The sequence below is a fragment of the Papio anubis genome, chromosome 2 (genome assembly GCF_008728515.1).
Source record: "Papio anubis isolate 15944 chromosome 2, Panubis1.0, whole genome shotgun sequence".
Lineage (NCBI taxonomy): Eukaryota > Metazoa > Chordata > Mammalia > Primates > Cercopithecidae > Papio > Papio anubis.
Window position 1 is genome coordinate 147,325,185 of NC_044977.1, and position 144,179 is coordinate 147,469,363.

Genomic DNA, 144,179 nt, shown 5'->3' on the forward strand with positions numbered 1-144,179 from the left:
TATAATTCATAATCCACAAGTGAGTAATTACAGTTTTATTATAGAAACTTAATGAGTGGGAGCTATGACAGAAGTATTTTCATGAAAAAACTTCTCTTAATTGTGATCAATACCTACACAGTTATTTTGATAAGAAGTCCCTACCTGACAACTAGTAGAAAAATGTTCAGGATTATCCATCTTTTTCATCTTTTCAGGCCTAATAATATGTAAGAGCTAACATGCACACTACTGGCACTATATATGACTAACAGATGAAGACTGAAACTTGGAAAATGATGTTGAATTAAGATATTTAGAAAAATAATATATTTATTCAATTCTACTGCAAAGTACTTAGAATTATTCAGAAAATAAATCAATACTTTTAAAACTATCATGTTATTGATACTTCTTCTCAGTATAACCAAGTTTGAGGTACTATATGAATGAAAGTAGTTTATTTAAAGGACCAAACCATAAAAGGTAATTTTTGCTTGGAAGTAAATAAAATATTAAACATTCCTGGGGTGTATATTTCATTTTATATCAGGAATCTAAACTAAATCAGCCATTGGTTATGATGAGATAATCAACCAGGGCATGTGGTTTTATTTAAACTTCTCAAAAACAGGCAATACTTGCTCTTTCTTTTTTCTCTACTACTTATGTACAGCCTACTTGAGTACCTTGCAAATTCAGCAACAAAAAATTAGTTTCAACATAATGTCTTATTCATTTCTACATTTCCCCCATTGTAAAACACAGAATTGTGCACATATTTAGTACACAAGAGAGTTTTTAATTGAGTTAAACTGTGTAGAATATGTTTCTGCATTATTCCAATCAATAGTCATTCAAGGGGAAAAATACTCAAATCGTGTTTTCTAATAATGGTCCCCTGAGTTATGCGTGGTATTCCCTTCTAGAGGGAAGCTGTGGAACATCTGGGGACCGCCAGCTGCTTCCGTTATAAGTAGTGCTAAAGGTTTTCTGCGTCTGAGCTTTATGTGATTATCTCTTTGGGGAGCCTAATTTTATTGTAATCACTGTGCATTTCATTTTAGTAAGCATTCATATTCACTATCAAGACTTCTTTTTTATCACCAAACAAACATTTAGCTGTTTAAGTGTAAAGGCAATGAAGGAATCCAGAAATATGCCAAGCTTCAAACCCCACGTTTCTTCTCTCTTCTATATAAATCAGAAATATCCATTTGAACATTTTATACATTTAAAGTCTTCTATTAAAAACAAATCATATTACAACTTTCTTCTAATGTTACAGTTTTTAGAATAAGCAGAAGGAATATTTTGGTAAATTACTATTTGAGAAAAGCATTTTATTTCATTTCCATAAATGTCTGTCACCATAATATATCTTATTATTTATCCATTTTATTCTTGTTTTGTTTGTTGTTTTTCAGTCTTTCATTGTGCAGTATCTAATTTTATTTGGCAAAATAATGATTTATTATTTATGTAATTCTGATTACCTTAATGGAAATAATGAAAAATACACATATTCAACAGAAATAACTATTCAACTAATACCTTCATAAAATGATCATGTTTTATGTAATGCCATGAAATATTTAAGAAGATGAAGGCCTGGGAGTATTTTTTTTAAAAACCCATAAAATTTTTAAACCTGAGGGTATGGTAGCTAAGTCATAATTCAACTAATTTTTGTAAGTCTTCTCAATTTTTGCTAAATATCTTAGTAATTTATAATTTACTGAATATTTATCATGCTATTTTCTTTTGTGTTTTCTTTTGGTGTATGTATATATGAACACAGATAAATTATTGTCCTTGGAGCAAATCACCTTGGATTTTGTGTACTTTGATATGTTCTAGTTCAAGAAACCTAAGACATTGATGTGATACAATTTGTATCACCTTCTGATTTAAGAAAAATGCTGGATCAACTTTAAAAGATTCTTCTCCAGAGGAGAAAGAGAATAAAACAACATGACCAAATTATAGGTAAATGCTTCTTGAAATCATATGATCATATTTTATCACTAAAATTTCAGTCTCTGTGCTTAACATATTTAACATTATTCACAGTTTCCAGTATATCACTATACCAAGAATAAATGTCATTGACAAACATTCCTATAGTATCAAGGTCCTTTGCATCTCTACATTTTGTAACACAGTGTCTACAACCATGAGAAGGGACAGCAGACATTCTAAATGACTGAAGTAACTCTCAACTGGGAGTATATATTGAAATTTCATGTATAAACTTCCATTTGCTCCTCCCACATAATTCTTATATGTCTCTTGGCTTGCTTTGGGTAAAGGCTGGGGAGGGGAAGTTCTGAGACTTAGTCCTGCTTAAAAATGGTCTACGTCCTGAAAAGAACTTTCTTTCTGTGTCACACATCTGCCAAAGCCCTGTGACCCTCATTTGCAAAATGGTGATAGTATGTGCCCTGCTTTGCATTTACAAGGTTATTGTAAAGTCCTCGTAATAACTTGAACACTCATTACTAAATTTTAAGAGTTTTACGTGCAGTATCTCAAACCTTCCCAAATGTGTGTCTCCAGTGGGTTTCAGGGGTTTCTAAAGTCAGTAATTCCAGTACCACCTCATGGTAGCCAGGAGGGCCCTGGGACAATTAGAGACTCCAGGCTGAACCCCTAGACTAGAACTGTCATGAGTTACCTCATCATTTACCTTCGTAGGGTATAGGAATTGTGAAGAGTGTTCTTCATACAATAAAAGGAAGTAAAATAAGGATGAAAAGCACTGCTTCATTCATTTAATTCTCATAATATCCTTACCAGGTACATATTATTAGTATTACATTTTATAAACATATAGCTTGAAACCAAAGAATGTATAATACAGGGTTAAGTGATGTACTTTGGAAAGATAACTTACATGATAATATTTTGAAAGAAGGTAAAATAAAATTATCACATGCATTACCTTCAATAATAGATACATTATGTCAATAACAAAACATTTTTAAAGCACAGAGACAGTTAAGCTTTCACCAATATTTGTTAAGCTGAGTAATATAAATATTATATGACCACCATTTTCAAGGGGTTAGAGTTGTTGACTTATTTAATGTCTCTTTAAGCCCTTTGTATTATTGAAATCGGATTGACCATAACCTACACCATTTTGTTGATTCCTCCATAGAGATGTCATTATATATCCCAATATTATAGCTGATTGTCAACAAAAGTGGATACCATAAATGAAAGAAAAATAAAATAAATAATTTTGAGAGATGGAAAGGGAATGATGCTGGCCTATAATTTTTCTGAACAAGTTCATTTGATTTAGTTACTCTTTTTTCAAGTTGATTCATTACATATCTAGAGCTAGCTGAAGAATACCCTGCTGCTTCAAACTAACCCTCATTAACTTGGTTTCCATGCCTTAAATAAGCCTTGATTTCAAACCCCTCCATTCTTGAACTTTCTTCGAATTTTTCTTGTTGGGATAGGTGGAGAGTATGGTTTTCTCTCCCCATTTCAACTGTAATATCCTAGAGAGCTGCTAAATGCACTTAGCTTTAAAGATTTCTATATTATAACTTAAAATATAACATTCAGTAATTTTTACATATTCAATTACGTACTTATGTGACAAAAATTTTATTACATAGTCTGATGCTATTATTAGACAAATAATGGTGATCAAGTTTGACAAAAATCACTGCCCTAGTGGAGTTGTATTTTTTTAATGTTTATTTTAGGTTCAGGGATACATGTTATATAAGTACCCCTCATTTGGATACTGGCAGGTTTGTTATACAAGCAAATTCTGTGTTGTAGAGGTTTGAGGATCACGTTATTTTGTCACCCAGGTAATAAGCATACTACCCAATAGATAGTTTTTGATCCTCATCCTCCTCTAACCCTTCACCCTCAAGTAGGCCCTAGTGGCTCTTTCCTTCTTTGTGTCCATAGGTTCTCAAAGTTTAGCATGCACTAGTAAGTGAGAACATGCAGTATTTGGTTTTCTGTTCCTCTGTTAGTTTGTTTAGGATAATGGCCTCCAGCTCCATCTGTGCTGCTTCAAAGGACATGATCTCATTCTTTTTTATGGCTACATAGTATTCCATTATGCATATGTAATACTTTTTTTTTTTTAATCCAGTCTACCATTAATGGGCATTTAGATTGACTCCATGTCTTTGGTATTGTAAATAGTGCTGTGATGAACATACACATGCATGTGTTTTTATGGTAGAATCACTTATATTCCTTTGGTTATATACTCAATAATGGTATTGCTGGGTTGAATGGTAATTATGTTTTAAGCTCTTTGTGAAATCATCACACTACTTTCTACAATGGCTAAACCAGTTTACATTCCCACCAGCAGTGTATAAGCATTCCCTTTTCTCTGCAACCTTACCGCTCTGTTATATTTTGACTTTTTAATAATAGCCATTCTGACTGGTGGGAGATGGTATGTCATTGTGGTTTTGTGCAATTCTCTGATTAGTGATGTTGAGCATTTTGTCATATGTTTGTTGGCCATGTGTATGTCTTCTTTTGAAAAGTGTCTATTCACGTCCTTTGTCCACTTTTAAATGGGGTTTTATTTTGCTTGTAAAATTGTATGAGTTCCTTACAGATTCTGAATATTAGACCTTTGTCGGATGCATAGTTTGCAACTCTTTTCTTCCAGTCTGCAGGTTGTCTCTTTATTCTGTTGATAGTTTATTTTGCTCTGCAGAAACACTTTATTTTTATTTTATTTTTATTTCTTTTGGAGATAGAGTCTCACTCTGTTGCCCAGGCTGGAGTGCAGTGGTATGATCTTGGCTCACTGCAATCTCCGCCTCCCAGGTTCAAGCAATTCTCCAACCTCAGCCTTCCAGGAAGCTGGAATTACAGGCATGTGCTACCACACTGGGCTAATTTTTGTATTTTTAGTAGAGATGGGGTTTCACCATGTTGGCCAGGCTGGTCTTAAACTCCTGACCTCAGGTGAGCCGCCCATCTCGGCCTCCCAAAGTGCTGGGATTACAGGCATGAACCACCACCGTGCCCAGCCACTTTAGTTTAATTAGATCCTATTTGTCAATTTTTACTTTTGTTGCAATTCCTTTTGGCATCTCTCTCATAAAATCTTTGCCAGGTCCTATGTCCAGAATGGCATTTCCTAGATTATCTTCCAGGGTTTTTATAATGTTAGGTTTTACACTAAATCTTTAATCTATCTGGAGTTGGGTTTTATATATGATGTAAAAAAGGAGTCTAATTTCAATCTTCTGTGTATAGCTAGCCAGTTATCCCAGCACCATTTATTAAATAAGGAGTCCTTTCCCCATTGCTTATTTTGTCAATTTTGTTAAAGATAAGATGGGTGTAGGTGTGTGGCATTACTTCTGAGCTCTTAATTCTGTTCCATTGGTCTAGTTGTCTGTTTTTGTACCAGTACCAGTACAAACATCAGTACCATGCTGTTTTGATTACTGTAGCCTTATAGTATAGTTTGAAATCAAGTAGTGTTATAATCTAGACTTATTCCTTTTACTTAGGATTGCCTTGGTTATTAGGGTTCTTTTTTGGTTTTATATGCATTTTAAGATAGCTTTTAAAAATTCTGTCAAAAATGTCATTGGTTGTTTGCTTTGAATAGCATTGAAACTTTAAATTGCTTTGAGAAGTATGGCCATTTAAGTAATATTTATTCTTCCTGTCCATCAGCATGGAATGTTTTTCCATTTGTTTGTGGCATCTCTGATTTCTTTGAGCAGTGTTTTGTAATTCTCATGGTAAAAGTATTTCACCTCCATGGTTAGCTGTATTCCTGGGTATTTTATTCTTTTTGTGGATACTGTGAATGAGATTGCATTCTTGAATTAACTCTCAGATTGAATGTTATTGTTGTACAGAAATGCTACTAATTTTTTTACATTGATTTTTGTATGCTGAAACTTGGCTGAAGTTGTGTATCAGGTCAAGGAGCTTTGGGGCAGAGGCTATGGGATTTTTTAGGTATAGAATTATATTATCTTCAAACAGGGATGCTTTGACATCCTCTCTTCCTATTTTGATGTCTTTTATTTCCTTCTTTTGACCTGTTGCTCTGGCTAGGACTTCCACTACTGTATTGATTATGATTGGTTAGTGAAGTCATCCTTGTCTTGTTTTGATTTTCAAGGAGAATCCTTCTAGCTTGTGCCCATTTAGTATGATGTTGGTTGTAGGTTTTACATAGATGGTTCTTATTATTTTGAGGTATCTTCCTTCAATGCCTAGTTTGTTGAAGGTTTTTAACATGAAGTGATGTTGAATGTTATCAAAAGTCTTTTCTGCATTTATTGAGATGAGCATGTGGCTTTTGCTTTTAGTTCTGTGTGTATAGTGAATCACTGTATTGGTTTGGGTATTTTGAACCAATCTTATATCCCAGGGATAAAGTCTACTTGATTGTGATGGATTTGCTTTTTGTTGTGCTGCTGGATTCAGTTTGCTCATATTTTGTTGAGAATATTTGCATCTATGTTCATCAAAGATATTGGCCTGAGGTTTTCCTTTTTTATTGTATTTCTGCCAGGTTTTGGTATCAGGATGATGTTGGCCTCATAGAATGAGTTATGGAGGAGTCTCTCCTCCCTAATTTTTCAGAAGAGTTTCAGTAAAAATGGTATTAGCTCTTTCTTATACATATGGTAGAATCTGACTGTGAATCTTTCTGGTTTTGGGCCTTTTCTGATTGGTAGACTACTTATTACTGACTCAATTTGGGGACTCATTATTGATTCATTCAGGAATTCAGTCTCTTTATGGTTCAATCTTGGGATGGTGTATATTTCCAGGAATTTATCAATTTCTTCTGAGTTTTCTGATATGTGTGCATAGAGGTGTTCATAATAGTCTCTGGGGCATTTTTGTATTTCTGTGGATTATTGGTAACATCCCCTTTGTCATTTCTGATTGTGTTTATTTGGATCTTATCTCTTTTTTCTTTATTAGCCTAGCTAGCAGTATATCTGTCTTATTAATTCTTTCGGAGAAACAGCTCCTAGATTCATTGATCTTTTGTATGATTTTTCACTTCTCAGTTTCCTTCAGTTCAGCTCTTATTTTTGGTTACTTATTGTCTTCTGCTACCCTTGGGGTTGATTTGCTCTTGTTTTTCTAGGTCCACTAATTGTGATGTTAGGTGGTTATTTTGAGATCTTTTTAATTTTTTAACGTGGACATTGAGTGCTATCAACTTTCTTTTTAACATTGCTTTTGGTGTGTCCTAGAGATTCTAGTATATGGTCTACTTGTTCTCATTGGTTTCAAAACATTTCTTGACTTCTGTTCCAATTTCATTGTTTACCCAGAAATCATTCAGGTTATTTAATTTCCATGTAATTGTATGGTTTTGAGTGATTTTCAATATAAAGAAGTTGAAGATAAGGTGAAATTATAATGTAGTGTGATGTATGTGGGAAAGCACAGCTTTCAACTATCACAAAAATAATGGGAAAGAGAATCAAACAGGAGGTAACGTGGGGGGAAGAGGTTAACAGTGACCAGGAAAGCCTTCCTAGAGAAAATTACATTTGAATCATCAAATAGAAGTTAGCTAGGTGAAGAAGTTGGAGAAGAAGTAAAGAAAGAGAAAGTGAGAGCAGCAGGCAAAGAACTGCATCTTAGACTATACAACTTTAGATAAAGGAAACAGTTCAATATGGTTGAAGTATGGAGGATAGGGCTGGGGAGATAGGTGTGATGTGAGTAGAACAAGGCATAGGACACCATGAACAAGAGTTTGAACACTCTCAGTGTTTTAAGCAACATAGTGACACGATCACACATTTAGATTTTGAAAAGATATATTTATAGTGTGGGAAATTGACTGAAGGCACAGCAAATCACAGTTAAGTTCTCAGGAGACAGCAATTTCATATTGAATTAGGGCTAGTGAACAGGCTTGATAGATATTTGGGAGGTAGAATCAGCACATCTTCCTAACTGATTTGTTCTGAGAAGGATGGTAAAGGAGTGCTTAGAGTCTTGGACAATTCTCAAATTTCTGGCTTGGGCATCGAGGTGGATGACAATCCTCTGTCATAAATATATACACCAGAAGATCAGGTTTTGCACAGTACATAGTGAGTTCAGTTTTAGATGAGTTAATTTGAAAGTACCAATATTATATACAATTAGAAATGCCCCAAAAGTAGATGGCTACACAGGTCTGGAGCTAAGGAGGTAAATCTCCACTACATGTATAGATTTGGGAGATATCACAACTCATTTTGCTTTTGAAGCCATGAGAGTCACAAAGCTCACTTTTTAAGGAAAAATGAGATGACAAGAGGGCCTAGCACATTTACGATACAAGTAACATTGTTGGCACCTGTGCAGAGACTGAGACGGAAGAGCCAGAACAACAGACCAAAAAGGCAAGTATACTGCCCTAGATGCCGCGGAAAAGGAATGTTATAAAAGGAAGTGATGAGGTGTGTTAAATGTCATTAGTGGGTCCAAGCTATGAAAACAGCACATTATATTTACTAAAGGGATGTGTCAGTGACTAGGATGGGAAAAGTTTCAGAGAAAAGGTGCAGGATAATAAAATAAGCCGGTAAGTGTAACATCTCTTTTATTAAATTCTCCTGTGAAGATGGGATATAAAAATCAAGTGTAGATTAAAGAGAATATGAGCTAGAAAGACTGTCTTTTTCAGATAGAAGACACCTGAAGTTGTTTAAATCTGATAGAAAACGAGCAACAGAGAAGGAAAATTTGTCCCAAGACAGGGAACATAAACAATAGATCAGTCTTCCTCAGAAAGCAGAATGGAATGGAAGCCATAGATCAGATGAAGGGACTGGCTTGGGACTCTTCAACTGTAACAAGATAGAGGTGAAATGAATGAGTACAAGGGTAGGTAAACATGAGGCTTTAGTGGCAAGAGATTGAGGGAATCCCATCAGCTGTTAGTTGATTATACTGGCACATAGTGAAGTACAAGGAGTGATGTGAATATTGGAAGGGTTTAAGGGAGAGAGAGAAATTATATAAGGGAAAGGAACAAGGGGGTCCAAAAATAATGAAGAATAAGAGAGTTGAGAAAACTGAGTGAGGAAGGTCGAAGGCAGGATGTTATGTGCAGGTGATGGCCAAGTGCAAGATCTAACTATGAAAGCGGATTGGAGATATGGCATAAAGGTGCAGATCAATGTAGTTGTGGGAGAACTAAGAATACAGAGTTTTATATGGTTCGTTTTATAGGTTACAAAGCATCTAGGATTATTATGAGTATTGAAATGCAAAGACTAAGCCCAAAAATATAAGGATAGTGTAGAAGAGAAGGTAATTGAGTCCTGCAACCTGTCAGTGATCAAAGAACTAAAGATGCTGAAGTGGACTCAGCTGACCTGTAGGTGCAGTCACTTTTTGGTGGATAGAGGAGTGTCTCTCAGAGCAATGAGCTGTGGCCCTTTGACTGTGTTTGTAAGTCCTTTCCAATTGAGCAAGGGATTTTCCTGTCTTCATATGAAATAGTATAGCAGCTTATTGTAGCTAGGAGAACACTGGAAAGAGACAGTCATGGTCTACTTTTACTACATGATCTGGATTTAACACTGTGGTTCCCATGAGGAGGTGACGCAGCCTATTTGCTATGGGTGGAATGGACTGAGGCACCAGAGGTAATTGCCTAGTTTTTTGATGAGACAGGTTTCTGGGTCAAATGGAATCAAAACGGAATTTTAGCCACAGTTTTAAGAATGTTCAGCCTCGATTAATTTAAACCATTGTAAACTAGTCTACCTATAAAATGGATTTAAATTGCTGATATTTGGACTACCAATAAACCCAGAAAGTTAACACTAGTCCAAACAATGAGCAAAGGAACTGTCAACATAAAGAATGTCCCTTATACACTATTCAGTATCACATAAAAACAATAATCCAATGCCCCTTTTGTAAACACTGGGAGTAAGCTCATTATTTTATCCTCTGTCAGAAAAAAATTAAATAAATTAGAAGAATATATAAGGAATTTGTATATATATGTGTGTCTGTGTGTATATATGTGTGTGTGTGTGTGTGTGTGTGTGTGTGTGTATCTCCTTTTTCAAAGGACAAGAAATACCATATATAAAATGGAATCATCTTAGCATTTTTGAAGTATTTGTCATTTTTTCCTTCCTACTGTATGTGCTAAAATGTAGGGCAGAATACCTTCTTTGGTGCTGCCGAGGAAAAATCTGGTGCTAATTTGGAGAGGACAGTTAAATTTGCTAAGTGTGAAATAAAGACATTTAGTGTTCTCTCCACATTCATTTTTTCTTTTTTTGCCTTTACTGGGTTTATCACATAAGAATTTGTTAAGTAGTATTATGTGAGCATGAGTTAGCACTTACAGCTTCTTTGTAAATTCTGAAGGTATAAACATTCTGCTTCTGACTCCAACTGAACTTACCAAATGATGAGAAAGTTATCACCATATCATTATTTTGAGGTTTTATCTTTACAGGCAGGAACATTGGTTTTACAAATTTGCAATTCCTTTTTCAGCCTGAAAAAAATGGTCTTGTGAATGTTGTTTTCAATTGAGAGAATTAATGTCATGGTTTACATAAGCAAATAACATGTCTTTATTCAAGATTATAAAGGCATTTCTTGATGTTCTGAATTTAAATACTCTCCAATTTTTATAATCTACAAATATATAATGAACATGAAATGTCAATATTACTTTGAGAGACTTTGTAATGAAGATTTTTCTAGAACTATGAGAATTAATAAAAATAGAGTTGTTAAATACTGCCAGTCTCCAGAAGGTTTTGCCAGTCACAAATATGGAGAAGTGTGATAACATCACACTTATCTTTGGGTTATATACTTCTCATGTCAAACTCTAATTTTAAGAAATAAGAGACTTTAAAAGTCTTCACAAAGAGTACTTTCTCAAAAAACTTCTTTTCACCCTTTGGAAGGGTAGAACCCTGGAGGAAATCCACTTGGCCTTAATGTATACCCCAATCCATGCATCCAAGTTACAAGTCAGAAGCCTGGACAACTTGCAGGGTGTCCTGTAACTCATCAGAAACAGCTATATGTTTATATGGCATTCCATATTTGGTGTTCTCAATACTACAAGGCCAATCTTCAGGAAGTTTAGAACCACCTGGAATTTTCCTAGACCAGGGGAAAATGCTTTCATCTAACATAAAAAAAGACCATTCTCATGGTGAATAACAAAATAACCCATTTTAGGTTTCTTTCTTTCTTTCTTTTCTGCTTTCCTTCTTTCACTCACACATTAGCCAATGTTTCCTCCTTCTAATGACAGAGTTATTTTGCTCTTTCTTCTCCCAATAAATTTGTTAATTGTGTCTGACACCACTTGTTTATATTTGAACACCAATTTGAGTTCACAGGTAAACTTTCCCAAAACTTTGGCAACTTAGGCACAACCTCCAATAGTGAATGTGTCTGACAGGCTCAGTGCTGTCTTGATTCCTCTTTCAGAGGTGAAAACTTACATGCTGATATGGCTTGCTCTGTGTCCCTACACAAAACTTATCTCAAATTGTAATCCCCATAATCCCCACGTGTTGAGGGAGGAATCCAGTGGGAGGTGATTGGAACATGGGGTGGTTTCCCCTATGCTGTTCTTGTGATAGTGAGTGAGTTCTCAGGAGATCTGATGATTTTGTAAGTATTAACATGTAGTATTAACAATTTCCCAATGAAAACAGATGCTCCAGAAAGATACATCACAGTGAGCATCATCTAATAAAAACTCTTCCCCCTTCACTGTTCCCACTTCTCTCTCCTGCTGTCTAGTGAAGTAAAACGTGTTTGCTTCCCCTTGCGCTATGATTGTAAGTTCCCTGAGGTCTCCCAGCCATGCGGAACTGTGAATCAATTAAACCTCTTTCCTTTATAAATTACCCAGTCTCAGGTATTTCTTTGTATCACGAAAACGGACTAATTCACATGCCCTGCTGCTTCAGCTTTCAGCCCTCTTCAGAAATTGTGTTATCTGAGAAGCATCACGTTGTCCGATATCTCAGTCCCTTCCCAAGGTGGCTTGTTTCTAATTACTAGTCAACACAAGGTTATAAATGCACAGCCCCTTTGCCACAACTAGGAACAACTTTCAACGTTCATTCCAGTTTGAGAGCTTTGTGTAGGGTTCTGAGAGGTCTTTGTTAATGTTAAATTATATCCACATTTTCCATCTGTTCAGGGTTCTTCCCTTCCTTAGGTGTTTATTTCCAGAATACTTCCTAATACATTTTTTGTACACCAATCTTCTCAGAGTCTACTTCCTGGGAAGCATCAAAGAGATTCTGTTTTATCATAATTTCCCACATGAGTACAAAGATTAAATGAAAATAAAAATGTGCCTATCACTTCGTAGATGTTCAACAACTATGCATTGGATGAAAGAAAGATTTCATGCTTTACTAAGAGCTTCAGGTGTCAATGAGCAAGCAAGTTCTTTTGCAGAGGGGTTGGGAAGGTAGGTCTGGCAATTTTCCCAGTGCCTCTGAAATAACTTCATTTGGACGGCCATAACCAACAGATAATTTTTTTTTTTTTATTTTCTTAATTTTTAACCTCACCTTGCTGATATGTCCTGAGACTTCATGTTCCCAGATTTTTGTCTATGCTTCTGGGCAATTATGTTCAGAATTATTTTCACTCAAACACTCTTCTGAGCCAGAAAGGTAGTTAAGGCTCCCTCCCTCATGCTCAGTATCCAGCACTGAATTAAAATGTCAATGATATAATGTAGTTACATTTTGAAATTTCCTATTTTTGCCTATCTATTTTTTTTTTCTTTTACCTCTACAAAATGGGGACAAGAAACTTTTAGGGATGTTGTAAGGATTGAACCAAGCACTCCCATAGGATTGGTGGGAATCCTCTTTGCTTAGTAGGTAATTTACATTGTCTAATTATCAACTCCATGCTCAGATTCCTATTGTGATCAGAAATTTACAGAGTCAGTACTATTTTCACCTCTTTTTGTGAATATTTCAAATATAATTTGTATAGAGCAAAAGCACAAACAATAATTATTAATACTAACTTTCCTTAAATTGTTTCCTTAATATTAACTAATATCTTAGAATGTGAAATAACACCTATTTGAGTAAGTAGCAGATAAATTAGTGGATGGTTTTGTCCACAGCTCTCATCTTTGAGGCAAAGTAGAGAAGAAAACAATGGCAGTATTTCATACAGTTTTGCCCTGGGTATTTCATACAGTTTTGCCATTTATTATGCTCAATAAATGGTATTATCGAAATCATCATTGTTAGTATTAACATTTTCCCAGTGAAAACAGATGCTCCAGAAAGATATACCACAGTGGGCATCATCTAATTCCTAATATAACGATTCGCTTTGTAAATATTTTGTTTTTATTTTTAATTTATTCCATCAGGCAAGTGATGGTAATTTTTTTTTAATGTGATAACTCACATTCACATGTGATTTACATAAACTCATTAAAGCCCAATTCTGTTTTCTATTATTCTAGTAAATTTCAATTCAAGTCTAAAATTGTGAACTGCAGAGGTAATCTGAAGGTTAAAATTACTCTTCTGGTTTTTAATGCTGATTTTTTAAGAGACTTACGATAGAAAATATATTAGAAAATATTTAAGCAAAATTTGGTAGTCTCTCAGTGATTTAAGAGTAACACAATCTAAAATAAATGAGTAAAATGTGAATTAATGCAACTCAATTTTGATAGGGAATGTGCTTCCTCCAAGGCTCAAGCAATATGAAATAGAGAAAAGCCATTATTTCACCTGATCATTCTCAAGTTGCACATCATTCAAGCAATGGGGCTTCTATCATTTCCACCAAGATTATTGCTCTTTGCTAACGATAAAAGCCTGTTGGAACATTTGCCAGAGCTATTTTCCCAGGCTCATTTGTTCACTCTACTTACAATTTTTTGAACAATTCAGTTTTTTTCATTATGTTTTCTGCCTTTAAAAAACCTATGAAAAGTTACACCATCTCAGCTTAGAATTAGGTACTTCTGTTCTGGCACAATTCTTCTTGCATGTAAGAAGTTATACAATAGAACTGTCTTGTTTATATCTTAGACCTGTGACAACACCACTCACACACACTGACATGGAATTGAAGCAGTCCTTGATTTTCCTCTCACCCTCTTGAATTAGTGAATACAAATGAGCATCTGCATCTACTAAGTCACCTGCATAACCCTGGGCAAATTATGCAATCTCTCTGTGCCTCAGATTCCTCAACCATTAAAAAAAGTAATAACAAATACCTATACTACTACATGGTCATTATGATGTTTAGACCAGTTAACACACATAAAGGGCTTAGAAAAATATCTGCTAAATAGTACTAAATAAATGTGAATTATTATAATTATAAGAGTATTAATATCCTTCTTTGTTTTTTCTCTACCTTTTTTTCTTACAAATCTGGGAAGACTGGAAAGGTGTTAGTACTGGGGTCTTATGGCAGAGGACATGGCTGATGAAAGAAGAGAAAATGACTTTCTCCCACACTTGTTCAAGCAGTGGGAGCTGGGTCTCTTCCTTGTTTCTCCTCTTCACCAGCATCCCAAGCCCTTGCTTTTCACTCTCTTCCCTCTTCTCACTTTCCAGCGTTGGGTTAAGCTCTTTATAAATGTTAAGCTGGCAGCTGAAACTAGCAGAATTACATGAGAAAAAGGGAAAAGGAAACCTGTTCAGTTATTTCCTCCCACACACTTCCTATTCTCAGTCCCCTTATTCCTATCATCCTTGCTTTTCCCTAACTTCCTGGTATCAATCTCATCATAGTAAAAAGGGTGGGAGGAAAGGGCAAGAGAAACCTGTTTTCCTTCTCAGAGGGCTGCTAGGACTGCTGCTTCTCCCTCTTTACTTACTTCTAGAGGAGCTCCCAGCCACACACAAGGCTCACTGAGCAATAGTGAGTATCCAGGAAATGAAGGTTCAAGAAAGGTTAGCTCCACTCCGCCATTGTTCCATGCTGAGTCACTGGCCTACCTTTCTGGTCTCCTTCCTCTTAAAATCTCAGGGCTGAGTCCTACCTCTTATTCTCTCATACTATTCCGGATTCTCCGCCCTGATTCTTGAGCTCTCTGCTCTGGTCGGAAAGCATCAACTCAGGGAAGCTGGAGGTCTTGGAAGCCTTCCTATTGCAGTCAGTGAGAGCCACAGAAAAGAGATGACCTCCCTAGCCCATCTTAATTATGGCAATATAGAGAGGGAAGTGTTGTCCTAGCATTCCATACTGGAACCTAGAAATACGTTTCTTCCACTGAAACATGGCTAATATGTGCTCAGACCTTCAGATTTATTAGCCTTTTTCTTCATAGACATGTAAATGTTTTTTCTTGAGTTACATAGAGAATTGTAATCGAATTAGACCACCTGTGCAAAATTGATGCTACAGGGGAAAAATACATTTCATGTTCCAAGCCACTGAAGTGTAAATTACTTTTGGGACAAAGGCCATTTTTAGGATGAGAATTGTCTATATCTACAAGGCACAGGATATATCATGACCCGCCTCTTAGGGATCATAACCCAAGATTGCATAATACAAAAGCTTCTGGTCTAGTGGGGGTTTTTTGTTTGCTTTTTTTTTTTTTTTTTAACCATTCTAATAATGTTTTCATGGATTTCAAGTTGCACATACAGATACTGAATTCACTGTAAAATAGGTTGATGACTTTTTAAAAAGTAATCCAATTTCTTACCAAAAATTCCAACAGTACAATATGTGTATAAAATAAAAAGTCTTTCTCTGACTGCAAACTTCCCTATTTCCAAAAATAACCACTGCTAATAGTTTCTTTTCCAGGGGACTCCTTTAATAACTTTCAAAACAAATATTAATATATCTAATGGTTTCAGGAGGGTCTTTTAGAGAGGCCCAAGTACATTTGTCACTAGTAGCTCCCAAAAGTTTCTCTAGAAAATAAAAATTTTCAATTTAATTTTCTTATCTCTAATCAGTACAACCCTGAGCAAAATACTGCCTACTATAGAAGTTTCTGTGAGAATGTGGGGCTCAATTATGTCAATTAAAGTCTTTGGCCTTTCTCTCTAAGTCCCTGGTGCAGGTCTGACCATGACCCAAATTATTGTCAGACTTATCAACAGTCAATAGCATTGTGCTGATACAGCAATGCTTCTGATAAATTCTTTCAGTTGTCTTATGGGTAGACTTTAAAAGGAAGGTCATCTGCACACAGCAGTAGCTGAATGACATTTGAGAGTTTTCAAGACAGTGGAATTAAAGGAGTTCCCATTAGGGAACAAGCATATTTCACTCTGGCTTGATCCTAAACATGCCTTGGTATGGTACTTTGATAGAGACAAAGCCTGCTACAGTGTATTTTCTTTCTAGTTGATAGAGAATTTGGTAAAATAAAGTTGGTAAATGATTAGATGATCATATCACAAGCTCAGGATCTAAATTAATTTCTAGCCAGATTGGCCTCAGAGTCTGCTGACAGGTCAGGTACAATACAGATCTTTTACACATTTTTTTTTTATCCTTTGCCCATCTTTGTAAGGCATCTGAGGCTTCTGTGCTTTGTTAATATTTTCCTGTCCTTTGGAGATGAAATTTTATATATCTCCTCATTCTGCAAATATGATTTGAATAGCTATTATGTAATCAGTGCTGTTCTAAGTACTTGGAGTACATTTGTACCCCAACTAACAAAGACCTCCACCCTCACAGTATCCACACCTTGATAGGGGGAGACCAACAGCAAATGATAAACATCAGAAATAAGTAAATTATACATTATGTTCAAAGTTGACATATGCTTTAGAAAATATTTTAAAAGTAGACCAAGGTAAGGGCCTTATATAGTGGCATATGGGGGTTTGAAAAGGGTAGCATGAGTAGGTCTCAGTGAAAATGAAGCATGTAAATAAAATCTTGAAAGAGGCAAGGAATTAGCCACGAAGGTACTTGGGTAAGAGCAGAGGGAGAACAGACGAAATTAGCATACTAAAAAGTGTCTCAAAAACATCCAGAGGCCCACAGCGAGCAGGGAGAAATGTAGCAGGAGATGAAGTCAGAGCAAACAGGTGCCAGATCACACAGGGCTGCATAGAGCATGGCACAGATTCAGGCTTTTAAAATAAGGGAAGTGAGGAGCTGTGGAAGATTTTTGAGCATAGGAGATCCACAATCTATTGTAATATTAAAAGCATTGTTCTGGTTTTGGGCTAAGATTATAGAGGGATAAAAGTAGAAGCAGGAAGACCATTTAGAAAATTATACTACTAATCCAGGGAGGCATGGAGTTTGTTACCCTTCCAAAATGTATTTTAATTTTACCAGACAATGCCTCACCTCCCCGAAAAAATGATTGTTTAATTAAAAACAAAGAGAAGAAGGAGGAGGAGAAAGGGACAGAAGAAAAGAAGAAGGGGGGAGATCATTAATAGTTTAAGCATTGCTGAAGAAGAAATTTCAGGTGGAGCTATTTATGGGCCTCTCAAATTATTCCACAAGCGTAATTTCATTGACACACAAGATAATGGTTGTATCAGATTATTCTAGAAATTGTGAGAACAAGAAATGTTGAACAGAGGTGTATATAATACTTTCTATTCACTCATTCATTCATGCCTCAAGTGTTCCTTAACACTTGTGATTCAGGAACTGTTCTAGACAGTGGGAACATAGCTGTGAACAAAACAAACAAATTTCCAAGCCATTGTATTACTTGTATTCTAGGAAAAAGTTGTAAAAGTAAAAATAAACAAGCTGTTTAGCATATTATACAATGATGAGAGTGCCATTGGAATTATGTAGAGCTGAAATAGAGGGCTCAGAGTACGTAGCAGGTGGAAGATATTTCAGGTTTATTTAGAGAGCTCAGGGTAGACCTCAATAATGAGGAAAAAGAACGACAGGATATGAGTACCACACTCAGATTTCAAAAACTGATAATAGAGCTCCTATGGCTTCCAAAAGAAGTTAAAAATTGATAACTTATTACACCTCTGATTCAAAAGGACTTTGACCAGGAATTTGGTAGTGATTGAGCTCTAAGAAAATACTGTATCAATTGTAATCTTTTTATTATGATGATTTTTAGTGCATATCTAATATTGTACTGTATTTGAAATCTCTTATATAATTCATTGTCAAATGAAAGAACACATATCATATGATTTCTGATACAGTTAATTATAATTGTTATGTTTTCTTTCTTTTTTCGACACTACATGTATTTAGGAAATTGCTAAAAAGAATATAAATGAGAATAAATGTTTTAATTCTGAAATACCTTTCTATCTGCCTTATGTCAGTCTTTTTCTTAAATAAATTAAAAGTTAAATGTTTTAAAATATAGGAATTGCTCTAATAATAATATAAGAAATGATGCTACTTTTCCAAATGTGGCTTGGCACTCCGGTATTGTAGTTAAGGCAAAATTTGACTGGAATCTTTGACAATTTTGTGATGAACTACACCTTTCCAGCTGACTTTATGTAGCCCCATGTTCACCATCCAGAATAGTAGTCATCTTTAATATGTCAAAACTCTGAACATCTATGACATTCATTCCAAAAGTTCAGCAAAATATATTAACGAGGCTTAGGCTTTATGAAGAAGGAGGTTGTCTTGGTGATGATGAGAGATTTCTTTTCCATTTTCTCAATCTGGGAACCAAACTCAAAGACCACAAAGCATTTAAATATTATCACTAACCTGTGACCGAGAATCTTCCTCCAGGTGAAATTGAATAGCAAGATTTTAAAAACTATTAATATATTCCTCAAAATAGGAGCTTATTAGCAAATGTGATATCCATGAATAAATAAAATTGAGGGACGCTGTTTTTAAACACCATTACCAGGATCCTTACTGAAAGATTTATTAGTGATTTTAATAAAACGTAGCCCCAAGAGATTGATATAATTAGCAATGCTCTTCAACAAGCTATTTCTCATGAAATCATTAGGTCTGTCAAAAAGCCTATTTACAAGGAACATTGCTGGGGAAGCCCTTATGTAGAGGGTGGAAGTAGGAATGATTATAAACACTTAAACACTATATCAGGTGTTGGCCACTTCACTCATTATGTTCTCTTCAACTCAATGTATTTTCCAGAAGTCTTTTATATGCAAATGCAGAAACCCAATTTACATTGGCTTAAGCCTCCCAGAATAGCTTCCTGTGAAATATAAGTGAAAATATAGGGCTAAAACTGGCTTTGAGTATGGCTAGGTCCAGGAATTCAGTCATGCTTCTATTCAGTCTCTGATTCTCCTCCACCTGTGGCTGATTCACATCCCTCTTATTCAGCTTCTTTTCAGAGGGTGACCACCCATCAAAGTCAGATTTAATTTCTCTGAACCTCTTACTTTAACAGAACAATGGCTGCTCCTTCCACATTGTGCAATGAAGGTCCCTAATTAAGTCTCATTGGCTTGGCTCTGGTGATGCGCATATTCCCATACCAGGCTCATTTATCAAGAGGATGCACTTTACTCATCCAAGTCTGTGGCACATGCCCAATTCAGAATTAGCACGGGGAGCAAGTCAAGCTCACTCCTCCTCATGTTCTGAAAGTGGGAGGACAGTTCCTCAAAATGTAATGAGGTCTCAGCTGTACTTATGAAAGTAGAGATGAAGGATTGTCAACAAGGGAAAAAAAAAGAAAAGAAAAGAAATGGCCACAGATTAAAATTGTAAAACTAGCTGAGGTAGAAGTAAAATTAAAGCTAACTCTACATTTTTTAAAAAGAAAAGTAATGTTTTGAAAATATTGGATACTTCTTCTTTAGCATATAACTTTATTAAGGTATTTAATAAGCTGTAGTTGTTTGCGTAATAGATTATTTCCTCCATTTGACTCTTGACTCCCTATACATATATATCCCATTGCTCCCAAGATTATCCTGTGAAATTCTATAGATTTGTTTGCAGCTGCCTTCACCATCACTGGAGAGCTCCTCAAAGATCAGGGTCTTGTGTACTCTGTGAACACAGTGTTTGGCACACTATAGGCATCTCATACTTGTTGAAGAAAATAGAATTCTTGTAGCAGGGAGTATGTCTTACTTACCTTCTTTCTCTAGCCTATATTGCCATACAAATACAGATATTCACTGAGTGAGCAAACAAATGCTTAAGAAAATGGAAGACAGTAATTTAGAAATAGACTCAGGACTCCAGTGGTAAATAAATGTTATTTCTTTTACGCATTCAAAATCATAACTTAGACATCACTACAATGAGAGACTACCACTGAAAGAATGGGAAATCCATGATTTTTAGGCTCACAGCCTGCACGTTGTGCACATATACCCTAGAAATTAAAGTATAATAAAAAAAGAGAAAAAGAAGAAATGTCAATATCTATATGAAATTATAATTTTAATTCTGTATTGCTCAGTAAGTGGGTTAAATGAACAAAACATAAATTTTGATATTAAGTTTTAAAAATCACAATGCAAATATATTGTTCGAAATTATAAAATTGTTTGGAAAACCAAATGCCAGTGGCTCAGATGATTGGAACAGAGACTGCTGGTTGTCCTTTCAAGGTTGTGCTCCCTTCTTTCTCAATAATAGGAACCCCAAATTTTAGCTGGGCATCTGGCAACATCAAGAAAAAATTACACTTTCTGTCTGACCATTCAGCTAAGTGTCAGTAGATAACGAAGTTCTGGAAATGGTATGTACACATAAATAGGTCACATCTTCTTGGAAATATCTTTAAAGGTCAGGGATATGGCCCGTCCCTTTCCTGCTCTCTTTCTTATTGTCAGAAATAGTTTTTATGGCTAGAGTTGAAACAGCCATGTGAGACCATGTAATCCCTGGGTATGGAGACCACGCATGGCAAGCAGCAAGACAGATGAAGCCTGCTCCCATAGCATCATGGACCATCATATTCATGTCACGCCTGGGCTCCCCCTCTGGACATTTATGTGAGTGAGAAACAAATTTCTATTGTGACTAATTTTGAGTTTAATTTTGAGTTTATTGTCATTTGTGACCAAACTTAGTCCTAACTAAAGCAATGACTATTTATTATCTATGTCGTATTTCCATTCCATTAACATGAATAACAGACACTTGCTATGTTCTGACCTACAAATCTCTTGGTTAGCCTTTCACTTTTTTTCTGGTCAGTTTTTGTTCTAAGTCTTTGAATGTTACAGGCAGTAAGGTCAACAATAGCACTTTGCCAAGAGCCAAAATATCTCTCCAGGGAGCCTATAGCAACACTGACAGGATATCAGCCTTTAACATCCAAACCACATGGCTCAGATTAATTGATTTCTTCTTCCCCCTACTGAAAGGATTTTAAATAGTTCTGTCATGCCACTATCAACCCGCTACCTTATCTGACATGTGTCCTTTCTGAAAGACCCATTCGAGCTCTGTTCCTCTTTTTTTTCAGCCCAGCCCTGGGTGACCTGAGTCATCCCTCTTATTCTCTTTGCTGCCCATTTGGCACATACCATTTTTATAGGGAGAAGGGAGACTGTCTCCTTCCCTCTTCTACCTTCAACCATGTAGAATCTACTGGTTTGGCTATTTATTTTTAGTTTTCAAAATACTATAGAACATGAATAAAGATCAAGAGAGGAAGGCTTTTCATTTTTGACTAATTACAAAACAGAATATTTTAAAGTTTATTTCCCTATTTGATGACCAAGCTGAAGTCAATTTAATCAACATAATATCATGGTCTCTCTGTAAGTGCTGCAGCACTTTGTTTTAAGAACTTGCATCATTTAACATTTGCCCAACCCTCTGTCATTGCAGTAAGAATATTCCATGTTTAGAATCTAAAATCTAGATTAGAATTAGAATCTAGAAATTAGAATCCAGAATCTAGAATTCATCTATTATATAAATATGTTCCAAAGTATTTCTTAGCAATACACTATTAGATAAATATATAACTGAGAGGAAGTAAACACAGAAGGTGCTCAAACTTCTTTGAATTAATAGAATTAATAGAACATTATTTCCAGCCATTTTTACTAACCTCATAAAATGTTGTCTTGAAACAAATGAAGGAATGGAGACACACAATTTACTCATGATCTCCCTAGATTATAACAGCAGGTTAAGACCAAGAGCCCATGACTCTGTGCCCTAGCTCCTGGACAGAACAGTCTCAGCAACAAGTCACAAAGTCCCCACAATTACAGAGCCTAGTCATCACCATCTTCTTATCTTCTCCCACTATTGCTTGTCTCTGCCTGTCCTGGGATAAGGGCCACACACTGTCAGAGTGTCCATCATGCCCTGAGAAGCGTTCACTCATCAGCTCTACTGCCCATGTGTGGCTCAGCCTGTCATACTGAGGCTATGGCTTCCCAGTGCCTGCTTGGAGGGGCCAGACAAGACAACTTAGACATGGGGAGGAGAGGGCACCCCACCGTGAGAAGTTTGGCCAATTAGAAACAGCAGGTAGCAAGAAGCTGGCAGAGAAATTGTTCCTGTCTTGCCTGTTATGGATGTTCCCCTGATTGTAGAACCAGCTGTGTTTTCTTCTTAAGCTGTGGATGAATCAGAAACAAATTTATATTTGCTTTTCCTCCTCACTTTCCCTTTTACTCTCACTCCCCTGAATAATAAATTAGCATGTAAGTTTATCTAAGCCTCTACTTTCTAAGAAACCTAGACCTCTTAGTTCATGGTCCAATTAGTATACTCAAATATCAGGCAATCAAGGATTACATCTGCAATCCAAGCAATAGTACAACAGTAAGCAGGCAAAGAGAAAGAAAACAGCTTCTCCTTAATCAGACAATTTCCCAGAAATTATAAACAACACTTCTTCCAAATTCTCATTGGCTATACTTGGAAAAAGAGACACACCTAGCTACAAAGAAGGCCTAGATGTTCCAGAAGATAATGTGTTAAACTAAAATTTGCAAACCCATAAAAGAGGCAGAAGGAGAGGATAATGTTGAGGGTGGACAATCAGTGATATTTCATACAGTATTCACAGATTGGAGCTGAAACAGTCCTACTCCTAAGTCACAGTTGCATTCATTTTTCTCTATCTGCAAACCTCCAGCACACCTTTTACCATTTTTGTTTTCAGTTAATGACCTTGGTTCTTTTCTCAATAAAAAATTGAAGCAATCAAAAGAATAATTCTACAAGCTCCTATTGTAATATCTGCCCACCTGCCTGCAACTATGTCCATATTCTTTGTGTGTGTCTTCACTCTTAGTCAAGGCCATTCCTTTCATGCGTAAATTACATCTCAATTCTTTCTCAGTCATTCAAATACAACACTCCACTTTTTCTTTTCATCTCCTGTGGTTCACTATTTTAAGCAGACAAAAGCACGTTGTAATTTCTCCTAGCTCCAAAAAGACTTTCTTTATCCTCTTCCTCCCCTAGTTACTGTCCCATTTCTCTCTTATTATTTACAGCAAAACTCCATAAAAGAATCATTTATATTTTCTCTAATTTTTCTCATCAAATTCTTGAATTCAATCCAGTAATCCATTTGTTCCTCTGTCACTTCACCAAACTCCTGTCATCAAAGTCACGATAGAGTCCATGCTGCTGAAGACAATCGTCAATTCTCATTCCCCCTCTTAACTGACTTATCAGCAGTATTTGCTGCAGTTAATCACTCTCTCCCCTTTGATGCAGTTACCTTACTTAGCTTACATCACAACGTATTTGTCTGTTTTTGTTTGTTTGTTTGTTTGTCTGTTTTTTCTATCTTTCTGGTCCCTGCACCTGACTCTTCTCCCTGAATTATCCTCTTCCTCCTCACTGCTCAATGTTAGACTGCTCCAAGGCTCAGTCTTTGATTCTCTTCTCTATGCTATCAGTGCTCACTTGCTAGGTGATCTTTTCCAGTTTCGTGGTTTTGAATACCATCTGTGTTCTGATAGCTCCCATATTTATAATATCTTTTGTGGTCCCTACCTTTCACACTCAACAACCACCAACTCACCATCTCCACTTGATTTCTAACAGGTATTCCTTAAATAGGATATCTAAAACTGAGCTCCTGACCCAAATTGGTTTCTCCCACAGTATTCACCACCTAAGTTAACGGCAACTCCGTCTTTTAGATGTTTAGACTCAAAGCATTGATGTCATTCTTGACTTCTCTGTTTCTTTTACACCACACACTAATCCAGTCAGTCAGTCTTTCCCACTCTACCTTCAAAACAGATCCAAAAATTACCACTTTCCACCACCCTCATCTTTTACCTGAGTCAGTGCTACTTATTCTTTTATCTATTCTCAACCCAGAACCAACAGAATGCAGTTAAACCCAGGTCATATCATTTCACTACTCTGCTGAAAACTCTCCTGTGGCTTTCCATCTTATTTGGACTGAAAGTAAAACTTATTACTAGGATCTAAAACTCACTGTATGACCTGTCTCACTCTCTCACCTCTCTTACTTACCCGCCTCTTGATGCTCTTGTCGTCCGTAGATGATGCATTCTACCTGAAACTTCAGCCCATTCCACTACTTCTTATCTCCTTCCCTTGCTTTCTTTATCTCCTTAGTCTTTAACACCTTATGACACAGTACATAATTTACTTAGATCTTCTATTATCGATCTCTTTTGCTAAAATATAGGCTAAATAAAGCCAAGATTTTCTTTCTAGTAGTTCTTTTTGTCTGTATTCCAATATCTGGATATACCCTGGGTACTTACAATATCTCAGTTTCTAGGGAAGTCCCTGGCACATAATAATAAGTATTCAGTAAATCTTTGAGAAGGAAATAAATGACAGGTTGCCCTGTAGTCTTACAATGGCTTAGCACATACCATGTTCGTATTGTTCAAAGAGGCTCACACCTGTTCTTGGCTGAGCCCCAAGAACATCTGAACTTAAATTTCCTGAGAGACTTTCTAAAAATTGCTTCCCTGGGGCATGCATTACCAAATGGCTGCATGTGGAAAATCCTACTGCAAGAACAACAGTAGCTAAACAGAACGTGGAAATAAATTCAATTACAACAAATGAAAAAAGTGAGGAGGCCATAAGAAAAAATATATATATGAAGCACATAAAACAAGACCTAAATGAATGGAAAGACAGCCTGTGTGCTAACACTAAGTAAAAATGTAAATATATCAAAAGTTAATATACAATCTAAGAAAACTCAATCAACATTTCAGTGAGAATTTTTGAACTTGCTCATGTTATTTCGAATTATATGTGGGAGAAGGAATCTGCCAAGATTCCCAAAGAAATATGGAAAGTAATAGAGAATAGGGACTGTCAAACATAAAAACAGTGTGGTGTAAAAGCAACAATGCAAGAGAATAAAGAAACTGTGGCTTACATAGAGACTCCAGTCCTTGGGGAGTCTCGACTCTTGCCCTTGATATGGCAGCCCTTAGGAACCCAGTGACTTGATTTTAATCACCTTTTGAGAGACTTAATGCTTCCCATCATACCTGTCTGATAGCATTGATGACAGCACTTCCAGCAGGTCCATTCACACATAGCCTATATCTGGTTCAAAGGAAACTCGTGTCTCCTACCCCAATGCATTGAAAGCCAGACCTGACTTACTGCCACAAGGACTTGACTTCCCTCTTCCACTGGATCTCTCACTCTCCCACCTGTCTCATGCTCTACTTTTCCCAAACAGAAGGCAGAGGCCTACCTCTGTCTAGTAAAGCAGAAGGAAGAGATAAAGCTGTAATGGTCTTGGTGAAGCCTTTTCACTGGGTGTAAGCTAAAAGCTAAATCCCTATCCCTTCTCTCTTGGGGATGGGTGTGGAAGTCACAGCACCCTAGCCAAATAAATTTTCTTCATAAATCCTCTTCTCATTTTCCTTGAAAAACCTCAGCATAGGCTTTCGTAAGTTCTGAAACAATATTTCATACAATTCCTTTAAACTTCTGTATTATTATACTAGCACCTTTCTTTGCAATTATATTACATATTTCATTTTTGTGTTTTAATCAAAACCTACAATTAAATATACTGATTAAAATATGTAACTTTCAACCTATTGGATAGACTATTTAAAAGATAGTATAGGACATCCAGTTTATTTAATAGAAGCCAAGAAACAGGGAAATACAGTTAGAAGGAATAAGTTGCAGTATTCAATAGTACGGTAAGAAAATGACAGTTAACAATGATTTATTTTTGTAAATAGTTAGAAGAATTGTAGTGTTCCCCATACAAAGAAAAGATACATATTTTAAATTGTAGATATCCTAATTATCATGGATTGATCATTACACATTGTAACACATTGTATACTTGCATCAAAATAATCACAGGTATGCCAAAAATATTTACAGCCATGATATATCAATTAAAAATACAAAACAAAAAAGGAAGAATAAAGCCAAAAAGAATGATAATTTTTAAAATTTTCACAAACTATAGAAGAAATAAATTCTGTTATAAATATTTAATATTAATTCTGATAATTGCCTACATTTAACCATTTCAGTTAAAAGAAAAAGATCTTCAAAATTTAAAAAAATCCAGCTAAATGCTTTACATAAACATTGCTTAAATATGATATTTCCAAAATATAGAAAAAAATAAAGAATTCTGCCCAAGCCAGTCTATGTGGCTAGTATGAAAGATTCAAACTGTATGAAAACAGCTTTCGATGTGAATGGAAAATTATAAGCCAATTCGACTTATGAATACAAATGTAAAAACTTCTTATACTTATTTACCCAAAAAAGTACTTATTTGTATTTAATTCTGACAAATAGAATTATGAGAATTTGAATTTCTTAACATTAGAAAACTCTATCAATGAATTTGTCTATGTCAACACAAAAACTCAGAAAAATCATAACATTATTTCATTCTATGCAGAAATATTAGATGCAAAAATCCAACATCCATTTAGTACAAAAATTAAGAACAAGTGAGAATTTTCTTGACTTTAATAAAAGGCATATTTTAAAAAATTAGCAAACATATGTAATAATGAAATGTTAAAGTAATTTCACTTAAATATGAAATAAAACATAGTTTCCCATTCTCATTATTTTTAACCAACATTTTAGTGAAGGTTGTAAGTCAGTGAGTGCAATGAAGCGGAAACATTAAAAATTATATGTAAATTTGTATCATTTCAGCAACAAAAAATGCTTTTTGTCAATTGATATTTACATACTCAGTTGGAAATTTTGAAATGTTCACTGAAAATTTGGAAAAACAACAATAATAATTTTAACCTTTGATTCCTCAAGTTACAACAACTAAACTTATGTTTTGTTAAGGAGGTAAGGAACAGGAGGCATTAGACAGAAAGATCATTAAAATTAGAGGTATTAATTCGTTTCACATTGACTCTAAATTATTATTCAGTAACAGCACCCTAACTTCAAAGCTCTCAGGTATCCTCCTCTCTCCTGAAAATGTCATGGTTCATTCTATGTTTATTATTCTCCCTCTTCCATCCCTTCTATCATCTGTGTAGCTTGCACCACACCAATCTTGTTGCTTTTCTCTCTGTAGAAAAACACTAGAAAAAGACTAGCTCTCTCAGATTGTGAAAGCTTCTACGTTAAATAACATAAATCTTGTTTTATTGATTAGAGAGATGATTTTAAAAAGACATAAATCCCATTCTTTCTTTCAGCAGAAGATATAATGGATCTTTGAATGGTGTCACGTAGATTACATTCAGAAATGTTCCTCTTCACCAAGCATTTTATTCTCTCTTCCCCAAGATGAGCTTCCTGATTTCTTGGGACAGACAGATCCTTGTCATACCTTTTTCTCCAGTCCTTTCCTTGTTTTGCTAATCCCAGAATGCTCCAGTGTCCTAGCTGTAAAATATCATTATTATTTCTTCTTTCAGAGATAAGATTTATTGACTTCCACCTAGATATGGTGGGATTACCGAAGTGAATTGACAAAATAGAGTGTTCCAATTTCTTCCAAAACTTACAAAATTTCCTACTTCTTAAAAACACACAAACCAACAGATATCCATAAATACACACACACACACACACACACAGAAACACACACATTACCTCACCTAAGATTTGTATAGCCATGTTCTGTCTCTTCAGATCATCTGACATTCATTTCAGACAATCTATTAGACATGGTTATAGTTATTTAAGTGAGGTTGTCTGCATTAGTGGTATAATAATTTAAGTAGTAGGTGCAATAGTGATTGATATCATGAGGTAATTAAACATCATAAAAATGCCACAACCAATGTTAGTGTTTAAAAGCAGTGAAAACATAAAACCAAAATTTTCCAATTATTTAACGTGGCTGTCTGATACTAACTTGCATGAGTATTTGTACACTTTAGTGACCTTATTACCAAAAAATCAGCAAAGAATACAAAAATATTACCATAGTAGTATATCCTTTAAAAATTTAAAAATCAATTGTAAGAAGCCAAAACAAACAAAAAGCACCCAAAGAACTTAACTCTTAACTCTTTAGGGAGCACTCAACTGCACCCTAAACTCTTAGAGTATAAACATCAAACACTTCCTTAAGCTAAAATCTTCATCTGGATGTCTTCAATTTACTTCTTTCCATTAATGCAACTGCAAATCATTTTTGGTTTCTGAAAATCCTTTTAAAAATATAATTATTTAAGCTCATGGCCAGAAAAATACATGAAACCAATTTAATAAATAGCTCTGAATCCATTAAACCGCAACTGCAGCCCAAGTCTATATTCATAAATAATGATAACTATGTATATAAGCATGGGTATCATTTACTCTTCTGATTGCAATCTCTAGTTAATAGACATACTGCATAGTGCATTGCCCCGTAGAAGCTTCAAATAATTATCTGCCTGTCTTCATCTCTTTTGCGCTGATGTTGAAAAAGTAAGGAATTCATTGATAGAGCCTCCACATGGAGAGCACTGATTCAAGAAAGAGAGCATCACAATTGAGCGCTAGTGGTAATAGCCAAAAAGCCAGAAGTCATAAGTGGCAGAGAGCAAATTAGTATTCAGCTGACCAGTTCTCATCTCGTTCTCCTCAGTACATTTCAGGTGTGTCTCATTCAAGGTCAACAGGGGATTCATGTGCAGAAAAATAATGGGAAAGCCAAAGGGTAATAGCCCAGGCTCTGAGTCCCCTGGGCTTCAAAACTTGGTTCATCCTCTCAGAACTCACCTTTGTCATATGCTGACACTATCAAAAGGCTGTAAACACAATCAGCAGCTAATTTTAAAATCTCATTATTGAAAGCATTTTGCACTTTAGGAATGACAATCAAATTGTCTAGTAACTAGATAAAAATAAGGGTAAGTACATATACCAAACCAGCTAGCTTCTTTAAGGTACTTTTCATTCATTTTTGACACTTCAAAATTCCCACATTGCTATCTTTCAAAGCAGCACGGTCCCTCTGAGGCTGAGTTATTTGGCAACTTAAGGATTTTAGCCAATTTTTATGACTGGAACATAAGCCTTTCACATCGTCAGTATGATACAGCAGTCCTACTGAGTAAATTAAATTAAAAAGCACTTGTCATAATTCTGGCTCAAATTAGTAGAAATACCCTAATTAAATCCACTAGCAGTTCTGGTTTCCAAATTTCTAAGAGACAAGTACATTTGCCTCTAATTCTAGCTTTCTAAGACAGGGCAAAAAACCTCACATGAGTTGCTATGTTTCAATGAGAATTTGAGTTTCTTTATTTTTTAAGTGACTGTAAGAGCAAGAAAATCACACCCACAAATATTTGCTTTATCTCCTAGAATTACAAGTGAACATTCTTGTTACTATCATTTTCTATTTAAGTTCAGTTTAAAGAGCAGTTTTTCTGTCTCTAGGTGATGTATAAACATTTCACTATGAAAATGTTCTGGCTTAATCAAAATGAGTCAGAAAGAAGTTTAGCCAGGAATTTTCCAACCTTCATCAAAAGTGGCACTGTCAAGGTTGAAAGAAAGCACTAATAATCTAATCTTCTGTTCTCGGTTCTCAGGTTTTTCTCCCTGAAGTCTGAATGTTTATGTCAGTTTGAGCAATCTTGCAATCAAATGCCTGTGAGGAGAGTATGAGGCATTTAAGACAAGTGATGAAATGCCAGCCATGACTCTGATTCAAATGGAAACTGTAGAAGAAGCAAAGTCTGTTTAGTTTTTAGTACTTAAGAAAAGTACTAAAAGAAGAAAAGAAGAAAAATTGTGTAACAAAATTTTAAGAGATATATTGATATATATATATAATATATATAATATATATATATATAAATCAGATGGAAAAATGGTACAGCTCTGCTCATATTAGAGTATAGGCATGTTTGAGATTGGTCGTCATTTTCATTACTTTTAATTTCATAAAGACTAAGATAGCAAAGCCTGTCATTTAAAACCAAAGTATACATATGACTTCTGATGGTGCTGTTTTGTTCAATGGTAGTAATCAGGTGGGCATGCCAGGTTCCCAAGAACAGCCTTTTCTTATTAAGTAATAAGAAACCTAGCAAATCTAGTTGGCAAAGCCTCTCAGAATAACCTGACTCTGTTAAATGGTTGCAGCCTGGGCATTTACTTGATGTTATAAGACATGTTGGCAACAGTCTAAATAATATTTCTGTCTATAATTTCCTTATCCTCAACAAAGATATTCATTACCATTTTCAGGAGTAAACCATGTGTTGGAAGTAATTAGAAGAGTTAGAGCTGGGGAAAACAGGATTGAGAGGGAACTGGAAAATTTTGAAGGCATTTTTAGAGAATGTATATATCAATATCGAAATATGGCCCAATTCAAAATCAAATGATATTTTCCTTTTTATGGTCCTGAAAAGTTCTACAGTGATTCTTAACTAAAACTTTTTATTCTTTCCTTTGAAAATATGAATTTTTTTCACAACTTATGCTGAGTAGCCTGGTAGGTGCTAAATTCCTTTCATAGATTTGCCAATATCCAATTCAGGTACAGGCAAGTAGACATGATTTCTAGATTTTACTCCCATGTAACAATTGTAGAATATGCTATTCTTACTGTGTCCAATCCAAAATACAGACTGTTAAAAAATATGTGATTTCCCATAAAAGATATTCTCTGTTGGAAGTAAACTAAAGGTGGCTTTTAAGAAATAGGTTAAATTGCCTCCCTTCATACCCAATTTAGAATGAAATCCAATATAAATTTATTACAATTTTCCCCCTGCCTTCCTCCCTTCATTTTTTCCTTTTTCCAGAAATGTTTATTGAGTACCACTATGTCCCAATTATTATTCTAGATACTGGAGATTTGACAATCAACAAAACATAAGAAAAATTCCTACCTTCATGAAGATTTAATCCTTCTAGAGGAAACAAACAAAAAACAAGATAAGTAACATAGGAAAAAAAATGAGAGACAAACAAAGAAGATAAATAGAAAACATGAGATGCGAGTTGAGTTTTGAACTGAGTGCCCACGGAAGGTCTTACTCAGTAGGTAACGTTTATGTAAGAACCTGAAGAATGAGAGTAAATGAGATGTATTTGAAAAAGACGTATATGGGGAGGTGCAACAGTAAGTGGCAAAGCCCCAAAGCTATGAACATACCAGGTTTTCTTAATGCAAAGTGTGGAGGTCAGATGATTAGAGCAAAATAAACAAGGCAGAGGTATAAGAGATAAAGTCAGAGAAATATGTGAGAACAACCAGATCATGTTGGCTTATAAGTTGTTGTAGTGATTTCATCTTTCCTTCTGAAAAGTGAAATAGTCACCATTGTAGGGTTGTGAGCCAAGAAGTGATATGATCTGACTTATAGTTTAGCAGGATCACCCTCACTGCTTGTTAAGGAGGGAATGAGATGGGCCAAAAACGGAGTAGGGAGACCACCGGGAAAACTATTAGAATAGTCTGGGGAGAAGAAAACCATGGTTTGGATAAGGGAGCTGGCAATGAATGTGGTAAGATGTTTGAACTCTGTGTGCAACCTAAAGGTAAAACTAAAGAGATTTGTTACTGGCTGGGGCATGAGATGTAAGGCAGAATAAGGCAAGAAGCATTCCAAGATTTGGGGGCAAAATAAAAGAAAGAATGGGATTACCATTTACTGCAATAGGGAAGTCCACAGGAAGAGTATTTACGGGATGAAATATCAGATGAAAAATTTTAGATGTGTTAAATATGTTGTCCAACATGAAATGGAAAAATCAAATTGTAGAGTTCAAGGGAGAGAATGGGACTTGGCCCGTTGTGATTTAAAATTTCCAGTATGTGCAATTTAGGCATAGTATTCTAAAGAATAGTCACTGTTAAGTTTCAAGTGGAGGTGAAATTTAATTATATGCCATTAGTTTATAATAGAGAGGGCAAATTTGAACTACTTTTGTTCATCCTTCTTCATAACTAGACTAAATAAGCTTTTCAATAATTTTTGTCAGGCTAGTAGTAATCTTTCCTTTGGTTAACTTCCACCAGGCCAAAATTTCAGGGTCTAGCTTTATTATAAATCACAAGACCATCAAGCTGCAAAAATCAAAGGAATAAAAACACTATTTCAAAACTACACATCCTTCTATTTAAAAAAAAAATTATAGAACACTGATCCACACTGATCTAGCAATTTAAAAAAAATGTATTGTCAGGGCATATTTTCTATACAATGTGGTATTGCTCTCTTCAGTCTGTGAAAAAGTTCAGAGAAGAGTTAAAAAAATAATAAAACTGCTCTGAGACTTTTGGACCAAAATGACAAACTGAGTATGAGTACATGACTTTTTCTCTTATTTTTCCCTGAACTAAGTGAAAGGAATTAAGGAAATAAAGATGTAACTAAACCTAAGACATAGATGCAAATTGAGGATATGCCATTAGTGACATACAATTTAGACAAATGTCTGAAGATGAAAAGTAAATGTGTTTAAACTGATGCATCTATCAAAATGGAGAAAGTTGCAGTACAAAACCTAGTCAAAGAAGAATTCCATGTGGGAAACTTTCTTGCTTACAGAACCCCAGACATACCTGAGGTTTGATATGGTTAGATATGAAAACAAGACCAATATGTGAAATAGTGCTTAGCGTACCATGCAAGATGAATGAATGAATACCCATATTGAAAGCATCCTTCTGAAATTTCACATGGGAAAATGTTAAAAGAGCTTTCAAAGTTCACTTTCAAAGGGAACTAGATACATATATTTATCCCTTGCCTTATGATGGGGATACATTCTGAGAAATGCTTCTTAGGCAATTTCGTTGTTGTGTGAACATCACTTAGGGTGTACTCACCCAAACCTAGATAATATATCCTATTACACACCTAAGTTATATGGCATAGCCTATTGCTTCTGTAAAGCATGTTATTGTACAAAATAATGTAGGCAACTGTAGCACAAATGGTAAGTATTTGTCTATGCAAACATATCTAAACATAAAAACAGGACAGTAAAAATACAATGTTATAATCTTAGGGGCTCCCATCATATATACAGCCCATTGTTGAACAAAATGTCATCATGTTGTACATAGCTGTACATATATATGTGTGTGTGTATATGGGTATATATGTGTATATATGTATACATATGTGTGTATATATGTGTACACACATATATGTAAGCATATACATATACCCACAGGCATACATACACACATATATGTATTTGTATGTGGGAGTATACATGTGCATATATGTATATATATTTACTTATACATATGCATACCTATGTATATACACATATGTATACACCCACATATATATACCCACGTATACACTCTTTTATAGCATCATCAGATAAAATAATTTAAAATTCTGAAGGAAGGTAATTTTGAGTTTAAATTCTATACTCAGTTGGACAGTCACTCATGTGAACAGGTAAACAATCATTGAAAAATTGGTAAGGTCTTGGAAAATTTTGTGCCCCCACATGCCTTCTTCACAAAGCAGAAGAGAAATACAGAGATAAGAAAGAAATAGTGGACCTAACCCAGTGCTTCGTTTCAAAGACAGCTCAGAAAATTACCTGAGCAGAAAGCAATTGATCCATATCAGTACAGAAACCAGAGGATTTCCTGAAGGAAATCTTTAGAAAGAAAGTCAAGTCCATTCAACAAGAAATTTAATTTAAAAATTAAAAGTTCTATGTGTAAAATTAAGATAACATACGTACCCATTATGTTGAACAAGCATGGCATGGTTTGTGACAACAAACAAATTAATTTTATTTCCACCAACTTTTTAAACCTTTTTCAGTAGAAGCAATCTGTCCCATTCCAATGTAAAAACTCTGGAAGGCCCATAACATCTTTGCTTCCCTGGGTAAGATATTCTTACTGTATGTAAAGTTGCATAGTTGTGATTTATTAATTACAGTCTAATTGTAATAATTAGTGGAATTCTTCTTAGCCGTAAATAATTTCCCTCCGTTAACTAGGTTCTAATACAAGGTGGTAGCCAGTGAGAAGGAGGGGAAATTGTGGCTTCTCTTCTTTTTCGACCTTCTTTGCTAGTTACTGTATTGATACTACTAGAGTCTAAGCAGGAGAGAGGAGAGAGAAGGGAATATAGAAGTTATGAACAATATTGTACTGATAGAAGCTAGCTTGCTACTCTACACCAGAAGAAGATAAAACTGATTCTTTTTCTCTTTAAGCCACTTCTGAAAACTTCCAAGAGATTCCTACTGAATTCCTCTCTCCTGCTACTCCGCTGTTCTAACTTAATGTATGTCTATTACTGATGGTCACTTGCCCCTGAGCATCTCGTGATACTGCTCCTGATTTTTTTGGCTAAGTTATACTCACTTCACCTGAAAATTCTACTGGAGAGAAATCAAGAAAATCTCATTCTTTTCCCTATTTTTTCGTTTTTCAAACCAATAATCTATAGGAAACACCACATCTCTTGTTCCAACAGTTTTTAAAGGCATGGGAGATGCATTTGAAACTTTAGACAGATCTCCTCAAAGTCTTCCCCTAAAAACAGTGACTTTGCACTGCTTACTTTCTCCCTCATGCCCTGCTTCTGCCTCCTATAGTCCACAGCAGAGGCCCAGAACAAAGGAGACACACAACAGATTTCATTCACTCAAAAAAAATTGATTATCAATCTAAAAAATCAAACATTATTGCATTTCTGCAAAAATATTTGGCAATTGACTTATTAGTATAATTTGTTTACCAATAGTCAATTTTTACACTAAGTAACACACATAGTTGTAAGGGTTGGCCATTTGTAGTTGTCACTAGTTTGTGACACAGTTCAGGAATCTGAAGTATAATTTGAGGCCACAGGTCAAGATGGATTTTTTTTTATCAATTTGGAGATAAATATCTATAAACTTGACTTAATCTGAACCAAATATTCCCATGAACTAGTTTTAAAAAGTGGATAAAGTATTTACATATTAATCTATTCGTTTTTCTCCCAAAATTAGCTGTATTTTATATCATAGTTGTCTACCACTGACCTACAACATAAAGTATCATAGAATGATAGTTCTTAAAAGTTACTTTAGAGAGTATGCATGCCAAAAGAAATACTGCATGTATAAGGTCAGATAGCAATTAGTAGAACTAGAAAAACTTAACTATCTTAACATTAGTCCCGGTTTCTTATTCTACTTCTCCTGATTAATATGTAAAACATACACCTATTCATGTTTACTTTGGAAATTACTCAGAATACAGAGTGGAATTTTGCAACATTAACTAGATGGAGGCTATGAGACTGCAGCAATAATTAAAGATGCCTAATTTCAGAAACCGAAAAGGAGAAATAATCCAAAAGTTGAAAGCAAACAAATTATGAATCAGGGTTGAGGTCGAGATGCAGAAAATGGTTGTGGACAAATAAAAAGTAATTGCTTTAAATGGGAATCTAAAGAGAAAAGCATGGAGGACCATAGTGCAGAGGACTAATCATTAAAGAAATGCAGATTAAAACCACAATGAGATACCATCTCACATCAGTCAGAATGGCTATTATTAAAAAGTCAAAAAATAACAGATACTGGTAAGATTGTAGGGAAAAGAGAATGCTTACACACTGCCAATAGGATGTAAATTAGTTCAGCCATTGTAGACAGCAGTTTGGTAATTTGTCATAGAACTCAAAATCGAATTACCATTCAACCCAGCAATCCCATTATTCAGTATATACCCAAAGGAATGTAAATCATTCTACCATAAAGATACACGCATGCATGTGTTCATCACAGTACTATTCACAATAGCAAATACATGAGGTCATCCTGAATGCCCATCAATGGTAGACTGGATAAAGAAAATGTGATACGTATATACCATGGAATACTTCACAGCCATAAAAAGAATGAGATCACGTCCTTTGCAGCAATATTGATGAAGCTGAAGGCCATTATCCTTAGCAAACTAATGCAGGACAGAGAGTGGAGGGCGGGAGTAGGAGAAAGATCAACAAACTACCTATTAGGTACTATGCTTATTTCCTAGGTGCGAAATAATCCTGACACCAAATCCTCGTGACATACAATTTATCTATATAACAAACTTGCACATGTACCCCTGAACCTAAAATAAAAGTTAAAAAATAAAAGAGGAGAGGAATTGTGCAAGCTCCATCTCCAGAAATTTAAAAAGAAAAAAATCTAAAAAAAAAAAAAAAAAAAGAGAGAGTTAAGAAAGAAGTTGGACAGGTGTGGCTTGATTTTTATGTACAACTAAAAATATATGAAAAACTACTATAAAAATTTTGAGCTTTTCTTAGCCTTTGTTATTTCTTCAATATTTTGTCATCTTTCTTACTGTTTTATTCCCCCATCATAAAACTCTTAGAGGTATAAACAGATCTTATATACATGTTTCAGCACCAGTGAAAGAAGTCTATGCTGGGGTTTTACTACACAGTTAACCTAAACAGAAGAAAATTTGGATACATTTAACTATTGTGGGCATCTGTGAAGAAGTTCAGAAACAGGATTGAGCTACAGAAAATTTACACTGAAAGCCAAAAGACCTGCATTCTCATCCCAGTCCCGCTGATAACCACTTGTGTGACTTAGACTAATTATATCCTCTCTGTTCCTCAGTTTATTCACTAATAGACAAGTGGGAAGTCATAGATGAAACAAGACTCTCTACAGTTTTCTCTTTCACTGTTTGAGTTCATTGTAAGTGGAATAATATATGCTATATTGGTGGATGTCAAAACTTGTTACCAAAATACTAATGTCAACCTTTTGCAATATGACAGTTTTAAGTGTATCTGTGTGTGTGTATTTGTGTGTGTGTGTGTGTGTGTGTATTTGAAGAATGTGATGGTAAATACTTAGTGTCAACTTGATTGAAATGAGAGATACAAAGTATTAATCCTGGGTGTGTCTGTGTGGGTGTTGCCCGAAAGAGATTAACATTTCAGTCAGCGGGCTGGGAAAGGCAGGTGCATCCTAAATCTGGTGGGCACAAGCTAATCAGCTTCCAGTAAAGACAAAGCAGGCAGAAACACATGAAAATGAGAGACAGGCCTAGCCTTCCAGCCTACATCTTTCTCCCATGCTGGATGCTTCCTGCTTTCAAACAACAGACTCCATGTTCCTCGGTTTTGGGAATAGGACTGGCTCTCCTTGCTCCTCAGTTTACTACCTATTGTGAGACCTTGTGATCATGTAAGTTAATACTTTAAAAAACTCCCCTTTATATATATGTGTGTATATATACATATATTTTATATATATATATAAATTCTGTCCCTCTAAGATAACCCTGACTAGTACAGATTTTGGTACCAGGAGTGGGGCATTGCTGAAAAAGATACCTGAAAATGTGGAAGCAACTTTGAAACTAGGTAACAGGCAGAAGATGAACAGTTTGGGCTCAGAAGAAGACAGGAAAATGTGGGAAAGTTTGAAACCTTCTAGAGACTTGTTGAATGACTTAGACAAAAATCCTCATAGTGATCTGAACAATAAGGACCAGGCTGAGGTGGTCTCAGATGGAGATGAGGAACTTGTTGGGAACTGGAGCAAAGGGGTTGATGGCATTTTGCTGTGAAACTTCGAATCTGAGAGAGATGATTTAGGATATCTGGTGGAAGAAATTTCTAAGCAGTAAAACATTCAAGAGGTGACTTGGGTGCTGATAAAAACATTCCATTTTAAAAGAGAAACAGAACATAAAGGCTCAGAAAATTGCAGCCTGATAATGCAGTAGAATAGAAAAACTCATTTTCTGGGTATAAGTCCAAGCCGGCTGCAGAAATTTGCATAAGTAGAAGGAAGCTGAAGTTAATCCCCAAGACCATGGGAAGAATGTCTCCTGGGTGTGTCTGAGACCTTCATGTCAGCCCCTCCCATCACAGGCCTGGAGGCCCAGGAAGAAAAAGTGGTTTCATGGGCCTGGCCCAGTGTTCCTGTGCGGTGTGCAGCCTAGGGACTTGGTGCCTTGTGTCCCAACCACTCCAGCCATGAAAGCGGCCAATGTACAGCTCAGGCTGTGGCTTCAGATGTTGGAAGCCCCAAGCCTTGGCAGTTTCCATATGGTGTTGAGCCTACCAGTTCACAGAAGGCAAGAATTGAGGTTTAGGAACCTCCACCTAGATTTCAGAAGATGTATGGAAATGCCTGCATGCCCAAGCAAAAGTTTGCTGCAGGGGAGGGGCCCTCATGGAGAACCTCTGCTAGGGAAGTGCAGGAAGAAAATGTGGGGCTGTGGGGTTGGAGCTCCTCTACACAGAGTGTCTACTGGGCCACTGCCTAGTGGGTCTGTGAGAGGAAGGCCACTCTCCTCCAGACCTCAGAATGGTAGATCTACTGACATCTTGCACCGTGTGCTTCAAAAGGCTGCAGACACTAAACACCAGCCCATGAAAGCAGCTGGGAGGGAAGCTACACCCTGCAAAGCCACAGGGGTGGAGCTGCTCAAGACCATAGGAACCCACCTCTGGCATCAGTGTGACCTGGATGTGAGACATGGAGTCAAAAGAGATCATTTTGGAACTTTAAAATTTGCCTTCCGTGCTGCATTTTGGACTTGCATGAGCCCTGTAACCCCTTTGGGCTAATTTGTCCCATTTGGAACAGCTGTATTTACCCAATATCTGTACCTGCATTGTATCTAGGAAGAAACTAGCTTGCTTTTGATGTTACAGGCCTATAGTCAGAAGGGACTTGCCTGATTTTAGATGAGACTTTGAACTGTGTACTTTTGGGTTAATGCTGAAACGGGTTAAGACTTGGGAAGATATGATTAGCTTTGGAATGTGAGAACATATTTGGAGGGACCAGGAACAGAATGATATGGTTTGGCTGTGTCCCCACCCAGACCTCAAATTGTATCTCCCAGGATTCTCATGTGTTGTGGGAGGGACCCAGGAGGAGATAATTGAATCATGGGGTCTGGTCTTTCCTGTGCTATTCTCATTATAGTGAATAGGTCTCATGAATCTGATATTTGTGTCCCATGTGAGTGCTTGCCAATAGGTGACCTCAGCAGAGGAGGATTTTAATAATCAAGTGGATAGGATGACCCATTCTATGGAAACCACTCAGCCTCCTTGCCCAGACAACCGTGTCATCACCCAATGGGCCCATGAACAAAGTGGCCAAGGTGGCAGGGATGGACGTTACGCATGGGCTCAGCAACATGGACTTCCACTCACCAAGACTGACCTGGCTATGGCCACTGCTGAGTGCCCAATTTGCCAGCAACAGAGACCAACACTAAGCCCTCCATATGGCACCATTCCTTGGGGTAATCAGCCAACTACTTGGTGGTAGATTGATTGTATTGGGCCTCTTCCATCATGGAAAGAGCAGAGGTTTGTCCTCACTGAAATAGACACTTACTCTGAATATAAGTCTGCCTATCCTGCACACAATTCTCCTGTCAAGAGTGCCATCTATGGACTCACAGAACGCCTTATCCACCATCATGGTATTCCACACAACATTGCCTCTGACTAAGGCACTCACTTTACGGCTAAAGATTTACAGCACTGGGTTTATGCTCATGAAATTCACTGGTCTTACTATGTTCCCCATCATCCTGAAGCAGCTGGATTGATAAAATTGTGCAATGGCTTTTTGAAGTCACAATTACAATGCCAACTAGGTGACAATACTTTGCAAGGCTGGGGCAAAGTTCTACAGAAGGCCATGTATGCTCTGAATCAGCATCCAATATATGGTACTATTACTCCCATAGCCAGGATGCACGGGTCCAGGAATCAAGGGGTGGAAGTGGAAGTGGCACTCACCATCACCCCTAGGGACCCACTAGCAAAATTTGTGCTTTCTGTTCCTGCGACATTATGTTCTGACGGTCTAACGTTCTTAGTTCCAGAGGGAGGGACGCTGCCACCGGGAGACAACAATTCAATTAAACTGATATTTAGGATTGCTACCTGGACACTTTGAGCTACTCCTACTTTTAAGACAACAGGCTAAGAAGGGACTTAAGAGTGTTAGCTGGGGTGATTGACCCGGACTATCAGGATGAAATCAGTATACTATTCTATAATGGAGGTAAGGAAGAGTATATGTGGAATACAGGGGATCCATTAGGGTGTCTCTTAGTATTACCATGCCCTGTGATTAAGGTCAATGGGAAACTACAACAGCCCAATCCAGGACTACAAATGGTCCAGACCCTTCAGGTATGAAGGTGTGGGTCACTCCACTAGGTAAAAAAAAACCATGACCTGCTGAGATGCTTGCTGAAGGCAAAGGGGATACAGAATTGGTAGTGGAAAAAGGCAGTCAACAAAACCAGATATGAGCATATGACCAGCTGCAGAAATGAGGACTGAAATCATCATGAATATTTCCTCACTCTTTTGTTAAAAACATATATGTCAGGTATACACTTGTACTAAGAAAATATCTTCATTTTATTTCCTTTTCCTTTATGATGCGACACAAGATTTATTGACTTCATATAGCATTTAAGTATTAACTTTATGTAATAGTATTTGAGTTGGGGATTGGTGCATTTCCAGTTGTATGAAGGATAGTTGTACTACGTTAGGCATAATTATGACTTCATTATTGTCTTTATTTGAAGATTATGTATGATCTCAGGAGTTGTGTATCGGTTCAAGTTGACAGGGGGTGGACTTGTGATGGGTAATACTGAATGTCACTTCACTGGATTGAGGGATACAAAGGATTTATCCTGGGTTTGTCTCCGTGGGTGTTGCCCAAAAGACATTAACATTTGAGTCAGTGGACTGGGAAAGGCAGACCCACCCTTAAGCTGGGTGGGCACAATGTAATCAGCTTCCATCGAAGATAAAGCCTGCAGAAAAATGTGAAAATGAGAGCTGGGGCTAGCCTCCCAGCCTACCTCTTTCTTCCATGCTGGATGCTTCCTGGCCTCAAACATCGGACTCCAAGTTCTTCAGTTTTGGGAATCGGACTGACTCCCCTTGCTCTTCAGCTTGCAGACAGCCTATTGTGGGACCTTGTGATTATGTAAGTTAACACTTACTAAACTTTCAGTTTATTTCTGTCCCTCTTTTAGTTCTGTCCCTCTAAGAGAACCCTGACTAATACAAAGTGTTTAACAACTTTCCTAGTATATTTTCTACTTTAGAAAACTTGCTACTTTAGGCACTTCCACGTTGAAAATAGCTTATTGTGCCTTCTAGTACTTATGTTTGATAAATCCATGGAATCTTTTCTCTTTTCATGTTTAATTCCCTTTTCATCCTCACCATTTTTTGGCTTATCTTCATCTGCCTTGACGTAAAATTTAAAGTCTGTCTCATATAATTGATCAATTTACTACCACTTCCAACATTTCTTTAACAGTTTTGTCAAAGTTTAGTCATTATTTCTGATAGATGCAGTAGGCAGAGAAATTCTAGGTGGACAGAGGTAGGTCTCCAGAAAACCCCACCTTTGAGCTGAAAACCCTGAAACCTGTGGCCCAAAGTGAGACCTACTATCCCTGTTTGCCTGATCTCTCCCAATTGGTTCTTGTTGAATAATGTATTTTTATCAATTGAATGCTGCCTTTTCGAAACGACCTGTGGCCCGCCCTGCCACCCATCCTGTGTCTATAAAGACTCCAGACTCAGTCAGTAGAGAGGGAGAAGTGGCTCGACTAGAGAGAGGTGACTTGACTTCAGAGGGATGGCTGGACTTCAGAGGAGCCAGCCAGAGATGGCCAGAATTCAGGGAAGATTATCTGCCCTTCCTCTCCAGCTCCCCACTCCGCTGAGAGACATCTCCATCACTAAATAAAATTCTCCACCTCTACCATCCATCAAGTGATCCATGTGACCTAATTTTTGTTGGATATCGGACAAGAGTTCAGGACTCACTGAGTGCAGGTACTCAAAAAAGACTGTCCCACTGGCCCTTTGTCCTGTCTGGTGGAGAGCAGCCGCCCCACACCACAAGGCAAGGGGCTCACTGAGCTGATAACACACTGCTGTCCATGAACAGCAGAAATAAGAGAGTATTGTAACGTGCCCTGTGGGGCTTTGGAGGTTGCAGGCACCCCCCTGTCTCTCTCATTGGGTGCCACTGCAAGGCCTGCATGGAGCATGCCCCTGCCACACAAAGCAGCTGGCTGGATCCCTCACTTCATCACTCACACCTGTTCTGGCCATGGGATCCGCACAAAGCCTGCTCCTGCCAGTGCTCACAGTGGCTGGCTGAATTTTGGACTCACTCACTCACGGGCTCCCTCCTGCAAGAAGTTGCAAGAGGTTGAGCACAGTGGGCCCAGTATTCAGGGCCCCCAGTCGCAAGTCCAATAAAGGGGTCAAGAAAACTCCTGCATCATTTTTACAGTTCTTTAAATGTGTACTTAAGTTTTTTAAAAGGCGAAAAGAAAAAACATTAAGTATAATTATGAGGAATTCCTTGCCCATTTCCCTGCCGGTAAAATGATACTGGATAGTACCTATTTCATTGGGCAATTTTTAAAGATTGTCTATGCATGAAAAGAATATAGCCCAGTGAGTAACACTCAATAGGCATTGGTTTTTCCCGTTCTTTAAACAGCCAGACAGGAACCCAGTTCTGAAATATAGGATTAGTACCATGTCGCTAAATTCCCAGAAATTCATGAAAGGGCAGTTTCTAGTATCACTGTTCTGAAAGATGTACCCCCCAGGCCTATTAAGATGCAAATCCTTTAATTTTTCATACTATTGTCTTTTCCATGACAAGTTTTCATTTGACCTTACTCTCATATAAAGAAGGACTTAAAGTGAAGAGAAATATCTTGCCTGTTGTGTGCTAATTACTGGAGCTTCCTTCACTATCATCCTGGTCTTTAGTGAAAAAGAAAGACAAGTCTTGAGCCTCTTTGGCTTGAGCTAATTACCAAACATTTTTTTCACTGGGCTCTTGCTCAGAGGAGGGCAATAATCAGGACTCTGAGCATTGGCGTTTCCTTGGCAGCCATGTCAGATACTAATTGGCAGTCCTGAGGCTGTGGGGGAAGAGATTTTACCTGACTAGTTGAGCTGAGAGCCTCAGGACTTCTTTCTTAAAAGCAATCTCCTGCTGTGATTTCTTACAGAAAGCCTGAGATTTAACCAAAATGCTAGCGATTGTCACTCATTGGGGCTGTAAAAAGGTTCGGGGCACTGGGAATTTTCCACTTTGTTGCCTGTGCAAGTGACAGTGTTCCGGATTGCCCAGGGTTTACTATGTTGATAATTAACATTTTGGCTACAGTCAATTTTAAGAATTGACCAGAAAATGAAAAACTGATTAGCATGACGCAAGTGGATCAACCTGCTTATGAGGAAACGATTTGGTTGAATCTTTTTGAATGAAGTGATGAAAATACTCCCAGCCTTCAGAATTGCACTAGAAACAACACATGCAAATGAAGGTATAAGAATCCACAATGATAATTTGCATTTTACACACTTTCACACAAATATCCCAAAGGCCTCCCAAAACACAAATTAAATTTCACAGATCTCCCTCTAAGGACACATTTATTGTTGTTTATGAAAACAGAATGGGAAATTGAGACATAAATCGAGAGAGAGCCACAAATTAGTCAGGTCGACAGAATGCATAAAAGTTAGAGCTCAGTTTCAAGTTCTAAGCAGTAAACTACATAAATTCTTATCCGACAGTAAAGATGAAAAGGAAAAATATATTAAATTTATTTTTCTGTTCTTTACAAGGTGGAAGCCTACATTTCAAAGCTTGTCATGCTGAAGATTTATAATTTATAAAACAAAGCAAGCAGAAAAATATTTCTTGTATCAGTATAATAATGTTTTTTTAATCCAATTCTCTTGCCTTTTCAGCAGATATCCATTGAGCCATCACCATACATAAGGCACTTTGCTCTGATGATGGAGAGTATAAAACACAATGCATTCTCTTGCAGACTTTGCCATCCATTTGTATAAAACAGCAGTCAAGCCTGGAAAGTAAAAGACAACTCCATATCAGACTGTGATTAAATGTGAAATGATTAGTGTCATGATTGTTCAAAAGAGGGACAGCTGCCTGTGGCTGAAGGCATTTCAGGAAAGCTTTTTGAAGAAAGGAATAATTGAACAAGCCTGCTACAACATGAGAAAAGACAAAAAGACAAAGAGTGACGAGAACATTCCAGTGAAGGAGTGAACCCTAGGGGAAGGTAGAAATGAATTATGTCACTTCATGAGAAACAGGCAGACCAGTATAAAAAGTTTGTGAAATCAGCTGAGCAGTTTGGAATCTGATTATTGGAAGCCTACAATGTCAGGAACTTGAGCTTTATATTATAAAATATGTTCTTCCAATTGCCGAATTCCCAGTGGTATAAAACACATTCCTGCTTCTGTCATTTTATTCAAATATAATAGCATCAATGGTCAAATTTATCTTTGATTATTTTCATACAAAACAGAATATTTCAAATGAATTGTTTTCATCACCTGTTTGTGTATTTTAGTAATGAGATAAGGTCATTTCATTTCTCACTTCCTACCTCATTCAAAAAAGTGAGGAAAACTCATTACAACTTGGGTGCCCTGGGAAATTAAATCCAGTAATGAACAAATAAATGTTCATAATGCATGTTTTTACAAATTGCAACCCTACCTAGGCCACAAACCCAGAGATAGCCCTTCAAGGAGGTTAAGAACTGGGATCCCAGAGTCACTCACACTTGATGTGACTCTATACTGCCAATCATTAGCTATATAATCTCATACAAATTACTTAACATTTTTAAGCCTCAGTGTCATTATCTGTAAAATGGGGATATGATGTTCTCTCATTGTTAACATTGTTATTCATTTATCTTTTCAACAAGTATTTATTGAGCACCTACTCTGTGCAAGAAACTCTTCCAGGCACTGGGGATATAGGAGTGAACAAGATAGACGAGCAACAAGCATGTTTGGAAGGTTTAAATAAGACAATACCTATAACGGATTAAGCAATACACCTAGTAAATGATCAATAAATATTAACTATTATAACTATTATTAACACCTTACCACACACTTTATGACTTTGAGCATGTCCCTTTACTGCTCTGAGCCTCAGGTTCCTTACTTTTAAAATAAGAAAATAAATATATAGGGCTCCTAAAATCCTTTCCATCTTCTACATGCTACAATTTTATGACTGACAAGCTTTTTTGAATGTTGAGGGAGACACCAGAAAAGAAAAGAAAAAAAGGAAACAATCCCATTGATTCACAGAAACAGAAAGGTAAGAAAAAGTCAACATTAGAGTTTTCTATACCTATTACTCTATATATCAGCTAAAAGAAGCATTCCACTATTAAATCAAAATGTAGTATCTACAAAGATTGAGAGTGATATATAGTGCAGATAATACAATCACGTTTGTAGGGTTTATTACTACTTATATTTTTGTTTTAAAAATTGGGTAAACATAGAATAATTTCTTGGAGGTAACTGTATGACAGAGATAACCAGACTGTAAGACAGTTGGTCTAATGACAAACTCTAGAAAATAGCAGCCAATTCATATGCAATCAACTTATAAATATGGCCGATGGTACTAAGTGAATTGTAATATAGACAGTTTGATGATCTTATATAAAGACTTTCTGTGAAGTTCCAAGCACAACTATTCTTAGTAAGAATGTTATTTTCTTCTGCAAGTGGAGATTAGTGAAACACTTAAAAAAATCTGTTCCAAGCCAACCAGTTAATTGATTTGTCATCTGACAACAATTTGTGGTTATCCTGCGAGCAATGGTCCTTGAATCAATGACATGAGCATTAATTTATGATTCTGAAAAATAAAGAATCAAGAGGACTTCATGCATGACTTGCCGTGCTTTTAAAATTGTGAAGTAAGTGTGATAATAAAAATGGTAGTAATAATAGTAGTAGCTACCATATTCCAAGGGAATGCGAAGCCAGGAAATACATTATTTCATTTAATTCTTATAGTAACCCAAGGAGCTGGGTATTATTCTTTCTATGTTTTCAGTAAGGAAATGACTCAGAGAGTTTCAGGAACTTTCCCAAGGTCACACAGCTAGCAAGCAGCAGCAGAAGCCTGAAAATTGTCACTCCTCTTTGTTAATGACAGTTGCCAGATGACTATGCTAGAAACTCTTTAGGTATAAAAGCAATTCAAGAGAATATAAATGAGTCATTCCTGGACTTCTTAGCAAAGAGACCTTCATTTTCTGCATTTACATTCCAAAAGACTATATGATAAAGAAATCATTTGCTATTGCTAGATAAGTGCTCCTTCAAGCAAGAAATTTAAAACCCGTTTTTAAAAAATAGGCAAAAAAGAAAGAAAGGAAAAGTACCAGCTCTAATTTCCTCTCTATATTAGACAACCACAAAAGACACTTGAAATTCTGGCATTAAAAGCAGGCTGCCCAGAATGACTGCAATCTCTAAGAGTTTGCATTTTAAATGAAACAGTTGCCTCTGTGACATAAATCAAGATATTCCATACATTTATGAAGTTGGAGGCCTGCTTTATTTGTGTTCATATTGTTAACAACCTTCTGGCATATTCTGGAATGTATCTCTTTCTTTTCATCTATTTTCCCAGCAGAGTTTAACTCTACTGGCATGGGGATTTTTGTCTTCTTTATTCAGTATCCTCAGCACCTATAAGAGGGTTTGAAATAGTAGGTATTCGCTATATATTTGTTAGTTAACAACTTAATAAATCAATTAATATGATATAAAATATATTGAAGAAAAATGCTATCAAATTTTGTGTGTGCGTGTCTTGAAATTGTCACACAACTCAGAAGCCGAGTTCCTCTGAAGCCATCATTTGCATATCTGAGAAGTTACTTTTCATGATACCCAGGACGAATTCAAAACTGTTCAAAGTATTTTTTCCTTATAAAATCAGATGGGCTGGAAGTCTAAAAGGATTATTAATACCTAGACTACATCAAGAAGAAAATTCTCCAATTCCAATGTTATCCCATTTCAAAGCCTACCCTTTGTAGGTTTGTATATAAAATACGCTCTGCCTTCTTTCAAAAACAATTGGCAACAGCTTAGACCAAAAAAACTTAATCAATCCCTGGAAAGATTTTTTATTTTTCAACTCATCCTGTTGCTTTACCCTGAGAAGCCTTAAAAATGGTCTTAGAGCTGCTGGAATTCCCTTAAACTAGTCTCTTAAGGAAATTATCAGGAAGATTTATGTGGCAGCCTGCTTACTTGTCTGCCTGTCTTCCAAGGGGCTGAACTTTAACTGCTAAATTAACTTAGTCCCTTTGGCATTTGGGGACTTACTATAAGGGAGGTTATATATTTTTTTCTCTCTCCTAATATCTACTTCAGCCTATTTGATAAAAACTTCTATCCCACTAGAAATCTTAGAAAGAAAACCTCACCCATTTTTTGGACCCCTTTCTCTCTCTCTTCTACCCTAGAGAACAGTAGCTGTGTAAATTAAGATAATGCTAGCTGTTGTAACAAATCTTCAAGTTTCAATGGCTTAGCTCAGCACAATGGAGATACCTTTTTCACTCATGTAACAGTACCAGTACCATGCCATTAGATCTAACTGTCTTTCATAAAGTGGCTTAAGAATGTAGACCCCTCCCTTGAATGGCTCCACCATTTGTTAGGGTCTTGAAAATGTCTACCTCTAAGTACCCAATGAGAAAAGGAAAGAGATGGAGAATAAGGTGCATCATGGTTCAGAACTGACATACATACTTTCTATTAATATTCCATTAGTGAAAAAATAGCCATATGATTACACCTGGAGGCAAGAGGTGGACTGGAACACATAGTCTTTGGCTGGGAACCTGCCTTCCAGGGAAAACTCCAAAATAAGGAAAGGGTACACATTATTTTATAAAATGTTTGGTGGATTGCATGCACCCTGCCAAAGTGAGACTGTGGGACCCTGCCCTGCACTGGGGAAGTCAGATGGTTGGGTTGGATAAGTCTGTTTGCAGATGCTTTATGTCACTTCCTATTTGGTGCTTTGTTGTTGAAATGGTCCACCTGGAGTTATCTCTGTCTTGTGGTTAGCCCTCCAGGGCAGACTAGAAGAACCTGCAGAGGAGGCTTGCAGTTGTCAGTTTTCCAATTTGTGACTAGGTGAGTAAGTTCAACTCACAGGGAAAGTGGAATAAAATGCCCCTGTTGGCCTCAAATTCAAGCTTATTGTAGTATCTAGGCTTATCAACAACACATCTTATTTATTTATTTATTTTTGATACAAGGTTTCACTCTATTGCCCAGGCTGGAGTGCAGTGATACAATCTTGGTTCACTACAACATCTATCACCTTGGCTCAAGCGATCCTACCACTTCAGCCTCCTGAGTAGTTGGGACTACAGAAACGCACCACCATGCCTAGCTAATTTTCCTTTCTATTCTTTTTTGTTTTGTTTTGTTTTGTTTGTAGAGATGCAGTTTTGCCAAGTTGCCCAGGTTGGTCTGGGACTCCTGAGCTTAAGTGATTTGCCCACCTTGGCCTTCCAAAGTGCTGGAATTACAGGCATGAGTCAACACATCTGGCTCACATCTGGCTCACTTCTGACATTTTTCTAAGTTTCTGTTAGATAGAGGAATATAGATAGATAGCTAGATACATAGCCAGATAGATAGCCAGATAGATGGATATATAGATAGAGAAAAAGGAGAAAAAAATCGAAGCTCTATAATTAAGTTGAAGGATAGCCAAATTTAATTTTCTTAAAGTAATTATTACTCTTGCTTGAGCTTTTTAAAGTGACTTAAAGAAAATAAACCACCAAGACTCTTGTAAACACTTTAGAAAACAAAAAATATATATTAAATCCTTAACCTTCCAAATAATCTGAATTCTTGACATTTAAATAGCTTTCCCAAGATAAAACTAAAGGCTCAAAAACGAAGTAAATGTTTAATGGGAGCATACTTTGATTCCTTTGAACTTGCTGCCAGCCATTGTTCAGTCTCCTTGTTGGGTTTAGGTTTGCAGGTTTTTGCCTAAGCTCTTCAAATTTCAAACCTGTTTCTTCAGAGTGGCATTAGCCCCTACCTATATGTGAACCAGACACAACTTCTTTTTGTGCCATGCCACAATACTGTAGTGATCTTTTATAGTGTTCTGGGTGGAATTTCAAGGGGGAAACGGCAAAGCTCTCCAAGGAGGTACCTGGGTGGCCTAGCATTGAAGACAGAGAAAGATTGCAGAGAGAACCAAGCAACCAGTAAATCCTGGTTATCCATTTAAATATAGCCACAACTTTAGTACAATAAGCCTTAGCCACAGTGGCACAGGGAGTTGGACTCAGCTCTCTGGCGACTGGCACACAAGCTACATTGAATTGGCAGAGGAGAAGCTGGCTTGCTCACAGTCCAAATACGAATGACGCATTAAGTGTGAATTAGAAAAAAAAAAAAAAAAAAAAGATTTTAAGACATGTGTGGCCTCTTCTCTCTCCTGGCTGTTATGGAATCAGTGTTTCATTCATGGAAACAGAATCACAAGTAAAACCTAACTGGATTTGAACTTCTCAATCAATATAGAGTCATTTTTGACATAATCCTGTAGCACCTATTTTCTTTTCTTTATTTTTCTTCAACAACAATGTTTAAAACAAATTAAATGTAGATTTGAATACAGTCCCACACTGGTTACCTTCTTTGGCAGGAGAATCCTCAAACATAATTTGGAAGTGAGGTCTATACACATCAAGTTAACTAGAATGTAGCAAGTAACACCAAATCACGGGCTTATCAAGAACATTAATTAGAAAAAGGTCCTGATAGTGGTCGTTTAAACAGTAAGACATCAGTGAAGAAAGACATAAAGAAGATATATAATGGATTGCCTGTTAACTTTCATTTTATTGTAATTTGCACATTTCAAATAACCTGAACAACAAAACAGCCAACTAGGTTAATGATTTACGTCGTCTTCATTTCCAACAAAGTTAGTAGATTACTGCATGAAAACAGACTGTTGATGGAAACTGTTGGAAATGAAGTCCCTCAAATTTTTTGTTTGTTCGTTTGTTTTTTGAGACGGAGCAAGGCTGGAGTGCAGTGGGTTTGATTTCAGCTCACTCCAAGCTCCACCTCCCGAGTTCACGCCATTCTCCTGCCTCAGCCTCCAGAGTAGCCGGGATTACAGGCACCCACCATCGCGCTCGGCTAATTTTTTGTATTTTTAGTAGAGACAGGATTTCTCCGTGTTAGCCAGGATGGTCTGGATCTGCTGACCTCATGATCTGCCCGCCTCCGCCTCCCAAAGTGCTGGGATTACAGGCGTGAGCTACTGTGCCCGGCCAAAGTCCCTCAATTTTTAAACAGCAGTAAGCTTTTATATTGTTATTTTAGGGGAACCCTTTTCACGGTTATAAATTCATGTGAGAATAGATTCATGTGAGGAGAGATCATGTAGGTTCTTCTTTATTTTCTAGAGTTGGCTATTTAAAAGCCTACTGCTGAGAAAAATGAAAGGGATATCTTATGCCTATCCCATCTTTCTATTTTGGAGTCAGATAACTTGTTTTCCACCAGAGTCTCAGTCATACCTGACTTAGATGATTTAGAAGATGAAATTTTGGAATTTTTTTTTTTTTTTTTTTTGAGATGGAATCTCGCCTGTTGGCCAGGCTGGAGCGCAGTGGCAGGATCTCTGCTCACTGCAAGCTCCGCCTCCCGGGTTCACGCCATTCTCCTGCCTCAGCCACCTGAGTAGCTGGGACTACAGGCGCCCCCCACTGCTCCCGGCTAATTTTTTGTGTTTTTAGTAGAGACAGGGTTTTACCGTGGTCTGGATCTCCTGACCTCGTGACCCGCCCGCCTCGGCCTGCTAAACTGCTGAAATTACAGGCGTGAGCCACCGCTCCCAGCCTGGACTTTTTTAATTTAGTTGTACGTGGATGAGATTTTGGATTAGAAGCTGAGGCTAGAATGGGTTAAGTTTTTGGATGGAGGTGAATGCATTTTGTACATTGCAAGAATATAATTTCATTGGACCAGAGAGTAAAAGGGTGTAGACTGAATAGTGTCACCGAAATAGTCACGTCCAGCTGGATTCTCAGAATGTGGTCTTATTTGGGAATCAGGTCTCTGCAAATATAGTTAGTTAAGAGGTGTCATAATGGATTAGGTTGGGTCCTAAATCCAATGTGAATGGTTTCCTTGTAAGAAGACAGAGATGCAGAGAAACACAGAAAGAAGACTCTCTGAAGACAGACGAAAGGACTGGAGTGATGCAACTACAAAGCAAGAAATGCCAGCGATTGCTGGCAACAGAAGCTAAAAAAGGTAAGGAAGTATTCCTCTCTAGATCCTTCAGAGGAAGCAAGGTCCTGCTGACACCTTGATTTCCAGCTTCTAGCTCTCAGAACTATGACAAAATACATTGTTGTTGTTTAAAGCAGGAGTTCCCAATCCCCAGGCCAGGGACCTTGGAGTATTCTCATAGGAGCGTGAACCCTATTGTGAACTGTGCATGCGAGGGATCTAGGTTGCGCAGGCCCCATCCCATCCTACCCCATCCCGCTCCATGGAAAAACTGTCTTCCAAGAAACCAGTCCCTGAGGCCAAAAAGACTGGGAACTGTTGGTTCAAAAGGAATAAGAAAAATCTCTGTGAAAAGATATAAAAGTAGTTCTACTTTAGTGGCAAAAATGGAGATATTATATATATGTGTGTGTGTGTGTGTGTTTGTATTTATATCTATACACACATAAACACTGGAAAAGTAAATGATAAACTAAAGACCGGATGATGTTTTAGAGAGTTCATAAAAATGGGCTGGAGGAATAGGAATGCGAGTGATGTTTTTCTGAGTATTTTGATATTTGAACTCTATATTAAAAATTAAAAAATAATTAAACCTAAAGAATGAAAAAGAAAATTCTCAACTGGAGTTTAAATAAAAATAAGTGAATCCAATCATATATTGAAATGATTGGTGAACTATGTAGAAAAATATCATACAGTTTTGGACATAATATCTGACTATATATCCAAAATAAATTACATGGCCAATTGAGAGAAGTTAAATATGATTTATATATAAGACAGTATTATGAAATGATTTGTAATTTTCTACATTTCCAAAAATTTCCCAAATTTCTATAAACACTTCCAAAAAATATTGTTTATTTTCTGAGAGTGGTAATGGTATGTAGTATTCTTTTTTTTTTTTTAGAGACAGTGTCTTGCTCTGTTACCCAGGTTGGAGTGCAGTGGCATGTTCATAATTCACTGCAAATTCACACTCTAGGGTTCAAGAGGTCTTCCTGCTTCAGCTTTCCAAGTAGCTGGGACTACAGATATATGACAGTGTGCCCAGTTAATTTTATAAAGTTTTATAATTTATATTTTAAAATTTAAATTCTAAATTTTTGTTTTTAATTTAATTTTATTTTTTCCTTGGTAGAAATGGAGTTGCACTGTGTTGCCTGGGCTCATCTTGAACTAATTTTAATTCTTTTTTTCTTGGTAGAGGTGGGGTTTCACTGTGTTGCCTAGGCTTATCTTGAACTCCTGGCCTCAAGGGATCCTTCCGACATGGCCTTCCAAAGCGCTGGGACTACAGGCGTGAGGCTGGCATTGTTATTCTTAAGAGAGGCATTTCATATTTATTAGAGAAACATTGCCATAATGCCTAGAACTTACTTTTAAATAGATTATATACATAGTTAATAATGTATACATGTACACGTAATTGTATACTTGAAATTTACTAAGATAATAGATCTTAAATATTCTCACCACACAGAAAAAGGTAACTATATGGCGTGATTAATATGTTAATTAATTTGATTGTGGTAATCATTTCAAAATGTACATGTATGTCATATCATCATCACATTGTATACCTTAAGTACATACAATCTTTTTCAATCATACCTCGATAAAACTGGAAAATATGCAATATAGGGAAAACACATAAAAATATATAATTTTTAACTTTTGAGCTTGACTTTGTTGCCAAATCGTATCAGTCATTCCATGAAATACCCATATAATATAATGGTTAAGAACACAATTTCTGGAGCTAGAAAATCTAGGTTTAATCCCAGCTTTAGCTTTATAATCTCAGGTAAGTTATTTAACCTCTGTGTGCCTCAGTTTCCTCAGCTGCAAAATTGTGATAGCAATAGTACCTAGCTCATATGAAGTTAAACACACACAAATAGAAAGAAGAAACTGTGTACATGTATATATAAATAATATTAATATACATATATAATTAGCAAATATAAATAAAAGGCATATGGCAATCACTGTATTCTTCTTTATGCATTCTGTAGGCTTGAACATTTTCAAGATAGCTGGAGAAAAATTAATCAGCTAAATTTTACACCTTGGAATGTGACTGTTTAATCGTGGAAAGTAACTGAATAATTTTGGAATCGGGTAGAGATAAAAAATTAAAGCCAGATATTTAGAGGAAAAAAACAGTTTCTACTGGACATGGTTTGCAGCAGTTATTAAAAAAACAATCAAACCAATCCTTCTTTGTACCCCAAAGATCGGGCTGTTTGGTGTATTTATTATGCAGGAACCACCACCCCATAAAGTGGCTGCTTTTAAAATTTTTATTGACATTTCCTGTATTATATTCATCCCTGAAACCTTCACAGCAGCCAAGTCGAACTTTTCTTGTCAGCAGAGGAAAAAACAATTCAGTGTCATTAAACACTTTGAAACTGCCATTATAACTCATTCTCTGATGAAGGCAATATACTGGAAATGAATTATCAAGGAGAAGATAAACAAAGAAAATTGAAGGGAAATCTTCCGACGCTGGAGGACTATCTTTTTACTTTTAGCCTGCTCTGCACTGTAACTCAGAAGTGGAGGTATGTGTGGGTGTGGGAGTGGGACTGATGCTTGCACGCTGCCTTTCCCAGGTTCCAGTGACAGCTGGCCTGCAGCTGGTTTTGGTCAAAGGGAGACTAAAAAGGAAATGAAGAGTAGAAGGGATGCAGAGAGAGGCCAGGGTCTTTATCTCCCTCCTCTGGCCGGGTGGGTTCTTGTACAGCATCAGAGTCTCTGGCTCCAGCCTCCCCCAGATAGGCCTTAGATGATTCCAGCTTCTACTGTGTGAGCATAGTTGGGTTCTGGTAACAACTTACCTTATACCCTGGAGCCTCGGGGCTTCTGTTGCCTCTTACTGCTGCCAGTTTCAGGGCTTCCTCCCCATCAACTGCTGGCATCTCATCTTTTCTATTTCCTGTTTAAATAATCCCTTTATAAATTCCTCATGTTTCAAATATGCAGAATTATTTTTTCCTGATTCAGGATGTGACTGGAAAATGTGAAGTAAAAAGAAAATGAACTTCAGAACAGTCATATGTGAAGACAGAGAAAATTAAGAGAGAATGGCAAGTATTCTGATAGAATATTAACCAATATATATTATTCTCTTCTACAGAACCTTTAACCTACTATTTTTAACTTTTGAACTTGGTTTTGTTGCCACATCTCATCAGTCATCCTATCACAACAGCAATATAGCATAACGATTAAGAACATAATTTCTGAAACTGTACAATCTAGGTTTAATCCTAGTTTTAGCTTCGTAACCATAGGTAAATTATTTAATGTCGGTGCCTTAGTTTCCTCATCTGCAAAATGAAGGTAGTGATAATACCTATGTTATAGGGAGTTGAATTATGTAAAAAGGCAGCATTCAGTAAATGTTATTTAATGCATGTGTTTACTTACTTTATTTTATATAGTAAACTTATAAACAAACTGATATTGGCAATGCTGCCTTTCCCATATTATAATTTTTATGTCAGATCACAGCTTTCAAAGAACTTTTAGATACATGACTTCATTCCACTTAACAATTTAGTTGAAGTAAGTAAAATAGGCTTTATTATCCCAATACAGATAATAAAACTTAATCTGTAAGAGATCACTAGCAAGAGAGAGATAAGCAAAATTAAAACAAGTCTGTTGATTCCTAGTTGAGAACTTTTCTGTGACATCATTAGTCACATTTTTGGGATACTACCATACTTACTTTTAACACATTCTCTTAACTTCACCTTGCCAAAATAATGTATAAAGAGTAAAAATAGTTGAGCGCCAATGATTAAATATAATCTCATAGGTAGCTTTATTACATTTAATATTTTCATTTTTAAGAAACAATCATCACATATTTATAATATCAAGAAAACAAAAACAAATTGGAAGGAGCAACCAATGATAAAACTAACAAAGTAGTTAATATAGAATCAAGAGATGAGTACTCTACAATTTGAAAGCATGGAATTAACCCTGAGTTATAAGAATCTGTGGGGAAGGTAGACAACTTCAGAGATAACATACTGAAAAGACCTAAGAGAAAGAGAGACATGTAGGTGGGATATCATTCATGAGCTCTGTTACCTCAGGTTCATTCAGTGTAATGAGTTATTTTATTCATCATTGATTCCAAGGAAACAATAGTTAACTCATTTCATGGTTTAATATCTTGCAATCACATATACCATTTTATACATGACATGAACATAATGTTTCTTACTCTACAATTCATCTATGTGCTTAAAACTCCCACGTACAGTACACATTGAAAGCAGTTAAACAGTGAATTTAACCTGAATAATTACATAGTACTTTAGGTATTTTCTCACTATATTCAATGATCTAATGTTAAAAATAGACCACTACACCCACATTTATTCAATCGGGTAGCCAGAATATATTTATTTGCTTTCATTATTATATTAACATAAAATATGTCATTAATTCTTTAAAATGAATTTTGAATTATGAGTTATCAGTGCATGCCAGTCTTTTCAAATATTTTTCTTATACAACTCTTATGATAGAAACATAAACATAACATGCATATATGCAAGAAAAAGTAAAAACTTTGAAGATTTCCAAACTGTGCCTCATGAAAACAACATTTTTCTTCATATTTGTTACAAATGCAGCCAAATTTTTAAGTAAAAGTTTTCTAAACTTTTAAGACACAGAATATTTGAAACCTTGTAAAAGCTTACATTTATAATGTTCAGTAATTCATTCATATATTTGATATCTTGGACAGACACTATTCAATGAATAGGAAAGCATATTATCTAGAAATAATTACATCATAAAATTGATTAGCATCAGGTAACAGAAAGATAGCATTAATGAGTTCAGTCTTGATAATGAGGACATATAGATTGCTAAGTAAAACTTAGAGGCACTCCAAACACAACATCGGCAGAAAAGAAGGGCTATCAGAGAAAATATAGCATAGTACGACATTACTGCAAAAATAGAAAAAGAGATCATTTGCAAGATTTCAAGTAGCTGTTCAAATACTTTTAGATCATTGTAGAAAAAGAAACACTTAAGGACAGAAAACTGCACTTTGTGAGCATGCATAGACAAATCATGGAAATTTCCATAAATTATTAATAAGTATTCTGATGCAAAGAGTTGACAATTCTAGTGGATCTCAATTTAGGATGAGAATCCTGAGTCATAGTCATATAGAAAAGATTAGTAAAACTGAATTATTCAGTAAGCAAATATTTCCCTAGATCAGAACAGATGAAATTTTCAAACTCTACAAGGTAAGGATTTTTACAGTTTCTGAGAGGAGGTAACGGAAATATTTTTAGAGCTCTGGCTTTGTTGATATCTACATCTGTTTATATCTAGCTAGCTGGTTAGTTTTTTTGTGTGTGTGCTTTAAGTATATTTTAAATATCCTAAACAAAATATTAGCAAAGTGAATCTAACAAACATATGTAACATTTTGTTGAGAATATTCTTAGAGAAAGAATAATACACCACAAACAAGTGGGATTTATTTCAGGGATGCAAGACTGGTTCGACATTTAAAAATCAATTAATGTTGCCGGGCGCGGTGGCTCAAGCCTGTAATCCCAGCACTTTGGGAGGCCGAGACGGGTGGATCACGAGGTCAGGAGATCGAGACCATCCTGGCTAACACGGTGAAACCCCGTCTCTACTAAAAATACAAAAAACTAGCCAGGCGCGGTGGCGGGCGCCTGTAGTCCCAACTACTCGGGAGGCTGAGACAGGAGAATGGCGTGAACCCGGGAGGCAGAGCTTGCAGTGAGCTGAGATCCGGCCACTGCACTCCAGCCTGGGCAGCAGAGCGAGACTCCGTCTCAAAAAAAAAAAATAAATAAATAAAAAATAAAAAAGAAAAAATAAAATAAAATAAAATAAAAATCAATTAATGTTATCCATCACATTGACAAGCTAAAGAGGAAAAGTCATATATTAATAAATGAAGAAAAAGCAGTTGAAGAAATTCAACATTCAAGATTAAAAAAAACAACAAATTAGGAGAGGACTTCCTCAACTTGTTAAGGAACATCTACAAAATGCTATAGCTAACATCATACATAATGGTGAGAAACACAAATCTCTTACACTAAGATCAGGGAAAAAGCAAGACTGTTCTCTGTCCCCATAGCTTTTCAACATTATATAGGAAATTAAAGCTAATGCAATGAAAAAGAAAAGAAAAGGTAGATAAATTGGAAAAGAAGAAATTAAACTGTCTTTATTTTCAGGTGACATGTTTACCTATGGAGAATATCCAAAGAAACTGACAAGAAAAAAAATCTGAAACTAATAAGCAATTATAGCAAGGTTTCAGAATAAATGGTTAATGTACAAAAGACAATTACTTTTTTATGCACCACCAATTCAAAATGAGACTTGAATTGCGAAATACAATGTCACTTATATTAGCACCCAAAAATGAAATAGAAATAAATGAAGCAACATATGTACAAGATCTATATGAGAAAAACTATAAAACTCTGATAAAATATCTATGAAGAACTAAATAAATGAAGAGAGTCCATGTTCATGGAAAGAAAGACTAAATATTGTCAAGTTGTCAGTTCTTCCCTACTTGATCTATGGACTCAACACAATCTCATTCAAAACCTCAACAAATTATTTTGTGGACACCAACAAACTGAATCTAAAGTTTATATGGTGAGGCAAAAGATGCAGAACAGCTAGCACAATACTAAAAAAGAGCAAATCAGAGTACTTACACTATCTAATTTCAAGCCTCACAATGAAGTCACAGTAAGTAAGAAAGTGTGATATTGGCAAAAGAATAGACAAATAGATCGATGGAACAGAAATAGGTACACATAAATGTAATTAACTGCTTTTGACAAAGAAGCAAAGCAAAACAAAGATAGTTGCTTCAACAAATGGTTCTGGAACAAATGGATAGCCACATGCCAAATTTAAAAATAGAAGAAGAATTTAGGCACAGAAGTTATACCTTTTACAGAAATTAATTCAAAATGGAAGCTGGACCTAAATGTAAACTGCATATCTATAAAATTCCTAGAAGATAACAGAAGAACAAGTAATCAAATTTGGGTATGCTGTTGACCTTTTAGATAAAATACCAAAGGAGTAATCCATGAAAAAATAATTGATAAACTGGAATTTATTAAAATTAAAACTTTGACTGTGAAAGACAATGTCAACAGAATGAGAAGATAAGCCACCAACTAGGATCAAATATTTATAAAAGATGCATCTAAAAAAGGCCTGTTATTCAAAAGATACAAAGAACTCTTAAAGCTCACCAAAGAAGAGTTTTCATAAGCATATGAATAAAATGTTCAACATCACATGTTGTTAGGGAATTATAAATTGGAACAATGAGATACCACTCCATACCCATTAGAATGGCTAAAATCTAGAACACTGACAACATCAAGTTCTAGTGAGGATGTGAAACAACAGGATCTCTCATTCATTGCATTTGGGAATGCAAAATGGTGTAGCCACTTTGAAAGACATTTGGCAGTTTCCAAAACTAAACACACTCTTACCATATTATCCACAAGTCACCCTCCTTTGTATTTACCTAAAGGAGTTAAAAACTAATTAACATACAAAAACCTGCATGAGGATGTTTTAACAGCTTTATTTATAATTGCCAAAACTGAGAAGTAACCAAGATGATCTACTTTAGGAATGGATAAATAAACTGAGGTAATCCAGAAAATTGAATATTATCCAGTACTAAAAAGAAATGTGCCATCAAAACATGAGAAGACATAGATAAAATTTAAATGCTTATTACTAAGTAAAATACACTTGTCTGAAAAGGCAACATACTGTATTATTCCAATTATATAACATTCTGGAAAAAGCAAAATTGCTGTGGTCACACTGCTTCTCTAGATTCCTCCTCTCTGGGCAGGACCTCTCTGAAGGAAAGGCAGCAGCCCCAGTCAGGGGCTTATAGATAAAACCCCCATCTCCCTGGGACAGAGCACCTGGGGGAAGGGGTGGCTGTGGGCACAGCTTCAGCAGACCTAAACTTTCCTGCCTGCCAGCTGTGAAGAGAGCAGATCTCCCAGCACAGAAGTCAAGCTGTGCTTCCTCAGGTGAGTCCCTGACCCCCATGCCTTCTGACTGGGAGACACCTCCAAGCAGGGGTTGACAGACACCTCATACAGGAGAGCTCTGGCTGGCATCTGGTGGGTGCCCCTCTGGGGTGAAGCTTCCAGAAGAAGAAGCAGGCAGCAATCTTTGCTGTTCCACAACCTCTGCTTGTGATACCCAGGCAAACAGAGTCTGGAGTGGATCTCCAGCCAACTCCAGCAGACCTGCAGCAGAGGCCTTGTCTATTAGAAGGAAAACTAACAAACAGAAAGGAATAGCATCAACATCAACAGAAAGGAAGTTCACACAAAAACTCCATCTGAAGGTCACCAGAGCAAAGACTAAAGGTAGATAAATCCACGAAGATGAGGAAAAAACAGCACAAAAAGACTGAAAATTCCAAAAACCAGAATGCTTCTTCTTCTCCAAAGGATCATACCTCCTCACCAGCAAGGGAACAAAACCGGATGGAGAATGAGTTTGATGAATTGACAGAATTAGGCTTCAGAAGGTGGGTAATAACAAACTCATCTGAGCTAAAGGAGCATATTCTAACCCAATGCAAGGAAGCTAAGAACCTTGAAAAAAAGGTTAAAGGAATTGTTAACTAGAATAACCAGTTTAGAGAAGAATATAAATGACCTGATGGAGCTGAAAAACACAGCATGAGAACTTCATAAAGCATACACAAGTATCAATAGCCAAATCAATCAAGCGGAAGAAAGGATATCAGAGATTGAAGATTGTGGGGAAAAGAAAGAGAGATCAGCCTGTTACTGTGTCTATATAGAAAGAAGTAGACATAAGAGACTCAATTTTGTTCTGTATTTGAGATGCTGTTAATCTGTAACCCTACCCCCAACCTTGTCCTTACAAGAGACATGTGCTGTGGTGACTCAAGGTTTAACGGATTTGGGCTGTGCAGGGTGTGCTTTGTTAAACAAGTGCCTGAAGGCAGCTTGCTGGTTAAAAGTCATCACCATTCTCTTAATCTCAAGTACCCAGGGACACATACACTGCTGAAGGTCGCAGGGACCTCTGCCTAGGAAAGTTAGGTATTGCCCAAGTTTTCTCCCCACGTGATAATCTGAAATATGGCCTCGTGGGAAGGGAAAGACCTAATTGTCCCCAGCCTGATACCCTTGACGGGTCTGTGCTGAGGAGGATTAGTATAAGAGGAAAGAAGGCCTCTTGGCAGTTAAGATAGAGAAAAACCATCTGTCTCCTGCCCGTCCCTGGGCAATGGAATATATCGGTGTAAAATCCGATTGTATGTTCTATTTCCTGAGAAAGGAGAAAACAGCCTTAGGGCTGAAGGTGGGACATGCTAGTGTGCTATAAAGCATGAAGACAAGATTAGAGAAAAAAGAATGAAAAGGAACAAACAAAGCCTCCAAGAAATTCGGAACTATGTGAAAAGACCAAACCTACATTTGATTGGTGTACCTGAAAGTGATAGGGAGAATGGAACCAAGTTGGAAAACACTCTCCATGATGTTATCCAGGAGGACTCACTCAACCTAGCAAGACAGGCCAAAATTCAAATTTAGGAACTACAGAGAACACCACAAAGATACTCAAGAAGAGAAACCCCAAGACATATAATCTTCAGATTCACCAAGGTTCAAATGAAGGAAAAACTGTTAAGGGCAGCCAGAGAGAAAGGTCAAGTTACCCACAAAGGGAAGTCCATCAGACCAATAGCAGATCTCTCTGCAGAAACCCTACACACCAGAAGACAGTGGGGACCAATATTCAACATTCTTAAATGATATGAAATCCAGAATTTCATATCCGGCCAAACTAAGCTTCATAAGTGAAGGAGAAACAAAACTTTTACAGACAAAGAAATGCTGAAAGATTTTGTCACTACCAGGCCTGCCTTAAAAGAGCTCCCGAAGGAAGCACTAAATATGGAAAGGAAAAGCAAAACAGCAAAAACATACCAAATTGTAAAGACCATCAACACTATGAAGACACTGCATCAACTAATGGACAAAATAACCAGCTAGTATCATAATGACTGGATCAGATTCACACATAACAATATTAACCTTAAATGTAAACAAGCTAAATGCTCCAATTAAAAGACACAGACTGTCAAATTGGATAGAGTCAAGACCCATCTGTGTGCCATATTCAGAAGACCCATCTCACGTGCAAAGCACACATTGGCTCAAAATAAAGGGATGGAGGAATATTTACCAAGCAAATTGAAAGTTAAAAAAAGCATGGGTTGCTATCCTAGTCTCTGATAAAACAGACTTTAAACAAACAAAGGTCAAAAAAGACAAAGAAGGGCATTACATTATGGTAAAAGGATCAATGCAACAAAAAGAACTAACTATTCTAAACATATATGCACCCAATACAAAGGCACCCGGATTCATAAAGGAAATTATTAGAGACCTACAAAGAGACTTAGACTCCCACTCAATAATAGTGAGGGATTTAACACCCCACTGTGAATATTAGATCAATGAGACTGAACATTAAGAAGGATATTCAAGACTTGAACTCAGCTCTGGACGAAGCAAACCTAATAGACATCTACAGAACTCTCCACCTCAGATCAACAGAATATACATTCTTCTCAGAACCACATCACACTTATTGTAAAATCAACCACGTAATTGGAAGTAAAACACTCCTCAGCAAATGCAAAACAATGGAAATCATAACAAATAGTCTCTCAGACCACAGGGCAATCAAATTAAAACTCAGGAATAAGAAACTCACTCAAAACCACACAACTACATGGAAACTGAACAACCTGCTTCTGAATGACTACATGGTAAATAATGACATAAAGGCAGAAATAAATAAGTTCTTTGAAACCAATGAGAGCATAGAAATATTACCAGAATCTCCGGGACACAGCTAAAACAGTGTTTACAGGGAAATTTATAGCACTAAATTCCCACAGGAGAAAGCAGGAAAGATCTAAAATCGACACACTAACATTACAATTAAAAGAGCTAGAGAAGCAAGAGCAAACAAATTCAAAAGCCATCAGAAGACAGGAAATAACTAAGATCAGAGCAGAACTGAAGGAGATAGAGATATGTAACACCCTTCAAAAAAATCAGTGAATCAAGGAGCTGGTTTTTTGAAAAGATTAACAAAATGGACCATTAGCCAGACTAATAAAGAAGAAAAGAGAGAAGAATCAAATACACACAACAAAAATGATAAAGAGGATATCACCATTGATCCCACAGAAATGCAAATTACTATCAGAGAATACTATAAAAGCCTCTATGCAAATAAACTAGAAAATCTAGAAGAAATGGATACATTCCTGGACACGCACACCCCAACTAAGTCTAAACTAGGAGGAATTCAAATCCCTGAATAGACTAATAACAAATTTTGAAATTGAGGCAGAAATTAATAGCCTACCAACCAAAAAAAAAAAGGCCAGGACCAGATGAATTCACAGCCGGATTCTACCAGAGGTACAAAGAGGAGCTGGTACCATTCCTTCTGAAACTATTCCAAATAATAGAAAAAGAGGAACTCCTCCCTAACTCATTTTATGAGGCCAGCATCATTCTGATACCAAAACCTGGCAGAGACACACAAAAAAAGAAAATTTCAGACCAATATACCCGATGAACATCAATGCAAAAATCCTCAATAAAATACTGGCAAACTGAATCCAGCAGGACATCAAAAAGCTCATCCACCACGAAGAAGTCAGCTTCATAACTGAGATGCAAGGCTGGTTCAACACATGCAAATCAATAAACATAATCCAATGCATAAACAGAACCTATGACAAAATCACATGATTATCTCAATAGATGCAGAAAAAGCTTTTGAAAAAATTCAACACCATTCATGCTAAAAACTCTCAATAAACTAAGTATTGATGGAATGTATCTCAAAATAATAAGAGCTATTTATGACAAACCCACAGACAATATCATACTGAATGGGCAAAAATTGAAAGTATTCCCTTTGAAAACCAGCACATGACAAGGATGCCCCCTCTCACCACTCCTATTCAACATAGTATTGGAACTTCTGGCCAGGGCAATCAGGCAAAATAAACAAAAGGTATTTAAAAATACCCTTTGTTTGTTTGGAAGCAAGGAAGTCAAATTGTCTCTGTTTGCAGATGACATGATTGTATATTTAGAAAACCCCATTGTCTCAGCCAAAAATCTCCTTAAGCTGATAAGCAACTTCAGCAAAGTCTCAGGATACAAAATCAATGTGCAAAAATCACAAGCATTTCGATGCATCAATAACAGACAAACAGAGACCAAATCATGAGTTAACTTCCATTTGTAATTGCAACAAAGAGAATAAAATACCTAGGAATACAATTTACAAGGGATGTGAAGGACCTCTTCAAGGAGTACTACAAACCACTGCTCAAGGAAATAAGAGAGGACACAAACAAATGGAAAAACATTCCATCCTCATGGATAGAAAGAAGGAATATTGTGACAATGGCCATACTGTCCAAAGTAATTTATACATTCAATACTCTTCCAATCAAACTACCATTGACATTCTTCACAGAATTAGAAAAAAAAGCTACTTTAAATTTCATATGAAACCAAAAAAGAGCTTGTATAGCCAAGACAATCCTAAGCAAAAAGAACAAAGCTAGAGACATCACGCTACCTGACTTCAAACTATAATACAAGGCTATAGTAACCAAAACAGCATGGTACTGGTACCAAAACAGATATATAGACCAATGGAACAGAACAGAGGTCTCAGAAGTAACGCCACACATCTACAACCATGTGGTCTTTGACAAACGTAACAAAAACAGCAATGGGGGAAGGATTCCCTATTTAATAAATGGTGTTGGGAAAACTGACTAGCCATATGCTGAAAACTGAAACTGGACCCCTTCCTTATACCTTATACAAAAATTAACTCAAGATGTATTAAAGACTTAAATGTAAGATCTACAAACCATAAAAACCCTAGACAAAAACCTAGGCAATACCATTCAGGACATAGGCATGGACAAATACTTCATGACTAAAACACCAAAAGCAATGGCAACAAAAACCAAAATTGGCAAATGGGATTTAATTAAACTTAGGAGCTTTTGCACAGCAAAAGAAACTAGCATCAGAGTGAACAGGCAACCTACAGAATGGGAGAAAGGTTTTGCAATCTATCTATCTGACAAAGGACTAATATCCACAATCTACAAGGAACTCAAATACATTTAAAAGAAAAAAGCAAACAACCCCATCAAAAAGTGGATGAAGGATATGAACAGACACTTCTTAAAAGAAGACATTTATGTGATCAAGAAACATGAAAAATAGCTCATCATCATTGGTCATTAGAGAAATGCAAATCAAAACTACAATGAGATACCATCTCACACCAATTAGAATGGTGATGACTAAAATGTAAGGAAACAGATGCTGGAGAGCTGGAGAGGATTTGGAGAAATAGGAACGCTTTTATACTGTTGGTGGGAGTGTAAATAAGTTCAATCATTGTGCAAGACAGTGTGGTGATTCCTCAAAGATCTATAACCAGAAGAACTATTTGACCCAGCAATTCCATTACTGGGTATATACCCAAAGGATTACTAATCATTCTACTATAAAGACACATGCACATATATGTTTATTGCAGCACTATTAACAATAGCAAAGACTTGGAACCAACTCAAATGCCCGTCAATGATAGACTGAATAAAGAAATGTGGCAGATATACACCATGGAATATTATGCAGCCATAAAGAATAATGAGTTCATATCCTTTGCAGGGACATGGATGAAGCTGGAAACCATCATTCTCAGCAAACTAACACAGGGACAAAAAAACCAAACACTGCATGTTCTCACTCATACATGGGAGTTGAACAATGAAAACACGTGGACACATGGAGGTGAATATCACACACTGGGGCCTGCTGGGGGCTGAGTGGCTAGGAAAGGGATAGCATTAGGAGAAATACCTAATGTAGATGATGGGTTGATGGGTGTAGCAAACCACCATGGCACGTGTATACCTATGTAACAAACCTGAACGTTCTGCGCATGTATCCCAGAACTTAAAGAAAAAAAAAGTAAAAGGATAGAACAAAGTATACCATGTTAATCCTACTCAAAATAAAGGAGATTTGGTATATTAACAGCAGAGTAGGTTTAACTTTTTAAGATTATTTGTTTCAGAGATGGGATCTCACTCTGTTGCCCAGGTTGGAGTGCCATAGTGTGATGATCATAGCTCACTGGAGCCTCAAAATACTGGACTCAAACAGTTCTTCCACCTCAGCCTCCCAAATAGGTAGGAATACAGGTGCACAACACCATGCCTGGATAATATTTTATTTTTTTAATAAATGGGGTCTCACTATGTTGTCCGGGTTGGTCTCCAACTCCTAGCCTCAAGCAATCCTCCCACTTTGGCCTCCCAACATGTACTCATGTTTCCAGCCAAAAAAGTAAATTTTAAAGCATAAAATATTACCAAGCATTAAAAGGGTCATTTATTTATCCTGTGGTCAGGATAATAATAATATAGTTGCCAATTTCTTAGAGAATAACTCTAAATTTGTATGCTCTTAATACAAAGTTTCAAAATATATCAAGAAAAAATCTGTTAGAAGACTTGAAATTAACTATCAACTAACATGTCCTAATATATCCTAACATGTAACTAGCTAAATAACAACTGACATATCCTAATAACTTAACTCTAAGAATAGAGCAATACTTTCATTAAGGAAAAACAGAACATACACCAAGATAGAGCGTATGAAGGGCTATCAAATGAGCTTCAATAAATTTTTTTTTTTTTTTTGAGATGGAGTCTCACTCGGTCGCCCAGGGTGGAGTGCAGTGGCCAGATCTCAGCTCACTGCAAGCTCCGCCTCCCGGGTTCACGCCATTCTCCTGCCTCAGCCCCCCAAGTAGCTGGGACTACAGGCGCCCACCACCTCGCCCGGCATGTTTTCTGTATTTTTTAGTAGAGACGGGGTTTCACCGTGTTAGCCAGGATGGTCTCCATCTCCTGACCTCGTGATCCGCCCGTCTCGGCCTCCCAAAGTGCTGGGATTACAGGCTTGAGCCATCGCGCCCGGCCGAGCTTCAATAAATTTTTAAAGATTCTGTTTTCACACTCAATGAAAAATTAGAAATCAATAACAAAACTTTATCTTTAACTTCCTAAATATTTGAGATCTGCCTGATATGGTTCAAAATAACCCATGGGTCAAAGAGGAAATCAGAAAGCAAATTAGAAAGTATTTTGAAATGGAATGAAAATGAAAAGAAAACATCTAAATTATGGGATGAATCTTAAATAGTTCTTAGAGTAATATTTATGTCACTATATATTAAAAAAGAAGAAATTATTCAAATTGATGACCTCATCTTATATCTTAAACTAAAAAGTGATAAGAGAAAATTAAACCTAAAGTAAGCAGAGGAGAGCAAACAATAAGTCTGAGTGAAAATAAATGAAATAGAAAACAGAAAAAATGATGGAGAAAATAATAAAAGCATATATGCTTCTTTCAAAATATAAAATTGATAAACTCTAGCCCAACTGAAAATTTAAAAAGAGAGGATAAAAGGACACAAATTGCCAATATCAGGAATCAGAGATGTTATATCCTCAAAGATGCAACACATACAAAAAGATAAGGGAATATGATGTACTACCCTATGCCAGTAAGTTGACAACATATGGAATAACAGATGACCTGAAAGATAAAATAACAAAGCTTACTTATGAGGAAATGGTAGAATAGCCTATGTATATTAAGTAATTTATACTGGATTTGTAGTTTAAATCCTACCAAAAGTAAACTCTATTCACAAGTGGCATGGTTGTATATGTAGAAAATCTAATGTGATCTTCAAAAAAGTGACTAGAAGAATGAATTAAGCAAGGTTCTGGAATAAAAAAATCAATATGCAAAAATTAATTGTATTTCTATATACTATTAATAGTAATGGCAATCAGAAGTTAAAATTTGAAATAGTATTTACAATAACTTCAGGGAAAATGAATTATTTATGGATATATTTAACTAAAATGAGTAATAATTGTACATAAATTCTAATACTAAAGTGAAAGAAGACCTAAATAAATGAAGAACTATATAATGTTCCTAGATTAATATGTGGTTAATGTGGTTTAGATATCAGTCTTTCTCAAATTAATATATAGATTTAATGAAATCCCAATTAAAATTATTGGGCTTTTCTCTAGAAAATAAGCAAATTCTAAAATTTACATGGAAATGTAAAGGTCATAGTATAGCCAAAGCATCTTCGAAAAAAAATTGGGGGGGTGGAGGGGAACTTACTCTACCTGATTTGTAGACTTATTATAAAGCTACAGTAAATAATCAGATTGTATAGTATTAGTGGTAAGGTAGACAAGTGGATCAATAGAAGATATTAGAAAGTGAAAAAGTAGATTCACGTATATATAGTTAAAGTATATCAGTTGGGAAGTAGCAGATTTTTCAAAAAGCAGGGGTAGGACAATTGAATATTTATAACCAAAAGAGAAAAAAAATCTGTAATCCATCCTCACACATATAAAAATAGTAATGTAAAATGATTTATAGATCTAAATGTAAATCTTGAAATTATGAAAATTCTAGACGATAGCATAGGATGAACTGACTGTGACTCTGTGTTAGGGGCAAAGAGTTAGTAGATACTCCACCAAAAGTATAATTCACAAAAGAAAAACTAAATTCAACCTCATCAAAATTAACAATTGGGCTGGGCGCAGTGGCTCACGCCTGTAATCCCAGCACTTTGAGAGGCTGAGGCAGGTGGATCACTCAAGATCAGGAGTTCGAGACTAGCCTGGCCAACATGGTGAAACACCGTCTCCAATAAAAATACAAAAATTAGTCAGGCGTGGTGGCACATGCCTGTAGTCCCAGCTACTCGGAGGCTGAACTGAGGCAGGAGAATTGCTTGAAGCTAGGAGGCCGAGGTTGCAGTGAGCCAAGATCGTGCCACTGCACTCCAGCCTGGGAGACAAAGTGAGACTCCATCTCAAAGTAATAATAATAATAATAATAATAATAATAATAATAACAATTAAAGACACTGTAAGAAACATTAAAAGACAGCAACATACAAGAATAATTAAGAATAATTAAAACATACTTACACATAATGAATCTGATAATGTGTATCCAGACTATGTAAAAATTCTCAAAACTCTATACTAAAAAATTTCAGCCATATAAAGTAATAAGAATCTGTCACATGCCACAATTTGGATGAACCTTGAAAACATGCTAAATGGAAAGAAGCCATACCAGAAATTATCACTATTGCATGAATTCATTTATATGACATTTTCAGAGTGTACAGATCTAGGGGAACAGAGTAGATTCATGGGTTGCCAGAGATGAGTTGAGGAAAAGATTAGGCATGATTGTTAACAGGTATAGGATTTCTTTATGGATTAATGAAAATATTCTGGAATAAAATAGTCATAATTTTTGTACAACATTGTGTAGATATACTAGAAACCACTGACATATACACTTCAAAATGGTGAATTATATGTCATGTGACTTATATCTCAATGTTAAACATTATAGAATGAAAGAAAAAGTTTATTAATAAGAAAACAAGCAACCCTATTTTAAAAAATAGGTCAAGACTGTGAACAGATCCTTTTTAATAAAGATGTACACATAGTAAATCAGCATAGAAACAGTTTCTGGACATCACAATTTAAAAAACACAGAAATACTAGTACACACAGGTAAGGGTGACTAAAATTTTAAGACTGACCTTACCAAGTATGGTAAATGTCAAACAAGTGGAACTCTCATTTACTGCAGGTAGGAATGTAAAATCTGACAGTTGCTTTTGAACAAAAGTGTAGTAGTTTCTTAAGAAGTTAAACGTATACCTACCATTTGACTCTGTCATCGCATTTTTAGGTGTTCATCAAATTAAAGCACATATGTTTATACATAGACTTGTACATAAAGGCTGATAGTAACATCATTAACATCATCTTTAATGACTCAAAACTAGAAACAACCAAAATGTCCCAAATGTCCAATTGCCTAAACGTGAATGGATAAACAAATTGCAGTATATCTATAAAATACAGTATTTCTCAGCAGTTAAAAAAGCATGACATAATGATACACACATTAATATGGGTGAATGTTAAAATAGTTATATGGATGAAAGAAATGAGGCAAACATGATTTCACTTATATAAAATTCAGTCATCCATTGTGAGAGCAGATAAAGGATCGCCAGAGAGGAATCCAGAGAGGTGAGGGCTGGAAGCAAGAGGTTAGAAAAGGGCATGAGGAACGCTTTGAGGATAATGCACATATTCATTACCTTCATTGTGGTGGTGGTTTTACTGGTGTACAAATAGATTATGTTTTACCAAATTGTACTTTGAGATATTAGTCATTTATAGTATGTCAATTATACCTCCATAAACTGTACAAATACATTAATTTTTAAAAACTGAATCAAATAAACTGATTTAGTCTCTGGAGATATAACAGATAATTAATGTCAGAGTTCATGACATTTTAACCACACACTATGTGTAAACCAACATTATCAGGATGCCAATTCTAAGATGTTCATTTTGGAAGTGAGGCTGCAGCAAAGTAAAGCAATGTGCAGAAATATATGCAAGATAACTCATCTTGAGTTAGAGAGAAAGAATGGATCCCTAGTGATTTTGGTTCAATTATTGCCAAGCTTAACTTTGTTTCCTGAGATTCTCTTTTTTCACTTGAGTTTCTATGGGTTCTTTTCATCTTTTAAAACCAAACTTCCATCATTTGAACAGTCTTTTTATTAATTTATTTATTTTGTTTTTTTGTAGGCACAGGTCCTTGCTATGTTGCCCAGGCTGGTCTCAAACTCCTGGTCTCAAGTGATCCTCTCACCTCTGCCTCCCAACATGTTGGGATTACAGGTGTGAGCCACTACAATTGACCTTTCCTTTCAAGCCTGGAGCAAAAACAAACAAACAAACAAAAGGCTTTGTTGGTGTTTCTATGAATTAATAAGTAGGTAACTAAATTGGCAAATAACCTAGACTGCTTTGACCAAGATTTTACTGACCAGTACCTTAGCTTGAAGTCCTTTTAGAAAGAGACACGGAAGCAAGAATTCAGGTAAAAATAATTTATTTAGGAGGTGATCCTACACTTTTACTGATACACAGACACTCTACACTAATAATAACAAAGGTGATATACTCAGGGCACAGATGTCATCTGCTATGCCCAAGTAAGGGAAACCAGGCAAAACATCACTGCTTACAGAATTTTATTTAAGAAGAGTTATTTCCAGCTGGCAATGCTGTATTTTATACCTTCCCTTGTTTTCTTCCCTTATCTAACCTGACTCCCTGTTGCCGATAAGAACCAAAGTATATGTTGGCCTGAGGCACAACAGGCACAGCATTAGCTAACCCTCACCTACTTCACCATTGTCATCTCCTACATGATCCTGCCATAGATAGCACATTGAACTACTTGCAGTTCTGCAAATACACCGTAGTTTTGCATAACAGTATGAATTTAAACATGCAAACCAGCAACCAGAAATAGCTTTCCTCTGTGGTGACTGTTTACTTAATGTTTCAATATGCAACATAAATATACCAACTTTTACCTGAATACTCCAAGTGTCTGTCTCCTCTTGTGTCTCTGTGCATATTTCTGAGACAGCATTTACATTGCATTATATTGATTAATTCATTGCTGTATTCCAGTAGATCAGAAACTCCCTAGTGGCAGAGATTATTGCATTCATTTTGGCTCCAGTTGTTGGCACAATATTGTGCAGATTGAAAATGCCCAATAACTTTTATTGAATTGTTTATGATTTTCATAATTTAAAATAGCATCAATAAATTAGCTAAATAAGTGACTGTGCGCTTAAAGAGTAGTATATTATGCAGCTTTTAAAAAGAATCGACTAATGGTACATATACAGTTATGCAAAGGTAATCAAAATATATAACAAAAGTTTAAACATAATGTTAAGTGAAAATAACAAGTTACAGAATGCTATACATAGTGTGATCCAATTTTTGTAACATTTTGGTAAAATACAAACATATCTATATATAGTATTCATAACTAAATACATATATTCTATGGAGAGTCTGGATAAATCATATAGTCATACATGACTTGACAACAGGGATATAGTCTGAGAAATGAGTCATTAGGATATTTTTTTCTTTGTGCAAACATCAGGCAGTGTATTTACACAAACCTAGATAATGTAGCCTACCACACAGCTAGGCTATCTAGTATAACCCACTGTTCCTAGGGTATAAACCTGTACAGAATACTACTGTACTGAATATGGTAGGCAATTATAACACAATGGTAAGTATCTGTGTATCTACACATATCTAATCATAGAAAAGATACAGTAAAAATACCAGATAAAAGATTTAAAATGATATGCCTGTATAGCATGCTTACCATGAATGGAGCTTGCAGGACTGGAACGTGCCCTGGGTGAGCCTATGATTGAGAGGTGAGAGAATGTAAAAGCCTAGGACATTACATTACTGCAAACTTCATTAACACTGTACACATAGGATACACTAAGTTTACAAAAAAGTTTTTCTTTCTTCAATAATAAATTAATATTGACTTATAACTTTTTGCTTTATAGAGTTTTTAAATTTAAAAACTTTTTGACTTTTCTGTAATAACATATAGCTTAAAACACAAACATATTGTACAGCTAGCTATATAAAATATTTTTCTTTATATTCTTATTCTATAAGTTTTTTCCTATTTTTACATTTTTTAATTCTAATTTTGCTTTTTAAACGATTTTGTTAAGAACTAAGACATAAACACAAAAGTTATACTAAGCCTACAAGGTCTCAGGAGCATTAATATCACTGTCTTCCACCTCCACATCTTGTCCTGAAGGTCTTCAGAGGCAATAACACAAGTGGAACTGTCGTCTTCTGTGATAACAAGACCTCCTAAAAGGACCTACCTGAGGATGTTTTACAGTTAACATTTTTATAAGTAGTCATACACTCTAAAATAATAACAGATAGTATAGTAAATATGTAAACCAGTATCATAGTGATTTGTTATCATTATCAAGTACAATGTAATGTACATAATTGCATGTGTCATGCTTATAAACTATCTGTACAGTAGGTTTGTTTACACTAGCATCACCACAAATATGTAAATAATGCATTGCACTGCAATATTATGATGATCACAACTTCACTAGATGATAGAAATTTTTCAGCTCCATTTTAATCTTATGAGATCACCGTAGTATATGCAGTCCTTCTTGGACGAAATTGTCGTCGTGTGGTACATGACCATATACAAGACTATTAACAATGGTAATGCCTGGAAGCTAGAATTATGAAGCATGTACATTATGTATACAACTCTATGTTGTTTTAATTTTTATAATAATAAGGTAATTAATTTTATAGGATAAAAATAACAATGATAAATACAGAATTAGGTTTTATCATAAAAAAACCTAATTTAGAAATAGTAATGTGAGAATCCAATTAATTCCATTTAAGTCAGCCAAGAAGCTTGAGTTCCATTTAACAGAGTATCCTTGTAGATTAAAAAAGAAAGGTGGTGGGGAAAAGCATAATGAGACGCTATGAAGGAAATTGAAAGTTTTTTGTATATTTTAAGCTGAGATAGAGAAGACTTGGTAAGGAACATAACCTGTCTTCAAATTCTTGAAGACTGTTATATGGAAGAGGTCATAAATATGTTCTGTTTTGCCCTTGGGGTTTTACCAAGGTCTATGTGTGAAACTTGTAGAGAGAGATTTAGTTTTACTATAAAAAGAGACCTTTTGCATGGTCATCATTCTACAAAGATAGAAAGAACAAGCTCCATCGTTTCCTCATTTTCACAATACCTGAAGTTATCCAAATACAATCTGGAAAAACACATGTCAGAGAAATTGAGCAGTAACTCCCAGTCTGGTTAGAAGGGTTAAATGCCCTATCTAGGCTCCCTTCCAGCCATGAGGTTATGATATAGTGAGATCAGAAGTTTCCAAAAGAGCTTTGTAATTTTAAGGACATGGAAAGCATTTCTATAAAAAATGACTCTTTTTTATTAAATTTGGTTCACATTACACAGTTAAAAGCAAAATGAAAAGAAGTCTGGAGATGTAGTTCTGTTCCAAACTTTCTAATAAATTCATTCATTCATAAATTCAAAATTATTGAGTGCCTGCTATGTGTCAGGAACTTCATGAGAAAAAATAAAAGAAAAAAAAAGGCATAGTCCAAGTAGTTTGTATTTGAAAGGATGAAGAAAATTCTTAAGCAAACAATTACAATGCAATAGTTGAATAAATAGAGGAACATAACACTGTTCAGTAGCAACAGAAAGAAGAGGAAGAACCTTGTCAAAGAATGCCAAGAGATGTATGGGTAGGGGGACATACAGAAGCATGCAAATGTGTGAAAAAGGATGTAGATCTGCAAAAATGTAGGTGGTTTACTATTACTACAGCTTAGAACATCTATATTTTAAGAATACCAGGCTAAAAAGTCAAAGCCATGTTAAAGAGTATTTTGAATACCATTCTAAAAAAATGCAGGGTTTTCTTTAAAGGTAATTGGAAGCCACAGGAAAGACTTTAATAATTAAAAAGAAAAGAACACCAAGTATGCACTTCATAAAATTTGCACCTGTCAGCTCCATGAAGGAAAACATGGTGAAAATTTAGATAAGAAAAGGAAAGCCAGTTAAGAAAATTTAATTGGCATTTCAAAATGTGGCTAAAGAAATGGAGAGATAAGCAAAAGAAAGGAGGGCCAATAAGAAGGTAGAATAATCAGGATTTAGTGATTAACTGAATGTGGATATTGAAGGAAAAAGTAAAATTCACTAGGCCTACAGTGAGTCTGGTTTTTGAAACTGCGTAGATTATCTGAGACAAGGAATGCAGAAAGAGGAAGTCTTTCTGGGAAAAATAAAAAATAAATACAAAACAATAGACAATAGCATCAACACAAAATCTTCTCCTGTTTGATGTTATTAAGAGGACTCAATAAAAATGTCCTGGACACCCTGAAAGAGATGGACTGGAGCTGAATTACAAGATCTGAGCTAGAGACACATAATTGGAAGTCCTTATGACATAGATATTTGAAAAAGCTTATTGATATGGATAATATTCCTGGAAAGGGGAGCAAAACAATAAGAGAAAGGAAAACTGACATCTTTACACATCATATCTTTAAGAGAAAACAGCAAAGGTAAGACATTAACTAACTGGTTAGATATCATGATTGATCCTCTGACTTGAAAGCAACCTACAATGCTAGATAAGTTTTTTAAAGCATTTTTTTTTTTTTTAACTTTACTTTAAGTTCTGGGATACATGTGCAGAATGTGCAGGTTTGTTACATAGGTATATGTGTGCCGTGGTGGTTTGCTTCACCTATCAACCTGTCATCTAAGTTTTAAGCCCCACAATGCATTAGGTATTTGTCCTAATGGTTTCCCCCACCTTGCGCCCCATCCCCCAACAGGCCCTGGTGTGTGATGTTACCTTCCCTGTGTCCATGTGTTTTCCTTGTTCAGCTCTCACTTATGAGTGAGAACGTGTGATGTTAGTTTTCTGTTCCTGTGTTAGTTTGCTGAGGATGATGGTTTCCAGCTTCGTCCATGTCCCTGAAAAGGATACGAACTCATTCCTTTATATGCTGCATAGTATTCCATGGTGTATATGTGCCATTTAATCTCATTTGCAATAGTTACAGATGAAATAAAATACCTAGGAATAAATCTAACACAAGCAACGAAATATATCTACAATAACAACTGTAAAACATTAATTCGGGAAACTGAAGAGGACACACAAAAACTGGAAAGATACTCCATGTTCATGAATTGGAAGACTCAATATTGTTAAAATGTCCATACTACTAGAGGCAATCCATAGATTCAATTCAATCCCTATCAAAATACCAACGACATTCTTCACAGACACAGAGTAAACAATCTTAAATTTTATATGGTGCCACAAAGGACTCAGAATAACCAAAGCTGGAAAAAGAACAAAACTGGAGGAATCATTACCTGGCTTCAAATTATACTACAGAGCTATCTATTATAACTAAAATGGCTTGTTACTGGCATAAAATACACACATAGACCAATGAAATAGAACAGAGATCCCAGAAACAAATCCATACATCTACAGTGAACTCATTTCTGACAAAGTTGCCAGGAACATATACTGGAGAAAGAACAGTCTTTTCAATAAATAGTGCTGGGAAAATGGGACATCCACATTTAAAAGAATGAAGCTAGACCTCTATTTCTTACCATATACAAAAGTCCAATCAAAAATGGTTTAAAGACTTAAATCTAAGACCTCAAACTATGAAATTATTACAAGAAAACAATGGGGAAAATATTCAAGACATTGTCTGGGCAAAAATTTATTGAGCAATATCCACAAGCATGGGTAGCCAAGGAAAAAAAATGGATAAATGGGATTGCATTGAGTTAAAAAAGCTTCTGCATAGCAAAGGAAACAAGCAACAAAGTGAAGAAGCCCATTCTAATTCCCCCACCAAAAGCTCCACCTCTCTTACCCTAACTGGCTCTAAGAATGCTGTCAATTAGGTCTTTACCTTCCAGAGAAATCTGGAAATATGATAGCCTCAAATGAAATACCTAAGATTCTGATATCAGAAGTTTGCCAAATGAAAGCTCTAGCCACATCATCCTACAATGAAGCTTATAGTCAACAGGCCTCAGAGGATTCCACTACTCTTGATCATGTGCAGGCAACCCAACATGAGCACACATCTAGGCAAAACCTCTAACAAGAGGTATAGAGATGAAAGAAAACATATAAGAACAAGCGCTTTACAGGCTATAGGGAGGATACATGGAAATAAAACTCTTTAATACAACAGTTAGTATCCTTAAAGAAAAAAGGAAAGATGGCAAACCATAAAGTAAGAACCATAAAGGAATACTTAAGGGAATAAAAAGATCTCAGTAATTAAAAATATAATAGCAGTAATGAAAAACTTTGGAGAAGTGCTAAAAGATAGCGTCAAGAAAACATTCCAGAAAGTAAAGCAAAAAATAATAAGTGTAAAAAGTATTAGAAAATGAATGCTGGAGATAAAACTTACAGATAGAAGTTCTAAAAAGAGAGAACAGAGAAAATTGAGAGAAAGTAATCATTAAAATAATTTCAGAATAGTGCCTACAACTGAAGGTTATGAGTTTCCACATTAAAAGGATACTTTAGTAACTGAATTTTAATTATTGTTATAGGAAGTCAGTAAATGATACCTAAAACTGACCAATAATAAAAATATATTATAGTCCTATTATTTAGAAATGCTGAGACAAATGCCAAAATAATCAGATAAAAGAGCAAAAAGAAATATTTCTCAGGATGAAGAAATAACAAAAGAGAGGTTCTAAGAACTGCTGTTTTTCATAGTTTGTAGAATCATTTGATTTTTAATTCACATTTATTAATTAGATAAAAATAAAAATTAAAAATTAAAAATAATCCTGAATAAATAGATTTAATGGTAGATTCAACCAACATGGATGAATTAAAAAACTAATTACCTAGAAGATACATCTGAGGAAATTAATCAGAATGTAGCATAGAGGGATAAGGAGATAGAAAATATGAGAAGGAGGCTAAGAGACTGGGAGAACACGTCGGGAGGCCTAGTATGTAATTAATTGGAGTCCCAGAAGGAGAGAGAGAGATAATAAAGGGGAGACAATACTTAAAGGAATAATGACTGAGTTTTCACAAACTAATGGAAGACTTCAATGCCTACCCTTAGAAATTCCAAAAGAAAGGTCAAAGATAAACCAGGAGGTGAGGATGTCATGGAATCTAAAGGAGTACAAATTTTGTGATAAGAGCTGGATCCACAGTTCTGGTTATTTTTCTATCCTGTCATCAATTGTTGGCTAAAATATGTAAACCTACTTGGTTACACATTTAAAGAATGTATTTGCCATCCACAAAATATTTCAGTTTGGGCAAATCAGATACACATGTGTAGACACATATCATGTAAACTATTTAGGAGGGCTCTTTACTAGTAAACTCAACCAAAGTGATCAAATTAATTTGTGAGTATAGATTTAGTCTCATAACTAAAGAGAAAATTATTTTCCCTTAGACAGTCTCCCTAGGAAATGTGGCCTGAGACACAAAGGTAAAGTAGCTCGCAACATGTAGTGTTGTCTCTATAACGCCACAAACAACTGAAGACAGAACGCAAGCATCAAGGAATCAGTTCTCTGTTTTGCTTACATGATAAAACTCAGCCTAACTGATTCAAAATACTAAATTAGTTATTTTGGCATTATGTAGATAAAACCTTGGTTATCTAATTAGGAAGTTCATTTCCTGTTCCTTTTCCTTAGCAATCTGGTTTCCATCTGTTTATTATCTGATCATTATTAGTTTCTACTTGGATGACCAGGTATAATTTAGGCAGTATAAGTATCGTTTCAAAATGGTTAACCCTGCATCATACTATAATAAAATTCTTTTGCTTTTAAAATTTTATATGATTTTAAAAGTTAGTGAGCATGTCAATTGGGGGTTTCATAAAAGGCAAAGCCAACAAAAAAAATATTTGTTAATGGATTTATTTGTTAATTTAAGACATTTCTCTAGTGGCAGTCACATGTGAATAAAACATTGCCTTAATTGACAGTAAAAAATTTCTAGCCTTAATTGACAGTAAAAAATTTCTTCTAGAATCTAGTGCAAACTGTGGAGAAATGCAAAACATGCGAATATCTGCACTGATATGTTTATGGACAGGTAGAAGTAAAGACAGAAAGTGGCAATAAGACCAGTGAGCAAGTGACAAGACTTTCTTGGAAAGAGCTTGGTAATTAAACACATTAACACTGTTTCTTGGCAGTATGTTAGTTTACCTAAAGCTAACTTAGAGGACATTTTACAGATTACAAGAGCTCATATGAAACTTTTATTTAACAACTTTCGGATCATCACATCCAGGTTATAAAATAATAGCATCTTCACTTACAAGAGAGTATCATGATCAACTTTGTTTTGTAAATGTTCTTCCTGGCTGGCTTACGTATTGACTTAGGTAATGCAAATATTTCCTGTGATATTTTTAGCATTAAAAGGGTCCTTTCATAGCTAATTTTTTAACATTTATTAAGGAACTAAGCAAATGATACCTAAAATTGACCAATAGTAAAAACGTATTCTAGTTCCATTATTTAGAAAGGCAGAAACAAATGCCCAAATAGTTAGATAAAAAATAATTACATATTATTTATTTTGGCTTTTGCCTTTCTTTTTAGTTGCTGATAGAAACACAATTTCCTTCTGCTCTCTCTTTGCTTCTTATACTTCAAATAAACATTTTATGTGTAAATGGAAGAAGAACATTACTTTTTCTTTTCTTTTGCCTCGGCTAGGTTCTTCCATGACACAGAATTGTTGAATAAATTGCTCTAAAGCTAAAAGTAAGAAACACAGCACTCTCACTGGGGAAAGCTGTGTTGTATACCCTGAGGAAATGACAATAGGCAGTTAAAACAAATATTGATAATGAATTTTGCTATTTATCTTTGTTTTGTTTTGGTCCAAGTCAATGAAGACAAAGAGTCAAGATGGTGAGCAGTGGGTCTTGACTGATTCTATTGAAAATCTAATTAAAAGATTCTTCTCATCTAAGATTATATTGGAATTCTAAACACAAAAGATGTTGTCACTAGTTAGAACAAACATAATTTAAAACACTCCTAAGAAAAGAAGTGGTGTTTAATTGCTTGTCAATAGGCTATTGTTTAATGTTATTCACCTCAGATCAAACTTGCTCAAAGACAAATGTTCATGCTTTTATTAGCTGTACTCTGTGACATGACATTCAAATAAACTAAGGACTAATAAATCAAAGTGTAAGAATTAGAACCACAATATTTATTCTTTCTGGGCATCCATGATATACAAATGATTGTTTTGTGTTAAAATTCTCAATAAATAAAATAATATTGCTTGAAGGCATGAAATTATATTAAGTTTGCTATTATCTGAACACACCACCATTTTTTAGTACTCTTTTTGTATGTGGAAAATTGGAAACCTTCTTTACTTCATAATTTCCAGTGTTTATACATATGCCTGTCAAACAAACTCTCCCTTTTAAACAGAAATTATTCTTCATTTAATTTTGCATTCTCATTCAAAACCAAGGGTTAACACAAAGCAATTGCTTCCTAATGTATAGAGACCAGGTGAGTGCGTGAATGAATGAATATGGATAGGTGGAAATTTTGGAGGTTTGCCTCTCAGTGTCAGAAAGTCAGATTAGGCAGAGCAGCATCTTTCCTTGGCCTCTAATATAGTATCCCACTATAATTCTTATTTTTCCCTTTCATGTTGATGCTCCTTCACCTCCTAATTTATTCAGGCAAAGAAGAATTTATGAAGCACCTTTTCACTGCAAATCAATTTAGGTATATGCTAATTGTACTCATGGTTTGTTCATTCAATAAGTTTCCTGTTCAGTATGGAAGATAAGAAAATACTAACAAGAATAAATTAAAAAGTTATATCCTAAGAGTGAAGCAAATGAAGTTCTATGGCAACCTCCGTTCTTCTAATGACACCATTAATTTACCACATTTCCTTCACCCTAAAACAGTATTGATTTTCAAGGCGTATCATCAAATTGAGAATAGCATTTTGAGGAAAGACATTATATTAAAATGCACATACTTAAAAACTACTTAACAGTAACATTCATTTATCCATAAAATTGCATGTCACTTTATTCATCAGTATCAACCTCTAAGCCATGACACAGACCAAATCTAAAAATTCTTCTGATAAATTTTGTCCAGCAGTGGGTAAGCATATCATCATAGTGATCAACAGTGCTCATGATCCTAATTTCTTAACATTTTTAGGAGCAACAGTGTAATTTAGAAACCAATCAGGTAATACTAGAGTTTTTTTCTCCATTTACTATTTTGTTAAATTCTAGTTAACTTGTTTTTGTTTATGGTTGTTAATTAAATGAGTGATAGTTCCCCAGGACTCAAAAATTGGTCACAGTTTTTATCTGGTTTTGAAAAATCTGTAGTGAATTCCAAAAACTTTGTCAATACTACGATCTTCATTATGCTAGATGGCAAAAAACAGGCGATCACCTAGCTTCACAGTAACTTCTAGTTCTAATGCTTCTTAAGGGGGTTATCTTTTTGTGGACATTTTAAATGACAAATGCAGATCCAAATATAAAATTCAACCATTGCTGATGGTATTAAGGCAAATAACCCTTCTCAAATAGCAGACTGATGAAACAGAAGTCAGATGAAGATACCTTTAATTCTTGACCATGTTATCATAAGCTTAGAAATGAGAAGTATAATTTATTTCAAGCATAGAAGATTTTTTTGACATCAATGATGTTTACCAATTTCAGAAACATTAAAAGTAAGTTGAATTTCTTAGAATTGAATTTCATAGAATATTTCTGTTTGAATGTGACCCGTAACTTCTGATAATTTAATAAAACCACATTCTCTATTTTTATTTGTGCCTAACATGCTGGACATGTTACACTTTATTAATGTACTCAGGATGTTGCTATATCCTGGCCAGTAGTGTTGCACCTTTAATTTCTACTGTTACTACATGTATACATCCCCTAGGTAAATCACTAAAAATATAATAGACCTCTTAGGGCAATGAGGGAGGCTTAATCTGAGTTGCTTTTTATTCATATAAATCAGAAATGTACAAAAACAAGTAGAAATGTAAAGTACCCAATCAATTAAACTTTGTGTCACTGATATCAACTTTCCAGTCTACCTTAAGGTTTAAGTATAAAAGAAGGAAATAAAAGATAAATCAAACATAGGTATGTAGGGGCTGGGGATGTCACTGAAAAACAAACAAATCAACAAAAAACTGTATTACAAGGGAAATTCAGTCCCAGAGGAAGATGACAAATCTAAATTCACATTTGTTATTTGCAGGTAACAAAATAATATCCAAGGAAAAGTTTACATTGGTTATTTGAAAACGGTATAAGTTCTGCAATTAAAGAAGTGAACTGTTGGTAACTGTTTGGAATACAGCCAGTAATTGAAGCCACAAAGAATTAACTGCTATTAAGAAATAATGATAAAAATAAATTAGAACTTGTGTTCAAACTTAATGAATATTTTAATGCAACCATTGACTTCTATAACATACATATATTCCTTGAATGTGGCTAATATGATGAGGTCCACTCAATCCTATATTGGGAAACTTAGACCACACTAGAGTGAGTTTCTAATACCCTGGCATTGCTCTGAACTGCCAGTTCCTAACCTACCTAAATCCTACAATTTTTTTCCTCATCTCTACAGATTCTTACCACAGGGTTTCCCCCCCAACCCCATTTATGGCCTTGCTTCTGCCTTCAGACTGTAGGATGGATTCACTCCTTTGTTCTTACTTTCCATGACATCTGTACATCATTATTTTGTCTATAGCTGTACAGTCTTCTGCAGCCCTAGGTGAAGATCTGCACATCAGGAACAACGTTCAGGATTCTCTGTCTCATTGCAGCCCTCCCTGAGTGTTGTCCTCTTCTGTTTTAGAATGGATCCCTCTAATGAGACCCACGTCTATTTACTTAATAGGAGACCACTAGTTTCTACAAAGAATAAAAAAGGATTGAGCATTAAAAACAAAGAGTATGTTTCTTGAGGGGAGCTCTAAAAACAAAAGAGCAAATTTAAATATAATAGGAAAATCCATAGGATAAAAACAAGGTGTTCTTAAAATGTTATGTTTGCTCAATAGTTTCTAAAGTACATTTCATCAGTAAAGACTAACTTCTCCAAATTCTAAAAGCACAAAAAGTGCCAGACTATGAAAGATCTATTCAATTAACTCACATGTACACCATCTGCCACCATCATATTTACAAAATGCATAAACTCCACAAAACAATTTTTAACAATTTATAACAAAATTGCAAATCATGCATTTAAAAAATAAAATTTATATTTAAGTGTTTATGTATACATATCAACATATATTAATATGACTATGTATATATTAAGCTAGTATGCACAAATAAGTAAAACAACTACATGTTAACAAATATAAAAAGTATTTTCTTACAGAGCAAATCTTATGCAAATTTAGCAATAATTTAACTGTTCAAATTTCAAATTCTTAGAACAAAACAGATTTCTTTTTTGCTAAAAACATTTTTTTGAAACTTCCAGCGTAAGAAATAATGAACCCCAGTAGCTTTCAAACAATACTTTTGTTTGAGTCCTGGGCTTCCAAGTTGAAAATGGCAAAATAAATCTCCAGTAGAGAAAATTATCTTCCTTTTTTGAAACCTTTATATTACAAATGCTACTTGCACAATATTAAAGTTTATAATCACAGATTTTTAATTTCATTAAAAATGATATTTGTAAAAAATGCAAATGTGTGCTAAGAAAAGTTAATCTGGATCATATTTTGGACAAGATGAACAAAAATGAGGTTGAATATTTTGCTCTGATCTCAAATCCATCCCACAGGAAGTAAAATGAATTTGAAATGAAATCAGGCGGTTTTCACAGGCTCAGAGAAACTGAATTCTGCAGCTAGTATTACCTACCACTAGTGGCCAAGAGTCCAGATGGATCCTAAAGTTAAACATGGCTTATTCTGAGCTATTAGTGCCAGCCACCAGACAACTGAATATTCTGAGAGATAATCAGCCATTTGTTGAGAACCTCAGGCATACACCTGTGGCTTCAGGAGCTAAAAGGGAAATACATATTTCCAAATATCATCTCATAATTATTTAGCAGCAGGCCTGGAATCACTTGATTACCTCTTAATTGAGTAAAGTGTTCTTACCAAAATGACCATAGGTCAAAATGGGAAAGCATCCACCATCCTTCTTTTCTCAGATTTGTTTCCCATCATATACCTGGAAAATCCAAAAATAGAATGTGGAATTTTGCTGCATTTTAAACCAATAGGTCAATAACTGGTTATTATAGGTTGGAAGGTTGGAAAATGGGGATATATATATATATATATATATATAATATATATATGTTTGTGTGTATATATCTCTGTGTGTGTGTGTGTGTGTATATATATATATATATTCACTTGAATGGTCTTGAATTCAAGTCTCATAGGAAAGAGGCCCACCATGAAGTAGAAATGGAAGTGAAATTTCATTCATTTGAACAGATCAAAAGGATTATAAAGATACGTACTGGAAATAGATCTACAAGAGTTGTTGAGATTTTAGCAGGCTAAGAATGAAATGGCATGTTAATCCGAGGGAATGACAGTGGTTAAGAGGCTTATGTTTAGGAAATAGCCATCGAGATGCAGGAGGGTAACAATAGCTCTCCTCGATGCTTGAAAATTGGGTGCCAGGCACAGCCAATAATATACACAAGTAGATCTAATGACTGGTCTAATATTCCAATAAGGTTATGGGAGTAGCAGTATTAAATTATCACCATTTAATTGATGAAGACATTAAGGTACAAAGTGTTCATATAACTTACCTTCAAGAACACAGTTAACAAGTATGAGAGTTAGGATTATGAACTGAGGTGGAATGACTGTCAAGCCAATATTCCTAATCAGTATGACATACTATATATTGAGGAAATAGGAGAATGTGAACTGGTTAAGTAGATTAAGGCTATGTCGTGGGGACCCTGCCTGCCTCCTAGACTAAATAATTTGTTTAGGCATGTCTCCTATTGTGTGAGTTTATGGGATATGAATTAGAGAGAACATGATTGAATAATTAAGGGGAAAGATTGTCACTACTCCAGCAGCTGTTGGAAACAATGTTATTGTGATTGGGAAGAAGCACCTTGCTCAGTGGAAAAATGTTATTGAGTAAACAGAGTAGGAACCCACACCTGCTTGGTTTGCAATAAATGGATGCTCAGCTGGTGTTCTTTCTTCTATTTCCTGCTGGAAGTTGTAAACAACACTAGAATTCATTTTGACTATACAAAGTTTATTGATTCTTGTCTGATCTTACATGCTCTTCAGTATCTCCCCAGGGACGTTTTGGTTTATTTTTATTGGTTTTGTTTATTATTTGTCGCTTTCATATAATATTGCCATACCTAAGTTGAATAATAATTTCATCGAAGAAATTTTTGAATACAATATAATTTAGTTATTGTGGTCTGGTATTATTTACTCCTTTCCTTATTCTTTCTTAACATATACATATTGAAACAATTGGTTTTATAATACAATTTTTGAAAATGTGAATTTTATTAGTAATATTGCTGTCATTAATAGCAAAAAAAAAAAAAAAAAGGTTTAACTTAAAACTCAGTATGCAATGGGGAAGCATTAATGGTTTCTGAGCAGATAAATGTTATACAAAGAACCATGAATTAGATAGATAGATACTGAGTATATGGTTTGCAGTAAGGGAGAGAGAAAAAACAGGAGAAAATAAAAATGAGTCAAAGATGACTGCATTTCAAACCCATGTATCTGAGAGAATAGTAGTAACATTAATAACCTCAGCTATAAAGACATAAGGACAAATGTAATAAAACAACAGTCTCAAGTGACCATGTTTTGAAAATACACATTTTATAGGCATAATTCTCCTGTCATGAAATTTAGTTATCTGTAACAAATATAAATGTCACATTAAAACCATTTGTTTCCCCAAAGGCACACACCCGTGCCTAAGATGTTACTTATAAGAAACAATTAAAATCAATCTGTTAATAATTTATACTTTTCCACATACACCCCAATTCTCTGTGTTTTTGAAAAGGCTGCACCTAATATATGAATAGACAATTAACGTGCAATGCCTATTATAAAGTGCTTCATGGTTAAACTAACATAGTGCTTGCTGAGTTACCATGGAATTTAAGTCTTAGTCATAGAGCATAAAAGCACTACTAAAATGGAACTTAAAACCCATATACTTATTAGGAGTCTCTTTATTTCTTCTACCGTTAGTAGTCTCCACAAATATATTTTCAATAATCAAAATTATAATTCATTCAACAGCTGGAGGTCAGATATCAATTCTAAATCATTTTCTCACAAGCTCGTGCCTTTGAAAATTAAAATTAATTAGCCAGTTACAACAGCAACAAATCAAAGTTAAATTCTTACATTATCACAAGGGGACCTTTGTCATAAGATCTAATTATCGATCTATTTTCTGACGCAAAGAAGCATACCTAGTTGTATATAAATGTGCTTTTGATAGTTTTTCAGTGGAATTGACAAATTATGGATTAGCCTTACCTCACCCTCCTCAGATCAGCAAATATTTGGAAATCCTCCAAATGCATTAATCGATTGGAACACGTCTGTTTAGTCTGACATTATCTCTTGACAAATGCCTTCATTCTCTTCTGAATCAGCATGATATACACAACTTCAGTTTGTCTCCGTAGCAGACATTTCCAGTGAGGCGAAAACAGATTGCAGCATGAATACATTGTCTAAATTTATTTTGAATTCTTCACTTAAATTCTTAAATCTTAACAAAATATTACATTTGCTAAGGTTTATTTTATCATTTTCCAAGGCAGGAGTAAATTGAATTCTTCTTATATACCTCAACCAAAAGGGTAAAAATGGAAAGTATTTAATAAAATTTTAATACGTAATCTGAAGAGATAAATGTGTGGGCAGTTTTTCAATATGAACACAAATATTTCATTGAACAAATGACAATTCAACAGCCATGCTTATTAATTTTTTTTCACAGTTCTTTCTGCTATATCCAAATTGTTATTTGTGTTGGGAAAGTAGATCCAAATGTTTAAACATATTCCTTCCGTCTTTTCTGTGAATACACCTACCATAAAAATGATATTTTGTTCTATGGTTTCACATAAGTTTATATAAGACATCTAAAGGAATATAGCGATATCGCATACCTCACAATTAAGGTGGCTCTGTTTCCGAAGATGAAAAAGCTGGTGGGAGGTATAGGGAAAGGCGTAATGCACTTGGAAATACCATACCAAAAGATAACTTAAGGATGACCTTTATTAGAAAATATAACTCTGCCATGATAAGAAGTTGGAGTGACCCTGAGGTATCTATCCATTGTAGAGAAACAGAGCTAATCTGATAAAGGGCTTTTGAGGCAAAGTCACCCTGGAGCATTTGTTGCCTGTGTGACAAAGCTGACTAGTCTGGTCCTCTGGGCCACCACTAAGCCTACTCTTGAAAGCAACACCTGATAAATGCACTCCCCTACCTGTTGTGCCTCTTTCCCTTAAACAAAACTTTACCCTATAAAACAATGATTTTGTTTTTCCTACCTTGGATGCATATTAAATGCCTAGGATGCTTTTAATACATGCCTTGGTCTCTGACTTATTCAAGACCTATAAAATCAGGATGTGGGTTGGAGCAGAAATTGTTTTGTAAGGGATCTCCGTGGTTGAAAATCAATGCCTTAAGTGATGAGGCTACATACATCCTCTTCTACCGGTCACAGTCACTTTTCCAGGCTCAATGCTGCTCCAGATGCATGCCCATGACCAACGCAAATCACTTGCTGCCTGAGGCCCACATCGTAAGCTCCCCACACCTATCATGGAGTAATGTTCCTAAGATACTGAGGCTGATGGTTGTGCATTAGACACATGCATGCTAAAATCAAACCAGAAAGGAGAATTTAGGAGAAGAATTAAAACATAGTCACAGCATAGGAGGGCTGGAAATAAGTCACTCTGAAACAAAGAAAGCAAACAAATGCTAGAGAGTTCATGCATAATGTCATACCTCAGAAGTAAGTCTTATTAAGGCAGCATACTGTACCGAGTGCAGAAACCAAAATCTTCCCAGTTGTTAGTAGGGCTCCCTCCATGTATAACAATCCCTGAAGAGGCTATATAATGCAAGACTTTATAAGAACAGAGATTAATTGACAGTTACTGAGTGTGTTCAATGGGATAAGAATAATAGAGTTTGCTTCGAAGAGGCACACAAACAAACTACACATGCAATATAAATTTGCTATTAACTGTCATTTTAAATTCTTTAACTAATACACTCACAAAAACCTTTAACCCCATGAAAGTAAAGTAGTTGCTTCTCATGGGCCAACACTTGTCAGTAGATTAAAAATGGCAATCTCGAGTATATAGCCAAGAAGGATTGTTGAGTCATGTCTCAGATTAGCAGGAAAGAAAAGCCCTATTCAAACAGCAGTGCCTGCTGTGGGTGCAGGAGCGTGTATGCTGCAACCTCACCTGCCTTAGCCATGTTCCTTATCTGCTCCTTCTGTATTGTCTTCCCTTTACCCTCTTATCTTGTTCTACTTAAATTGCTGATCTTTTTCTGTATTCAAGAGTTTTAACACTCCAACACTCTCTGACTAGGAGCAGGTATTTACTCATAGCTGATCTTTTATATTAATTACAAAAATTAGTTTTATACTAATTACAAAAATTAGTTTCCTCTTCTTACTGCTGAGAGTTTGCATGTGTATCCTTAATGAATGATTTTTTTTGCAGGGAAGGGTGGAGAAACAGGGGATTGTCTTCCAAGGATCTCTGTTCTTGAAAGACCTGAAGAGTTTCTCTTTCTCTTTTTTTAAAAATATGTTCTGAAAAATGCCTGTCACCAATAACATATTTTCCAGAAATAGCCTTGTTTTATTTCTGTATAATGCTGTCTTTCTCTCTTTCTCAATCTCTACTTGGAGCTGACCTGCTGTGGTGGGAAGGGATTTCTATTCTGCTCTGGGTCTGAGTGGGAAAAAGCAACCTCCATTTCACGTCTAAGTGAAAAACACGCCTCCACTAGAAGCCAGGGACCCTGTGTGGCTTTATGTCTGAAGCAAAAAGGAACTTCACTTTTGATGCTTTCATAACCACTTTTACTTAGACTAAAGTAAAATTATTGTGGGAATCATGACCTAAATTCCTCCAACATGTTTATTCAGCTATTTCATAAGTAATAGTTACTCTCATACAACATAATTTCTTGTGTGCATTAGCATATTACTCAGCCCCACACATAAAATGAGATGGAAAGCTTGATTAAAAACATAATAGAATGGATGAATTTCAGAAAGTGTCTGTAAATTCACCATATAACCGAAAATGAAAACCAGGGCATAATATTTGGCATTTAAATATTCTATATCCTGTTTCCTATAGAATTTTTTGACTAATGGTTTTAGACTCATACAAATATACTGTCCAAGTAAAGAATTCCAAGTCTTCTGTATTCTGGATAAAAGAAGAGTTTTGATGTAAATTAGTGATGTAGAATGACATCTCTCTTGATTAATCAAGATACTACAATGATGGAAATATATTAATGATCTGAACTTGTTAAGAAAATAGATAAAACTGTGACAATATTTAATCCAGTGAAAAAGATACAATGGGCAAAATGAAATAGAGTGAGGAACAAGAAAAGAGTTCATGACTACAAATTGAGTAGAGTTTTGTTGTTGTTGTTGTTTTGTTTGTTTTGAGATGGAGTTTCACTCTCGTTGCCTAGACTGGAATGCAATGGTGGGATCACGGCTCACCGCAACCTCCGCCTCCTGAGTTCAAGAGATTCTCCTGCCTCAGCCTCTCGAGTAGCTGGGATTACAGACATGCACCACCACACCAGGCTAATTTTGTATTTTTAGTAGAGACGGGGTTTTGCCATGTTGGTCAGGTTGGTCTTGAACTCCCTACCTCAGGTGATCCACCTGCCTCAGCCTCCCAAAGTGCTGGGATTACAGGTATGAGCCCCCGCACCCGGCCTGCGTAGAGTTTTTTGTTTGTTTGTTTGTTTTTTAAGAATTATAAAGTAGTAGAAAGACCAAATTTATGACAATTTTTAATTAAAGAGATCATATCCTGGTAAATTATAACTATCAACATAGACACAAGAAGAAAGAGAAAATATCTGAATTAACCCAGAACCATTTAAATTTGCTAAACATTTATTTCTGATGAATTTCTGTTTAACGGAAGACACCATTAAAAGCATAAAAATACAAGCCATAGAAAACAAAAGTGAAAAGGCAAGCCACACGATAGAAGATATTTGTATAAACATATCCATAAAGACCACAAACTGAAGCTATACATGTGTGTATGTATATGTATGTGTGTGTATGTGCAGATGATAGATATTCTTACTATTCTTTGACAAAGAAAAATAATAGAAAAATAGGGAAAATACTTGAACAAGAAATTCACAAAAAGATATCTACATGGTCAATAGACATATAAAAATATATTCAATTTCACTAGTGATGAGGAAAATGCAAGTTAAAACCTCAATGCGATACCACTATGCATTCACTGAGATGGCTAAGATTAAACGACTGACAACACTAAGTATCAACAAAAATGTGAAGCGACTGGAGCTAATTTCCTGCTGGTGGGATTGTAAATCTGTCTGACTGCTAGGGAAAACTGGCAGTGTGCACTAAAGCTCCCATATGCCCTCCCTATGACTCAACAATTCTACTCCTAGACATATGCCCAAGTGTTTGTGTGTGTGTTTGAATGTATGTATACAAAAATACTAGAGGAAGTTCATAGTGGACTACCTGTAAGAATAAAACACTGAAACAATCCAAATATTCATTAACAAAAGCATAAACGAAGAAAGGATAATATATTCACATTAGAGAATACTATAAAATGAAAATGAATGTATGCTCATTCATGCAGTCACAAATATGAGTCTCATAAATGTAATATTGAGCAAAAGAAGCCAAACACAGAACAGCATACCCTGCATGATTTCACTATCATAGAGTTCAAACTAATCTATACTGTTTTAAAGAACATTTTTGCTCAGCTTTGGGCTTGCATGCATAATTGTGTATCCTGAACAACTTATGCTCTCTAGAATTTTACACAACCCAGTCTTGATTTGATTAAAACCAGGCTTTCAGTTAGCAGGGAAGTGAACCTTGATAGTGGCCTCTCACAAGGAAGAGTCTCCCATCCACCTTGTAAACCAGCCGGAGACCTGAACTCAAAAAGCTGCCTAATTTTATAATATTTCTCCTTTTTTGATCTATATCAAGCTCTTTCAATTTCTAAATAAAACAAAACTGAACTTGTACTTGAATAATGCTGCTCTTCCTTGCCAGGCATGCAAATAAATTCAGCCTCATTTTACATTGTTATTTATTAGCCTTTATTTCTTTTCACTTAAGAAGTGGATAGACGTTAGAATACTGGAGGCACTTAGAAGGAGCAGATATAAGGTGTGCTTCTGGGATGCTATTCTATCTTGATTTGTGGGTAGTGACATAGCTGTGTTACTTCTGTGAAAGTTTACTGAGATCTACCTTTATGATTTTATAGTGTACGTTGCAACAAAATTCACTGGAAGAAAGACAAAAAAATGTGTAGCCATTAAAAATATTTCAATCAAAACAAAACAAAAAACACAATAAAGTGAAACAAACAAACAAAAACCCCCCAAAAGCACATTAGGCTAAGATGATTTTACAGGCAAGTTCCACTAAACAGATAGTTCCTAACGTTGTTCTAGAGAACAGAGATATAAATATTGTGCCCCTGCTCTTTTTTGTTTGTTTGTTTTTGGTTAATGTAACCTTGATAGCAAAAACTAGACTGTACAAGAAAAGAAAATTATAGGCCAATCTCACATATGAATATGACTCCAAAACCCCTTTTATAAATCAAAATTTAGAAAAGAAACTAGCAAACAAGGAACACAGATGTCTTAGAGAAGTAAAACAAATGGTAAATAAAATTCAGGTAGCCAAAAATCTGTACATTTTATAGACAGGCCCTGTGTAAAGCTTCATATAATTTAGATTTTCAAGCTGGTAATATTCAGATCTCAGAGATAACTAAAGATAAGTAAATCTTACAGGACTTATTATAAAGAAAGATTCAATTTCCCCATTATCCAATTAATGTTTTTCCTAAGGAGCAGCAAGAAGAAAGAACATGGAGGGAATGTTACAGGTTTGGTTAGACTTCATTTTATCTATTCATAATTCTCCTGAAGAAGGCAAAGCTTGTCAGTGAAGCTGACTGTTCCAACTCAGAAAAAACAGGCTTTTGCCCAGGCACAGTGGTTCTTAAGGTGTGTGCTCAGACTAGTGTCATCAGCAGCACCTGGGAACTTCTCAGAAATGTGCTGAAAGGAAGTGTAACTCCCAACCAAATCAAAGCGCCATTTAAGCACACAGAAATAGAAAGAACTGAACCTTACCCTTTCGCTTTTCTAAATGTGGCAGAATATTGTGAGGTATTAAAAACAACTTGTGAAAAGTCACTCTGTTACTTGACTTGAGATAGTTTCAATATCAACTTTCATTACTTTTTAAATTACAGAATAATAAACAGTAACTGTAGAAAAATATGACTGCAGATAAGCAAGAAAAAAAATAAAAAAATAAACTTGTAATTACATTATCCACAGATAATGTTTTAAAAGATTTATAAATTACTTTACTACTATGTTTTGATAACTGGTAGGACCCATTCTACTCATTTGTTTTATAATTTTCCTGACTATACTTACGATAATATATTTGCACATACTCTTACAGTTTTTAAATAAACAGTTTCATACAGCACATATAATTTTGTAACCTGTATGTTATACAAAAAAAATGAAACTGTCTACATCTCTTTGTATATAAACACTTTTTCTTCTACAGCATTTTAAATGTGGCATGCCATTTTATTGCTTAAATGCGTCATAATTTCTCAAACTGCTTTTGTCGAACAAGCAATATTCCTGATCATTTACTGTTACAAAAACTCTATAATGAACATTTTTGTAGGAAATGCTGCTCATATACTAAAAGTAGGAAGTTAATAAAGGTTTTTGTTTTTTGTTACTACTCTTTTCCATCTTCTCTCTCTCCTCCTCTTTTTCTTTCTCAAACACATACACACATATGATTGCTGTTCTTTTTTTGTGTATATATTACCAGCATCATTTGCGTTTTTGCACCACTCAACAATGGGTGTTATTTCTTTTGATCTTTTCCAAGCTGATATAAAATAGAATGTAATAAAATTTTGTGTTCTATTTATGTAAATACAAATATGGTTGAACACTTTTAATGTATTCCTTAGCTTTTTTTTCATTTGTAACTTACTCATATACTGTATCTGTTTCCCTATCTTTTAAGCTGTATTTGTTTACATTGCAAAAAAACACATATATGGGTTCCTGCTTTTCTAAAGATCAAGCTAATAATAGATGTAAAATAAAAGTTCCCTTAATGCTCCTATGCCAACTTTAATCCCATTTTCTTCCCCAGAGGTACCAATTATTTACAGTCCAGTGTATGTCTTTCAATCACTGTTGTTAGTCATTTATACACATACATGTAAGTACACAAACATACGTTTATATATACATACAGGTTTTTGACAAAATTTTAACCACATTGTATACAGAGTTCTCTAAATTGCTTTTTTTTTTTTTTTTTAACATGTTTTAGGATTTTCCCATATCAGTATACGTAAATCTTTTTTCTATGGCTTTATTTTTTCAGTGGAAAATATGTATGATAATTTCAAAAATAATTCTTTTACAAATTGATGTTTCAATTGTTTTCAATTTTTTCATGTTATAAATAATGTCCCAATAATGTTTTACATATAATTTTGTTCATGTAAACAGTATGTTACATCATTAAGATTCAGTAAAATCAGAAAATTGTTTTCTGTCAGTTAACTATACAAACCCCTTCTGATTTTACCCTACCCCTGGATAAAATCCCTATAAGCCCTTTAATATCATCTCTTGGACATTAAGTCTTCCAGTCACATGAGTTATAATAGTGCCCCAATATGCATTCATGCTTAGCATGCAACAGGCAGCTTGCTAAGCACTTTCCATGTGTAGTCTTTCGACCTTTATAACAGTCCGGGCACTGTGGCTTACACCTGTAATCCCAGCACTTCCAGACGGCCAGGTGGGCAGATCACCTGAGGTCAGGAGTTCAAGATCAGCCTGGCCAACACAATGAAACCCCGTCTCTACTAAAAATACAAAAATTAGCCCGGCATGGTGGCATAGGCCTGTAATCCCATCTACTTGGGAGGCTGATGCAGGAGAATTGCTTGAACCCGGGAGGCGGAGGTTGCAGTGAGTCAAGATCGCACCACCACACTCCAGTCTGGGTGACAGAGTGAGACTCTTCGTAAGAGCCGAAGGAAGTAGGCATTTTAGATGAGGAAACTTAGGAACTTGGCTTACAGAGGGCACACAAAGCTAGTGCATGTAAATAGCAGAGTCATTTATTATTTACAAAATAAAACCAATTATATGAGAAGAATTTATTTAAAAAAATAGGTGTCTGCAGTGATATGTTGTTTCATTTAAAGATAAATACTGGCCCATTGTGGTAAATCATTGTACGTTGACTTTTATACTTTACTATGATCACGCAGGAGACTATAAGCATTTATGAACATTTATGCACTTTTATCCCTCTGTAGATGCATTTAGCTTGATTGTTAAGCACTGCTGTTTTAACCCAAAGCACTGTCAAAGATACCTTAATTCTTAGTCCATAATTACAACACTTGGACTTCATCCACCCTTATACTGATATAGTATTCACTAGTAATACTATTCTGAACAACACAGAAAACAAAACAAAACAAACAAACAAAAAAACTCCTCTATCCTTTAGCTTGTATTGATTAACTAAGAAGGAACATTTTCATTTCCATGGTAGGCAGGCAAGCAACATCTCTCTTGCATAATAATGTTTTTAGTCTACAAAGATTTAGCTGGCCCATATCCCTAGACTGCATGAAGACACCTAATTAGCCCTTCTAATGCTACAGCTCAAGACAGCTCTGGATGTTCTTCTGCATAAATAACACATATTATTCTTTAAATTCCTCAGATTAGCCCTTCATCTTCCAGCAAGGCCCATGTTTAAAATCTTACCAAAAAGTCTGGAAGGGATAGTGAAATTAAATCTATCCCATGCTTATTAACTTTTAAAATATACACTAGAATAACAGAATGACCTGACAAGTAGTCAAAGGAACACTTTGGCTTTCTCAGATGCTAATTAGGTCAATCCTCTGATAGTAGAAAAAAAAAATGCCTCCTCACTTTTGTCAGTCTACATCTACTATTGTTAGAAGAGGTCATTTTTTTTTTTTTAATTTTATGAGTGTATTTATTAGGAGATGATTCACTCATCTTAAGATAGTTATCCATGTTTCTCATTTCAGACAATTATGTCTTTTGAATCAGGAAAAAGATGAAAGGATGAATATTTTCCCTGTTGATACTGCAGTTGCAAAAAATATGAAACAATATTTTTAACAAAATTACAAACATGTCCACTTTCAAACTTTGTGGCTCTCCTACCTCTCTAATCCTTCCTGTTTACTATTCTTTCTATCTTTTTTTTTTTTTTTTTTTTTTTTTGAGATGGAGGCCCACTCTGTCTCCCAGGCTGGAGTGCAGTCTTGCAATCTTAGTTCACTGCAACTCCTGCCTCCAGAGTTCAAGCAATTCTCCTTCCTCAGCCTCCTGAATAGCTGAGATTACATGTCACCATGCCCAGCTAATTGGGGCATTTTTAGTAGAGACAGGATTTGGTCATCTTGGCCAGGGTGGTCTTGAACTCCTGACCTCAAGTGATCTGCCTGCCTCAGCCTCACAAAGTGCTGGGAATACAGGCGTGAACCACTGCACCCAGCCTCTTTCTTGACTTTTAAACATCAGAGTTTCACACTTCAGACCACACCCTTTTCCTCTTCATTGCCTCCGTCTCTAATTGCCTTCAGCCACCCCTTGGAATCAGTTTAAATCTCTCACACTTATCTCCAGGCCAGGTGCCTTACTTGAGTGTGCAGATGCCTCACACACACATGTGACTCATAACCAGTTGTCCTTCATTGACACCGCCTAGCACTCAACCCCTTTATGCCCAAAACCGAACTCCTGCTTTGGCTGTGCTCAACTGGTTTCCTCAAAGCTTTTTCATCTTAGCAAGGAACTGGAAGTCATCCTTAATGGGTCTGCTTCCCTTTATGTATAAGTTCAGGTAATCCTAAAAAATTCTCAAGTCTTTCCACGTATCTCCACCACTAACACACCACCCCAGTCTAAGGATGTTTGCCTCTTTCGGGGGAGATACTAAAGGGAAGCCTTCCTGTTTTCCTGTGGGAGTAAGCCATTAGTGTACACACTGTAGTCATTGTTGGTATTTTAGAATGTCAATCTGATTATGTCACCTCCAGCCTTATCTAATCGCCTTTGTGGTGTCCCATTGTTCTTAGAATAAAGATAGTGTATACTTAGGCTTCCTATAACCTGACCTCTGCTCTCTCTCACTGTTCTTCCTTTGAACTACTCTCCTTTTTTACCATCTACATTACTTTCCTTTCATTTTCAAGAATATTTTAATCACCATCCCACCTCAGTGTTTTCATACATGTCATCACCTTGGTCTGCCACTCTGTTTTTACCTCACACTTCTTTAACTTATTTGTCGACTCCTATGGTGACACAAAGATGTGCCACCCAAATCCTCCCTCAGGAAAGATGTGATGTTCCAGCTTCAACTGTAAGCCCCTTCAAGGACTACCTCAGCTTCAGGGATCCATCCACATTGCCCAAGAGCATGCCCTTTTTAGAGAGACCCACATCCGGTGACTGACTGAGTGGAGCATCTTCAAACAACTTGAATGGACCATTGTAGCTACAGAGCTCCCCATGGGATTCCCCTGAGGCTGGCATCACAGTTTGACTTCTCCCTCTGCTGAACACTGTTTCTTTCCCATCCTTTCACAAATGTAGATCCTGATGGTTCTTTCTAATAAACTTTCTGCCCAAGAAACTGTCTCAGAATCCATTTCCAATATACTCCTTCTCCAGAGGTTGGCTTAGATGTCACTTCCTGAAGCAAACTGCATTAGTTTCCTAGGGCTGCCAAAAAAAAACATACCCACAAACTTGGTGACTTATAACAACAGAAATTTTATTATCTCACACTTATGGAAGCTAGAAATCGGAAATCAGGCTGTCAACAGGGTCATACTGTCTCTGAATGCTCTAGGGGAAGATCATTTCCTGCCTGTCGTAGCTTCTGGTGTTACCAGAAATCCTTGGTGTCCCTTAGCCTGGAGATGCATCACTCCAATCTCTGCCTCCATCTTCAAAATGGCTTTTCCCCTGTGTTCATGTCTCTACGTCCAAGTTTTTCTCTTCTTGTAAGGACACTTTTCATATGGAACTTAGGGCCCACATAACCCAATAAGACATCATATGAACTCAATTATACTTGCAGAGACCCTTATATTAGTCTGTTCTCACACTGCTGATGAAGACATACCTGAGCCTGGGTAATTTATAAAGAGACAGAAGTTTAATGATCTCACAGTTCCACGTGGCTAGGGAGGCTTCACAATCATGGCGGAAGGTGAAAAGTACGTCTCACATGGCAGCAGACAAGAGAGAATGAGAGTCAAGCAAAGGGGAAACCCCTTATGAAATCATCAGATCTTGCATGATTTATTCACTACCACGAGAACAATATAGGGGAAACCACACCCATGATTCAATTGTCTCTCACGGGGTCCCTCAAAAACACATGGGAATTATGGGAGCTACAATTCAAGATGAGATTTGGATGGGAATACAGCCAAACCATATCAACCCTATTTCTAAATAAAGTTACATTCACAGGTTTCAGAGGTTAAGACTTCAACATATCTTTTTGAGAAGCACACTTCAAACTGTGAACTATATGACTGAGGACATATTTAGATGTAAGTAAGATAAGTTATAGTAGATATCTGTCATTCTTTTCAGTGATTAAATATCTTTAAACATTTTTCTGGTATTTAGGGATTTTCTTAAATCTCACCATAAAAGTCCAACATCTGTTTTCCCAGCCTCCTTTACAGTAAGGATAAAGGCACTTAACTTCCATCATCAGAAGCATTTCTGCCAAACACCAAGTTCAAAGTTAGTGGTGCCAAAACAGAATACACTGTGGAGAATGTATTTTGGGAAGAAAGGTGACAGTGACATCTAATTTCCAGGGACAGGGGTGTTTGAGTTCAGGTACTATCATCTACAAACTCATAATGTTTGTACTCAAGAGTGGTGGCCCAGTTGTCGTCACCAGATCTGTTACATTGTGTGAGTTTGGGTAATGATATTGGAAAAGCAGTCTCTAAGCAGGGCTCTCTGGCCAGCCCGAAAATTCAGTAAGGTTAATATACTTTCAAACTGCCTTCTTAAAATAGTCAGAGTTGGTATTTATTATATGCAACTGAACCCATAACTTATACAGAAATCTATCTCGGGTTAGTTACTTAAAGGAAGAAATGAGGATGAAGTAAGTAACTGTATTAGTTTGAATCTCTTTAAAGATGTAGAGGTACAGTTAGAATCCGGACTCAAATGCTATTAGGACTTCCTATCGACTTCAGCTCATCACATCTCTGCTTTTCTCTGTGTGACAAATTTTTTCTTTCAGGCTGATTGTGCTCACTGGAACCAGGATCAGCAGCAGCCCCTATTCTCTCATCCTGGTTTTTGAGAGAACAGAGGAAAGGACTTCTCTTTGCCAGTTACAGTTTTAAAAATCCAGACAAAATCCTTTGATTAGCGATCTTGAGTCAAAATGCTCACTCCATGGATGAATTAGTATCATCAGGAAACTGAGTTACTATGAGTTAATTCTGTCTGCTGTGGCCAGAGAAGCAAGTTGTTGAAATCTCTTTAAGAATACCTACCAGAGCAGAGAGTAGAAAGAAATGAGCAGGCTCCCCCTAAGCAGAAAGGTTTGGGGGTGGAAAGAGAGTGGGTGGCATAAATATGGCCACAGGAAAAGCAGTCACTGTGAGCCTGGAAACTACCTCAATTTGTGTCCACTGTGAATGCTTTCTTTCCTTTCTTTTTCTTTCTTTTTTTTTAGACTGAGTCTTGCTCTGTAGCCCAGGCTGGAGTGCAGTGGCACAATCTCATCTTGTCTCACTGCAGCCTCGGCCTCCTGGGTTCAAGCGACTTTTGTGCCTCAGCCTCCAGAGAAGCTGGGATTACAGGCATGGCCCACCACACCCAGTTGATTTTTGTATTTTTAGTAGAGACGGGGTTTCACCATGTTGGCCAAGTTGGTCTCGAACTCCTGGCCTCAAGTGATCCGCCCACCTCAGCCTCTCAAAATGCTGGGATGACAGGTGTGAGCCACTATGCCCGGTCACTGTGAATGTTGTCTGTGCTTACAGATAAAGTTTTATCTATGCCTACAAATAGTACCAAGTACTAAGTCTTTAGAACTTAAAATAAAATAATTAAATAGATCTTATATGCATGAATTTGAATATAGGCTTCATGTATGCACAAATCCTTCTGCTACACACTGCTATATTCTCAATGTCTTAGGGACATAGCAAACAGAATATGGAGATATTGGCATTTATTATTAAATAGCCAAATAATTAAGTAACTATCTGATTCAATGAATGAATCTAAACCAGATATTAGAGTAACCAAGGAGCAGCATATGTTTAAAAAAAAAAAAAAGTTTATGCCTCTTTACCCAATCTACTTCATATTTTATTTCCTTTCATATTGAGATAATATAATGATAACATTACAAGATTAAAGTAATTCTACTCTTTACTAGATTTAAACAAGTCATTTAAGTTCTGTATGATCAGAATTCCTCGTCTATTCAAGGAGGATAATATTAGGACTAATGTCAGAGGAGCCCTGCAACAAGTGTGACATTAAGTGGAATATAGGTTTCACTCCACAAAAGCTTACTTCTGTTATTGTATCCATCAGATCCAAGTGACTCCTAAACCACCTTACTACCATGATCACATCCATATGCCTCTGCCTGCTTTGACTCTCTATCCCAATGCTGTTGCTTTGTTCCAGTATATCCACACTCTCTTGAAAAACACTTAGTCTCTTCTTTAAAAAAAAAAAAAAAAAAAAAAAGGAAAGTAGATCTTCGAAAATAAAGACAAGAAACAAAAGAAATTTTTCTCTAACTCCATCTAACCTTGAGGTTGGAAGTGGAAAACAATGAAATGATTTCTTAAATAAAAAACAAAGTGTTTTGTCTTTTTATTGTCGTTTCCTTCCTTCCAGCTTCTTTGTAGGTCCCACTGAGTCTCAGGTGCAGCTCTTTACAGCAGAAGGTAGAAGAAAGACCACTGGGAATTAGAGTAAGTTAAAGTGAGAAAAAATATAGGCATAGTCCTCCACTTCTCTATTAAAACAGTCAGATACATTCTCAAAAAAAAAAAAAAAAAAATGGAATCCCCAAAATATCTCCATGACAAACAAATTTACAGATATAGTTAATGTATAATCATTATTTATTATTATGTATGATAATCAGAGTACAGCTCTTGTCAAACTAATATGTCCTCACTCCTAGAGAAAGAACTAACAATAAATAGAGGTTGACTATTAGTCTCAGATTTGAAGATATGATCAATGTAAAGCAGCCAGTGAGCTTTCTTAGGCCTAAACTCATTGATCCCTGGAAGATCCATTTTTTTCTCCTTACTGATTTAAGGAAAGAAAACAAAACCAATAAACAACAACCAAAAAAGGCCAAAAACAAAAGCAAAAGACCCTAGAATTCCTGCCCAAAATTTTCCTGTTTTTTTCTGAAAAGGAACAGTTTTGGTGAACCTAAGTATATTTAGACAAGAAATAAACATACAGGAAATGTGTAATTAGTTTGTGATTTTATAATTAGTGTGTTCATGATATTTTCCCTCGTAGGATACACAAATAATAGAGACTTAAAGGGCTAGAAATTTGTTTGAGTTCTTTTTGAAATGTTATTTTAGGAATCTAAAAAGGACTTTAGGGTTCATCTAAAAGTTGTACCATCTGTTCTTATTATGATTTCTCTCCACTAAAGACTATATTGTTTTATGTAAAAGTACGATCTTGTCAGAGAATGAGTTATAAAATGTTAATTTCTGATCTAGCTATCATTTTATTATGTAATTCTATCTTTAAGCCAAATATATAATGAACAAATTACTTCACAAAATGAAAAGCTTGCCTTATCAAATTACTATTTTATGGGCATTAAAAAGAAAGCAGATTACATTTGTTTTGCTGAATATTTTTTAAGAGAGATAATAATTCTGTAAACTTCTTGGGAAAGATGAAAAACACTCTTATCCACACATCATCTGAAGATGTACTTACTTCTTACTGCAACACTTTCAAATTTATAACCAGAAAATAGCTTTCACTCATGATTTTTAGAAGCTTTAGTTCTGCCATCTGGAAAAATCATTCATTCATCCATACATCTATGTTTTCATTTGTTCTGAAATACAATTTTATCACCAGTAGTACTATATGCCAGGTATCAGCATGGTCATGTGAACAAGCTGATTCTCCATTAGTACAGCCACTCTTGTAACAATTTCTTTAACTTTCTTGACTCTCTATCTTGACCCTGTCCTCACAGATATTTGTATGCCTGGTCTGTCCTCATCATTCAGTTGTTCATCTCCTCAAAGGTATACCATTGGTCATAATATCAAAGCTAGTACATTCTCAATCTGTCATCTTACCTTATTGATTTTACTAAGGTAATTACCATCAGAATCTATAATATTTCTTCAGTTGTTTGTATAATTATTGTCCATATCCATGAGCAAGAATATAAGTTCCATGAGAGCAAGTGGCCTAGCCTATATTGTTCAGTGTTAGGTCTCCAAAACCTTGAAGAAAAAAAATTTAGTGAGTAAATAAATAAATCCTAGTTGGAAATGGATATAGATATTTATCAAATAATAACATATAACCATAAAACTCAACAATGTTAAGTTCTACAAGATAGTTGAAAATAGTTTTGCGAGTGTGTGTTGTAGGAAAGTTTAACCATGTCAAAGCCAGTTTGAAAAATACCAAATTAACTCAGCCATATGAAGGACTCTTACCCTTATCCAAAAAGCTCGAGAAAAGGCTAGTTGAAACATATATTGTTGAGCGAAAAGGTTACTTTGGTTACAGTGTGAAAACTAGATCAGGGTGTGGATGAGTTTCTGGAGACTGGTCTACACTTCACACAAGAGATCAGGGGATATTAGTGAAAAAGGAGATCAGAAGAACAAATTTGACAAGGATTTAGGGGGTAAAAATTATCTAAAGTTGGCCATGCATTGTATATGAAAACAAGACGTTGCAACATACAACTCATCTGCCCTGAACTACTGCATGGATGGTGGTGACACACTGAAGTGGGAGACTCTGGAAGAAGAACAAGTTTAGTGGGTAAAAAGATATGCTGTGCTGAGTTTGAGGTATCCTTGAGATATCTGAGTGGTGATTTTGAATAAGCAATTGAGTATATAGGTCTCCAGTTCAAAGGCAAAGTCTGAACTGGAGAGCTAGAGTTTGGGGTTATCTATAATGGAAATCACAGATGTGGGTGACATCACCTGGAAAAATGAGTGTTTTTATTTCCTTTCTCATCCAATTTAGATGGCATTCTCCATCATTATAACCATTCTTGTACTTTTTTAAAAACTTTCTTGCCTCTCTGTATTTCTATGATGCCTGCTGAGGGAATTCTGGATAGATTAATCTGTTTCACTTCTTCACTCCTAAATAATACTGGAGAAAACCAACAACCTCGCAGATTGTTGCCTTTATAGATTCATGGGTATTTAATATCAATTGACCTTTAATGGTAATCAGCAATTCTTCCTTTTGCTCCACTCAAGTATGTATCTAATTTTCTACAGAAACTATGTTAAGCCTTCAGCATTTATACTAATCCCATCATTTACCACTCTCAATCTCAGTGAGTAACTCTGTTTCTTGAGTTGCAGGGAAATCAAGAACAAAACATTGAAATTGTTGAACAGAAAATTTCTCAATCTCCTATCACCAATTTTACAAACTCTTAGATGCAACATAAGATAGAACTTGAGAGGATAGGCTTTAAATTCAGACAGCTGGTTATTTTTGGAAAAGTACATAATATTTCTGTGCCTCAGCTTTTTTGTCTGTGAAATGTACACAATTCTAATATCTAATGTAAAAGGAGATTGCATGATTGAATGTACTAGAGCAGTGGTCTCAAATTTGAGCAAGTATCACAGTCACCTAGAAATCCTGTTATAGCAAAGAGCCTCATTCTTAGAATTTTGCAGAATGGCCTTTCTAACAATTTCCTAGGTGATGCTGACACTGTAGCACAGCAACAAAAAACATACTTTCAGAACCATTGATCTAGTACATGTGAAGATTTGGAAATGTGGTTGCACATAATAAGCATTCAAAAAATTTTGCCATCTATCTATCTATCTATATATATACACACACATATATATATACATACACACATATATATACACACACACATGCGTGCGCACACACACATTCTTTCTATATTTCAATGATAATTGCAGTATTACCCACAATCGCCAAAGTACGGAATCAACCTAAGCATTCATCAGTGGATGATTGGATAAAGAAAATATCACATATACCTAATGGAATACTATTCATTTATCCTTTATAGAGAAGGAAATTATATCATGTGTGACAACATGAATGAAATTAGAGGTCATAATGCTAAATGCAATAAGTTAGGCACAGAAAGACAAATACTGCATGATCTCACTTATACATGGAATCTTAAAAAGTTCACACTCATAGAAGCAGAAAATAGAATGGCAGTTGTCAGGGGCTGGGTGGCAGGGAGCTGTTGGTCAAAGGGTACCAAGTTTCAGTTAAATAGGAGGAGTCATTTCTGCAGATCTATTGTGGTTATAGTAAATAACTTATGATATACTTGAAAAATATTAAAAGAATAAAATTAAAAATTCTCACCATAAAAAATGATATGTGCTGTTGTCCAAATGTTTGTGTTCCCCCAAAGTTCATACGTTGACACCCAGATTCCAATGTGATAGCATTAAGCAGTAGGACCTTTTGGGAGGTGATTCAGTCAGGAGGCAGAGCCCCCATGAAAGGGACGGGTGCCCTGATGAAAAAGGCCCACGGCAGCTTGTTTGTTCCTTCTGCCGTGAGGACACAGCAAAAACGCACCATTTGTGAAGCAGAGATTGAGCCCTCACTAAACATGAAATCTGCCAGAGCCTTGATCTTAGACTTTCCAGCCGCCAAAACTGTAAGCAACAAATCTCTGTTGCTTATAAATCACCCAGTTTAAGGTATTTCATTATAGCAGCCTGAATGGATTAAAACTATATGTGAAGTAATTGATGTTAATTAGACTGATTCAATGATCTCACAGTATATACCTATACCAAAATACCACTTGGTATGCCGAATATATATACATTTTTTATTAGTCATTTGTACTTTAGTAAAGGGGGATGGGCTTTTATAGGTAAATAAATATAATAGAAATGGGGAATTTTTAGAACATTTATGTATTTTTACCACAGGAAAGAAATGAGGCAAGAAGTGAAAGTGTGCAAGTGAGACTCACCTGTACATTCACCACACCCTAGATTCCTTTTGAAATGGAGACTATTGTTTAGGCTAATAACATGTAATGGACAAAAAAAGTGCACCACATCAATGAGATATATATGAAAAGCAAAGAAACTCAAGGTCTAATTAGGTTTACTTTGGGAGAAAGTCTCAGGAGGAGTCAAGTTAAGCCATATAAAAATGAATTAAGTTAGCTCAGAATACTTGGGAGCTCCTGGAAACTGCCTATTTATTGTTTCCAACAAAATTTGTTTTTAACTAGTACTTATAAACATATAGTTGCCTATCAGCTTATGTCTTTAACTCTTCCAGTCAACATTGCTACCTGGGAGAAATCTGGGACTGAAAAATAGAACAAGTTCATTGGCTGGGTGATTACCATTATTTAAGTTACCAGTTTAATTCTTTTGCCTGGGAAGGTTGGGTCCCATTGCACATTTACAAATCATGGATTTGTGATTCACAAATTCACAGATCCTGTATGGTTTCAGACTTGCATGTCTAACTGATTGCTACATAACTCTGCTTGAATATTTCAGGCACTTTAAACTCAATATTTACAAAACTGAACTCACCATCTTTCCCTACACCTGCTTTCCTACTTTTGTTTTCTATCTTAGTAAATGAAAACTTCCTCAACACAGTTGCTAGTATCAGAAAACAAGACAGTAATTTTCTTTCTTTCCTCTTCCTCAATCTATAATCTCTTCATCTTATTAATAATTAATATATTCTATTGAGTCTGCCTCTTACATTTTTAAATCAATTTATCCACCATTTACAACTTACTTTTCCAAGCTATCACCATCCTTCCTGTAATAGAAGAGATTATATTGTCTGATGTGGACATGCAATGGAGAGAAAAAAGTCCCACATTGCCAAATTGTTTCTGCATAATGCTTAGGTTCTTTCTGGTAGATAATAACAATTGTCAAAGAAATTTCAGGTATCAAGGATTAACTACTCTCCTATTACCCTGCTATTAACTTTTAATAAAAGCAAGTATCAGGCCAAATTCTGACAAATATATAGACATTTATTAGACAGATAGTCTTTAGCAAAACCATACACTCAATTATTGCCTTTAGTTGATACCACACAACCAGAAATCCTCTAAACTAATGCCTGAGTGGAGAAACAATCAAGGTTCAAACCTCAGACACCATCCTTAATTCTCACATCCTGTCAGGTAAAGTTTGAAGGTGTATAAATTTTAGTCATTCTACGTGTCTTGAAAATATTTAACTTAACAAATGATATTCTCTTTCTAGCATTCATTTAGCTAATTGACAGGTGTCTAGTTACATCAATAAACACTATTTTTAACATTCAGTATGCTATTTATCAAAGAATTAGTTGTTGTTGGAGATAGGACTGGAGAAGGGCTTTCAGTGGTAGACCCTGGGATATGGTTGTTTTTGATTTGAGGCTAGTTGACCACCTTCTTTGGCTGTGCAATCATGATGTATGTTAGATACCCAGGCCCAGATCTAAAGCCTAAACTAACTGGAATATATATATATTTTATATATATATATAAAATATCACACTGATTACTCTAAAATATTTTAATGTAGTGTACAGACATTGCAGCAGTGGTTTTAGTCTTTCCTGCTCTGTAACCTTAAGGTACTTCTTCAATTAGAACTCTGATCATATTAATTTTTTAAAACTAATCAATGGCTTTCCATTGTTCTGATTATAAAATAAAATTTTAGCCTCATCTTACACTTACCTTTCTATCCTCCTCTCTCACTATCACCTTCACTCTTTGTGATTCAACTATCCTAAATATCTACTGAAAATATACTTTTCGAACTTTTCATATACTCTTCCATTTGCCTGGGGAATATTTTCCTTCTCCTTCACCTGTTCACCTTGTATCTACCCTTCAAGAGATGGGTTATATATCAGCCTGTCACTTCCTCAAGAAGTTTTTCTTCTTTAAAAAAGTCAGAGAGTCACACTCTCCTCTGCTAACCAGGGTGTAGTGCAGTGGCATGATTATGGCTCACTACAAGCTTGACTTCCCTGGATCAAGTGATCCTCCCACTTCAGTCACCCAAGTAACTGTGACTACAAGCATGTGCCACAACAGTAAGCTATTTTTTTTTTTAAGGAACATGGCCTCACTATGTTGCCCAAGCTGGTCTTGAACTCCTGGGCTCAAGTGATTATCTTGCCTTGGCCTTCCAAAGTATTGGGGTTTTAGGCATGAGCCACCATGCCTGAGCACAAGAAGCTTTTATGGACTGCAATTTCCAAAAAAAAAAAATATATATATATATATGTTCCCACATTAGTCTGTGAAACATCTTTCATAATCCTAATTACACGAACTTGAAATTCTCATTTCCACTTTGATTTGCTTGTTTCTGTTACTCATCAGATCAAATGGAATAACTCTTACAATTCTTAGCACAATCCCCAGAACAAACTTGTTCTCAACAAATGTAGTAGTCCTTCTCTTTTACTCCCCATGTCCCCAACAGTTCTTAATATCAACTTTAGGTTTTGTCTATAGAATAGTTTATTTCTAGAAAGATTAATGAGTTGAACATGCTTCATTTTATAATTGACTTTATTTAGGAAAACAGTAGCAGGCAAAATTATACTATTTTTGAGCCTTTTAATTTAAAAGATGAGTAGTACAATGCAAAATGCCTTGATTTGGTGTTTATATATTTTCTTTCCCATATTTAAAAAAATGCTCCAATTCTTAGATCTCCCAAAACCTTGTGTTACAAAAGCCAAATTTAACCCATTTGTGATTGTAATACAATGTTCAACTGTGGTATTTTCTATGCAACTCCAAAGAACGGCTTGACCTCACCCACTGTGCTCCTGCCTGCAAATTGCCATTTACTTTTATTTGGGACATTTGTATATAGTTTTATCTATGGTTTCATTATATCATCGGTAGTTTATACCTTTAGAGTCTAAAATCTTTGACTCAAGAGTTTATGGAAAAATGGAGAAATATGTACATATTAGATTATTATCAACTAACTCTTCATAGTTGGCTGAAGCCTTAATAACAATAGGTTAGTCAGTATTTGAATAATAATTCTGGAAAAGATTAGGAAAACATAAATTGTGCTTACACGATTGTGCTCATGCACTAGCTAGTACCTAACAGCTGTAGTGAAAATCTTTTAAATGTGAATTGGCTCAGCTACCTGCCCATGTGTGACCACTTTGAAATCAGCGAAATGCAGTATAGTGAGAGCATCCTTGGACTTCCCTTCCCCCACGTTGAAGGCTGGTCACAATGCTCTGGGTCTATGGGCATTGGATCTCACAGAAACATTGATAAAATCATTTTTGCTTACGATGCTTCATAAAAAACGGCCTCTTTAGAAAACTTAGACCCAGTTTGAGTGCCTGGACTCTGTTTATCCTTAGGGTAACAGTTTTACCTCTGGCCATTCAGGTAGATCCGGTTGTCAACTGCAAATAACCTTTTCCCAAAGTATAAAGAGTACATCCTCATATTTATCTGTACTCACAAGAGGAGAAAAATTTCTTAAGAATTATATTTAAACAGATATTCTCACCTGCCATAAACAAACAGATTTAAGTATGTCATATTATTGCAAAAAGCCTCTTTTTTTTAATGGAAAAGCTAGAGACCGTCAAAAAATAAAGCTAATCAAGCAGGCCTCCATTTTGGGTGGCAGCCCAGAATGGCAGAGGAAGCAGGTTTAGAAACACAGCAGGCAGAGACACAGATAATCATCATCAGAACAGGCAAGTGCAGATTTACCTTGAAGCTAATGATGCTTCAACTATAGAGCCCTCCTATCTAACTGCCGAGAGCACAGGGAGTTTCTGGAAATCGTAGAAGGTTCTAATTAAATAGAGTAAAAAACATTGGAAGCAACTCTGATAAATAACCTTGAAATATCGTCGATGAAATTAATCTCTATCTCTAAAGCTCTAGTAATTGTGGATTCTAAATATTTACTTTGGAGCCTCATTATGAGTTTGTAGTTATATATTTTTTTCTTAGAGCACCTCTACCAAAAATTATATCAGTTTCAGGCCTCACAGAATGTGAACCTTTCCTGAACAAACAGAAAAGACTAAAGGAGTTTCATTTCATTTCCTGTTAGCTCCCATTACTAATATTTTCATTTGTAGCTTGGAGGTCATGGTCTATGTTTTGGGAGCTACCGTTAGATATATGGGCTTTCTTCACAAATTTATGGGTATTTCTGTTCAAGATTCAATAGTAAGATAAAAATAATCTGTAAGCTTACTTGAAACAGTGGAATTTAATTTGACTGGGGGGATCGGTCCTCACAATGTCATTTTAGAAAAACATAATTATTTTGACATTTTATTCATATAATAGATGAGATGTGAAATGAGCTTCATGGATGAAAAACGCACTGATGGCTGCTAAGTTTTACACTGCATAAACAAGAATTGAGCTGCTGCTATAGAAAACCATAAAATTTTAGTTTAGATGCTAGATATAGAGACAGTAAAATACCCTAAATGAAAGAAGGCTATTAATCCTATAATGAGATCAGAGTATCATATGCATTTATGTACCTGCAAATAGAAGAAGAAATGAGTTTGTCTCCACACACAATTAGAGGTATACGCCAAATTTATATTTTAAATGTTAAAGACAATTATCCTTTGGGAAAAATCACTTTTAAAGGATATCATAATTATAGTTTTATTTTTGTGACATGGAAATCATTACATTTTCTAAGTCATGAAAAATACCAAATAAGAATATCGAACTTCAAAAGAAGATACAGAGGCAAAGATTAGTTGTGATTTTGCACACTTAAAAAAAGAAATAAAAAGAAATGTGTTTATTTGAAAATAGTTCTAAGCGAGAAAAGATCAGAACCCCACAAATTCTAAAGCATTTTACAAGTCATTAGCTTCAGTGGAAATATAAACTTGAACTCTGCAAAGACAGCAACAAGGGACTGTAGAACACATTTAGATGTAGAATGCATTAGAAAGGTGACTTGGTCAGGCTCGGTGGCTCACACCTGTAATTCTAGCACTTTGGGAGACTGAGGCAAGTGGATCACTTGAGGCCAGGAGTTCGAGACCAGCCTGGCCTACATGGAGAAACCCCATTTCTACTAAAAATACAAAAATTAGCCAGGCATGGTGGTGGGCACCTGTAATCCCAGCTACTCGGGAGGCTGAGGCGGGAGAATCACTTGAACTCGGAGGTCAGAGATTACAGTGAGCCAAGATCGTGCCGCTGCACTCCAGCCTGGGAAACAGAGTGACTCTACCTCAAAAAAGACTCTGTCTCAAAAAAAGAAAAAAAAGAAAAAGAAAAGTGACTTATTTTGCCCAGTTAAGAAAAATGCAGATTAGCATTTATCTTCCTTGATCTCACATGACCACATTCTTCTCCTATGTTATGAAATTCCAGGAGATAAAAGCAAAATGCAAATATCACTTCAATGTTTTCACTGTGGTAGATGGGTTTGCCTAAAGTAGTGTTAAAGAGTTCTCACTAGTGTTGTAGATGATCTCTAAGCCCTTGTCTATCACTGGGATAAAGACTACCTCAACAAGAAATTTTTAAATGCATTAACTTGAATGTATGATATGCTGTTTTCATATTGCCTAAAGGATTTGACTTCTACTCTCAATTCTAATTAAAATTTAAAAAGCTGGAAAGATACAGATACTGGTTTTGATAAGTCACAAGATGAAAGTTATAATCCTCTAATCCTCATTCAACTATCCAATTAATAACAGGATTACAGTTTCTCCGAAAAAAATGCTCACATTGTTCGCATCTTTCTGGACAGCACACAGCTTGTTAACCTACTTTGGGTGCATTGAGTTTGAAATATATATCAGAGAACAACTATGTAGAGTATCTGATATTCACTTTTAAAATGTTGTATCACTAAAAATCATTTATCTAATACCTGCATAAACTATATGAAAATCTATTATATTCCTTGAGGAATTCGTGTCATCAACCTGACAGTTCACCAGATGTAATAAAAGACAGCTTCTAAGATTGGGTCTTTTTAAAAGAAGGTCTCTCTGCCCCAGTAATACCTCTTAAAAATTATTCTGCTTTCTTTTAGTACTTTTTATTTAATTAGAGGCAGAAAATTGAAAAAAAAAAAGAAGACAAAACAGAAACTCTAATCTGATTTAGAAATAGGAACGTTTACTTATTTTGTTCAAGAAAGCAATACAATTACTTCTTCTCCTTGCTTCTGAAAGCAGTGCTTATATTTACCAAGCTTTTATAACAAACACAATTAATATCTGCTGCTATATGTTTATCCACTGAACCACACAGTCCACATCACCATAGAAAACTGGTCATGTCATCTTAAAGATATTTAAAAAAATCATAGTTTCTTCTGTAAGATTTATCTTAAAACATAGGCTAATTCCATAAGCTAATCCATGTTATTTTTTTTTCAGATTTACAGAAAACTGTTGAAGGTAACACAGAAATAGTGTACCCAGACTCCTCTGCATTACATTAATGAACCAATATTGGCACTTTATTATTAATGAAGTACATACTTTATTTAGAGTTCCGTAGTTTTTAATTTCATGTCCTTTTTCTCTTCCAGGATCTCATTTAGGGCACTACATTGCATTTAGTCATCATGTCTCCTTAGGTTCTTCTTGTCTGTTACAGCTTCTCAGACTTCCTTGGTTTTGGTGACCTTGACAATTTTGAAGAGATATGTACTAGTCAGATATTTTGTAGAATGTCCCTCATGTGGGCTTTGCCTGCTTCTTTATCTGGATTTTATTTATTTATTTATTTATTTATTTATTTATTTATTTATTTATTTAGGTTTTGAGTGTTTTTCTCACAATTAGACAAACATACCTGTTTTGGAGAGAAAGACCACAGAGGTTTGTCTCATTTTCATTATATCCTATGAAGGAACATACTATCAATATGACATCACTATTGACCTTAATCACTAGAATGGAATACTACACTGTTTTCGCTGTTGTAATTTTCTAATTTTGGTTCTATTGGTTAGTAGTGTTAATAACAGCAAAATCAAAACTGATTGTTTAGATTTGCTGTATTCCCTGAAATCTTAAACTCAATCAGTTGTTTCTCAAATATTCAAATTAGCATTCAAAAGAGATGCTTTTTATAAGTTATATAAAATCCTTTAAATAATCTGTTATCTTGAACGCTTTAGGATTCTCAGGATTTTTCCCATTGAAAATGTTTCTAATTTACTGTTTGTATATGTGAGCATATTTTCTTCTCTATTAAAAAAATGTGTGAATAAAAATATACAAAACAATTTTCAGCTGTGCTAAAGGGATAATGATTAAACTAAATAAAAATCACTAAAAGAAAACGTAGAAAAATAAAAAATATTAATATATATTATTCCTTTTAAGAAGGGAAGTCCTTCTTAAAACAAGACCTACTTTAGAATCAAAAATAAAGCAATTACCAGCTCGATTATTAAATGTTAAAAAGTTCTGAACAAACCAAAAAAGTGCTATAAAGAAAGTTAAAATCTAATGAAATGAAAGACTGGGAGAACATATTTTCAATATGTGTAAAATTATCAATAACCAGAATATTGTCAATCTTTATTAAAAATTAAAAGGAAAAGACAAAACCAAAATAAGAAAAGGAACACAGAAGAAATTTGTAGCCAATTACCAGATGGCAAAATACAAATAACTAATAGAGCTATGTAAAAATGTTTACTTGTACTGTCATATCAAAAATGTAAAGTAAGCCAATAATGAAATACCTTTCCCACTAACCCAATTGGCAAAAATGTAAACATCAAATGAAGAAAGAGTTCTAAAGCACATGCTTTGTGGAAATGTAAATTTATGCAACATTTTAACATAACAATTTTATAGTATACACTTACATTTTCAGTGGCCACACCCTTTAGCTTAATAGTTCCACGCCTTACTATCTAGCCTAGATTGTATCTATATACAAAAATCTGTTTGGAATTAGTATTTTACAGAATTCTCTGTAATAATAAACAAAAAAACTACCTGTGTTTCTAAATAATAAAATCCAGCAATATTTTTATATAAGTAACCATGAAATAAAAGAATAAAATAGAAATATCTAACACTAATTCACTTCGTTGACTAAGTTTTAAGTGTTTTGTTATTTTGGTTGCTGTTGTAAATAGGATTGTTTTAAGAAAATTAAGAATACCCATTTTGTTTGTTGAGTAGTTTGCTGTTAGTGTATAGAAACACAACTTATTTTTGTTTGTCAGTTTTGTATCCTGAAACTTTACTGAATTTGTGTACTGATTTAAACATTTTTTGTGGGGTCCTTAGAGTTTTCTCCATATAAGATCATTTCAACTGCAGAGAGAATTTTACTTCCTCTTTTCTGATTTGGATGCCTTTTATTTATCTTTCTTTCCTAATTACTCTTTGTAGCATTCCATTTTCGCATTGCTATAAGAACTCCTGAGACTGGGTAACTTGTAAAGGAAAGTGGTTTAATGGACTCACAGTTCCATATGGCTGGGGGCGTCTCAGGAAACGTACAATCATGACAGAAGGGTAAGCAGGCATGTCTTACATGGAAGTAGGTGAGAGAGAGAGAGAGCAAGAGCAGGGAAACCTGTCTTATAAAACCATCAGATCTCATGAGAACTCACTCACTATCTCAAGAACAGCATGGGGGAACCACCTCCATGATCCAATCACCTCCCACTGGGACCCTCCCTCCACATGTGGGGATTATGGGAATTACAATTCAAGATGAGATTTGGATGGGGACACAAAGTTAAACCTTATCACTCTAGCTAAGATTTCCAGTACTATGTTGAATAAAAGTAATGAGATTGGACATTCTTGCCTTGTTTATAATCTTAGAGAAAAGGCTTTCAATATTTCACCATCGAATATAATGTTAGGTGTGGGACTTTTTATATATTGCGTTTATTATTTTGAGGTAAATTACTTATTTACCTAGTTTGTTGAGAGTTTTTCTCATAAAAGCGTGCTCAATTTTGTCAAATGCTTTTTTGCCTTTATTTAGACAATCATGTGACTTTTTACCCTTCATTTTGTAACTGTGGTATATCACATTAATTAGCTTGCCTATCCTGAACCCTCCTTAATTCCAGCAATAGATTCCCCTTGGTCATGGTGCATGATTCTTTCAATGTACTAGTAAATACAATTTCCTAGTCTTCTGTTGAGGACTGTTATACCTATGTTCATTAGGAATATTAGCCTATAGTTTTCTTTTTCATTTAGTGTTTCTGTCTGACTTTAGTGTCAGGGTAATGCTGGCTTCATAAAGCAAGTTTGGAAGTCTTTGTTGTTCAGTTTTCTGGAGGAGCTTTAAAAGGGTTGGTGTTAATTGTTTTGGAAATGTTCATAAAATTCACAAATGAAGCCATCTGGTCCAGGTCTTTTGTTGTTGTTGTTTAAAAAGTTTGACTGCTGATTTAATTTTCTTACTTGTGAGATACTGAATTAAGAGGGCAGATAAGAGGCAGGACTAGCTTGCAGCTCCCACTCTCACAGGCAGAGCAGCACGTGTAGACTCACATTGTGAACTCTTGCTCCAAGAACTACCACAGCAACATACCAGGAAAGCTGAGAGAATCCACAGACCCTCTGAAGGAACTGGATTACTGCTGCAGGCTCCCTGAGATGCAGAAAAACCGAGTGTCAGCGGAGAGGCTGGTGGTCTGGGGTAACTTCTCAGCCCTGGTCACCAGCTGCCCGGAAATAGACTCTGTGCTGTTGGCGGGGCATGGTGGGAGTGAGACTGACCTCGAGGACTATGGGCTGCATGGGAGAGGAGCGAGGCATGTGACTGCAGCCGTCCCCCTACTTCCCTGGCAACCTGTGTCACTCAGCAGAGGCAGCCATAATCCCTCTGGGAAAATAGCTCCATTGGCCTGAGAACCACACCCCCATGCCCCACATCAGCTGCAGTAAGCCCCGCCCAAGGAGAGGCTGTGCTCAGACATGCCTATCCTTGCCCCCACCTGGTGGTCTTTCTCTGCCTGCCCTGGTTGCCTAAGAGGAAGGACCTAATCTCTTGGGAGCTCTATGGCCCAGTCCACCACCTGAGAAACCTCAATACTTAACCAGGCAAGTTTGCTTCCTCCTGATAGTACCACAGCCAGTGTGCTCTTGAAAGCACCACCTCCTGGCTGGAGGCCGACCAACACAAAACTAGCTCACTAAATAAAAATACAACCAAGGACCCTCACAGAGTCCACTTCACTCTCCTGCTTCCTCCACAGAAGCTGGAATCCACAGCTGAAAGACCTGAAGATAGACCACATCACAACACTCTTTGCAGACATTCCCCAGTACCAGTCTAGAGCCCAGTAGATCCGCTGGGTGGTTGGACCCAGAAGAGCAAAAACCATCATCACTGCACTTTGGCTCTCAGGAAGCCCCATCCCTAGGGGAAGCGGGAGAACACCATTTCGAGGAAACACCCCGTGAAGCAAAAGAATCTGAAAAGCAGCCCTGGAGCCCCACATCTTCCCTCCGATATAGTCTACCCAAGTGAGAAGGAACCAGAAAAACAATTCTGGTAATATGACAAAATAAGGTTCTTTAACATCTCCAAAACATCACATCAGCTCACAAGCAATGTATCCAAACCAAGACAAAACTCTTAATTGCCAGAAAAATAATTCAGAAGGTCTATTATTAAGCTAGGCAAGGAGGCACCGAGAAAGGAGAATTCCAACTTTAAAAAATAAAAAGCATGATACAGAACAGGAAAGAAAAAATCTTCAGTGAAATAGCAGAACTAAAAGACAGTCACAACTTCTGGAAATCAAGAACACACTTAGAGAAATGAAAAACGCACTGGAAAGTCTCAGAAATACAATTAAACAAACAGAAGAAAGAACTTCAGAGTTCAAAGACAAGACATCCAAATTAACCCAATCCATCTAAAACAAAGAAAAAAGGAATTTTAAAAAATGAACAAAGCCTCTAAGAAGTTTGGGACTATGTTAAGTGTCCGAACCTAAAAATAATTGGTTTTCCCAAGGAAGAAGAGAAATCTAAGTTTGGAAAATATATTTGAGGGAATAATCTAGGAAAACCTCCTGGCCTTGTTAGAGATCTAGACACCCAAATATAAGAAGCTCAAGGAACACCTGGGAAATTCATCACAAAAAATCATCACCTAGGCACATAGTCATCAGGTTATCTAAAGTCAAGACAAAGGAAAGAATCTTAAGAGCTGTGAGGCAAAATCATCAGGTAATCTATAAAAACAAACAAACAAACAAAACCTATCAGAGTAACAGCAGAAGATTTATCAGCAGTAACCAAGCTAGAAGGGACTGGGGTCCTGTTTTTAGCCTCCTTAAACAAAATTCAGTCAAGAATTTTGTGTCCAGTGAAACTAAGCTTCATAAATGAGGGAAAGATACAATCTTCCAGACAAACAAATGCTGAGAAAATTTGTCACTACCAAGCCAGAACTACAAGAACTGCTAAAAGGGGCTCTAAATCTTATTTATTTATTTATTTATTTATTTATTTTATTTTATTTTTGAGACAGAGTCTCGCTCTGTTGCCCAGGCTGGAGTGCAGTGGCATGATCTCAGCTCACTGCAAGCTCCGCCTCCCAGGTTCATGCCATCTTCCTGCCTCAGTCTCCCAAGTAGCTGGGAATACAGGTGCACACTGCCACGCCCAGCTAATTTTTTGTATTTTTAGTAGAGACGGAATTTCACTGCATTAGCCAGGATGGTCTTGATCTCGTGACCTTGTGATCTGCCAGCCTCGGTCTCCCACAGTGTTGGGATTACAGGTGTGAGCCACCACAACTGGCCAAGGAGCTCTAAATCTTGAAACAAATCCTCAAGATACAGCAAAATGGAACCTCCATAAAGCATAAACCTCATAGGACCTACATAACAATAACACAAATAAATAAAAAGGTATTCAGACAACAAATAGGACAATAAATAGAATAGCACCTCATATCTCAATACTAACATTTAATGTAAATGGTCTAAATGCTCCACTTAAAAGATACGGAATGGCAGAATGAATAAGAATTCACCAACCAAGTTTCTGCTGTCTTCAGGAGACTCACCTAACACAAGGACTCACATAAACTTAAGGTAAAGGGGTGGAAAAAGATATTCCATGCAAATGGACACCAAAAGCAAGCAGGAATAGCTATTCTTACATAAGACAAAACAAACTTAAAAACAGCAGAAGTTTAAAAAGAGAAAGAGGGATATTATATAATGATAAGATTATCCAAAAGAAAAACATCACAGTCCTAAATATGTATGCACCTAACACTGGAGCTCCCAAATTTATAAAACAATTACTGCTACACCTAAGAAATGAGAGAGATGGTAACACAATACTAGTGGAGGATTTTAATACAGTCATCCCTTGGTATCCATGGAGGATTGGTTGCAGGATCTTCCTCAGATACCAAAATGTGAGAATGCACAAATCACTGATATAAAAATGATACAGCATTTGCATATAGTATGCACATCCTCCCATTTACTTTGAATTACTTCTAGATGACTTATAATACCAAATACAATGTGAAAGTTATGCAAATAGTTGTTATACTGTATTGTTTGGGAATCATGACAAGAAAAATCTGTACATATTCAGTACAGGTGCAATTAAAAAATATTTTCAATACAAGATTGGTTGAATCCATACACACAGAACACACAGATATGCAGGAACAGCTGTATTCTCATTTGCATTACTCTTATATTGCTTGCCACTTTCATTTCCACAATGACTGGATATTATTTATAAGAGTACTTCTTAATTTTAAATTAGGTAAGTTTTTTTGTTTTCAAAAGGTCACCTTTTAATAATTTATTTCTATTTCTTAATTATCATATCTATAAATTAGATATATATTATGTCCATCATTTGTAGTCCATAAGTATCTCTGCATATCTCTTTATTGATATTGCCTATGCATACAAATAATATATTGAAATTTGTTGAATATATATTCAGTTACCTTATATTTTATATATTTTTGCTTAAGATATCTAACTAATCTTAAAAGAGATATATTAAAATCTTTTAATTTTTTAAGGTTTTTATTGCACTACTAGTAGTCTTGGCTTTGAATATATTCAGCTGCTATTTATTTCAGTGCCTAGTAATTTTTTATTATAGTATTTCTCTCTTAACTTGGAGCTCTTTATTAAATTCTGCACCTCAATGTTCTTTATTGCCATTAGCCTAAAATTCAACTCTTTGTATTATTTATATTGCCACTTTCATTTTGCTTTCCTTATCTGGTCTCTCTTTGATCATATCTTCATTTTTAACCTCTTTCAATATGCAGTTTTAAGTGTTTGTTAAAAACAGAAAAAAGCTAGGTTTGCCTTTTTATTCCAGTCTTGCTATCACTGTTTTTTAGAATCATTGAGTATGTTCACATTTAATGTAGAAACTTATTTCATTGTATTGTTTTGTCCCATTAACATGTGCAATTTATTTTGCTTTATTATTTCATCTGTTTTTGTAATTATTTATGCTATGTTATCCCTTGTTAACTTGGATATTTGTGTATATAGTTACCTTTCCTTTCCCCAAATTCATGTATTTCCCCCATCAAGAGGCTCTGCTTTCTTAAGGCACAGCCTCCTGAAAATTTTAGAATACATAGTCCCCTTCCTCCTCCTGTCCCAAGTGTTGCTGAGATAATTTAGGACTGACTTTTTTTTTTAATATCTTATTTTATTTTATTTTATTTTATTTTATTTTATATTCTGGGATACACGTGCAGGACATGCAGGTTCGTTACATACGTAAACGTGTGCCATGGTGATATGCTGCACAGACCAATCCATCACCTAAGTAACAAGCCCCACATGCATTAGCTATTTATCCTGATCCTCTCCCTCCCCCCTGCACCCCCATCCCCAAGAGGCCCCAGTGTATGTTGTTCCTCTCCCTGTGTTCATGTGTTCTCATTGTTCAGCTCCCACTTATAAGTGAGAACATACAGTGTTGGGTTTTCTTTTGCTGCATTAGTTGACTGAGGATTGTGGCTTCCAGCGCCATCCATATCCCTGCAAAGGACATAATCTCATTCCTTTTTATGACTGCATAGTATTCCGTGGTGTATATATACCACATCTTCTTTATCCAGTCTGCCATTGATGGGCATTTGAGTTGATTCCATGTCTTCACTGTTATGAATAGTAATGCAACAAACATATGCATGTATGTATCTTTATAATAGGATTATTTACATTTCTTTAGGCATGTACCCAGTAATTGGATTGCTAGGTCAGATAGTATTTCTAGTTCTAAGTCTTTGGAAAATCACCACACTGTCTTCCACAATGGCTGAACTAATTTACATTCCCATCAATTGTGTAAAAGCGTTCCTATTTTTCCACAGCCTCACTAGCATCTGTTGTTTCTTGACTTTTAGTTCCAGTTTTCTCCTTGCAGTACCTCCCTTCTATGTCAATCTTTATTTATCTCTTAACTTCCACATTCACAGTCAGTCTTTTATTTTTTTAACAACTAACTATACATATTGCAAGATGCTTTGCTTACCATGATCCCTTAATCTTCTGCTATTTGATGTTCCTGTTTTGATTCATTTGGTTTGAAGAGTTCTTTTCTAATATTTTGCTTTAAAGTGGTGCTTGGTGATATATTCTCAGAATCCTTGCCTAGCCTCAATTTTTTTTCAATCATGTTGATAAACGATACTTTGGAAGCATATGGAGCCTTTGTATTGCCATTAAGGCAGTGGTCTGCATTACACTATCTTCTAACTTGATAAATCCAAAGCCACCAGTTATGCTCCTGTGACTCCATCTCGTACAAATAAAAGCACCAGTTGATAAATACATATGTATAAATATATCCATTGTGGAATCATTTACAGAAGTAAGAACCAACTGCTGGTAAAAATTGTATAGAATGATAAGGGATTTGGTGAATTTTTATGGTATAAGTATACTTGAAATATCATTTGGAATTTTTAAGGAATGAATTAAGGCTCTGCTAATGCACTTAAAAGAATTGATGTGAGCATGGGTTAAATTTGTAAAGCCAAAGAAGAGAAGTAATATGAGATCATATTTGCATAACAATGTCAAGTAAGTCTTACATATGACTGTTTTGTGATTCAGTTGTTAAATAAACATAGAGAAGAGTTTGGAAAAATGTGCAAAAAGTTATTGATATTGCATAGATGAGGTAAGGGGAATTTGGAAAAGAGAAGAAAAGATGTATTAAGTAAAAGAATAAAAGGTGTGATAAAAGCAGTGTATGCGGTATGATAGTGCATGTGTAAATATTCATATGTGTCAGTATGTGGGTGTCTGCATTTTTGTTGATATATTTGAAGGGAGAATCACCAAACCACTCATGGTGGTTTCCACAGGATGTTGAGATTTAAGATGGTTTTTATTCTCTTCCTTATAATGGTATATTCTGTTTGGTATGTACATTGAGAATTACATATTAGTCAAAATAGTAAAAGAAAACTGCCTTCATTTTGTTCAAAAAAGAAAAATGTCACATAAAATAGTGAAAACATCTTATACATATATACTCATCATAGTATTTATATAAATGCAACACCAATGATCATGAAAAGTATAACACTGAATTAATATAATCATCCATCCATCTATCCATCCATAAAAAAATTAGAATGGACAGTTAGGAAATTGAATGAATATTTTATATAATATCCCAACTACAAAGTTAGATATCTATACAATGTATACAATTTTGATAGATTATGAATCTATAATTTATCCAAATATGATTAATAAAACATATGCTATGTTTTATATGAACAAGAACATTTATCAGAATGTTTTTATGAGCATATTTCTTCTGTTTTAATGTACTCATTTTTAAATATCCTATAATTACCCTCTCCAAATATTCCAGCTACACTCTCTAAAGGTAGAATTCTGTCATTATTTATAATGTTACACAGACCCTTAATATTTATAGTTCTATACATGTTTGCTTTCATTTTCTAGAATAATGTCTCTTTATATTCTACATTAATAAATCTAGTTCGGCTGTGCTTTTCTTTAGGTGGTAACCTGAACTCCATTTTAGAGTAGTCAGATAGATTTATAGATTCCAGAGGAGGAAACACTCAGTGTTGTTGGATTGGAGTGAACAAGAGAAAAGGTAACAGGATATGAAGCAGAGAAAAAATTGAAATTTTAATCATAGAAGACCTTTAAGGTAATTTTCAGGACTTTGTTTTTCACTTGATTAGAATGGGGAGTCATCATAGCATTTTTGCATAGAATACTGACATGATCTGACATAGATTTTAAAGAATCATTACTCTGCATAGTAAAAAGTGTAGAGGACAAAGCTAGGAGCAGGGAGAATATTTGTGAAACTCTGTCAGTGATTCAAGTAATAACTAATGGTGGTTTACACCAGTGTGGCAGCAGAGGAGGGAGTGAGAAGTGGTTGGAGTCTGGATATACTTTGAAAGGATATATAAATGGGATTCCTAAGAGATTTAATCTGTGATGAGAGAAAAAAGGAAAGAGTCAAAGATAAATGCAGAATTTTGGCCTGAGCCACTGAGATTGAAAGATGGTGGGAAAAGCAAGATTGTGGTGGAGAATGAGGAATCAGGACTTGTTTGCAACTTGTTCACGACTTGTTGTGTTTAAGATATGTATATATATGTGTGTGTGTGTGTGTGTGTATGATTTTTGAATTTTAAGACATATAAGACTTTTAAGATATGTATGACTTTTGAATTTTGTACGTAATTGTTTTTAATCACCACAAGAAAAAATTCTTAGATACTCAGATCTGTTTAATTCTAGATTAGAATCTAGCTTCATACCGCTTACATTACCTGGAATAGTTATTGTCCAGGCAAACTTCATAGTGGCCACTTGCAGCCATTTTCTGCTGCTCTCCTACAGTGTCTTCTAGATAACTATGACATACTTTATGGTCTCATGACAGACAAACTTAGAAAATGTTTCACTCTTTCAACATTTTTCTATTTTTGCATGGTTGCCTAGAGCAAACCGTCTCACTTGTAGTATGACTAGACATTGTAGTTTATATTGAATCACATTTTCAAATTATATCATTTTTGTAATGTCACTTGTATAAGTTCTGTCTCATCCTAATTTCCATCAGTATCTCATCTCATGTTTTATGAAAAGAATAGCCACCGTCACCTACTCTTCTCTGAATACATTTTCCCTTCATAAAACTTCTATTTTTTTTCTTTCGAAATGTTTTCCGGTTGATCCAGGGAAATTGCAGCCAGAATCTTGTTGTGAAAGAGGATCATTTTCTAAATCAAAGAAAAGAAAATAATCCTGGAAACAAGATGGAAGATACTCTCATCCAGAATGACTGCAGCTGTAATGAGAGGGACAATTCTGAAGTCTACAAACAGTGAGGCCTTTGCCTCCTTGGAAGCTCCAGTTTTTCAGAGGCAGTTCTGATGCTCTGCTCTACAAAGAAAGGTGATTGAATCTTCTCGTAATGACCCATAAATTTCAATTGTAATCATTCCATCAACCCTAAACTAACTAGCATCTGAATGAATGACAAGAACAGTGAAAACTCGTTAAACCAAAGATGATCCCATAAATTAGGAAAAGTTTTGAATATTATTTTCTAGTTAATCATGGTTCCAGACATATTCTCTACAGAGTATTAATTCTAAGCAATGGAAGGAATACTGATACAAACAATGATAGATTATAGATAGGTAGGTAGGTAGGTAGGTAGATAGATAGTTAGATAGACAGATATCATTTATTGAGCCCACATTAACTGCCAGAAACTCTGTTAAATGATGTTTATTTCATTTAATCCTGAAAGCAATCTATAAGTAGAATTTTTATTTACATTTTACAGATAAATAAAATGAAGCTTAGAGAAGAAAACTAGTGGTAGATTTTGGGCCAACAACAGGTTTGATTCCAAACCCAATACTCACAAACACTACACAACACTGTCTACTGTTTATCGAACTGATTCTGATGATATTTAATCCTAAAAAATACTATCATTCCCATTTTACAAATGTGAACAGTTGACCTTGAGGAGATTAAACAATTGAGATAATAAGTTGCAGAATCAGGATTCAAACACATAGTGGTCTGACCCCAGTGTCAGTGTCCTTTTCACTGTGCTGTGCTCCTGAGTATCAGCAAGACCCTCGAAAATTGTATGAGTTAATCTGATAAAATCAGTTCATAGGAGATGCAATAAAACCAAAGGAAAAAAAACACCCTAGGAAGCAGAGTGGCTTCCAGTTTACAAACTGGCTACTATGCAAAATGTTGTTGGCATTAATATATCAAGTTCAACTATGTAACTCCCATGGCAGCCAAGTACCAATGATGACAGCAGATGTATTAGGTTATTATAAGATGACACTTTAGCTATTTCAATCATGCAACAAGTTCATCTTGTTTTGACTCATTGCTCACCAAGCAACATTCTGATTTTAATTTGGTTTCCTTCCTGGCTTTCTACAGCAACACTAGTCCCTCTGGCATCTATGACAATTGTATTTCTCATTTTAATTTAGTGACTAGGCTACTTAGTGAATAGATCATTTCCCTTTTGAATTTGGTAATATAAGTCTCCTAGAGTCACTTAGTAACTAACTGACCAACTTCTGGTGATGCACTGGAGTGATCAGACCCTGAACTGCAAGGATTTACTAAGGTAATGCTATTAGGTGAATTACTCAGGGCTACGCCCCAGTTACTGATTGTGAACCCATTATCCCACTGTGATCCTAAAACTACAGCAAAGAAAAAATCAATTTAGTGATCCATTATTGGTCACTGTGTATATACACACATGAATAAATGTTTTCCCCAATTTCTTTACTACAGTTTGTTTCAGTGTTCCAATGCCAATAAATAAATATTATGTTTGGATTCCCAAAGGTAAGTTTCCTTTCAATATTTACATATTAATATTTATAACTAGCACATGTGTGGCTTAATATAATTCATAAGCTATTTTTCTCATTTATGTTAGCTTATTGAGTTAGGTATATTTTTACATTGTGGTACATGTTTTATACTTACTGTTTTAACTATGGCATATATTATTTTCTCCCATTTCATTCTGAAAATTGTGGATAAATGAGGATTCTGTTTGGCTTCATTAGCCTTTTTGGAAATATAGCACAACTACATATAGTGTTAAAGAATTAGATTATATTTTAGCATAAGAATTTATTTCATCAGGCCTGAGTTACTAAGGAATGCAAAAATCCCTGCCCACTTGTTCCAAACTATCAAATGAAAAAGGATTAATATTTAATCAAAAGAAATATCATTCTGTATTATTATTAGGTAAAATAATTTTACTTTGCACTTGCTGGTGCTTCCTTTATAAGCCATGAAAATATTAATTTGATGCTCCACTAAGTGTTTTGAATTATCAAAAATATTTGCCAACTTCATCTTTCTGAAGCTAATTCATTAATAGCCTGAATATTTTTCCAACTAACAAAAAATATGCTTACAAAAAGATAACATTCAAACTATAACCTGAAGTTGCCAGTTCATTAGAAGTATATCCAAAAGTACTGTCTACATTCTTAGGCTTTTTTTTTTTTAATTATTTTTTATCAGAAATGAGGTCCTATGTATTGGTAGAAATGTACTAAATATAGTATCAAGAATTACACTGTCCAATCAAGTCATTCTGACTTACAAAATGCTGTAAAAATACTCTTTAATATTCAAGAAACATAGACTTTTTAAGGATAATTGAAACTATATTATGAGTACTTTATATCAAGTCACCATATGTCACTGTGTCAGGTGAAAATTTAACTGGATAAAAATGAGAAGCAAAAAAGACACGAAGTGGATTTTTTTTTAAAACTTGAAAGAAATCTTTTTCATTGTCTAAAGATTATGCAGACTCCTTTCCCTAGCCCCAGCAATGTTGAAACTTGATATACATCACAGAAAAATAATAGCAATCACAAGAAATACAATAAATTATAACATGATACAGAAAAATATCAAAAGTTTCTGTCTTGTTCCGTGTAGGAACTCTTACTCTACACCTTCCGGTTTGAGCAATACTTGTAGGCATTCATGGAGTTTATGCAGATAGTAGAATTCCATATGCTTTTCCATGTAAACTTTAGTATTTTGGGGAAGAAAAAAAAAAAGCCTCCACATTGGTCTTTCCATTCCTCCAGACCTTGAGAAAAGTTTCTATGGCAGCGTCAAAATGTTGCTTGGGAGTAACACTTAGCAGATAAGATATTTTTCTAAGTGTAAAGAAGATCACAATGTTGAGCATATCAACTCTTTTATTTTCATTTTTTATTTTTTTTGAGACAGTTTCGCTCCTGTTGCCCAGGCTGGAGTGCAATGGCGTCATCTCAGCTCACTGCAGCGTCTGCCCTCTGCCTCCCGGGTTCAAGCAATTCTCCTGCCTCAGCCTCTCACGTAGCTGGGATTACAGGCATGTGCCACCACGCCTGGCTTATTTTGTATTTTCAGTAGAGACGGGGTTTCTCCATGTTGGTCAGGCTGGTCTCAAACCCTTGACCTCAGGTGATCTGCCCATCTTGGCATCCCAGACTGCTGGGATTACGGGCATGAGCCACCGCTCCCGGGGAGCATATCAACTCTTATAAAGCCTTCTCAGCAGTGTGTGGTGTACAAGTGGTACATTCAAATTGTTTTAAACAACAACTAAATCAGCAAACAAAGCATCTTTTTAAAAGAATGCAGATATTTTATCTCCCCACTTCACAGGGATTTGGGATTATATACTGTAAAGTAACCCCCTGAAGAAATGCTTCCCATCGTGTCATGCATTCCAGATTCCTAAATATCTTCTGAAGACGTTGCAGTTTGCCAACACCTTTTTTACAGTGGTCTGCCATCTAATCCAACAATCCAACAGTCTGATCAGCCCAGTGCAGTGACTTGTGTGCTTGCTCTATTAACCTATTCCAAAACACAGTTGCTTTTGACAACCACATCACCTTCTGGCTCCTGGTGACCTTACAGCCAGGTAAACTTCCAGGTCTCAGCAAGAATCACTGCTAAGCCAGTGAAATCCACTTTGAACTACCTTAGGAAAATAAAACAGTGAAACTACTGCCCATTGTCCATCAGTGTTATTAGTGCTTTAAAAATCAAACCACCCTGAGTCACCAAAGTGGAGAAAGCACTGTCTAGCCCAGAACTGTAAATTCCCGGTATAGTCATTAAGTGCAAATGTACTCTGATGCTGCTGTTTCACTAGGTTTATGCCTTAATGCCAATAAGAAAATTAACCATGCTGTCTACAGTAAGATGCTTTCAGAGATGAAAGACCTCTCAAAAGGAAGTTTCTGTTATCATTTATGTGGTTGACTACCATTAAGGACATAAACACATGGAACACACAAAAATGGGGATCTCTAATCCTTTCTGCTTTTGTTCAAGAAAGTGATTGAAGGAAAAACAAGAGAGGTTAGAACTGCCATGTTTCGGTGAGATGAAAAAGAAGCCTGTTTTGTGTGTCAACATCTTGATATTTTAAAGAAAATGTAATAATTTCAAAATAATTATATCACTTTCACACCATAGAAGTCTATTGATTATCTGTGTGAATGGAAAAGACAGAGCATAAAAGTCTAAAACACTAGACACTGGTCATTTGAAGTCAGTATTCACACAGTTATTTCTCTGAGTTAGGCCCAGATCTTCTTCCAATTTGTTTATAAAAGCTGGGCAGTATAAAGTGTGGTCATGTATGATTCAGTGATTTCTCAGCTTATGAAAAAATGTAAAGGATAAAACATAATTAAGGTAAGGAAATTTAGATGTATATTCTCTTTTATTGACTTATCAAATCCAAGTTAATATTGGTGATTTTCTGATGAGAATTTGGGCTTTTCTGTTGCTGTTTTTTTTTTTTTTCCTTCACTTAAAGGTTTGTTTCCTATTTGTTTTCTCCCTCAAATCACGGGATATTTCTTCTTGTTAAAAAGATGAAAATTATAGTCTTAATTCAGCAAGTAAGGAGAATATATTGCTTGGTAATAAAATGAAGTATCTAACTTTGCCAAACTTGACAGACCTTTTGTAGTGTAAAGCTCTATGAGTCTGAAGCAAAGAGATCTATATATTTTGATATTTCTGAAATTCTAGAGTTTCAGGAATCAAGAAAACGGGCAAAATGTTTTAAAATTAACTGAGAATAACAGTGACAGGGCTAGGGAGCAATGAAGACCTCTCTATCCATGAAATTCAGCACAGTAAAAGTCATCTGGTTTATAATTTTCCACCTAATGTTTTCTATGTGATTCCTGGTACAAACCCCATTCTAATTAGTGGTCTGGCAGCACCACTATTTATAAATAGGCTATGATCCAAAACTCATTTATCCCTTAGAAAATACTACAAATGGTTAGGTTTCTTGGCTATTATACAAAATACATTTAACCAGGTAGCTGAATTACTGCAGCTTTCCAATTTTAAAATGGATTCATATGCAGTTGTAATAATAAAACTAAAGGAAACCAAAAAATGCAAGGTTTTTTTAGTAGCTTTAAAAAATGTATTTTCAATGTCAGTGCTAGCGGAGAGGTTTGAGGAGAAGAGGAAGAAAAGGTAAAACTGAAACATTTCTGGAGAGTCAAAGGTATCCATGATTTTCAAAGGTATTATGAGACAGTGACATTGTTTTTTCTTTTATGTAACTTCACTCTGTATACCAGGATATGCTAGTTTATCTTCAGGACTATTATGGCATTCTAAATATCATTAGGGCATTTTGTGTGTTTTTGTTAGGGAGGGAATGTTTAGTAAGTCTCAGCTAACAAATTGAATGATATAAAGAAAACTGGAATGGAAATTTATTTTAAATGTTAAAATATAAAGATAATTATTAGGAAGTCCCTGGGAAAAAGAAAGAGAATAAAGAGAAAAGGTAAATAACTATTGACAAATTTAATTGGTTCCTGAAGGAAAGTTATGGGTCCAGCTTTCATAAGTTGATTTCATTTTTGTTCCTGTAGATGCTGTATTATAAACTCAGGTTTAATTTCTGAAAAGACATTTTATACAAACCAAGAGATACCAAAAAAGATTATACAATTAATGGAACAAAAATAAAAACAAATACATATTTTACAGACATGCAATATAGCCACCTGACATGCTGCAAAAGCTACGTGATGTTTTTTGTTTGTTTTTGTTTTTGTGTATAAACCAGACAAGCTGAGGCTTCTTCAAATATTTATTCAGTGAGTATTTATTGAGCACCTACTTCATGTTGAGCACTGGTATAGGCACTTAAGATACAGTAGAGATCAAAAATGACATCTCTTTCTTGAGACTCTTTTCATAATCCAATGCTCTTGCTTTCAATAAAGCATTCATTGTTAACTCCTATTAAAAAAAAAAAAAAAATCTACACATCTGCTTAGCTGCTCTGTAACCAGAAGTATGCCCTTCCTTCCTTAAGAACGCAGTATTGCCAGTGTACTGGCTTTCTTTTTTTTTTTTTTTTTTTTTTTTGAGACGGAGTCTCGCTCTGTCGCCTGGGCTGGAGTGCAGTGGCCGGATCTCAGCTCACTGCAAGCTCCGCCTCCCGGGTTCACGCCATTCTCCTGCCTCAGCCTCCCGAGTAGCTGGGACTACAGGCGCCCGCCACCTCACCCGGCTAGTTTTTGTATTTTTTAGTAGAGACGGGGTTTCACCGGGTTAGCCAGGATGGTCTCCATCTCTTGACCTCGTGATCCGCCCGTCTCGGCCTCCCAAAGTGCTGGGATTACAGGCTTGAGCCACCGCGCCCGGCCCTGTACTGGCTTTCTTAAAAGTCTTGTTTCATCAGTTTGAAATGTAAATTGCAAATACCTGCCTTCCCTTTTAATTATCCAAACAAAATTTTCTGAAAAATGTCTTGGCTACTTCTATAGCCATGTTTCAAGCTTTCCCTTAAATGTTGGTGCTAGGCCAACAATTTCTTTTTTGCAAGTAATCAAGCCACTCATTCCTTTGTCTCAAACACCTTTCCTAAAATTCATTGTTTGGTTTAGACTTTAAATTTTACCAGCATATGTATTCTCTGAGCAGGCATGCACAGAGTTGCACGTGTTCCCACCTCATCATGCAGACAACGCATTTTCATGCCACCATTGATTGAATTGATTTAACATTTTTTTTTATTCAAGCATTTTCCCTTGTTCTAACAAATTATACTCAGACCCAAAGGAGACAATTTCAACTTGGAATTTAGTCCATTCAGCTTTATTCCAGCCTCTGTATCTGAAGTGAACTTTTTCTTCACTTTTATGTGATTTGCCATTCGTGCATTCTATCTCCTTTTCTAAGACGTGAAGCAGAGGAATTTTATTTTAAAAATTGAAGAAAGTACAGAAGAAGTGAAGAGCAGTATCAAAACACACACCCGCACTAAGTGCAATCGTACACCCAGCCAGCTGACTCACTGCTGCTGGCAGCCTGCCCCTCAGTGCCTGCACTGGATCTGCTGAGGCGTCTGCAAGAAGTAGGGGCTGACAGGCGGCTCAGATGCAGTGCCATTGGTGTTCATAAACTGCGCTGGGGTGTGCGTAACGAGAGGTTGTATGGTAGTACTCTCATAATTCCAGGGTCATCTATATTTAAAATAAAATGCTAGTTTCAATGGTGGCATTAACTGCTGTAAGAAGTGAAAGGCAGAAGAAACACAAAGGTGAAATAAAGAGGAAGCCCACAGTGATGTTTTGGAAGTGAGGTTTGTATATCTCTGACCTGAAGGACTGACTACTTGCATGTCTTTCTCATCAACTGTACATAATGACCAAGCATCATCAGTAGTAGGTCTCTAAAATGGAAATGAGACTAAAGTGATAATAAAAGAACACGGTTGGAAACACACCAACTTGAAATCATTTACACAAACTGTCCTATAAATCTAAGAGTGGTTACTACAGACTATTTTCACTATTTTTGAAATGCATTTGCAACTTCTTTTAACCGCGAGTGATTCAGGTTTATAAAAGGGATATGTCAGTTAAAAGCATATTACTGTATTTATTTTTATAAGTATTAGGTTTATGGATTGCACTTAGAGGCAGCAAGTTTCACATGTTTTACAAATTGCTCACAGTAGTAAAGGCTGGTACTTTTTGGTTTATATCTTTTATCTTGTTTTTTTCTATTTCTTAAAAATACCCCAATCTCTCAGAAGTTTGAGTCATTCGGCAATGCATACTGCAGAACTAGAATTCATCAAGATGCTTCCAGTTGTTGTTGTTATTATTATTAAGTGTTTTAAAATACTAGCATTAGTTTGCAAATAGATGTCCAGAACCTTTCAAGATGATTGAAGTTTGAACCCACTATCATTATCTCATCCCACACAGAGCTATTCATCTTCCCTGGGAGGTGCCAGGATATTCGAAATGCATAAGTTCTCAAGGAAAAATGCTGACATGAGCTAAGTACATTTTAGGAATTTACTAAAAGATCAGAAAGTTTATACAGTTTAATAAATTAAATTCAATCATGGTTGAAAATAAAAGAAACCTCTATACGGTAATACAACCTTTCATAAAGTCTCAGTACAAATCATAGTACTGTTTTCATATGAAGTGTATAGAATGAGTTTGAAATCTTTTTAATGGTGGAAACAATCTAAGAAATAATTCTCCAGATTCCAGAAACATAGAAACATTTATAATTAAGTATAAATTAGAAATACTTATGTTAATAATATTTTGCCACCTATACTTTAGGTTAGGTCAACCTACCTAATCATTCCCTTTCCAAATGTGACCACAAAGACCAATTTCAAATGATATATGGTATGCAAAGCCATAATGTAAGGTCTGTCCTCTTCATTGATTTGCTTCTAAGCTCAATTTTACCAGCTCTGGTTTCTCTGATTTTAATATGTTAGTTCTAAACACTATCGTCACCTCAGTCCTGCTTCCCTCCTCCTACATCCATTTGATATTTGGCACAATGTGTGATTTGTTTTCTAGAAATATATAAATTTTAAGTAACTATTCAAGATTTTTAGCAACTGATACAGCATGAGCCCCAACCTATCAGAACAGATATTGCTCATAAACATTGGGTACTCCCACATCATTACATACCTGTCTAAGGGTACCCTGGCTCCCCTGTATTTGGATCTACTCTCTCTGGTTGGAGTTCTGTCTTTTTCACATTCTGGTCCTAGCATTTGTCTTTTATGAACTCAGTCCCTGTTGCAATTCTGAGCCATAAGGAATTTTGTCCCTGTAATTAGGTAATTCCCACTTGGATCAACCCTCAGCCCCTCTCAAAGGACAGAGAGTGGAAGAGAGGTAGCAGAAGTTGAGGAGCAATGAGTCGAAGCATATTCCCCTTTTATTATTAACAAAACGCTTCGTTTAAATGTCTCCTAGATGAGTCTCTTTCAATCTGTGATTGTCTTTCATTTGCTATTGAGCAGCTGCATGGTTTGTAATAACTGAAATGCCAGAAGCTATTCTTGGGCATTTAAGGTTCTTAATGAAACCCAATACTGTAGAATAATCACATATATAGTTATGATACTTGGTAAGAATTTCTGTCATTTATTTTTATTTTTTGTAATATCAATCTAATTCAAAATAATTTAGCATTATGTATGTGATTGCTGTAATAAACCACATACTATCAACACAGACCATTTATATTAAAGTAACAAGAAAACAAATGATTTTCCTGTTAGCCAAGCTATTATATATTGAAAGTTGCCCAGGCTGGAGGACAGTGGCACAATCTCAGCTCACTGCAACCTCCGCCTCTTGGGTTCAAGAGATTCTCCTGCATCAGCCTCCTGAGTAGCTGGGATTATAAGTGCCTGCACCACACTCAACTAATTTTTATATTTTTAGTAGAGACGGGGTTTCCCCATGTTAGCCGGGCTGGTCTCAAACTCCTAACCTCAAGTGATCTGCCCACCCCGACCTCCCAAAGTGTATATTTAAACTTTATAAGAAAGAGAGGTAAGATTTTTCCACCAACTAAAAAGGAGAAAGGAAAGAAATTAACATTTATTTAGTGAATAAAGTATGCCAGGAAGTCTAACAAGCAAGCACTTCAATTATACATTGTCCCATTAAATTTTCACATACATTCTGCAGGTAGGTGTTATTAACTCCCTGAATTCTACGCTCTGCTGTGGCCACAGGTCTTTTGCTGTACAGCTGCAGGAGCCAGATTAAGTATCTGTTGATTGAATAAATTCGTATTTACGATGAGAAAAACTGAAGCTCAGGGTTAAAAATAATCTTATTCAGTGTAATAATCTTACTCAATGTAAATCTTAGTCAATTTCTAATAATTACTAATATTTATGGAATACCCACTATGTCACAAATAACTTACATGAATCCTCTCATTAATCTTCAGAACAATCTTCACAACCATTGTTCCTATTTTACATATAAAGGAACTGAGTCTCAGAGAGAGTGAGAAACTGGTTTCCAGTTCACACAGCTAGGAAGCAAAAGAAATTCCGGATTCTAGACCAGGTAGTGATATTTTAAAGGATGCATGTTCAGCCACTGGGCATACTGTCTACTAAGCAAGAATGGAGATTTGACACCAGATATGGCAAATGCTCAAACCCAGGTTCCTGTATAATTTCAAGTCCATACTGAAAGGCACAAACAATCTCAGCCTTTTAGTGACCATATCTCCAAAGCCAACATGCTTTGATGAACTAATCAAAATATCCCATTCTTCTAGACGGTAGTGACAATTTTCACTTATCCTTAGAATATGCAAAGTAAGCTTGAAATTTTCTTTCTCAAATTCTATGTTTAAAACAGAACTTTTTCATAAGTCTTTATGTACATAAAAATGGAAAGAAACATCTGAAATGTAAGAATTTCATTTAAATACTATATTAATGATCCAGTAAATTATAATAAAACCTTTATTTTAATTTAGATCAATCGAAGTCTTTTGATTTATATACTAACCAATTAGCTTGGATCTTGGTTCCTAAATTCTCCTTTATGTAAGGCCAACTTACCCATGCAGAGCAGGTGCAGTCCCTGTAGCCCACAAAACATTGTGGGGTCTATGAAAATATTTCATTTTAAAATTGGAAGAAAAGTATAAACATTTTGTGTTCAAAATTATATTCATCTTTATAGACACATAAATATAAAATGTAATTTTTAATACTTTGCATAGAGAAAACGGTCCACAAAGCCAAAGTACCTAAGACCCATGAAAGTCGTGCAACAGCCCTATCTTTACAAGTGACTTTATTGCTTCCAAGTGTGTTAACGTGAGTCTCCTCGACAGATAATGAGGTACAGATGTGTTGTTATCTTCGCTCTGAGCTGCCCTAGCAACTTTGACATTATCTTTGGGTGTTATTAGGTTCCCAACTTGCCTGATGCTCCAGCTGCTACGAACTTGTTTGATATCAATTTACATCTGTGCAGAGACTTTCTTCTCAAAGACTTGATCCTGTGTAAAATATCTTCTAAATTTGTTCAGTCCAATATGATAGGCACTAGCCAAATGTGACTATTTACATTTAATTAAAATTAAATATATTATAAAAATTCAGTTCCTCTGTCACACTAGCCACATTTCAAACACCCAATAACTACCTATGGCTAGTGACTACTGCATTGGGAAATACAGATTAATGAATATCTCTGGCCTCCTAGAAAGTTCAGTTTGACAGTGCTTTTCTAAGAGCTTTCACATCAGCTTCTTTCTCTGTCTTGTCTCAAGATAGTATTAAGATTTCCCAATGTAACAGAGAATACTGGGGATTCATTCTTCATTGCAAAGAATGCCACAGAAATTCAAATGAACACTGTCCTGTAGATATTTCATATTACCTTTTAATTAAAATAATAAAGAAAATTGGTATTATGACTCCAAAATGATGACGTGGTAACTCCCTTATTAGAGTCATGAAGTTGGAAGGCAAGAAAATACCATGCAGAACTACAAGTAAAAGCGCATAGTCCACCAAAATGTATGGTGCCATTATTCATGTCAGGCCATCCACTTTTCAGAGATTCTCAGAACAGCCACATCCCTTCTTTTAAATTTCATGGAAAATGACTGGGCCCACACAATTACATTGTCACTTGAAATGCCATCTTTTCTCCTCCTCAGATGGTACACTGCTTTGTCAAGTCAAACAACCCATTTATTTTTCATGGATGTGGCTGGAATAAACGTTCATCCCATGTAGGTAGAAGACAGAATACACATAAGTTACTCAATACTGCCGAGCCTCAGGTTTAACCTTCTCCAGGACAGTCAAAATTTACATTGTTAAGTTGGTTCAATCATAATCCTTGTATGTTATTCTAATAAGGCTCTGTTCTGTCTCCTTTGTCCCTTTTGAGATATATCACCTCTCTTTCTGTTGTATGGATATGGAAAATATGTGCCAATCTACCTATTTTTATTAAAAATACGGGTTATTCATTTTCTGTAAAATTGTGTAGAGTTTTAATACCCCCAAATAAAAAATAAATATGTTCTGTTTCCCCAAAAGATACAATAGAATAATTTAGAATATGTTATTGAAATATGCATTTCAAGAGAAATACTGTAGTATTGTAGGCTGAATAATAGTCTCCCAAGGATATCCACATCCTAATCTCTGAAAGCTGTGAATGTGTTACCTTACGTGGCAAAAAGGACTTTGAGGAAGTGACTAAGTTAGAGACTTTGAGATGGGTAAACCCAATGCAATCACAAGGGTCTTTGTAAGATGGAGGCAAGAGGTTAAGAGTGAGAGAGAGATAGATTGAAAGATGTTAAACTGCTGGCTTTGAAGATGGAGAATGGGGCTGCCAATCAAGAAATGCAAGGAGCCTCCAGATGCTAGAAAGGGGAATGAATTCTTCCCTAGAGCCTCTAGAATGGAAGAAGCCCTGCCGACATCTTGAATTGATCTCACTGAAACTGGTTTTGGCCTTCTGACCTCTAGAACCATAAGATAATTTGGTGTTATTTTACATCGCTCAGGTTGTGGTCACTTGTTACAACATCAGTAGGAAACTAATTCATGTAGTTAATCTTGAGCTAAATCATTTAATTGTTGGTAAAGCATGAGAACTAGTATCAGAGACATTCATGAAGGAAATTTCAGTGTTGCCATTTAATCTGTATAATCTTAGCCAAGTAATTTATTCTCTATGAACTTTATATTTTCTCATTCATGAAATATGTATGATAACAACTACTATGAAAAGTTGCTAGAAATATTTTGGTCTGGGGTCACCAACCTCTCCTCTCTAGTGTTCTGCCTAATAGCATATACACAAAAGGATCTGTAACCAAATGGGTAATAAAGTGCAAGTACATGTTCAAATTCAGAATATTATCTTTACTTTCTGCAGATATGAAATTGTGGAATGTGACAGAGGCAGCTAGTTACCTTTTAGCTTTCAGTTCTGTATTTTCCACTGTGTAATTTCCTCCATTTCAATGCTGTTCTAATTTTGGTCCACAGGTTACTGTCAGAAGATTGTTACTGATCTCCATTGAGGGAAATGCAAAAATTAAGGATAAAGTTCTGTATGTTGTAGTTCTAATGATGAAATATATTTTGTTCCTCGGGCATTATCATCTGTAAACAAAATATTCAGTGCTGTATTTTCATTTTCAATCCCACAGCTACCAACTAGAGCTGATGCACAGCTTGGATTTGATAATCAGTTCACTTTGGCTTATCTGAAGTCTTAAATCATCAAATTTCTGAACAAACCTCCAGCCATGAGTAGGAAAGGAAATATTTAATCTGCAGATGAAATCCAGATTCCATATCTACTTTGACTCAAGAGCAGGGCTTAAAACCTGCCACACAGCTCCAGCATAGTTTAATTCTGGAGGAAAATCCCCTTATGTTCCAAAGTCTGCTCCCTAATGCTGTATTCCGTGATTCTGCAACCATTCACAATTAAACAAGATGATATAATTGTTATCTAATGGTGATCTGAAGTTAAGAGTGTCTCAGAATTACTTTCAAGAATGATGGTTAGGTAGAAGAGCATTATAACCAGGTTATTAGGTCTTCCCAGTGTATTACAAAAGACATGATGAAGCACATGCTTCACATTTTCTGCTTACTCAAAACAAGTAGTAGTGTGAGTGAATAAGTGACCTAACTCACAGCCTTACCTTCACAAATTTTTAATTGTTATTAACTGAAGTCCATACTTTATTCATAATTCCTTAGTTTTTATCTAATGTTCATTTTCTTTCTTTTTTTTTTTTTTTTGCAAGATTCTGTGAAATTTTATTTTTTGAATTGCAAGTATCTGGAAAACAGATGCAGATTTTTAAATGAATTTTTTTTCTTTATTTCTTCTAAAAACAATGAGATACATGTGCAGAACGTGCAGGTTTTTTCCATAGGTAGGCATGTGCCATCGTGGTTTGCTGCACCTATTGACCCATCCTCTAAGTTCCCCCCCCAACCCCCCAACATATCCTGGTGTGTGTTGTTCCACTCTCTGTGTCCACCTCTTGTGTGTTGTTCCCCTTTCTGTGTCTATGTGTTCTCAATGTTCAACTCCCACTTATGAGTGAGAACATGTAGTGTTTGGTTTTCTGTTCCTGTGTTAGTTTGCTAAGGATGATGGCTTCCAGTTTGATCCATATCCCTGCAAAGGACATGATCTCATTCCTTTTATTCCTTTTTATTTTCATTCCTTTTTAGGGCTGCATAGTCTAATGTCCATTTTCTGTTGCAGGATTCTGTCCAAAATATCATATTGCATTAGTTATCATGTCTTCTTCTTCTTTTTTTTTTTTTTTTTTTTTGCTTTTTAATTTTACTTTTGAAGAATCCTTTTTATTTAATTTCAGAGCAAAATGGATATTTATCTCTTTATTTATATGTCAGTCACTTATGTTTTTTTTTATTTCCATAGGTTTTTTGGGGAACAGGTGGTATTTGGTTACATGTGTAAGTTTTTTAACGATGATTTGTGAGATTTTGGTGCACCCATCACTTAAGGAGCTGCCTCCCAAGTTTCATCTATCTCTAAGTCTCACATTTAAAGTTAGCTTTTGCAGCAGAGATAGTAATGCAAACTTCATTCCATGTGTTCTCTACGTTTCTTTCCTTATTGCATTTAGGCAGGACCACATGACTTGTTCTGGTTGATGCACTGTCAGCAAAGAATGGCCAAATATTAATGAGCAGGTGTGAACCTTCTTCTCATTTGTAGGAAGCATGGAGACCAGCTGTTGAGATGGCTGAGCCACATGGTGAAAGAGATTAACCTTTGAGTCACCACCTGAGACAGGGGCACTGAATAACTATTTAGCCTACCATCTTTATGGGGAAATGAATAAATTTCAGTTGCTAAACCCTGCAATCATGTTTGTTTGGTACTGAAGCATAAGCGTATCCTACTCTGTCTGTGGCATCATTAAATTGTCAAGTAAAATAGTTGTGAAAGTCATAAGTAAAACGGGAAGATATACCTGGTCAAAATTCCAGAGTCTCAGAATCATGTAACTCATTTATGTTTTATTTTATTCATCCATCACAAAACACAATTTTATTTTCTAAGTAAAAAAATGGTAAAATTGCACGAAAAAAATTTCTTGAGGTTTCCCAAACATCAAAAAGATTAAACATTTTGAAAAGTTAACTGCAAATGAATGCTAAGTACACTGCACTCTGCACTTAGCTTCTCCTTTAAAGTGAGTTTAAACCTTAAATGTAAAGGTGTTGACAAAATGCATTTTAAAAGATTCGAACATAAATTGGAAACAAATGGCGATTGTAAGGATAATGATAAAACTCATGAGAATTGGCAAACAAATACATTTTAAACCATGTCACATATCATTACTTTGGAAAGTCTCTCTTTTCTTATTTTTCATATTTGACATGTCAATTGGCAATCAAATATACCTAGATGTCAGAGATACTTAAAAAGTGTTTTGTGAAAAAATCTACTGAAAATGTGTAGGCTTTACTGTTTATACCTGTTGTTCCTGATTTTTAAAATGTAAATATATTGATGAATTATGTAGGGGAAAATGTTATTTTTAATGAATTAAATATCATCATGACAGTATAGTTTAGTCATAATTGGGTCACAAAAAGCATATCTATTTTACTCGAGATATCATGTTCCAGATCTTTGAGCCTCGGTTCTATTCCAGTGTAATGTTTTTTAAAGCCAGAAAGGAGCCCCTAAAGCCTGGAGCAAGGGAAAGAAAATTTCAAAATAAAAACAAGAAATATCTAACGGTATTGAAGGCTGCCTAGCCACATTTAATAATCTACTGTATAAATAAAACTTTATTGACACTATGAGACAGTTGGACCTTTGTACCTTCTGTATCGGATTTAATTGATAATACAAGATTTCTACCTACTTCTGGGGATGTCTTCAGGATTATTAGGTAATAGACAGAATGAGCACCATATGCCAACAATGTAAGAAGAAATGAAAGTGTGTGTTTGGCAATTTATAAACAATGAGCAGTGTAAAGGAAAGGAGGCAACATATAGGGAAGATCAAGATTAGTACAAAGATAAAGAGAGACAAAGAGCAGTGTAATGAGGGAAGGATAAGTGATGAAGCTTAAATAGACTCATTCCTGCTTATCAAAGTGAAAGGGCTGAGTCAGATCTTAGAGCAGGTGTTTTAAATCCAGGAAGTCCTGAAGGAGCATCCACTGAAGATTCAGGGGACAGTAAAACCTCCAAATCTGAAGGTAAAATACTGAGTGCATGTATGTATTTGTCTAGAGAGGGGAAAAGAGTTTTAATTAGCTTTTTTCCAAAGTTTAACTGGGAAATTGGTTGTGGCCTGATGTCAGTCTCAAGAAAATAAATAAATAAATAAAGGCTCAAATGAAGTATAACAAGGTGGAAAGCTCATCTGAATGTGGCTGATTCTCCAGAGTCAGGAGAAATCAGTGCAAGGTCAGCTACACTGGCAGAGAGGAGTGAGGTCCTCCAACCAACCCCCACCAGAAGAAATCCCAGCTTTTTTTCAAGGTCCAAATCAAATAGCACTATCTCTTCACAAATGCCCTGTAGGAGTACACAGTCTACTGGTAGAAAGAAATATGCAAAGAAAATGACCAAATCAACATTGAGGAATACTAATGAATTTGTCCAAAAGAAAGGGTTACTAGAGGAATTAGAAACTTTGTGCACTGTTTGTTGGAATGCAGAATTGCACAGCTTCTTTGAAAGACAGTATGTTAGTTTCTTAAAAAATTAAATTTGGAATTGCCCATGATCCAGTAACTACACTTCTAAGTATATAGCAAAAACAAACAAACTGAGAGTAAGGTCTGAAAGAAATTTTTGTGCAATCATGTTCATAGCAGAATTATACACAATAGTCAAAAGGTGGGTAAACAAAATGTAGTATATATGCCCATCCTTAAAAAGGGAGGAAATTGTGGCACATACCACCACAAAGTTGAACTTTGAGGACATTATCCTAAGTGAAATAAGCCAGTCACAAAAGACACACACCATATGATTCCACTTAAATGAGGTATTTACAGTACTCAAAATCTATAGAGACAAAAGGTACAATGCTGGTTACCAAGGACTGGGAGATAGCGGGTAGGAATGGGAAGTTATTGTTTAATGGGTATAGAGATTCCATTTTGTAAGATGAGAGTTCTGGAGATTGGTTGCAGATTATTGGCTATTAATTATGTGACTATATTTAATACTACGAAACTATACACTGAATGATTAATATGGTAAGTTTTATGTTATCTATATTTCATCAAAATTAATTTTCAAAATGTTATTTTAAAAGAAATGGATTACTTTAATATCTTGACCTAGAGAGATGTTCATGACGTATTAAGTAAGAAAAGCATATTACAAAATGATATCTCACAATACAATTTTTGAAAAACAAGCCAACATAAATTGATATTTTTAATGGATTTATTCAAATTCATGTAATCGCAAAGAAAAGTATATTATAATGTACATCAAGCTATTAACAGGTTATTTTGAGCAGATGATGGCAGTTGATTAACTTTCTCTTTTACATCTCTATATATTTTCACTTCAACAATGAGAATGTGTGCCTCAATAATTAAAAATTAACAAAGAAAAATGGCAATATGGTAAGAACCCAAACATATATAGATATCAAAGTCTGTGTGCGTGAAGGCAGGACCAAATTTCTGGGCCTGGAGTATCTCTGAAAGGCCTCACAGCCAGGATCACCTGGGAGCTGGATCTTGAACTCTGAGTAGCTAAAGGGAGATGGCCCAGACCCAGAATAACCCCAAATCAGGAGAACATGCTTGATGGTATCTGGCATTGTTGCTAAAGGAATCCCATGCATATCAATTGTACACTGTTCATCTCATGAAGCTTGTGAGCAATATCAGATTAGTATTCAGTTAGGACTGACATTTTAATGGCAAATAACAGAATTAATAACTTTAAACATTTAACTCTTAAGCCTGCTTTTCTCATTTAACAATACATTATGAACACTACAGGACAACGGCTGTAATTTTAACATATTATTTTTCACAAATTCATAAATGTTTAGGAATATCGTTCATAAATTAAAGGAAAACCAATGAGCTCAGCTTTCAATTGAATAAATTGAAAAGCAAAATTTAAGAAAAACAAGGGAAAAATAAATTTAAAAAAGAATAAATTGATTAAATCCGAGATGAGTGGCAAATCAGTATAGTAGAAGACTTTACAAAACTCTATATACAAACATTTAAAATTCAGGTAAAGTAGAATGTTTTTTGAAAAACACTAATTGCTGAAATTGATCCCAGAAGAGAGAGAAAACTGAAATAAATCAATTTCCATGAAGTAAATTAAGAAATGTTACAAAGTGAATAAAACTCGTGATATGTGACTCAGAAGTCACAAGAGTTATTAAAAATGGGGGCCAGGCAGGGCAGCTCACATCTGTAATCCTTGAACCTTGGGAGGCAGAAGTTGGAGGATGGCTGAAGCCCAGGAGTTTAAGGTTGCAGTGAGCGATGACTGTGTCACTGCACTCCAGTCTGGATGACAGAGCAAGACCCTGTCTCTGAAAGCAATAAATAAATATAATAATAAAAATGAGAAGATGAGGAATGACATCAGCCAGATGGTTGACTACAGCTGCCTAGCATTTGCCTCCCCAACAACAATATTAAAAGACCAAGGCAACTAATAAACAGCTAAAATTTGACTAGAGTGTCAAAGGGAAAGTGCTGGAGTGCAGTGGGGGAGTGGAGACACACCTGTGGTGGCTGGAAGTCTAGGAGGCAGTGTGGAGATCTCTGGCTTCTGCAACCCCATCCCCTGACCTAGATACATCTGCCTGGAGTCAGGAGGAATTTCCCATTGCAGGGGAAAAGGTAGACAGAAGATCCCCACCGGCCACTATTGCCACCATAAACATCTATAGTCTCTACAACAGCAGAATCCCATAGTCTTCACAAGTTCTGAGCCCTGTTTGGAGAGTTGCTGGAAACTCATGCAGCTGCTTTGACCCAGATTAGGAGCACAAGGTATCCACTCCCCACACCTATCCTCAGTGAGCAAACTTGCTGCAGCCTAGTGCAATCTTGAGACCAGAGCCACCTCTGGAGTGTGCCTTCCTCTGCGATCAAAAGCCACTGCCTTTCTCCAGCACTGGAACTCCATCTCCATTCCACCAAGCTCACATGGGTGGCTGAATGCCACAGCCCCAACTGTGTGAATCCTGGACTCAGCTTCGGCTGTGCCTCTGGTCCTGCACAGCAGGAAAGCCAGTCCCACTCCTCACCCACCCAATGCCCTTCTAGCCAAAGGAACAGTCTGGCAGTCCCATCCTGATCAAACCGCTGCAAACCCTCCCCAAAGTGGGAGAGACATCTGAGCAGTGGTACACCCCCAGCTCAGCAGAAGGGCTACATGCCAATACTCAGGGCCTAAGAAATAGTCCCCAAGCACCCCTGCCCCCACACATGTGCCCATGCATCGGCCTGCATAACAACCCTGTGTCTGCAATCAGGGAGTAAGAAACAGCCCTGCAGGCCATCCTTGACAGGGATGCCAAGAAGACTGACAAGCATCAAAGAGCCCATGTCCCAGACCTGAGCAACAGTTTTGTTTCTTAGTAGGCCACACTTGGCAGATACATCCCCCAGGCCAGATGAGCAGCCTTGCACCTTAGTCTGAAAAACAGCCCCATTGGCCCTTCTGCCAAATATGCCCCCAAGCCAGTCAAGAAGCCTCATTCTGACATTCCAAGCCTAAGAAGTAGCCCTGTGGGCTGCCCACAATATATATACACCCTTAGATCAGCTGAATAACCATGTGCCTATGCTCCAGGTCACAGTAATAGCCCTGTGACCCCAACTTCACAAGCCAGATCCCATGTTGGTCAACCTATCATGTGCACACACATGCCCCTGACCTGAGAAATAATCCAGTGAGCCTACCCCCAGCAAGGTCATACCACTACTGCTACAAACTCTCTCAGTCTATTCCACGGAGATACTCTCACATGCCACTAATGTGTATTACAGATTTAAACACACACACACACACACACACACACACACACACACACACACAGAGAGAGAGAGAGAGAGAGAGAGAGACTACACTACTGCATCCACCTAGAAGCAAAGCCAGTGCATCCCACCAAATAGACACCCCAAGACCCATTCATATGAATAAGTCTTTCCCTATGAAATCCTCTCCATAAAATTGGAAGAGGAGACTTTCCCAAAAGATGCATAGAAGTTAATGTAGGACACCTTTAACACGAAAAATCGGGGAAACACGACACCTTCAAAGGAAAACACTAATTCTCTAGTAACAGACCTCAATCATAAAGCAGTACATGAAATGCCAGAAAAATAATTTAAGATAATAATCTTAAAGAAACTCAATGAGATATGAGAATACTGATAAACAATTCCATGAAATCAGGAGAACAATTCATGATTTGAATGAGAAATTAAAGAGTTGCCATAAAAAAAAACTGAACAGAAATCTTAGCGTTAAATAATTCAATGAATGAAATTTTAAAAAATACAATCAAGGGACTCAGCAACAGACTTGGCCAAGCAGAAGAAAAAAATTCTGAACTTGAAGATAAATCTTTTGCAGGTAAATAAAATAAAAGGAAGAAAGAATACAAATGACCAAAGAAAACCTTTAGGATTTATGGCACATTATTAAGCAGACAAATGCACTATAGACCAAATAGCCATAACATTCATTTATAGGATATTTCACCCAACAGTTGCAGAATACACATTCTTTTCATTAGCACATGGAACATTCTCCAGGACTGATCACATGTTAGGACACCTAACACGTCTCAAATGAAAGCTTTTCATCTAAGAACCAGAATAAGAGAAAGATGCCCCTTCTCACTGTTATTATTAAACACAGTATCAGTAGTCCTTGCCAGAGAAGTTAAGCAAGATAATGAAATGAAGAAAATCCTTGTTAGAAAGGAGGAAGATGAATGGTCCCTGTTAGAGATGATATAATTAATGATGCTACCAGAAAACACTTAAAATCCATAAAGTTGCACAATACAAAATCAATATGCAAAAAATAACATTTCTATACACAAATGACAAACTAGTTAAGAAATAAATCAACAAAGGAATTCCATATACAATAGCTATATAAAAAGTAATACCTCAGAATAAATTTAACCAAGGAGCTGAAAGACCTCTACAAGGAAAACTGTAAAACACTGATGAAAGGTATTGAGAAAAGATACAAATAGAAAGACATCCCATGCTCATAAGTCTGAAGAATTAATATTGTTAAAATGGCAATATTACCGGAAACAATGTACAGATTCAATGTAATCCCTATCAAAATACAAACATTCTTCACAGAAATAGGGAGAAAAATATTAAAAAATTGTATGGAACCACACACACACAAATAAAAAACAAAAAACAAAAAAACCCTGAATAGCCAAAGTCCTAAGCAAAAAGAACAAAGCTGGAGACATAACACTACTAGACTTCAAAATATACTACAAAGCTGTAGTAACAAAAACTGCCTGGTACTAGGCTAAAAAGAGACAGATAGACCAATGTCACCAAACTGAGAAACCAGAAATTAATCCATGTATTTATAGTCAACTGATTTCAGATAAAAAAAAAAAAAAAAAAAAAGGTGCCAAGAACAGTCATCGGGGAAATGGCAGTTTCTTCAGTAAATGTTGCTGGAAAAACTGGCTATCCATATGCTCAAGGATGAAACTAGACCCTTGTTACTCACTCTACACAAAAATCAATTCAAAATGAAACAAAGACCTCCATGTAAGACCCAAAACTATAAAACCGCTAGAAGAAAACACAGGGGAAATGTATCAGAACATTGGACTGACAAAAGGTTTTATAAATAAGAAGACCTCAAAAGCATAAGCAACAAAAACAAAAAGAACCAAACTGCAAAGTTTCTGCACAGCAAAGGAAATAATCAACAGGATGAAAAGACAACCTGTGGAACTGGAGAAAATATTTGCAAACTACTCATGGAATAGGGAATTAATGTTCAGAATATACAATAATCAAATATCACAACAGCAACAACAACTAAAAAATCTGATTAAAATGACTAAATGATCTAAGCAAACATTTTTCAAAAGAAGACATACAAATGGCCAATAAATATATTTTAAAAGGCTCAGCATCAGGGAAATGCAAATCAATACCACAATGAAGTATCATCTCACACCAGTTAGGATGGCTATTATCAAAAAGTAACAAATGCTTACAAAGATAGGGGGTAAAGGAAACACACAGTGTGGGTGGGAATGTAACTTAGTACAGCTGTTATGGAAAACAGTATGGGAGTTCCTCAAAACAAAACAAAACAAAAAACTAAAATAGAACTATCATGTGATCCAGCAATCCCAGTACTGGGCATTTATCCAAATGAAAGGAATCAGTATACTGAAGAGACACCTGCATCCCATGTTTATGGCAGCACTATTCCAAATAGCCAAGATATGGAATCAGCCTAAGTGTCCAACAACAAATGAATGGATAAAGAAAATGTGGT

General features: G+C 35.7%; 1 long non-coding RNA gene across 2 annotated transcripts; it reads right to left on the bottom strand.

The window, feature by feature from the left end:
* Positions 1 to 43,605: 43,605 nt before the first annotated feature.
* On the bottom strand, positions 43,606 to 89,216 carry LOC103882306. Of its 2 annotated transcripts, XR_001900053.3 has the most exons (5): positions 85,980 to 89,216; positions 83,571 to 83,643; positions 72,119 to 72,160; positions 54,374 to 54,546; positions 43,606 to 44,236 (listed from the first exon to the last, which is right to left on the bottom strand). It is a non-coding gene; the product is annotated as an uncharacterized LOC103882306 (long non-coding RNA). The 2 variants fall into 2 exon arrangements; XR_001900055.3 differs by lacking the exon at positions 72,119 to 72,160.
* Between the last annotated feature and the right edge of the window lie 54,963 nt (positions 89,217 to 144,179).